The 126986-nt window shown below is 38.8% G+C and overlaps 10 protein-coding genes, 1 long non-coding RNA gene and 1 other non-coding gene across 17 annotated transcripts; 6 read left to right on the forward strand and 6 right to left on the reverse strand.

The window, feature by feature from the left end:
• Window positions 1-10578: 10578 nt before the first annotated feature.
• On the reverse strand, window positions 10579-10650 carry Trnae-uuc (transfer RNA glutamic acid (anticodon UUC)). The gene has a single exon. It is a non-coding gene; the product is annotated as a tRNA-Glu (tRNA).
• A 6899-nt stretch (window positions 10651-17549) lies between these two features.
• On the reverse strand, window positions 17550-24594 carry LOC126370486 (myosin light chain alkali). 2 transcript variants are annotated; one of them, XM_050015365.1, is made up of 7 exons: window positions 24461-24592; window positions 24130-24157; window positions 21867-22024; window positions 21028-21178; window positions 18669-18755; window positions 18273-18334; window positions 17550-17919 (listed from the first exon to the last, which is right to left on the reverse strand). In XM_050015365.1, exons 1-6 carry the CDS (start codon window positions 24461-24463, stop codon window positions 18309-18311), a joined length of 453 nt encoding a protein of 150 aa, XP_049871322.1. In that variant the 5' UTR covers window positions 24464-24592; the 3' UTR covers window positions 17550-17919; window positions 18273-18308. The 2 variants fall into 2 exon arrangements, with proteins under 2 accessions (XP_049871322.1, XP_049871321.1); XM_050015364.1 differs by lacking the exon at window positions 18273-18334 and having other exon boundaries at window positions 24461-24594.
• Window positions 24595-28092: 3498 nt separating this feature from the next.
• LOC126370091 (uncharacterized) lies at window positions 28093-35611 on the reverse strand. 2 transcript variants are annotated; one of them, XM_050014813.1, is made up of 7 exons: window positions 35593-35611; window positions 30551-30615; window positions 30091-30471; window positions 29931-30015; window positions 29473-29603; window positions 29075-29233; window positions 28093-28328 (listed from the first exon to the last, which is right to left on the reverse strand). In XM_050014813.1, the coding sequence occupies exons 2-7, from the start codon at window positions 30605-30607 to the stop codon at window positions 28110-28112; spliced, it is 1032 nt and encodes a 343-aa protein (XP_049870770.1). In that variant the 5' UTR covers window positions 30608-30615; window positions 35593-35611; the 3' UTR covers window positions 28093-28109. The 2 variants fall into 2 exon arrangements, with proteins under 2 accessions (XP_049870770.1, XP_049870768.1); XM_050014811.1 differs by lacking the exon at window positions 35593-35611 and adding an exon at window positions 30790-30940.
• On the forward strand, window positions 33908-79718 carry LOC126370028 (protein unc-80 homolog). Its single transcript, XM_050014655.1, has 65 exons — window positions 33908-34045; window positions 34762-34788; window positions 38089-38109; window positions 38252-38397; window positions 38658-38823; window positions 39381-39597; window positions 39824-40017; window positions 40092-40249; window positions 40324-40426; window positions 40541-40644; window positions 40723-41104; window positions 41252-41391; window positions 42953-43097; window positions 43348-43545; window positions 43796-43969; window positions 44303-44439; window positions 44863-45095; window positions 45320-45513; window positions 45763-45917; window positions 46562-46697; window positions 46855-46947; window positions 47474-47660; window positions 47905-48091; window positions 48413-48510; window positions 48836-49023; window positions 49343-49460; window positions 49546-49610; window positions 49675-49810; window positions 49883-50057; window positions 51046-51202; window positions 51388-51559; window positions 51673-51765; window positions 52099-52244; window positions 52884-53003; window positions 53312-53424; window positions 53693-53855; window positions 54073-54302; window positions 59931-60156; window positions 60315-60501; window positions 60928-61097; window positions 61194-61442; window positions 61811-61940; window positions 62219-62359; window positions 62502-62695; window positions 63093-63238; window positions 63484-63678; window positions 63898-64093; window positions 64404-64622; window positions 65157-65302; window positions 65626-65815; window positions 66632-66793; window positions 67259-67462; window positions 67949-68065; window positions 68483-68617; window positions 70682-70805; window positions 71173-71385; window positions 71847-72031; window positions 72565-72730; window positions 72978-73154; window positions 73653-73766; window positions 74303-74413; window positions 75165-75346; window positions 76143-76336; window positions 77852-77976; window positions 79099-79718. The coding sequence occupies exons 1-65, from the start codon at window positions 33908-33910 to the stop codon at window positions 79215-79217; spliced, it is 10326 nt and encodes a 3441-aa protein (XP_049870612.1). The 3' UTR covers window positions 79218-79718.
• Window positions 55572-59658, reverse strand: LOC126370160 (uncharacterized). The gene is made up of 3 exons (XM_050014923.1): window positions 59395-59658; window positions 57625-57758; window positions 55572-55707 (listed from the first exon to the last, which is right to left on the reverse strand). The coding sequence occupies exons 1-3, from the start codon at window positions 59513-59515 to the stop codon at window positions 55657-55659; spliced, it is 306 nt and encodes a 101-aa protein (XP_049870880.1). The 5' UTR covers window positions 59516-59658; the 3' UTR covers window positions 55572-55656.
• A 17-nt stretch (window positions 79719-79735) lies between the features above and the next one.
• LOC126370061 (nucleoporin NDC1) lies at window positions 79736-81668 on the reverse strand. The gene has a single exon (XM_050014708.1). The coding sequence runs from the start codon at window positions 81479-81481 to the stop codon at window positions 79781-79783; it is 1701 nt and encodes a 566-aa protein (XP_049870665.1). The 5' UTR covers window positions 81482-81668; the 3' UTR covers window positions 79736-79780.
• Window positions 81669-81880: 212 nt separating this feature from the next.
• LOC126370043 (nuclear transcription factor Y subunit alpha) lies at window positions 81881-93723 on the forward strand. Of its 3 annotated transcripts, none has more exons than XM_050014683.1 (10): window positions 81881-82285; window positions 82723-82815; window positions 83966-84078; window positions 85585-85678; window positions 86916-87133; window positions 88820-88927; window positions 89439-89562; window positions 89690-89748; window positions 89976-90224; window positions 90648-93723. In XM_050014683.1, the coding sequence occupies exons 1-10, from the start codon at window positions 82185-82187 to the stop codon at window positions 91907-91909; spliced, it is 2421 nt and encodes an 806-aa protein (XP_049870640.1). In that variant the 5' UTR covers window positions 81881-82184; the 3' UTR covers window positions 91910-93723. The 3 variants fall into 3 exon arrangements, with proteins under 3 accessions (XP_049870640.1, XP_049870642.1, XP_049870641.1); XM_050014685.1 differs by having other exon boundaries at window positions 82743-82815; XM_050014684.1 differs by lacking the exon at window positions 82723-82815.
• LOC126370390 (uncharacterized) lies at window positions 92834-95915 on the forward strand. The gene is made up of 2 exons (XM_050015228.1): window positions 92834-92894; window positions 94588-95915. Exons 1-2 carry the CDS (start codon window positions 92834-92836, stop codon window positions 95913-95915), a joined length of 1389 nt encoding a protein of 462 aa, XP_049871185.1.
• Window positions 95916-99424: 3509 nt separating this feature from the next.
• On the forward strand, window positions 99425-100457 carry LOC126370391 (uncharacterized). Its single transcript, XM_050015229.1, has 2 exons — window positions 99425-99456; window positions 99509-100457. The coding sequence occupies exons 1-2, from the start codon at window positions 99425-99427 to the stop codon at window positions 100455-100457; spliced, it is 981 nt and encodes a 326-aa protein (XP_049871186.1).
• Window positions 100458-104232: 3775 nt separating this feature from the next.
• Window positions 104233-105298, forward strand: LOC126370118 (protein YIPF5). Its single transcript, XM_050014859.1, has 2 exons — window positions 104233-104445; window positions 104521-105298. Exons 1-2 carry the CDS (start codon window positions 104340-104342, stop codon window positions 105201-105203), a joined length of 789 nt encoding a protein of 262 aa, XP_049870816.1. The 5' UTR covers window positions 104233-104339; the 3' UTR covers window positions 105204-105298.
• Window positions 105299-105343: 45 nt separating this feature from the next.
• On the reverse strand, window positions 105344-112214 carry LOC126370131 (transmembrane emp24 domain-containing protein 3). Its single transcript, XM_050014880.1, has 4 exons — window positions 111979-112214; window positions 111371-111488; window positions 105803-105930; window positions 105344-105618 (listed from the first exon to the last, which is right to left on the reverse strand). Exons 1-4 carry the CDS (start codon window positions 112132-112134, stop codon window positions 105388-105390), a joined length of 633 nt encoding a protein of 210 aa, XP_049870837.1. The 5' UTR covers window positions 112135-112214; the 3' UTR covers window positions 105344-105387.
• Window positions 112215-112596: 382 nt separating this feature from the next.
• On the forward strand, window positions 112597-113866 carry LOC126370183 (uncharacterized). 2 transcript variants are annotated; one of them, XR_007566834.1, is made up of 4 exons: window positions 112597-113144; window positions 113322-113411; window positions 113502-113546; window positions 113727-113866. It is a non-coding gene; the product is annotated as an uncharacterized LOC126370183 (long non-coding RNA). The 2 variants fall into 2 exon arrangements; XR_007566835.1 differs by lacking the exon at window positions 113502-113546.
• Window positions 113867-126986: the final 13120 nt, after the last annotated feature.

The raw sequence follows: 126986 nt of genomic DNA on the forward strand, positions 1-126986 counted from the left end.
TATCTTCTGAATACCTACTTGTGGCTCTGTCCACACCATTATAGGTTTAGGAATCTTTTTTATTTTTGTAATAAATAGTTTCGGATTTGACCTGATTCTTCAACCTGATAGAATAAGGAATGAGGAAAGTTTAAAGAGCAGACTACTTGTCTAACAACTTTGACATCTTAAAGTCGTAAGACAGAATGTCCTTTTAAAATCCAAACCCCATTGTTTAACTATTGTGTCTAGAAATCTCGAACTCAGGTTAAGATGACAATAGGAATTGTCCACGACCTAGAAGTCCAACTAGCAAAGGTGAGCCTAATCGAACATACTACTCAAGCTAATGCAACTTTCTCTCAATGGTGAGTACAATTTGAAAGTACGAGTATGTTACATACAAGGGCTATAGATTGGAGTTAAGAATGTACCGCCTACGCAGGTCATGGCTACATCCGTCACGATTAATGACCCTGTGAAACTAACAATACATTTAACATACTTAAACATAATAATATAAGCTCGCGACTATATCGCTCGCTAGATGAACTAACTACCCATGCTTCACCGAGCTTTCTATTGGACCAATGTGATAGGTGAGCCGTATCGCCGTTTATAATGGTCGAGCCAACTGTGTTAGTGAAAAATTTATAACTCATTGGTACAAGTCCGGTACCGGGGTTCGAGCCGGTGGCGGCGCGCGGCGCTCCTTGATGCGAAATGAAAGCTCTCATTCAGTTCGGTGAGAATGCTATATAAACTGCTTGTCTGACATTCCAACCCGTGATGGAAAAACCAACCCAGTACAGGTTGAATCACATACTATCGAAACGCATTTCTCGGGGATGTAGATTTGCTCACGATGTTTCGTTCACCACTGAGCACGTAATAATCATGAAACGAGTCAAGAATTCTAAAACAATTTCAAAATTCATTGGTCCCTTGGTCCCTTAGCCCCGTGACCCCTGGATTCGAGTTAGTGTACTAAGGTCACAGTGAAAAAAGGTCACGAAATTGTGATCCCATATGTTGAATGAAATAACGTTCATTTTACGTGTGACCTTTTTCACTATGACCTTCGTACATTAACCCCTGGATTCGACCCTGCTAGTCCTGCGACATCATGAGAGTTAAGCGTTATTTTTGCAACTGGATTACCACGGCTCACTATTCAAACATAGTGTAGTGCATGTGTTATATTAAATGTTTTTTTAACGTGCTGAATACATAATACTTAATATTGATTAATTATACACTACATTGCATCCCCGTATAAACTCTGTCGCTCGGTTGAACGGTAAAACAAAAAGATAATAGACAATAACAATCGTTACAGTTTTTATCAAATGTAGGCAACAACCTCGAGTGGGAATTCGTACGAGTCAGCCATGGGAAAGTGCGTGTGAAGTCAAGTTCATTAGAATTTTAATGGATACCAATGAACTTGGAGTAACCCTTAGGAATCTTCAATAAAGAAGTAACCATGTGACCAAGCAACGTAGCGGGTTCACGATCAGGAAGTAGGTCCCGAGTTCGAATCCCGGTGGGGACATATATCACTTTGTGACTTCCAGCCTGATATTAGGATGATCAGTTTCGAAAGGCAAGTTAAGCCGTTGGTCCCGGTTACTACTTCCTAATTTTAGTAAGTAATAACGATTATTTACATATAACGTAAGCCACGTCAGGGGCCTTTGGCGGCTCAATAATACTGTCCTGACCTGACACCAGGGTGACCTGATACCGGAATGACTGTGAGATTGGTAATCCACCTCGCATCCCACACGATAGAAGAAGATGTAGCGAGTTGAATACTGCAAGTACTAAGGACTAGTTTGTACTTTGTAAGTAGTATGTACACAAACAATCTAACTAAGTTTTCGACGCGATTAATATCGATATTGCAAGTAATGCTAATCTAATAAAGTGCTATTCTGAAAACGCAACTCATTCGAAGATACTTTCATTTGGTTTTCTTTTCACGAAGCTTGGAAAATCAGCCTATCGGTCGTGGTAAACATTCCACCATATTCAATAGGACATAAATTCCTTCGTCAACTTCTTTAAACATCTCCGGAATTAAAAACCGGACCAGTCAAATCTTCAGGTTAGGTTAAAAACGGGACAATGCATATAAGCTTTGCTATTTTACACGAAGTCAGTAAAAATCACATATCCTTACTAGCATTATCCCGTTTTTCACAGAGTCCACTTACCTAACCTGAAGATTTGACTGGTCCGGTTATTTACAGACGCGACTGCCTGTCTGACCTTTCAATCCGTGAAGGTAAAACCAGCCCAATACAGGTTAGGTCACGAAGTCAGTAGAAATACAAACAATATTATTTTTTGTACCATCTCGCCTTTAAATATGAAGAAATTGCTATAGAGCAATAAGGATGTCGATTCTACACTAAAATATTTCTTGTGTATGTTTTAAATGTGCCTTGTATGTGAGCTGTGTGCTGTTGATCATGTGATTTGAATATATATAGTAAGTTTATTATACCTATCTACAGTTACAGCAAACCGCTAAAATTATGAAGTCGACGACAATTAATAAACTATCAAACAAAACCCTTGTCTTTACCGAGTCGTATAATTAAAAACATGATAATAAAACCAGTGAGTGAAGCTAATTACAATGCAGTAATTACCAGGGTGGCATGAGATGTAAGAGCTGGCTGGCTCGGCGCGCGTGGTACCAGACACGGGACATTGTTCTAGGAAGTGTCACCAGTTCACCACCCTGGGCTTAAGGTTAGACGGCACTTAGGTAGGTAATGGTGCCGGTTCCTGTACAAACCATCTTAATAAATGTTATTTTAAGTTATACCTGTCATTTTCTTATACACCAAAAACGACAGAGATGGGTATTTGACAGGCACAATTTATAGCACACACGTCAATTTTAGACAGAAATTTAAACAAACCTCAAAAATTTATGTTGACGGTACACACCAAACGGGTTGCTTACTAATTCGCCCGAGTTATTCTTTTCAGCAAATAATAAATTGGTATAAATTAAAATAAAAGTAGAAGGTTTCAGCAGGAATCAGGGCCATTATTTGTATGAATACACTACGAGTCATACAATTTCATATAAGGAATATCCGCAGATCCGCAGGAGCGTTCCGCAGAAAATAGGAGCGGATTTAAAAACGCGGGAAATAGGCGTGATCTTATGTAGGATGTGTGTATATAAACGCGCCCAGATTTGAAAGAAAGAGTGCATAGAGACTCCAACGGGACGCTCTCAGTACCGCTTCTGTGTGAAGTGAGTTTTTATGCAGTCTCGTCTTCACGCGGCTTTAATAAGTTGTATGGGCTAAGCCGCGTTACCAAGTGTGATGTTACCTTTAGACCTCCCAGCCCCCTACCGCCCTGCAGCCGCGACTGATACCCTTTGTTACCATCGCGCTAATTAACCATAATTCTAGACTTTATGAGCCTTTATATAAAGGTTCACTGATGACAAAAACTCTAAGCTTTATGATTAGCTATGAAATGTTTATGCTACGGTTTATTAGGGTTTAATGTCCACTTTCTATGTCTTAGTAAAATATAACATTGCTTTAATTAGTCTAGATGAATTTACGATTTTAATGCTTGATGCAAACTATTTGGTGTGATATTACAGAAAGTCTAGACTTTGAATCGATCGATAGTTATGTTTGCGAGTAAATCTTTCGTTACATTTAATGGTTTTCTCGATATCGAACCTTATCTAATTTTTATTGTACGTTACAATATGACTAAATGTGCTGAACGCTAAAAGTAATAGTATACCACATATTTTACAAAAAAAAAACATTTATTTTCATTTCGATAATTAGAACTAAGATAGGTCGTTACGCTATATGATCTTAAGGCTCAAAGTCTTTAACTACTTACTGCGTCTGGACTTCTGGGCCGCAGTAGGAATGCGGTAGATACCTATGTTATTCTATCTATTATTTTAAAAAAGCCCATTAAGTATAAAGCCCATTTTGAAGTAAAACAACATAGCGAAGAATGCTCTATACCTTCTTCTAGCCCAAAAGAGGTGTGTTCCAATACTTTTGCAACACACTACGCGAGTTTAAACATACAAGTATTTACAAATCCCACATACTTACATAATATTTCATCCTCACTTTCCTAATAAGGCACATAACACTTATAGGTAACATTTGTTTAATCTGGCTTTAATTTGCAAATATTGTACCTATGTAACAAAAGTTATATGTTAATAGATTGGTAAACAGATATAACGCAATCATCCTATGATGGTTGGATCCCATACCTTTACCAGTACAACTCGGTACAGGTACTACCGAATCAATTATTACGGAGTACTCCCTTATTAGAATGATGGTGATTGCTGAATTATTCTCTAAGAATGGTATTGGCTCCGATTCCTGCAGACACATCCTAACTTTATTTTAAGTTATACCTGCCATTTTCTTATCCGCCGAAAAGTAAAGGAACGCATGACTGACCAAACTGTTAATTTATTTTAAAAGGAATGAATAGCCCGGGCGAATAAAATAGGCATCTCGCTCATATGAAACCCGTTCGACGTGTGCTGACAACATAATTCTGACGGGTTATTGGCCAATATAAAATTTTGAAAGGGATTTTTAAATTTCTGGGTAAAATTGACGTGTGTTCCATAAATTTTATGGCTGTCGATTACTCGTCCCTTTCTTTTTCAGCGGATAAGAAAATTACAGGTATTACTTAAAATAAAATAAATTAGATGTTGTGTACAGGAATCAGCACCATTGTATAGAATGTAAACAATATTTACGAATAAGTATGTTTTATTTTTTCAGAAAGCTTAGCGAGGCGTGGGTGTAGCTCTAGCGACCCTAATTGCGATATAGTTGTTAGATTTGCCTATATTTTGGAAATGGAGTTTCGCGTGAAACAGCACAAAACGAGTGCCGAAGAGGTATTGAAACATCAAGTGCAGGGGCGGTGGCTATTTCGTATCGCCGAGTGAATCTCTGGGCCAAAGTAGAACGCGGTCACACGAGTGGCTCGGGATAAAAGTAACCCACCACAGATTATATTTGTCACCAATATAAACGTGTATCTATCGATTTACTAAAGACTTCTAAAATGGTCACTCATAAAAATCATAACAATAGCAATTACATAAATATGATACAGAATAGTGGAAAATGTAATGTAATGTAATGTCGCTAAGCGCGCTTCTTTCTAATTTGTGTCGGGTGGTTTTTTTGACGTCACTAATTGTAGGTTTGCCTCAAAGATGGTACAAACTACTTGGCCGGACAAACGGGGAGCGCTGATGGGTCTCACTAGTACAGGCAAAGTTGGCAACAAGCTAATTTTCCAAATTTTTGAACATGCAGGTTGTGATGTTTTTGGTCACCTAGAGTGTTACTATCTATACGGCCACCTTGAACATCACTAATTTATTGGATGTTTTGGATGTTGCTAACTATATAGTATACCTTGTTTTAAGTTAACGCGGTTATTATCATAATTAAAGCACTGCAGCTGTACAAATGTACCATATCCTTTGCCGAAGGTTGTCTGGAAGAGATCGCTCTTAGCGATAAGGCCGCCTTTGCCCACCTTAGAATAAGTTTATCCTGTAAATGTTTTGTGAATTTGTGTGCAATAAAGTGTTTTTATTATTATTATTAAAGCACATAATAACGGGTTCTTACCGCGTTTAATGGGGATATGAGACTCCCGATTATATTTCGACCAGTCATCCCGTGATCATGGCACTTGCAACAGTGTCGAAATATCGGGAGTCTCATATCGCCATTTAAACGCGGTAAGAACCCGTTAATATGTGCTTTAATTATATGTATACCTTGACTGACACTAACTATTTGCTTCTGACTGTATATGCGGGTCTATATCTAAGGTACTCTTTCTACACAAACACACAACTGACTGTGACACTCCTGTCACATTATGCAAACCACACAGCACCAGAGTGTGATCTGTTTGTGAGTGAGTGGACGTATGTGTGTCGCGAGTGTCCGAGGTTCTGCGAGATGAGGCATGATATGTCAAAATTAAATATATTTATATATTGTTTGCACTTAAGTTTCATATGTCTAATTATATTATTGTTTATATTGAAAGTTTCACGGCGCATTGGCGCTTTTGGGGGGTTAAAATGGCCACATCGAAGCATTTCATCTAAGAGAGCAATATCGCTAAGTATTTGACATTTGTTTGCATTGCGCACTTACTTTTATATGCGCAAATGTCAAATTGCAACACTGCTTTAACCCCCCTGCACTGTAAAGTCGTGAAATGTAAACAATAAACAAATAAAGTTGATGAGTTGAATTAACAAAAATCACAAGTACGAAATGGAGCCTTGAACTATATTGATGTCTTGACTTGAATGTTTGTGTGTTATTTATTTACTAGGTATTCTTAGAAATGACACCTACATATGCTCTATTTGTGGTCCGCTTGGCCGACGGTCAACGATCTTGGACAAATGTAATCATCTGAGTGTTAACAAAACATCAAAATGATTACAGGAATACTTAATAGAAAGAAATTCGATAATTTATGAACCCTCGTAAAGTTCTTTTGTGTTCTTTTTTATTTTCCTTGTATGTGAACAGCAAAATCTATAGCAGAAGATAGTGAAAAGGTAAAAAAGATACGTTATCATGTTTTTTATGAGTTGACTGGGCATGACAATTATGAATTGGAGTTCGTTGATCTCTGCCTACCTCAGCGGGAAATAGGCGTGATCTTATGTCATCATCTCCTTGCATTATCCCGTTTTTCACAGGGTCCACTTACCTAACCTGAAGATTTGACAGGTCCGGTTTTTTACAGAAGCGACTGCCCTCTGTCTGGAAAACCAGCCCAATACAGGTTAGGTCACACCTCCCTATGCATTTCTCTGGAATGTGGGTTCCCTCACTATGTTTTTCTTCACCGCTGAGCACGTGGTAATCATTTATGATCCAAACATGAATTCGAAAACAAACTCGACAATCATTGGTTTAGGTGCGGGATTCGAACCTACGACCTCAAATGTGAGTGGCAAGCGTTTTACCAACTGGGTTACCACGGCTTAAGACGTGATCTAATGTATTGTATGATAATTATGCGTTATTACATTGTTACATCTCATTTTATTCTTTTCAGAAAATCGAACTGTGATGAAGATTTTCCAAATTAGAAATGAATCCCGATGTAGATTTGGCCCCGATACCGACCCCGCCGGCCCCGATACCGACCCCGCCGGCGTGGGCGACGATTTCCCTCATTCAGCGCTTATCGCTATCGACCCACTAGGGTCGATTAATTCTTTCAAATATTTTTCCTCTCAGACGACGCCCTGAGCCGAGGTTCGCGCCCAACTGGGCACCCTCAGGCCTGTTGTCTTAAACGTTGTACCGGGTGAGAGCCTTCAGCGCTCCCCATTTGTCCGGCCAAGTAGTTAATGCCATCTGCGGCAAATCTACAATAAGTCACGTCAAAAAAAAAAAAGATGTAGATTTGAAATTGTCTCGACAACAACTGAGTTTCATTCTAGAATCGTAATTAATCATATCTAAACATTCAAAACGTATATTTATAGGTATCTTTACGACGTGTTTTAAATACCTTGCATATCTATCAACAACAATATACATATATTCAACATATCCTCAATAATATCCGATAGCAGATAGATCTTTGCGCAAACAAGAATCAAGCTTATTTTATTAGTTATAAATCCTACTATTACACTTTAGCAGAGCAAGATTATAGCTCTTGATAAGGATAATGCAGTGATAAGAAATCACGGAGTCTTCGTGTCGAGTGAATGCACTTTACTGAATCTATTCTGTATGGGCAGATTGTTCTCATACTGTTTGAATATGAAAAATAAATACTGCAATATTATACTAATATAATTTATATGCATACCAAAAACCCACCAACAAACAACCAACCAACCAAGCAAACAACCAATAAGGTTTTAAGCAACCTTTTAAAGAAAATAAACATATATTTTTTACGAGCTTGCAACTCATGTACCTGCCTAAGTAACTTATTGGTATTCAAATATGTAAATATGTGTTACAAATTTCATCACCATATACTTTTTATATTATGGCTGTGTCTAAAAGAGCATAGACAGAAAGCATACCTAGAAGGTATATATTTTGGAAACGTCAGATATTGCCTTACGGTTGTCTCGAAGAAATCGTTTTAAGTGATAATGCCGCCGTCTGCCATGTACCTAGTTAAGATGCTTTTGTAAATATTTACTTTTATTTTAGCACACCCGTACACTTCATACAAACAACCTCGTTTTACACTTTATTCTATTATTTAGATGCAATAAAGTATATTGCAAATGTATTAAATTCGACCCGTTCAAGTTACCCCTAAGGCCAAAGATACAATTATGTAATATGACGATGACTCAACTCTTAGAGACTTTTAATATTAGAAGATATAAATTACCTTATATGAAGGAATACATTAGGTATCACAGAAATTGGAGCAGATTGACGATAGTTATAAATCTTCGGACAACGGCCTGTCTTACCGCAATGGACTCAGATTAATAAACACGTCATGGACGTAATAAACTAATAGAATGTATGGCAAACATCAGCTTAATGAAAATAAATGGAACGTTAAGTATGTAGCTACCTTATATATTTAGAAATAAAAGTGAAAATCAAAGTACTAAAATCGTTGTTTCTGGCTTTTGAGCGGCTAATATATTCGTAATCCAAAACATTGTGTAACTTTTTAGGTAAGAAATGAAACCGGTCAATGAACGTGACGATTCAAATGATTAAATAATAAAGTCGATAATATCGTTACAAAAGTTAAAAATATAATATTTATAACTAGGTAGGTAGGTAGGTACAATATTTTATACAAAATAAAAGAAAAACATTGGTGATTAAATTTTTAATTGTAATTTAGATTCATTTAATTTATATTAGAGTAGGTATACTTAGTATAATAGTGGGCTGCTCGCAAGATTCTATGACAAATATAATATTGAGTAAGAGTCTTGTAAAAATGAATGGATTAAAACCATATTAAGGTTTCCAATAAGAATCTTGGCAAACCAGGCGGATGTCGCTCTTGATAACATCGTTCTAGCTAAACACCCGTGTAAGATACCACTAATAGAAAGGAAATAGGTACGATAAAATCGTCTGCGCATCGTTTATAAGCAGTTTAATAACGCTTCATTGTAATAATTTAATTCCATTACCACAAGTCGTAAATCAACCATCTAAATCGGAACGTTAGACGACCCACTTAATTAACCATAACTTTTAGGCAAGTACTAAATAACTAAAAGAGATTGAACTTTGTTAAGTGTTATGTTACTTAGTAATCTAGCGTGGCCCACATGGAAGTCTTTAAATAGGCTCCGGACACAGGTTGGCCGCTGCAAGGATAATCTCTGCAGGTGGGGATACCTGGTTGATGGTTGCGATGATTGCGAGTGTGGAGTATCACCACAAACTATGGCTCACCTTTTGTGCTGTCCTAAGTGCCCTAACACCTGCACTATTGAAGACCTGTACGAAGCCACTGACAATGCCGTAAGCGTGGCCAATTATTTGGTCAGCAAAAATTTAGCTTCGATCGCCATCGACTCGCAAAGAAGAGACTTCGTAAAAAGTAGTGGATGAGTATGCTCCATAAATACCTCCTGCAGTTGATTGAAGGGAGATATATTAGTTTATTATTTATTATATACTTGCCTCGAATGTCATTCAGTACCTGACCGGACAAATGGCGTACCGCATACAGCGCAAGCACAAGTAGTAACACGTAATATTTATTCAATAATACTTACCTCAAAACAATACATATTGCTTTTCAATTTCACATACTTCCCAATTGGGATATAGTCGGATGTATTATGATGAAACCCACATTCCGAGAAATGCATTTTAGGAGGTATGTGACCTAACCTATATTGGGCTGGTTTTCCCTTCGCGGGTTGGAAGATCAGACAGGTAGTCGCTTCTGTAATAAACCGGACCTGTCAAATCTTCAGGTTAGGTAAGCGGACCCTATGAAAATGGGATAATGCTAGGGAGATGGTGATTATGTGTGAAGAAAGATTATTTGTAAAAAGTGTTTAAAAACAGTGTCACAGTACTGTTTATGTTTATAGCCTTCGCACAATTTCTAGGAATGTTGAGCATCTGTCTCCATGAGTAAATTGGTGTCGAATGTGCCACGCCCACTCCTACTTTGAACTGTCTAATGACCTAACCACTGTTTGATTGTCGAACGGATGAGACCATTGTTCTTCTTTTACGACCAGTTTAGAAATGTGCCTCATCAGGAAATGAGGAGTTAGTAAGGTGCAAGGCGTAAAGGTTAAAAACGAAAAATGATATAATTTGTTCCGTAATTGTATCCTAAGAAATTTTGTGTTGATCTGACACATTTTGTAATAAATAATTATAGGTGTTTGAAAGATAAAGATAAGATAGTAACGCCGAACTTTTATAATATGATTTGTAAATTAATAATTTCAAAAGACAAAGAATCCACATTTTAAACTAGCTCCACTGCAAAGGGACGAAAAAAAAACAAAACACAAACTGTCAAAAAGAATTCCCGTACCGGGAATCGAACCCGAGCCTCCTGGGTGAAAGCCAGGTATCCTAGCCACTAGACCATACGGGAGATACAAGATCGGCTCAATTTAGTGGAAACATTCTGCGAGCACTATTTATATTACTATTTGCCTATTTGTTATGTTTGTTCTTGAACAAAAGACGACAGAACAATGAGTAAATTGATAACAATACAATTAAATATATTATAATATTAACTTTATTGCTTGTGATCTGTTATGATGATGTAACAGTATAATATATAATAAGTTTTATCTGAGAATAATAATTGTATGAGTAAATTGATAATAAGTATATAAGTATTAAATGTGAATACTTATTGCATTCCTTTTCCGAGAAAATAAAACTATGTTATGTACTTAATTTAAAATTTAAACATAGTCGAGTCAATATTTTTGTTTTTTTTTTAAGAAGTTAGGCCTATATTACTGCTTTATTATGTCGACTGACGCCTAATATGGCTAATAAATTGGATATCTATACATGATAAAAAGCAGAAGCAGGTAGTTTTTTTTTCGTAAAAATGTGAGTCATCTTGCGTATTACATCAGTGATCAATATTTGTGTATATTTGAGGTTCTATTATGTAGTACGGAGGATATATTTGTTATCAACACGCGAAATGTTACCAAATACTTGGCGTTTACTTGGGAAATGTTCGACGATTATCCGTGGGCGTTAGTGAAGCGTAACATACGTGCCATACATATATTTTTTTACTACTTATACTCTGCGCAATGAAAAAAGTCTCACGGCCACGGCGCTAGTGCGGCAATATCTACATAGAATTATTATGACATGCCAATTTATTCCAATAAAATCCGCAGGACTCATTTCTTGGCGCATACTCTTGGTGTGACCTACGTATGTCCATAGAAAACGTTTTGTTAAGAGTGCCTACGGTCCCAGAAAAGACAATAAAACAAAATAAAACATAAACAAGAAAAGTCGACAAATGAGTTATGAACAACACAATTCAGCATAAGTAATAGATACTTATGATGAAAAATATAAATTGCTTCAATGTGGCCTAAAGTAATATTGATGTTTCACATTAATTGACATTGTGCACAATATTTTTATATGCGTAAATGCCACAAACATTATTGGTATTTTAAATGATTCGCTTCAAAGTGGCCTTATTAAAGCCCAGGTCGCTAATACCAAGTCAAGAGTGGTTGGGGGTTGAGTTCTGATATTACCCGAGCGAGCATTTTAAAAGTACCCAAGGGCGGATACAGGTTGGGTCATAGATGGCCGCAGCAATTATAATATCTAATTCTCTACGGGAGGTTAGAGACATAAGGCTGAATCCTCTCTTCAGAGTACCTAATAGTAAAATGCAAGGAAATAGAAAACATTCAATCCATCTGTTCATCACACATAGCAGCGTTATATCCATTTAGTTTAACTTTTATAACTGTTCAGTTATGAACTTATTTTACCAAAACAAAGTTTTTTTTAACTTTTATGAACAAAAGACATCAACGACTTCCTTTACCTATAGAAGGCCCTTTTCTATGTACCTATACAATACTTATATACCAAAATACACAACGTAACTTAACATAAGTTCACGACTATATCCCAATCAGAGGTAGTCAGAAGTATATCCATCGCAAAATAAACGATGTAGCCACATCTCATCGGGCTTTCTGGTAGAAAAGAAAAGTGGTAGTTTGAAAGCCGCATCGGCCACTATACTTAATGGTCGAGCCAACCGTGTTAGTGAATACTCTCTCTCTCTCTCTCTCTCTATTTAAGAGCTGCGCTCTTGTCGGTGGAGTAATCGCCGTTCCCCTCTTCTTCCCGCCAAAACCTTCACCTCCCGATACGACACGACCTCCACCTTCTCTTTTATTTGTTTCATAAATGTTATCCTAGGTCTACCCCTTCCTCTCTTCCCTTCAATTTTTCCTTCTATAATGTTTGTTATAAATTAATCGTGTCGTATCAGGTGGCCAATCATATTTCCTCTCCGGTGTGTGAATACTACACTTAAGATAAATTAATAACTCATTGGTGCAAATCTGGTAGCGGGGATTCGAACCGACGCTCCCCGTTTGAGAAGCAAGCCGATGTACCACAGGACCACAATGTCTACGAGACTAAAATAATATAAATTCCATTACCTGTATTGTGTTTGTCCATCTTGTCGACTGCAGACGGAGAGTCCTTCACCTCAGCCATGATGATCACTTCACGCAGGAACCAACACTGCACTCACAACTGTAAACAGAAAGGTGGATGTTATTTATTACCTTTTTTTGACGTGACTTATTCTAGATTTGAGAGATTTGCCGCAGATGACATTAACCACTTGGCCGGACAAATGGGGAGCGCTGAAGGCTCTCACCCGGTATACATAAGCATAAACGACTATATCCCGATCGGGGTAGTCAGAGGTACATTAATCGCAAGATAAATCAAGTAAGTACCTAAGCTTCACCGAGCTTTCTGTTAGACTAATTTGATAGGTGGTGACTTTAGTAATCAGAATTTCTTCATAAGTTATCTTGATCGTAGTACACGACCCAATTTTGTACCTGTGACATCATATTCAGTTTATATTGTACGACATTTCCAAAAGTTGCAAAGAGTAACCTTATTAACCTTATCAGCTCTCGTGACCCGGGTTTCATGGTCAACCCTTTTTCTAAGTTTTCTTATGTGACATTCTCAACTCAAAAACATGTTTAAATGTTTATCAGGGATGTTACAGAGCTTCGAATCCGAAAATATCGGATATCCGAAATAAAAAGAAATCGGATAAGGGAGGTGTATAAAAAAGGCACGTACATACATAAGTCACGCCCGTAACACCTAAAGGGTGGGCAGAGCCACAAGTGATCAAAAGACAACTTGCGGTCAGTGTTAATACGAAATCCTAAACGAGATGTCATTTATTTATTCTTAGCGGAATTAACAGCAAAATAATTCATTACTTATAACAAGTTTTTGTTTCTGCTTGGCCGACTCGATGACACGACAATCTTATAAAAATCAAATCATTCACCTACTTATTTTTACTTTAACCAAAACCGTCCGAATCATCGAACTTGTATGACTAAAATCCGCAATTATTTTATATCCGTATCAGAAACCGAAACTTCATACTGTCCGTAACATACCTGATGTTTATAACCAAAAATGAATAAATAAATAATTAAATGTTGTGAACATGTAAACAGCTCGCTAGTAAAAGGTGAACAAACATGCGGGCTGTACTTATTATCCGCATCATTATCAAGTAAATTGTGGCTGACAAGCACATCCATTCTCGAGGCAACCCCTTTGTAAGGAAAAGGGTTGCGGATCCTATGTAATTAAAGAAACCACTTAACATTACAAGGCAAGGGATGCTAAATACATAACATAAAACATAAACAGCCTATATACAGGTGTCCCCTCAATGTAAGATGATTCCGTGCTTCGGAGGGCACGTTAAGCCGTTGGTCCCGGCTATTAGCTGTAAAAATCACCTCCACCAACCCGCAGTGGAGCAGCGTGGTGGAGTATGGTTCATACCCCCTCCGGTTGATTGAGGGGATGCTAAATATTTTGTTGAAAATGAGATTGCATCCATTTGTTCACAAATTTTTCATAGAAGAATACAAGAAAGAAATAACCTTGAAAATACGAAATGCATTTAAGTTAATACTAATTTTGTTTTACAAAGATATTGGCGCTTTTATAAATCATACCTGTCTCTTGTTATAGTTACTTAAATATTATATCTAAGGTAAAAACATAGAATAAGTTTAAGTTTTATATTGTTTTTTTTTTATCCTGTAAGTACGTCAGGGAACTTATATTCTATATGGAAACAAATTGTATACTTACCTAATACTGTTTTAAAAAAGTAATATCGTTAATTATCACAGCAAAAACATAGATATTACATATTATGTCATTTATGTGCGTGATATCGATCATGTACTAAGGGCCTTTTAAAAGATATTTTCCTATTTTATCAGGAAGTATTACAAAAAAATAAGCCTCAGGCGACGCCAACGTTATAAAATCTCTGCGCTCATGAACTTTCCACCGACACTTTATGGCTGGGTAGGAGCATTCCAGAAGCCATCAAACAATGGAGGTAGGGAGGGTATACGTACTCCCGGCCCTCTTCTCCCTCACTGGGTACCCATTGCAATGTACCAGTACATGAACCTCATTAGGGACTTACGTTTGATATCAATGTTTATACTTTTTTATGTAGAAGTCGTTGTATGCAGTGTGTTTCACACACATCAATGTATTTTCCACATGCTTAATTTAGAATATTCCCAGTTTTGAACATTGAAAACATGTTCATTTCTTTGTTCCGTGCAATTGTCAATGTCTCAATTTGGCAAACGGCTCAAGTTTTTAGACTCATAAATTATTCCTAAGTACTTGTGTAATTTTAGTGAAAAATGGCTATTGTAATATTGTAAGAATGTTTTCTTACTTATTCGGCCTTGAGGTGCCGGCACGTTATCACTGATCACACACGATAGTAAACACAGCGCAATGTGGACTCGAACGTCGCGCGCGGACGTAGCGGAGATAAACACTGTCTGTAGCGCGAAAAACTCGGCCCGGCAAGCGTAGTGTTACCATACTCCGAGCACAAAAATACCCACATTATTTCACTGGTTCTCTGTCAATATTTGAATCTTAGTGTTAGGTTAGCCAACAAACGCTTTGGATTTATGAAAAAAGTTAGCAGACTGACGGTTTTTACAGATGGTACGTTGCGTTACTTTATGTTTACCCATTATTAGCAAACAATGAAATCGAAATCGTGAAAACTAACTTTTGTAAGTACTTTTATCTATTTCTATTTGTACTCGTATTATAAGACTGACTATAAAGGTATGTACATTGTGAGTAGTAATAGTATAATATATTTGATAATAATACCTTTATTGTCATTGAGATTTTATATATGTAATATAATTGTTCTCAAATTATAACTCACTATTTTTGACTATAATAATATCATGATAATAGAATATACATATTATGATGACAGAAATCAAATACCTACCCATTCACTCGCCGACGCTTAAACTCTTACTCAATACTTACGTTTTTTGCCATAAACAGGGAGTATTATTGAAACTGGTAACACCGCCTCGCAGCTTCTCATTTGACGAGACCCGATCGCGTCCGAACGAGAGCCGAAAACAGCCGAGCGCGCGTATTGATGCCGGAAAACTGTTTCCGCGCCATTTTCCCTTGGCTTGTATGAGGGAGGATTTGGCAGACACCCCCGATTGCGCGGTCCTAACGGCCATTGCCCGGTTAAGTGGACTTACCCATTTATTTATGATTCAGTCCGTAGATATATTTCTCTGTTTTCCTATGTTTTTACCCGACTGCCCCAGAAAAAGTGTAAAGCTTTTTGTTATTTATATCAGCGTCGTTTCTCAAATTTAAATTAGCGCCCTTTTCAGTTGTATGCCCGTCTAAATGTTTTTAGTGTCTTTGTTTGTAGATATTTTTGTTACTTAAATTTTCTAATTTTGGCTACCTCCAACATTATTTGTAGGTTCAGTAAATGATTTTATGTCATGCCGTATACTGTTTATAAATATTTAATACTTAAGTACTTTGTCTTACTAATGTAACTTCGAATATACCTACATTTAATCTTCCTTACAACTAATAAAAAGCTAGCTTGAACTTTACTAACTACGAATTGAACTTACTAATTCGTGTATTAATCTTTCGAACGCCGGAACGCGGATCTCGACCAGACACAATGTAAAATCTATTGTGTCTGGAATCTCGGCATATGAGAGGTTAAAGATTGTTCTATACAATGAACAATCAATATAGTTATGTACCTACCTATTTTTTAAAAATATACAAATACAACTATAATTCCCATAGGGGTAGGCAGATACACAAGGTATCGGAACTACAAATGTAAGTATGCAAGTTTCACATCTCATTAAGTAAATCGAAACACTTCGCAAGTTTATGTTTCCAGAAAAATATAGAATTACGAAATAAATGTCAGTTTACAGTAGTTAATGTATCAAATTCAAATTTTAAGTTGAATTATTCTCGTGTTTCGATTCATTTGATGAGAAGAAAGTATGATGAACTGTAAGTACTTACACTGATATGTTAACTCCTCCCATGTCCACTTTTACAACATGTTCAGGTTGATAAGCAGCTGAACAAATATTTTTTTTATTTACTTCTAGTTAAGCAAAAAAGTGACTTTTTTATAAAATTGCCTTTTTACATCTAGATACTTTAAATCACAATCCACTATTAGGCACCAAACATACACATTACATTTTGTACCTACTACAGTCGCAGCATTCAATCCTTTGACTACTATCTCATCTGCTTCTGTCTGGTCTTCGACGATAATTTAAATTCATACTTAATACCTATCAATTTTAAATAACTCAAATATACTTACTTTATACAAATAACATAAGCTCACGTTTAAGTACCCACACCTCGCCGAGCTTTCTGTTAGACCTACGTACAGGTGGTGAGCCGCATCGCACTTACTTCAAAATATATATTTTTGGGGTTGTTGCATATCTTGCGCATTCCTCGAACCTCGATTTCTTCAAAAGTCTAGTCGAAAGTACAAAACAGGACTATGCAAAAAAGTTACGAATGAACTGATATGTGTAATTACTATAAAAGGCAGTGTGCTAAACATTTCTCGTATCACCTTGATCATTTTTTATGTTGACTGAAATCGTGGATGGTCACCAATACAAATTGATTTCATAGTTTATCCGTGATCTAAATAATGACATATAGGTAAGGGAAGGTACTTTCTTTACGCAGGATATATACATAGTTGAAAAATTCAGGGATACAAAGTTTTATCTTAGAATATGAATGAAATTAATATGTTTATTCAGTATCTTCCTGCAAGTGCATCATTCTAAAATCTAAATTATAGATATTGATGATAACACAAAATTGAAAATTTTAACAGTTTATTATAAAATAATTCACGGTATTTTTGTATTTTTGTCATTATAAACGTACTTAATATATAATAATAATTTAAAAGACACGTACAACGTGTGTTTTACAGTTTTTAATCTTACTTTAGTATGTACAGTCATTGTGATGGTTGCGTTGTACAATTATTGGCGTTGTAGTAGTAAAGTATAAAAAGGGGTAGTCCGTATCTAAGATGGTGTATACGGGATGTGGACGGGTCGTGTCGGCAGCCGCACCCGGGCGTCCGGCCCGCGCGCAGCCACGCGAGCCCTCTAGCCCTCCGCGGGCGCCTCTGCCTCCTCTGTTTTAGCGCCCCACCCGTCGCACATTTTCCGAAGGAACGCTGCAACATAAAAAAAAAACATTAGCTCATGTAACCCTAACAGTGGTACTGTTACTTTCTATTAACTGCGTTACGAGAAGATAGAGGCGCTGCAGAGATTACCTTCCAAAACAATTTGGCAATAGTAGAAAAGAAAAGTAGATTTTAGCAGTGAAACATTAAAAGTTAAATTCGTTAATGAACTTGTTGTTACACATTTTTTGTAAGTTTTGATGAAAGCGAAGTAAAGAGATTAAGTTTAGCGTCGACGTCGGTTTGGCGACATCTAGAAGATATAGAAAAAGCTTGAGACCACAGGAAGCGAACACGAAGATCAACTATAGCGAGCGATAGCCTGCTGCTGGTACACTTACGATCTTATATCTAAAGATATGACGAGATGAGTTCTTCTACGACATCACCTTCTTCAGGAATGCTGTAAATGGATAATTTGTCAACAGGGGCACACACACACAAGGCAATAGGTTCTGCAAACTACGACCTTCTAGTTTGGATAAAAGGTTTAAAAGGACTCTAGGGGTTCAAATGAGTAATGTTCAATCGTGAAAAAGTGCTACAAGAAAACTGTGCTCGTGAAAATATTGGTCTTTTCACTTTTTTATTCGTTGATATAATTTAAAAATATGTACACCATGTATAATTCAGGTATATTTTAAGTAAAGGCAAATTAACTCAACTACTGAAACTAAAGGAAACTATAGGTGACAAGGATTTGAAAAAGTGCTGATATAAAATGGCGGTATACTCACGCGCATAGGGGATCATGCCGTCATCATCTTCAGGGTCCATGCAGTCTTTGACGACCTCATCGACTTCTTTGTCGTCGAGTTTCTCACCTGGAATCAACCAGAGGATTTGGAGGTTACTATTAATCCACTTAAGTATAGGTAATAGACTGTGCCAAATCATTGCAAAGTCCAGAGATAGAGCACCTCTCTCTGTCCGGCCAAGTATTTAATGCCATCTGCGGAAAATCTACAATAAGTCACGTCAAAAAAAAATAGAGCACCTCTAGACTCTGCGATGGATCGTAATTGACACAATTTTATTTACTTATTTGTTTTTATAACTATTATTTAAGTATCTAAGTCGTACCAGGGTTCGAATCCTGGTGGGGACAAACCCAAAAATCACTTCGTGATCCCTAGCTTGGTTAGGACATTACAGGCTGATCACCAAAATGTCCAAAAGTAAGATGATCCGTCCTTCGGAAGGTACGTTAAGCCGTTGGTTATTACTTAGTATTCATTACATGAGTCATGTCAGGGGCCTTAGGTAATAACGCTGACACCAGGGTTGATGGGGTTGGTAATCCACTTCACAACCCACACGATAGATGAAGTATCTAAGTACTAGTTTTTCAAACACCATTGGTAATTTTTAGCTGGTGCTTGATGTAGCTATTTCCTTACCCTTCTGGATTTAACACTAAATTCTTCAAAAAGCATTGTCGATAATTAATTAATGATTCTAATGATAGACGTTAATTTGGAACTACGTTATTCATCATTAATATATAAGCAACGTGATAAGCAAGCACGCGTAATTTATTTGTAGCACAGATCATAGGACTATGGAATAGTACCTAATAGTACATAGTATCTGTACGTAAGTATTTAAATGTATTTTTGGCGTGTCTTATTAGAGGTTTGCACCGTATGGCATTAACTAAATACTTGGCCGCATAGGTAGGCAACTGCATACGTGCGTGTGAGTGCATGCTACGTTACGTAAAATATTGACAAATCTTCATTAACTCTTGGTACCCAGATCATGGCTCCAAGCCAAATGATTGACGGCCAACTGGAATATCGTTGAATGCAAGCTGCCAACTGTCGTATTGACGCATTGGCGTCTTGTGCTCGGAAACAAATTATTTTGTTGCTTCTAGATATTCTCTGTAGCTATTTTAAACATAATCAAAATTGTTTGTTGCTCTTGTTTTTTACGTGAGTAAGCTAGGAATTAGATGACAGATAAATTGTAAACTGCTAACCTAGAAATAGAGGTATATGATGACTAAAAATCAATCTCATTATTATTTTTGACTGATTTACAATCGATCGATCATATTTATTTGCCAGAATACGAATTTTAATTTAGAATTAAACATACAAAGAGTATGACGCTTGACCACGTATGTATTTCTTTACAAATTCCACCTTAGAGAATCGTTTTGACGTTTCATAAAAAGTATCTCATTTGACTAGGTTGTCCACTTGCCTCTTCGTTTGGCTTTTAATGTATGGTCGGTAAATTTGACGAGAATACTGACCGCTTAGGAATCTCAATCGGTGTATATTTTAGGCTGAGTATAGGGATAACTCGGCTACTTGTTGAGTTATAGGCACATTTACTTGTAATTTTCTGCAGAAATCAGAATCATTTATTCAACGTAATTATCATGGATAAACTTGTTGAAGGTCAATGTAACATTTTTGAATTCACGTCATTTCGCAAGGTGTTATGGCTGAGGAGAAGAAATGACAAGAAACTGCAACAGCAACACATCTTTTAAAAACCAATGATATACATTACTTACAAGTTATTTAATAACTAGAGGAACACATTCAATACCAGACATTTTTATCATTTAGGTAGTCATTAATCTTATAATAAGCTTTTTTACATAAAGTAAGCTTCACATGAGCTTTAAATTTATTTTCTGACAAATTTAAAATATTATCTGGTATTTTATTGTTAAAACGTATACATAACCCCAAAAAAGATGAATTTAATTTACTTAATCTAGAATTTTGAATAGCAATTTTATGTTTATTTCTTGTATTGTAAGTATGCCTTTCACAGTTTCTCGGAAGGAGAGATACATTTTTACGTCTGCTTAATTATATATTTGCCCTCTACATCACATTCTTCAGCCAAGTAGTAATTAATTTAAAAAAGTCAGAGGCTACAATAAATGACATTATTTTTTACACTTATTTTCTTCTGTACATTTTTCTTCATCAACTGATTCGCACTTGTTTTTTACGTCGCTTATTGTAGTTTCTAATAACACTCACTAGTCAGCTAATAAAATGGTAAGCGCTGATGGCTCTCACCTGGTATCCGTACTCACTGAACGTGTAATGAAATAATATAACTCACCTAACGCCATAAGCGTGTGTGTGAGCTCAGCGCCAAGCATCAGACCATTCTCGTTCTTGTCGTACAGCTTCAGACACTCCAGGAAGTCCTCGTAGACACCCTGGTCTTTGTCTTTCTTCACTTGGCTGTAGATGGGAAGGAACTCTTCGAGCTGTAAGGAACAAATTTACAATTTAATGCCTGTGAAAATACAAAATAATTTACACAAAAATAATTATTAATTATTATTATTTAATTTACAGTTTTTTTTAATTTTTTATTTGTTACACTGAAAGAATATTTAATCATCATGACAGTATAAAGCCACCAGTAGGTACTTGGATTCTGATGAGTTTCTACTCTACGAGATACGCCAAATCTTTTAATCATGACAAATGTATATACAAAGGATACCTATGTATTATAATATAAGAACTTAACTAATATAAATGAAGAACACTACCCAAGCCGCTAGGGCTAGCAATTTGATGTTTACATAAGGATTCATTTTATAACTTAAAACACTAACTAAGCAAAGCTTTGTGGGTATTTATCCTCTAAAAAACAATTTATCGTTTCAAGTCTGGTTGGACAAAGTCATCCGTCCATTTTTTTTTACGGTTCTCTATCTTGGGGGGTTAAAAACGCCACATCAAAACAATCGTCGGAAAAGGCAATATTGCTTTTTGACATTTTGTTTACATTGCTTGGCTTCGATGTTGCCTTTTAACCCTCCTGTTCTTTCGGCCAGCCAAGCAGGAACGTGCCGATCTCATCACGCCATCTCCGCTCTGATCTGCCATGCCTGCGTCTATCCCTATTGGATTATCTCTAATGAGGCATAATCGTAATAGACTTACGGTAAGCGTCTTCTCGCCCTTCTTCTTGGTGCCGCCGAGTTTCTCGATGGTGGCCAATGTGGGGTTGGAGTTGAGCGCCCTCAGGACATCGCCGAGGTTGTAAGCGTCAATTTTGCCGCTACCGTCGAAGTCGTAGATGGAGTAGGCGAAGGATGCCCCTGGATTAACGACAGAATGGTGAACATCTTAGATGATAGATAGCTTGAAGAGTCTAAGGGTGGTATTAATAAACCAATCTCAGCTTTGAGACTGCCCTCAAGATCATGTCAATGTGACAGTTCTCATATAAAAACAGGGACTTGAGCATGATCTTGAGGGCAGTCTCAGCTGAGATTAGTTTATTAATACCACCCTTAGGGCCTGTTACCACTCGATGATAAACTGTGTGTAGTAAAACACGCCTAGCTTTGTTCAACACTGTTTTTTTTTGCATATAAGTAAGCAGAACCTATACATCAAGTCATTTAATTCTACCTACCACCATAATCTTCTTCTATCTTGTGGATTGTGAGGTGTCAGGGTTACTATTGAGCCGCCAAAGGCCCCTGACATGACCACCATAATAATATTATACTAGTAGACAGTTAAGAAAAGTCTATCATAATATAACACATAAGTGCTGGATAAGTGTATATTTTAAGGCAGATAAGCTCTGAGAGTCTAGCCAAGTTTAAAGGAAAATTAAGTTATTACAACTTGGCTAGACCCGTGGATCTGTTGGTGATCGACTATCGGTTTAATAAATTGTGAAACAGACCTTTGAATGGTTGATTTGTAGATATTGTGAACAGTAATCATATATCAGCTGCTCAATAATCAAAGGTACTTACTTATACAATTTACGACTAAGTACATTATCTAAAAAAACTCAACTAAATTATTGTAATTACTTACTGAAACTTTCGACTTTTAATTGATTGAGTTGCTCACAATAACCGTATTAATTTTCGATAAAATAATAGATATGTGTCATGCTCTCATGCATAATTTAATTTACTAGCAGTTGATTTAATCGATGAAGTAATTAGTATTCAAACTCAATTGAAGCGCATCATTTGGTATTTAAAACTTAAGTAAGTATATAATTCTGTGGTTTAATAAATTACAGTTCAATTCATGTTCAGTTTCTAACCGCTATGCGCTTATAGTATCTCATTCATTTCAGTCATCCGCGGCGAAATATAATCTAGCAATTTTCTCGAAAGTCCGCTTTATAAATCCAGGTATATCGGCGTAGAGTCGCGAGGCCGAAGCGCGTGGGCAGCATTCTTTGCCGAGAATAATTCTTTCCGTCCGTTTCGACGTATCCACTGCGCAATGACTCACATCTAATTATATCCCGATTGTAACTCTGCCCTAATTTCCACCGCCCACCGCCTGGATTTATGTTTTCCCAATACATTCTGCGTTGAGCCTTGACAATTTTAAAGTAAAGTTAGGTAGGTATATTACATCAGCTTCATCGTGATTAAGTTTTTCCAAAATATGTTTATTATCTTCAATTCCCATATATTAAAAAAAATACTAAATACTTTAAATAAAGAAAGAATTCTGTTACTTATATTAATCGTCAGGCTTAATTTAAGTAAAGAATCTGGAAAGCATGATTAAAATTCGCATCCTTCGCTCAAAGATTTCTGCATTCAAAGACAGATACTCAAATAAGTTTCATTCAAAGTTCCGGTAATTATTGGCATAAGAATTCATAGTTCACGGTTCATTATGGTCAGCTGATCTAATATGTCAGTGACCTTGATAATGACAGCTGATTTGCAGTTGCAAGTACAGGCTCCGGATTCCACATAATAACCGTACGTAATGTAGGTATGTTGATTGTATTTTGTTATCGCGCCAAATATCGGGAACACGTTTGCAGTGAAATCTGAGCGGAGTTTCTCTGTTTGGGCGGGCGGCGGCGCCGGATCACGTGACGCGCGAGGTTAAATTTGGAACACAGCGCGCGCGCCGCTCAGCCGTACCACTAGCTCCACTGCCCGTTTCTCTTAGCAACGCGCACCTTTTATGAGAAACGATGCTAAACTTAGATGTTACGAAGCTCACTCTCATTACATTTACATAATAACTGTTCACATACCAACACAGACTTATCATGTTATTGAAAACTGAACGAATATTAAGGGTTATATCGATATGCTAGCAGAATCACACCTCGAGTCCACGGCCCATGTTACCGCCGCAACAGTTAATATGGCCATCGCACAACCGGTTAGTAAACACTTGAGAACATTCAAGAAATACTCACTTTCGATGTCGTTCTTGCTGAGGTCGCTCTGAAAATGACCAAAAACATTTCGTTATTTCATGTGATAACTGTAGGTCTGTGTAGTGTGGGGTTAGATGAAGTGCGGGTCGCTGCACAGGAGTGTGGAAGTGGCACGACCATGTTTTATCACTGATATGCACAACACTGTGTTTAGCTGACCGATGTGCTGCAAACGATGTCGCTCGCGAACTTCCGGTCTGCGGAAAACGTATCACGAGGAACAACCGCAATTTTATTTCACTTTTCGAGTTAACAGTCCATTTTCACTGTATTCCTCTTCACATTATCACTGCCGTCATAGGTGACTCACCATTTTGTGTGGTGGTTGTTGGTTCCCTCCCGGTCTTCACTGGCAGACGTTCAGACAAGAAGTGGGGCTCGGCAACTTTTCACGAGACTGTTTTAACTGACTTAGATGGCGCACCCATCTGGATATTTGAGATTTAGCCCAGGAATCCGCGACCGTTCTATTTTGGACGACGTCGTCCCGCTCCGCGCCCCACTGGTCTCCCGTTGAAGTAACAGGTATGAGCGAGATGAAAAGCATTTCCACATGTCATATTTCGGGGGCATCGAGCTAACACTATTCCAATGCATCTTATGACAACAGAAAGATGTATCTCAAAATTACTATTTTTCTGGTAAACCTGCATTCAAACAAAGCTAAAAGCGCAGACGGAATATAGTTCAATATGTTTATATCACATGGATTTATATTAATTAAATAATTCAATTAATTACTTATTACAGAATTACCTCCGTGGTCTAGTGGTTAGAGAGTTGAACTGTTCTGTACTTGATTGGCTTGAATCAAGCAATTGTCCGATAATGTAAGATGATTCCATGCTTCAGAGAGCATGTTTAAATGTTGGGCCCGGTTATATGTCGTAAAATTCAGTTCCACTAACCGGCATTAAAGCAGTGTTGTGGAATGTGCTCCGTCCCCGCTCCGGTTGATTGCGGGGATGCCTATGCTCAGCAGTGGGACGTATATCCTCGTAAGGCACTGAGTTTTGGATTTTAAAAGGCATCTATATTTAGGCCTTACGACCATAAGGTTGTTTATGTTACGTACTTATTACATTCAACAGTATGAGTAAAATATAAATGAATGCAATACAACTGTTATTAAGCATCCTTGAAAATAACATAAAGTGAGATATGCCAATTGTTTCTGAAGTCGAAGCTGGTAAATCTACATTTACGCGAAACTATTTCGATCGGATCTATGTCGTGCAACCAAGGTGTCTGCCTGTTCGTAGGCGGAGCTGATACATAATATTACGTAGGTATAACAAGCGAAATCATAGCAAAAACCTAGTTTTGTATGCTTGACTGACTGAGGAATTTAATTTGTATGTTTTCTATAATAACGCATTGTACTGATGTGTTGGACATGAATGATTGAGCGTAAAAAAAGGAATCGCGGTTGTGTTAATAGCCTTATTAGGTTGGCACTGATGATTACTGTTGATGCTAAGTACGCATATTTTAGCACCTTACTGTTCCTTAGTACATCTTTTATCACTTTTTTAAAGTCAAACTTTTGCACGTATAATCTGTGGAGCAATTAACTACTTATATCAAAAAGCCCTTCAGAGCTCCGCGTTTCTAGTACGACAATTCTCTCAGAAGACTGTTGGGACTAACATGGCGCTGCAGCGTTTTGGGAATGTTCGCCGTGTGTAGCACTGACGGCTTTCACATCGTAAAAGCAGCACCAACACGGTATTCAAATTCAAAATTCAAAAATATCTTTATTCAGCAGGTAACATAGTTAGTAGGCGTTATTTTTTACATAACGAACGTTTCAACCGCCTAAAACTACTGCAGCTTCTCACAACCTGTATACCTAGCCGAAGAAAAAACTTCGGCACAGGGCCCTAGACCTTTTTTTTAAAAAAAGAATAACAAAACATTATTATACAATTTAGTAATTTGGCTGCCTAACTAGACTTATTAAAAAAACTTACGTTTACGTCTACGTTTCGTTATCTACGAATTAATTTGTAAACTGACAAACGCCTAACAAGAACAATGTGGAACATCAGGTCATCATTATTATTATAATAGCAACTAATTTTATACCACAGATGACAAAATCTATCTGTAAGTAATTCCTTAATTCATTCTGGCATTCCACCAACGGCATAAATAGATAAGAAAATATTCTTTAGAGTCAAATTCTTCACCGTTCGTAGTACCATCGCCAAAGGTAGATTCATAATTTTGGTTTGGGACTTGACTAATAAAATGAAGCTGTGTGATAGCCCAGTTTGTAGAACGCTTGCCTCTCACTTTGAGGTCGTAGGTTCAATCCAGCACTGGCCTAAACCAATGATTGTCGAAATTTTTTTCGAATTTACCTCTGTTTGGATCATAAATGATTACTTATCACGTGCTCACCGGTGAAGGAAAACATCGTGAAGAAACGCACTACATTCCCGAGAAATGCATTTTCGGAGGTATGTGATCTAACCTGTTGGCTGGTTTTCCTTTCGCGGACTGGAAGGTGAGGCAGGCAGTCGCTTCTGTAAGAAACCGGACCTGTGAAATCTTCAGGTTAGGTAAGCGGACACTGAAAAACTTGATAATACTAGGGAGATAATGACTTGACTAACAAAATAGGTTAAGTAATCATTTGAGATTGACCAGAGGTGCACCCAAATGCTTTTAGCCACCCCTGTGGATCCGATAGTGACAATCACAAGGGTAATCTGTCAATATATTTATGACTAGAGTTCCCTTTTTGCCCGTGGTCCAGAGATGCGAAATGACTGAAGATGACTAAGCATTTCATAAGCAGTAAATTATCCGTTGAGTGATCAATGGCGCTGTTTACTACAAATATCTTCAACTGAAATAACGGTTACTGAAATAGCGATTCTAAAATAAACTAAAATCTGTATTTCTACGGTCGTGCAGGTGCAGGCGTTCAAGCATATTATTCCAAATCTCTGCCTCGAATCTAACAAACAGTTGATGTGTACGGTCACGAGTACTAATATGTAATACAATTGATACCATGTCACATTAACTTTTTTGACAAATTAAACCGTAAGTCTCATTAAATGTCAAATATGATAGTGCAACAGGGTTCTAAAGTGGGTACATGATATTGCTCATGACTGTACATACATATTTAGAGGATGACAAACTCATATTTTTGTTCGGACGCTTGGAATTCATAATAGATTTTCGTTACCGTCCAACGCTACCATTTGATAAGGAAACAGCGCTTCCCATCTGTAATCTTTCCACTGCTGGGCAAATGCCCAAAACTTATAGCATAGCAATAAAATTATTTGAATTTGAATTTGCCTCCCCTTATGTCTCCTCCACCTCCCCTTTTACAAGCACGATACTTTTTTCACCTCGCTATTTACATCTGGATAACATTTTGTTTTGACCCATAATGATTGTTTTAAAGCAATTTATTTTTGGCAGCTGTAATGGTCGGATTTTGGGTAGAACCCGCACAAGGTGATGATAACACAATAGCACAAAGACAGATCTGGAGGTGACCTAATTCAGTTTCAATATATAAAAAATTGAGTAAATCTTTATTTAAGTAAACATATTATGCAAAATATTTCTTAGCTATAAGTTAATTACAAGTATATTAAAACATAACTCCACTCCCACAGACAGAGGAGTTGGTTTTGTGGGTTTTTGTACTAATATTTTTGTTTCTTATGAAAATTAAACATTTTACTTACTATCACTGATTATCATTCCTCATCACAGACGCCTCATATATCATTTATCATCGTTTCGTCGCATTTATCAACTATTGTAACGATGATAAATGAGGAAGGAGACATTCTTTTTCAAATGCAATGGGGAACAAACAGAAATGTTACCTAAATTAAAAGCATTAACTTCACAAATAAATAGATTTATTTAACGAAAGTTATCACATTTCATAGAGTTTCAGGGCCACCGAGGAGAGAAGCGTGTCAATATTCGCCGCAGTTCTCGGGCTTTCCTTCGAAGGTGTACTCTTTCCATCGTGAGGAGTTGACGAGAGCCTCGTTGACAGTGTTGAACTTCCAGACGACGGAGTGTGGGACGCCGGAGGCGTACATCTGCCGGGAGTCCAGTAGACTGGCGGCGCGGCGGCGGGCGTCGGGGGACAACGGGCACATTCCTCGAATGGATCCCTGAGCTCTTCCTTCCTGGAAACATGACATAAGTACATCAAATTCAAACCTCAAATACAGAGTTGTAAAAACCAGCTCTATATCGTGCCGAGGCGGGGCAACTTTGTCCATGTCTATTGTTCACAAATTATTTAGGGTAGTATTAATTAACCAATCTCAGCTGATACTGCCCTCAAGATCATGTTCAAGTCCCTGTTTTTATATAAGAACTGTCACATTGACATGATCTTGAGGGCAGTCTCAAACCTGAGATTACTTTATTAATACTACCCTTAAACTCGGTAACTTATATATGATATTATCCTTCTACCACGACCTTCCGTATTATTGTATTTAGCAAATAACATTTATAAGAGCGTGAAATAATCGTAATAAATTACGCCATACTTGTGGCGCTTAATGTTTTAACCTAATTAATTTTATGTTAAATCGCCGCTAAGTATCACATACTTCACACACCTATAATTTAGAGAGAATTTCCACCGTCTTGTTGTTACTATTATGGCCAGAAAAAATATCGATGATGTCACCAGATCTCCGCTAGTCATACAATTTATAAACATAACATATAAGCTCATCGCTATATCCAAATTGGTAGTCAAAGGTAAGTACATCCATCGCAACATGAACTAATTACCCACCCCTCACCGAGCTTTCTGTTAGACCAACGTGATGAGTATAGAGCCGTATCGCCGTCTATAATGGCCGAGCCAACTGTGTTAGTAAAAACAATAAAAAACAAAACCGCGAGATTGCCTTGCCTTCCGCTTCCCCGGAGTCTTGCGCCTCCACCACCCTCGCAGACAGGCCAGCAGCCGCGCGCCCTGGGAACGACACCGGCTCACCAGACTGCCGCGACTCTTGCGCGACCCACTCACTCCTGACACACCTGATACTGCTGCCAGCTGCTTTCTTGCGTTCTAGTAGATGAGAAGAGAGTTCACGGTGTAAAAAGAAATCACATAAAACCCCACAAAAATACACATTTTTATCGTTTATTTTCAAACTAGTAAAGTCATCATTGTATCAGGACATTGAAATGATCATTGAAAAAAATAAAGTTACTTATAAAGAATTCAAAAATAGGCCCGGTTAAAATCTTTCTTAACTTAGGTATCAATTTATGGGTGATTAGATAAATAACTAAAATAATAGTCACCTCCGATGCACGACGAGAAGAAAGATTTTCATCAGAAGTCGATGCGGTGAGCAACTCCACGTCTTGCATCAACAACCCTTTCGGATCTTGAAGTATTGGATCTCCATCATCAGAACATTGATCATAATCGCCTAGTAAACGTTGCAAATTAAGTAAGTAGCGTTTAGTATAGACATAGTATGACAAATAGACAACTCAACTCTACAAAAGTGACCGCAGTGCATCTTGTCACAAGTGACGGCGTGTAACGACACTGTACAACACCTAATTTGAACAGCTGTAACATTTTAATTTGAGAGAACGAACTTATTCTATCTACATAACACAATGTATATATGTATCTATAACATGGTTCGGACGCTAGTTTAGAAAAACTCCTTAGCCTGAGTATATTTGTTTATAAGATGTTATGTCAATAAAATCTTCTACAAATAGATGGTTAATGTTGGTATACTTACGATTTAGAGATAAATAAGCATTTTCAAAGCGAGCAACGTTACTCTTCTCTAGTTTCTCCTCTTCATTTAATTGCAGACTTATTAGCTGAAATAAAACAAGATCATTCTGAATCTCTTCATGTTACCATTTAAGTATAATCTTTCTAAAGTTTATTAACACCTTAGCAAAGTTGCATGGCATGTCTCCACACTCTAATCCTTTAGAATCATTGACGGGAGGCATTTCACTATTATCAATATAAAACGCTACATCTTGACTGTCATCATCATACGCATCTTCTAAGAACGAATAGCATGACTCCTCTGCGCTTTTACAGTTTTCTTTCGCTTGTACTTCGTCATCATCATGACCAGATGCTATATCAAAAGCAATGTGAAATAATTCGTCCATGATGGACATCATTGATGTGTCATTATTTACAATTTCAGTAACTTCTACAGCGGCTGTTACTTCTTCACAAGAAACTTCATTTTCAACTTCACTCATATCGAATAAATTATTAATAAACATTGAAGTAGATGTGCTTAGTTCATTCTGACTCTGAAATCATAAATTGTACGAAAAATAAATGTACTTACATAACATATTAAAAAAAGATATATTTAATATTTAAACTTACCGTATCGATTTCTTCGTCACCTTGGCCTATAATACTATTTTCAAGTTTTAGTTTCATTGCATCATCTGCGATTAAATATTAATGATAGAAAGTCAAAATATTTTAATAAACCTTACAAGTTCATAAAATAGCTAAGTTCAAAAACTGTAAACTTCAGATTGCGTCCGCGTTGCGTAGGTATCAAATATCTCAAAAGGTTTATGCTGCCTGAGCTTTAGTTTTATAAAAAAAGAACAAACCCTTATGTGGTGTTGATGTGGCAAGAGTCTCGTGTTCCTTATTTTCAATCACAATTTCCTTATCACTCTGTGCTACGTCAAAAAGCTCTGAAGAGGGCGCTGCAACTTTACCAACTCTCATGTAGTTTTTGAAAATTGACAATACCGAGTTCCGAGGCCAGTCTACAAAGTCAAATAAATCATGAAATTCTTATTGAACGAATAATAATGCTTGCTTGAGTCAAAATCCGGAGACAAGCGCACTGTGAAAGCGGACGTTTTTCCCGTTTCCCGGCTTTGACTGTGGTGTGAGCTTAAAGAAAACTATGTTATAAACGCCAAAAACAATACGGTATTCTTGTAAAAATAACGATAGCAAATTACAAATACTGTGTGTGAACATTTATTTTTAATATACTTCTCTTGTCTGTAAAGATACTTCTGAAGCAATATTCTGAAACTTAAGCTTTATCGGCCTAATTGGCTAGAGGCAACTTAATACCTAGGTACTTAAAGGACCCCTTGAACCCTTTATTTCTAGATTATTAAGATTCAGAAGAGACCAAGAAGAGAAACCTTTATTTACCGATAGCCTGAGCAGCGTTTGCTATAATGACAGCTTCGTCTAAGATTTGACTAACGAGGTGGACTCCTAACAAGGCGGCAACTCGTCCTGCATCATAAGTGTCACTCTCGTCGAGAGACGGCATTGTAGTAGGTATTATTTATAACAATAGATTATTAGTAAGTATACTTTATTCAGATTTACTTAAAAGTAAAGGTCGAAAAATAAAAACAACAGCTCGAGATCGAACACACTGTTTGTCTTGTTTGACATTATGGAGAATTTTCTGATTGACTTTTCAAATTTTACTTTTTAAATATTGCTTGGTGTTTATACTAACCAGTTAAACTGAATGAAAACTTATTAGTTAAATACTACTTAGCTAAATGTTTTATTTGGGGTTTTAAGAAGGTTTTATGTAAGTAATGAAATCCCATCTTTTTGGTATTTTTATGCCAGAAAGCTAGACATAGACGGCCAGAATGTGTTTCTTTTACGGAACTATCCGCAATGGAGAGAGCGTATGTTCCGGTTGGTCGAGGGGAGGCCTGCGCCCAGCAGTGGGAAGTATAAGTCTGTTTATGTTTATCTAAGTATGTTACTTGACTACTCAACTTAATTACTACGAAAAAACACGTTTATAAAATCCATACTATCAATATTTCCAGCCTAAGTTTTCCCGGAGGCAGTGGTACGGGAGTCTACTTCATCTTTAAGCCAACATTGCTCCAGTAAGTTTAGCTATATACAAGGTAGATGGAACTTTCCTAGCTAAGCCTTATTTGTGACATTAAACAAAGGTCGCACGGGGAACAATACAATCTATAAAGCAACTGTTTATGTCAGTGGTGGCGCACCCCGCACTCTATTTACAAAGTAAATTGCCCACGATGTGTCAACGCCGATATCTACAGGCAATCTCGCTAATTCAACATGGGGCTAAATTACAAGTTAATTGTACCGTGTCAAATTACCACTGTTTAGGTTTAACAAGTGCTAATTGTTCGGTTTTTATTCCCATAGCGAAGGTTATAGTCGTTACCTATATCTACGTAAGTGCGGTTTACCAAAGAAACCATAGAGGTAGATTCCCTCTATTCCGGCTAAGTAGTTAATGCCATCTGCGGCAAATCTACAATAAGTCACGTCAAAAAAAAACCCTCTAAGTAAGTATAAGAACATAACAGGAACTTAAAACGAAATCGTTTTAAATATTAGTTGCTATTAACATTTCCTGATTTTAAAGAACTTGAGCATTATCAATCTAAAAGTATTAAAGAGGAATCTATGTCTTCAGCTATGGAAACCTTTGTAGGAATGACCTGATTTCCATTTGCAAAACAAGCCACCATACTGCCGTTGCCATAGCAATGGGAGGCTGCCTCTCTGCGACTCGGGCTGCGCGCACAGATCAATGCGAACCCTCCAGGGCTATCAGTTTGACAACTTAGGTGCAAAATCAAAATTTAATGTTATTTTAACGAAACCTTACATTAGTAAGGTTTTATTATCATTAGCTAATGCATTAAAGAGCTATAACTTTCCATTTACTATAGACTGAAATGTAATAATTGAAAAATACGGTACTTATAAGAAGCATAAAACCTGCCTCTATATTTATCGAAACCAGAATATTCACTAAGTAATTACTTAAAATATTATTCCAAAATCATATTTTTTTTCTAATATATAAAAACTTAAATCATTTATAATATAAGTAAGTATTGCCTACTCGCCACCCCTACTGTCTCCTCTCTACGAGTGCGCAAGGCTCACTCTCGACGGAGCCTCCCTCCAGTGACTCGTCTCTATACGACCACCGCACTTTCATTTCCAGATACCGGTTTACCACCCCTGAAATGTAAACAGTGTTCTAGAATCTTTTAAATTCAGTACCATGAAGTCAAGTGCCCTCTTCAGCTTCTTGCGTCTATAATTCTTATGAGTAAGTACTTAGATTTTAATTATTTTGCGATATATGTCACCGCCTTATTACGTGACAGTTCTCTAAAAGTTTTCTAGTTACTTACTTATAAATATTGTATTAGATTTGGGTTGGTTTTTATTTAAGTATGGGTTCTTATTTCTACACGTAGTCTAGTAGTTTTTCGGATGGAAATGTAGTTTGTAGGTCGGCTTAGCTCTCTTTCTTTAATAAATTGAAATTGGCAAAGAATACAATATTATTTGTTTCTTAATATATTTTCTACGATATAATAAGATATGAAACAGTGATGAACGTATCTATGGTTCCATATTTTTTTTTATTTTTCTTACTCCACCTTAGTCGCTTTTATTATTTGGAAGTGTTCCAGTATGTTCTTCCCTGCCCGTTAAAGAAACCGAGAAGTAGAACTAAATGAAGAAGTAGTACTAACAACAGTAACAACCAGTATTATTATATTAAAACCTTGAATTTTCTTGGTTTTTGGGTTTATCTTGACCCTGATTACGGTTACATCGAGTCAACTGTTCACTATAATACTATCATTAGCTAGCAAAATTTTCTACCATTTTCCTCACGAACTTAATAAACATTTCCACTTTCTAGTTCCTCCTTAAAAACTTTCCAGGATGAAGGTGAAGAATCTCTGTGAAGATGACCCAAATACGGACGAGGTGGTTCCTATTCCCGTGCAAATTTTCCTATGGAGGCAGACCACCCCCTTCGTACGACCACGACTCGGAAAAGTCCACGATGCAGCGTGCATGGTATGTGGAATACAAATAAAACCTGGCAAAAAAGAGTATTTGTTTCTTCTTATTTTACATTTATTTATTAATCATCAGAAAAGCACAATAGTGCCGATAATTTCTTTATCTTATTTATTTTTATACTCTTTTTTGCCGTTCTTTTAAGTGTCAGCATTACTAAATGGTTAAGTGTGGGTTATGTCGTTTGCTTTTTGTACATATTGTTTTCTCCCTCCATCAAGTGTTTTTGGACAGTTCTCAAAAACCCCAGATCAAACATTACTCATCAACTCTACAGTTATCCCGTTTTTCACAAGGTCCGCTTACCTAACCTGAAGATTTTGGCATATTTTGATCTTCCAATCCGCAAAGGGACCTGCCAATCACATATCTCCGAAACGCATTTCTCGGGAATATGGGTTTCATCACAACGTTTTCCTTCACCATTATTCAGACATTATTGTTCTGAATAAATCACATAAGACACATGCGTAGGTATCAATATTACCGTCATTTTGGGAAAGCATTTAAGCGGTGCCTATACGTGAAAAGGGGTTGTACTATTTCAATGTAACTTAGTGTGGACTTTGTGTCTTTGTAAAGCTTAACCATTAGAAGTTCTACGAAGCTGAATTATACGACGACTGCTGAAGATACTTAGTATGCCTGTTACTATGTATAATGACTGTTTGTACATAATCCATTTATTTGTGTTTTCATTATGCTACGTGCAGTTCTGCCAACGAGCTCCAGGGCATCACGTAAGTATCGTGCTTTATATGTAAATCATGGTCATTTATCTATCTTATATACTATTTATAATAAATCTAGAAATAACGCGGCTATAATTGGCTTTTTGACAGTTGTAACAATAAAATATCATACCTGTATATCGGATATGGTAGTTTATCATTTAACGATAATTATCCAATAGCATTTTTTCATTAAGATCATTTTTAAATATTTCATTTTTACAAAATAAGAATGCGTTTTCGCACGAAGTTTAAAATATTTGTTAAGAAGTAAATAAGCAATTGTATTTCTTTTTAATACTTATCCGAAAACTGTCAAGTAACCAATTAGGTATTTATCCACTTTGTTTACATGACTTAAGTATATTTACCGCATATGGTTTCCTCCTGTGACCTAGATTTCCAGACACAATAGATATACTATGGGGTTCGGAATTTAAGTCACTGTGGTACATCGGCTTGCTTGTCAAACGGGGAGCGCCAGTTTAATCCCCGGTACCTGACTTGCACCAATCATTTATTCATTTAAGTGCTTAAGTGCAGTTTCCACTAACACTGGCCACCTATCTCGTTGGTCTAACAGAAAGCTCGGTGAGGTGGGGGTTTAGTTCATCTTGAGATGCAGAAAGCTCTGGCCCTTTGAGATATGGCCTTAATACCATATAAGTAGGCAACGATAAAAGATTAAGAATTGTCTTATACGTATCAAATACGATAGATAATTGGGACTCTTTCTTCTTCGTCTGTTTGAAGTCTAGATAACTCTATTCAGTAAATATAAGCAAATCAAACGTAAAGATCAGGTTAACTTACGATTCTAACTATAGGTGCGACGGTCCAAACATACTCGTATAGACCGACAATAGGTACGTTGCCAACCCGCCGAGGACAAATGAAACGTTTCGTACGGAAATAGATTTTATAGGTTTATTTCTTTTGAAAACATGATAAAATCTCTTGGACATTCAAAGACCCTGTTAACGGTAAATATTTGTAATAAGGTATACCATGGAGTACCATAATGGTAGTAGTAGGTATACTGGGTGTTAGTGACATCGTAACGAATACTGAGGGGGATGATTCAGACCATGATTCTAAGTTAAAATCAAGTGGAATTTTCCGTCGCAAAATTCATGATTTTTTTAATTATTTTTTTAATTATTTTCAATTCTATACTTTTGCGATCAAAAATTCCACTTGATATTAACTCAGAATAATGAGCTAAATCAGTCCCCTCAGTATTCGTTACGATGTCAATTACACCCCGTACCAGTACATACAGGTAGCCATACAAGTAGGTATGGGTGTTAGTGACACCGTAACGAATACTGAGGGGGATGATTCAGACCATGATTCTGAGTTGATATTAAGTGGAATTTCCTGTCGGAAAATTCATGAAAATTTTTGTGTTTTCTTAAATTATTTTCCATTCCAAACTTTTGCGACGGAAAATTCCACTTGATATCAACTCAGAATCATGGCCTAAATCATCCTTCAAAGTTTTCGTTACGATGTCACTAACACCCTGTATAGTAGGTGGGTAGGTAGGTATAGGGTAGGTAGGTAGTAGGCACGAGTCCTTCTAGGTTAATAAGGGACTTTCCAGGCTACGTTCTACGAAAACAAAGGGGGAAGCCTCCCCTTAACATTGGTAGCGATGTAAAGATTTGCCTTCGTTCATTAGGCAGCCAATCAGCTCGCGACACCAAACACTTCAGGTCCCCGATACCGACCCCGCCGGCGTGGTCGACGATTTCCCTCATTCAGCGCTTATCGCTATCGACCCGCTAAGGTCGATTAATTCTTTCAAATATTTTTCCTCTCAGACGACGCCCTGAGCCGAGGTTCGCGCCCAACTGGGCACCCTCAGGCCTGTCGTCTTAAACGTTGTACCGGGTGAGAGCCTTCAGCGCTCCCCATTTGTCCGGCCAAGTAGTTAATGCCATCTGCGGCAAATCTACAATAAGTCACGTCAAAAAAAAAAGCCTTCGTTCAACCTTATGCATCTTTTATCTTTATTTCTTGGGCATAAATGATGACCCTTTTTATTACACCTAGGCACAATTACATTTTCCACCCATTATTATTCTGATCAAAATAAAGAGAAGCAATTTAGGTATGTAGCAACATAATTCTGTACATAATGTGATCCAAATATCAAGCAACAATTATTTTTATAATGCTTCTGTTTGCCATTACATTGTATATTAATAATTAATGTACCTACCCGAGTAATGAGAAAATGGGTAATTATTACGTTAAATCCCGACAGCGCCATCTATATTATTTTTGAGGACCATAACCTGGAAAATCCCTCATTCGAAACTAAAATACCTGCATGAATACGTAAACGTAAACCTACGCTTTACCTAAATAAATGTTTAGGTAGACTCATGCATGAGTCATGATAAAAACATTAGCCGGCGAAATGCTGTACGAAAAGTTACGAAATAATGATTAAAAAAATGCAAACACCTACGTAAGGTCACGACTACTAATATGTATATGATATTGACAGGGTTATAAAGTGGGTATATGATATTGCTCATGACTGTACGACTGAATACTTGAGTTATATTTTTAAGCTACCTAAGTAGGTAACAGTAGTTTCATGATTGTTATGTTATTTTATTGTTATGAAATTAAATCACCTTATACCTATGTCCCTCTGATGAGCATAGGCCTCCCCTTCAACCGGAGAGGATATGGAGCATACTGCACCACACTGGTACACGCTTCTCCACTGTGAATTGGTGGATGTGTTTGAGATAGCCGGCAACTTATTTATCAGAGTTTTCAAGTAAACTGGTCTTAAATTACTTAGGTATCTACTCTACAAAAACGCTGTATGACAAAAAACAACCTAAAATAAACTTAAAAAGTTGTATTTATATATTCGCGCGCTTTGACGTTCCTTTACTCGACTCTAATATACGAGGTCAGTAACCAATCAATTGATTATATCTTAGCGAAATATTTTTATCAGTGACATAAATTAAATAACTTAGTTTAAAACTGACTTCCTACTAACTAAAATTAAATTAATTTGATAATAATACAAAATTTAACTTCATTTGATTCTGGAAAGTCTTTCATTTCCGTTTTCATCTTAAAAAGTTGCCATTTCACAAATTATTGATCAAGCAAGTTACTGTCACTGTCAAAAGTGTCAAAATTTTGAAAACGGATTTGTTTACAAACTTAATAATTTACTATTCCGACTACTTCGAAGTTTCTGTTTCAGTTTCAATTGTGTAATAAATAAGAATGTGTTAAAGTAGTCACCCCTTTTTCATGCTCGCCGCGTAGGAGCTGAAAGAAGCCTGCAAGGTGAGTTTTTAATACATAACCTACTGTGTTTAATTTTCATGTTAAAAAAGATTAGTTAATACAAAATAAGTTAGTCTCAAACTTTTACTAAAGCACATTTTTCATTTTTGTCAGTTCCTAAAATAGTCGGCCTCTTTTCTAGTCGTTCGAAAAAGTCCTAGTGCAGAACCTTCGCTTCGGCCTCTCGATCAGTCTATCGGAAGCTATTGAAGCTATTCCACGATGGCGACTTATACAAGCAGCTTTCCCACATGTTATGCATGCCTTAGCTGCCCTGCTGCACAACAGGTAAATACTTTCATAATAATAATGATATACTAATGATTTCTATAAGCCACCTTGGGCAGAAAGCTCTATGATTGTATAGATCACCTAAATAGTGATCCAACATGTTATAAAAATACAATCTCTCAGTGCTGTCTGTGTCGGTTTTACAACATGCCTAGGCAGATAAAAATCCATTTTTAAATTTTTCTCTAACCAGCATGGAAACAATACTCAAAATGTTTTTATCAAAATAAAATGCTTGTTTATTATTATATTTTCAGGGTGAAAGACAACATGCAATCTCTGGGCAATGTAGAGACAAAACTCCTCTACACACTTCACTGGATTATCCTGGATGCCTCAGATGAATGTGCCGACAATGATTATGAGAATGGAATATTGTATTCCAATCCATTCCACTACCTGTTCTCAATATCAGCTATGACTGTAAGTATTTTCTTTTTATTTAAATGAAGCATATAGTTGATGGTAGGGCTGGCAGAGGAAGCCCTAGAAGGACTTACATTGACCAATTGGAGATGTCCTTAGAAAAGAACCTGTGTGCATGTATGAAGCGATTGGTGAATGTGGAGGAAGCAAGACAAGTGTGTCAGGATCGAAGCAAATGGAATTCTATAGTCTCTGCTTACATCGGTGGGAAATAGGCGTGAGTTTATGTATGTATGTATGTTAAATGAAGCATTACAAATACTTATATCATATACTTCATATTATACAACTTCAAATACAATAGTCATGAATTTTCTGAAACAGACTTATGAGGATCATAGTGACAATAATGGATATTACAATCTAGCCTACAAGTTTTTTTTTTAATACAAAACAGTACCACATTACCCATAATTAATGCAAAAGCTATGATGCCAGTACCATCATCATAAATTAAATATAGTGTGTGAAAGTTTTCTGCTAGGCAAATAACAGCTACTTTTTCTAGACATTTCTCCTGGAACTAAACTGAGGATTTTTCGAATCTTCCACAGTTGTTTGTCTTCCTCTTCGCGCCAATATCGCACCACTTAAAAGAGTCGGACTTCACAAACAACTACCGCTTGGAGAATGGGCTGAAGATGTGGCAAGCGTTGTGGGAGTTCCGACACCCTGAAGCCCCATGTTTCACCACCCATGTGAAACCCAAGCCCAGGCCTCTAGGTGGGAAATATAGTAAAAGACCACAACATAGCGATGTATTTCTGGGAAGTAAGTGAAGTTCCTTGCCAAGAAACTTTTCTTCCTACCGTAATAAAGTATGGTATTATATACGTACATACTATCCTCATGCTCTCTCTTGCGAGTTGATAATATTATGTATATAATAATATTACTTATTTTATATTAAGGCATGCTACATACTTCATTATCTTTCATCTATGTCATATCTTGTAGTATTACCAAGTACTTATAAATGTTTTTCATTAAATTGAAGGGAAATTTTCTAAAGAGGAAGGCACTGTAAATGGTGGTAGTCCACCAAGTCAAAATGTGTCGGCTTCGCAATCGGAAGTGGCTTCGAAACAAGCCAGTACTGAGGATGAACCATGGCCAGTATCTTCTCCTAAAGACACCATATTTCCAGAAACTATTCCTGAAGAAAGTTCCAGTACAGAAGAGGAACATGTGGTATGTAACATTTTCACGATATTTAAGTACAAACTAGAACCTTTTTTTTTAATGTTAACATAATTGTATTTCAGTTTATCTACCGTCTGCCGTCTGAACAAAATATGGGAGGATCAGTAAAAGAAGCTTATACGGTATATGCTGCTGATCCTAGTCTGTTCCAACTGAGGAAACCTGAGGCTGGCAAAAGCCTCCCTGGTATTAAACCTCTACCACAGGTTACTAAAATGAGGTAAAACGTCAGGTTTATTAACTCTGAGGAGTAATGGAACTTGCCCAGTTATTACAGAATGTTTAATTTTTCAGCTCTTCTGACAAAGAATCACTTTCGGATAGCGGTGGAGTGGGCCCGCAAGCTAAAGGCACGCCTACTTCTGCAGACAAGGCTCCATCTGCGAAACAAGCTAACGTAAATACTTCTTTAAAATTATCACCCTATTATTATGCCTCATTTCATTTTTATGGACATTTGTCGCAGTAATAGAAATAGACACGATGTTTTTTACTGACCGACCAATTTCAGGTATCAGCGGCGACGTTTTTAGACGTCGCGACATTACGATGTTTATTTACATCAACGTGGCAAGAGGAAGGTGTATATTGGGCTCTCCATTACTTGTATAACAGGTAATAAAATCACCATGCTTCACGTTTTACGACTCGATATTTCAATGATTTGTAATTGAATTAAAATGTTTCTTACAGGTTGAGAGACATATGCGACGACATCTCAAAACAAACTCAGCCGCGAAAACGTAGCAACTCTTTGCCGATACCAAAAATCGAAGTTTCCATCTATCAAAGTCCGGAAATGAAAGAGAGAGATTCTTTGAAGAACTTCATGGAAGTGCCTGAGCCTAAAGATATATCCCCAATAACAGAAATCCCTTTTCCACCATCTCCTAAAATGGAAGAGGAACCAGTAATGCTTAGGCGAGCGAGCGAGAAAGTAAAACGCAAGATGAAGATGTCAGATTTAAAAGCGTTTGTGGAAACTAAGCTACTTTCCAAATCGGAGAAAGCTTTGGAAAAAATAGGGCAAGATGACCATAAGTTTAGTTTTCATACAGCGGTGAGGATGATTTCTGTAAGTATACAATACCTACTACAGCATACAATACTACAGTATACTCTTCTTGCAAAATAACGGGATGGGACGTTTTGTATAATGAACAAGGAACTCCTAACATATAAAATAATTGCGCGGATTAATGTTGATGACATATCGTTTCAGGAATACCACAGAAGTCTTGACAATACAGATGATAGGCCTAATTCTGCGCTAGGAAGCAACTTTCCGGCATTGGCTCCACGACTTACGGGAGATTATCTCACCTGCAACTTAATTAAAGGGAAAAGTATGCCAAGTCTAAGGTAAGATTCACTTCTATTAAATTTGCTTTTCATTTTTCTCATATTTACTTTTCAAATAATTTTAAATTTTATATTATTTTCAATTAGATCTGTATGGACAACTACAGTAAAATTTAACAGCTATTAGATTAGGCTATTTATAAAATGTAAGATATGGTGTAAAATCTATCAACTAGTAATTTAAAGACTGGAGACATAGTTAATATTTATTTAGCGAGTATTTTTAGTTTTTGACTACACTTTCAAAATTGATACTTATTTTTCCAATTGGCACAGCATGGTTTACTTTCCTTCACTATCTCCATAATATTTCCTGTTAAAAATTGTATTTTTCTCTTTCTCCCGTTTTAATAATGCTTAAACCCAAACACTATTGTATGGGACGTACGGTCGATAGCTGTTTGATCGATGAGCTAGCGTATAATGGGTAAGTTTGGTATAAAGGTATCATCAGATGGTAGACGAATAGTAACTTAGATGCAAGCGTAGCTCGGCAGATGCGCCAACATATAACCTACTTATATTATAACAGTACACCGTATAATATAGTACATTTAATCTACTTTCCAACAGGATTCCTCCAAACTTCAGTATTGGAAAACTTTAACAAACCGTTTTAAAATTATATTCGAAGCCACACTTACACTTTTAGTCATGAGTTTGCAAGAATCCTGATAGACTTTCGTAATTTGGCACTAATTACTAAACATAAATCTATCGCATATACTTATCTATCTATACACTTCAGTCACGCTTAGAGCATAATTATATTGACACGTATATAGTATATGAGCTGTTCAACTTGCTACTGCATTCTAACACTCACTTTGATAATCTGAAAGTAAAGATAAACTGATAAACTAAAATATTTTATCAAAGTGATTGTTGCTCAGTCTACGCTAACTTGACATGACACTCGTAACTAAGTACGTCTGAAACTAATTTGTAGTTAGAGCAAAGTATCTCCGCTAAGCATCTAAAACCGATTATGTGCATATAAAGAAAATTTTGGTTTGCTTCACGCAAAATTGTACCATACACGATGTAATACATAAACAACTTGTATACTTAACTAACTATTGATCTAAAGCAGATTATTTACAGAAGTAAGGCTAACATTTTGTTCTTCAAAAAGTGAGCACTAACTAAACTCGTATTATGATTTGAATAAGCAGATGGTATCGATTACATAATTCCGCACACATGCAACAAAATGTCCCTTGCTTCATTAATTATTTCTTCGATAAACAATATCATTATAAAAACTATAGCATGACAGCATTATATCACAAGTGTCAGGTATTAGTTCAATACATATTATAGCATGCGTACAACTATACACAGACTTAATTATGTAAATACTAACACAATTTCTTAAGCAAGGAAATGGGGAAGGCAACGTAAATTCGAATACAATGTAAAACACATTCATAAAAAAATCCGTTGTAACAAAAATTGTGATATTCTGTAGTAGTTTGTCGTTGCCGTCCCCTGGTATTCCAACAACCGAATTGACATTTACACTGTGTTTGGCATAGCATTCAAATGGTCACGTTTTCAGATATATCGGAGAGATGAAGACGGAACGTGCTCACGGGCCCTCTTATGCTATGCCATCAATTGTGCAAAAAAAGAAGAATCCCATTATAACCGTCACTGAGCACACCCCTACGCCGTCGCCGGATTATCTATCTAAAACTGGACCAGTAAGCAAAATACGAAATTTGTCCCTCCTATCCTCTACTGTCTAACAGAGTTATAAGTAAATATAAATTACCGTAGATCATCATCCAAACATCCTAGAAAAATGAGGTTCGAAGAGCGAACGTCATTTAAATGTTACCCGACATTTTCCTAAATGCTGATCACACCGAGGGTTATCATGGCCTCAGTCAAGAATCGCTTAAGTTGTTTTTTGCTACAAACTATTACAATATAAAACATTTCCACTTCAAGGGCTCAATGGAATCCCAAATAGACTCGGTGAGCATGCAAGGTTCTCAGCATATACCCACACCAGAACGCAAGCCTAGTCTCACCCGGTCGCAAACAGACTCCAACATCACATATGTGGTAGAAGAAATACAGGAAGCTCCTGGGTCATTGCACTATATCACTAAGGAGGGTGATATCAATTTCCAGGTGGTTCTTAAGGTAAGATAGCTTGTATTTTGCCTCCATTTTTCAACCAAATAACGCAGTTAGATGATACAAATATTCAAATATTCTAGATGTAGAATATTTGTATCATCGAGATGTAGATAGTCAGATGATAGAAATTGCAAGCACTTTTGGTATTGATAGATATCATATAGACAGTCATTCAAGGACTGGCCAGCACCTCGGAACAGCATTGATGCCAGGTGGAGAAGACGATGATATATACGTTTTTTTTTTATTCCAGGCCGTATATTCGGCATCAACAATGGACAGTTTCTACATTACACTTCGCGTGATGGAAGTAATGTTGAATCTAGTCGATACATTGATGGAGATAGGCGTTCATAAGAACTGGCAGAGCGACAAAACTGACGAACTTCATCCGGGAGCCGTCGACCCTGTAGATTTTGGATATAAGGTGGGCAAATACTTAATAATATTAACTACTACGGCACTTTTGTGCTGCTTCGGTGGTGCACGCTGGCGGTGGACCACGGAAATGTCGATACGTTCCGCCTTTCTGCCAGAAGCAAAGCATTTCAATGCAGAACAGTTCTTTGGGATATAGTCTAATTTCAAAATCTATATTGTATTGTAGTCTCAATCCTAGCACGGCCGTTCTTTTTACAAATTAATTGGCGTATTTTCATCAAGGCACATCTACCTTGAATGCCGTCCAATTCATGTCATCTGTAAAGTATCAAATTCATCTCTTACTCTTCGTTGTCCAATGTACTTAGTTATTTTTCAGGAAAGAGACTCTGGTATACCATGCACACATAGTCAGGACTCCACTAACGTAGACGGCGGTGACAGTGCAAGGGAAAAAGCTAAAGAGGAAGAGAATATAGATTGTCCTTATTATATGATTATGCACATTATACTGAGGTGAGTACATTACCTAAAACAGTCCATGTGCACAAAGCTCCCTTATTTAAATTACGGGGTTTGCAAAAACAGATCGACCTCTCTTTCAAATGTCATAATATATCCTACAAATTACTACATATAGTGATTTTTTGTTTTTATTTTTGTTACTAAAGCCGAACTGATGAACACGAAGAAGGACGAAGGCGAAGTGTTCGTCAGTTCGGTTTTCGGCCACACGTTAGACACGATTCGTGTATGCATCAGACTCATGTGTGCACGAACGAACACTTAGAAACAACTCCAACCTTCAATATACTGTGGGAGCGCGTAGACTGGGTTTGAAATGGTGCTCGTATTGTTTGTACTTACTCACACGAGTAGAATCCGTACGAAAACGCATCCAATGTGAGACCGGCCTAAATTGTATGTCCTCTTTCCTAGGCTACTTCGTACTCTAGGCTGTTCGCACGGTTGCACGTCGGCCCTCCGCGGCCCGCAAGCGGAATGCCTGCGAGTACAAGCGAGGAACTCCCTCCGCGCCCTCCGCTCTGCTTCGATACCCAAGTTTACAGTGCGCCTGCGCGAAATGACTAAGTTTGCCCCCATCAGAGAGGTGTTGGACAACTTGCACGCTACCATCGGATTCTGTGCTGAGCCTACGGTTTCGCCTATGAGTAAGTAATTGATTGTTGTAATTACATAGGAAAAGTTATTTTGAGAGAGAGATAGATATGAAGATGATAATTCAAAGTACTGATGGACTGTTGATTATAACAATTTCGCAATTAGCTCCGTGCATTAGCTCATAAACAGATTTCAGTTGTTTTAAGTGAGATATTTTTATCATATATAAATCTATGAACACAATAATGCCGGCACAATCTGGTTCTTTTCACAGATCAACAGAAACGTAACTGCGCCAAATATCCCGACATGAGTCACTTGCAACAGGGATATGCGTCGAACTTCGGGCAAGGAACAGGGCCGAACATAAACAAAGCCATAGAAACATTCATCATTGAGTCCGTGTTCAGAGTACTTGTCACCAGATTCGCCCTCATGCATAAGGAATTGAAGATGCTCGATAATTCGGTAAATGTGGCAGATATGTATTTGTTGTTTGTATGTAGTACTTCACAATAAACTTCAGTTTTTTTTACAATGAACTTGAGAATAAGAGTGTAAAGTTGTTTGGATAGATCAAGGCAAAATTGATCTTACTGTTCTTTGGGATTAACAGACAGAATATGTACTTAGTTCACCTTAGGTTGGATGTACCTCTGACTAGCCCAATTGGGAATACAGTAGTGAGCTTATGTTATAATTGGTTTTTTTCCCCAGGCATTATATATGGAAGTCCGTCTTCTACTAAGCTACGTACGAGAAGCCCACGGTAGTGAGTTCAGAGTGGTAGCTCTAAGCGCCCTGATGGACACCGCTGAAAAGCCCGACAGTCCAAATAGGGACTCTAACATGCAAACTACTAGAGTTATCAGGTTTGTATTTTAAACTTTTTAATCCCTTTGGCATAGAGTAAATAAACAATAATACAATGTGTAGAACTGACATTCCATCCCGAACCTATCTGTGCTACCTCACCGCACCCCTCCTATATCCGTGATTAGATTACATTTTTAGATCGATCTGACCACGTCCACTCTTTTGTGTCCTTGGCCAGAACCCAGTAGTCTAGCTAAAGAAATTTCTACTCTTGTGTTTGTTGTGAGAGCAATGACCAATCATCAACCCTGCTGGTGTCAGGATTATTGACTAAGGGGCTATAGACACTTAATATTTGTTACCGCTTGCATAACCAAAACTTACGTCACACACAGTTTCACATATACGCGCTTCACAGGTGAAGCATATAAATCGAAATATATTGCTGTTCAAGCATTTTTTTAGTCCTTATATTTTTAGTATGCAATACTAAGTGTCAACATTGATGCCTGTATGTGTCAGTCGTCTAAGAGAAACAATTATTGGTGACTTAACTCCCCGGCAGACGGGTGGAAGATTTAGTCACGTTTTCACGTTTGTATCTTCCTCCAACCCTATGATGCCACATTCAGTTCTTATCCACAGACAAAATAACAACCGAATCATTGAATGTTTCTACCACTTTTACTGTGTTCTACAGACATATCCCTCGATACGTTGAAGAAGACCGTGGGTCAGACACAGGTGCGGACTCTGGTTGCGTGGTCGATGAAAAATCTAACAATAACAAGAAGTTTACCTTAAAAAAAAGAAGCACTTCGTCGACCGGAGCCCATGTAAGTTTATTTATAGTCCCAATATAAGTAAAGCTAGACCAAAAGTATAAAAACCCTCGCTGAACACACACTTGCACATTAAAAATCCAACCACGATAGGACTTTTATATTTCTGGTCAGGCTTTAATCTTGTTTTACCCTTGTGGACAATCTGCAGTTCAGTGGATCACCAAAAGGTAGAACAAAAGGCGATGGTCGGTTTGGATACTTGACACACTTAGTCGCTGCGGGCCAGCAAGATCTGTTAAAAGTAAGTGAAATTATATAATAGTAACAAATTCTTAGTAAACACCCAATACAATAACAGATTATGTTACTATACACCAAAGATAATGTGTGCACATAACGTATACTTTTATCGCGGCGTACGGATAGCCTTTTCATTAGCAAATTGTGGAGCTACACTCAAATGTAAACACTAAAGTCACTAACAAAATACCGAAAATATATTCCAATTAGGTAGTTCACTTGCTGTAGTTTATTATTTGCACACTCCATTAAACCATCCCAACTTATTTTGAACATTATACGCTTGTACCCTCAGAGGCTTGTACCAAATGCTCGCTCAAGCTTCTTACGAACTTAATGTCAGCAAATCCAAAAATAAATACTTTTGTACTCATTTTATAAAACAATTTAAAAAAATTCATTAGATTTTATCGCCAATCGCAGTTTTACATTTGCTGCCATTACCGTTTGTGCGGACCTAGAGTACCTACTAGCATTTGCACGCTAAGACACGAAACCGATTCTGAACAATCCTTAAAATATTTCAGAGTTTACTAGACACAGACGGGGGTGAGGAATCGGCCAGTCAGTCCCCTCTGTCAGTGAGGACGCGACGCTATCAGCTGACTCCTAGACAATCCGAGCGCACTATACCGTCAGCTGACATCACGCCGCACCACAAGTCCCAAGGCCACTCCAAGTCTATACAGTCCAAGTTCCATATTAGTGGGATCGGTAAGTATCTTGATATTGCAAGCAAGTGTGCAAGATGTGGATGAATAATATTTTTACAGACCTAAAAGTACGATGCAGTCTTTAAGCCAGGAACTGTGTAATCTCGACAAGTAGATGTCTAATATACTACAGCATGATAAAAATACAACCAACCTATTCCACTTAATGTTCCACTCCCTACAAATAAACATCTCTACCTCTACTTAAAATAAAATTCAAGTTGTTCTTAATCTTATCCCCACAGTGAATTGGTTTCGTCAACGTCCACAATCAAGTCAATCGCCATCATTGCTTCGTAATGGCGGCGGGTCGGGCGAGTCCCTGCCAATATCTGGTAGTATGGTGTCTCTCGCGCGACCGCCGAACGCGCCGCCGCTTCATACTAGCAGACCCGTGCATGTCAAACGAAGGGTTGGATACACTCTTAACAGGTACGGATAATCATAAATCTGCAAATGTTTGCATAACCTGATAAGATGAGATTAAGTGGTAGGCTGACGCATAAAATAAACTTAAGTATATCTGTGCATCAGACCTCCAGGCAGAACCCACTTCGATAGGTCATCTGCTGTTTGCAGAGCCGGAATAACCCTCGGAAACAATAGTTAAACAAAGATTTGACATCAAAAGGACTTTAGGCTTTAAAATAAAATTGTATACTGTACTGGCAGATTTATTGCCCATAATATACATCTTGTTAGCTAATAATTTAGTTGAGAAGATTGCAATTTTACACCAAGTTTTTGTCGCAGAGCGAGAAAGAGAGTAGAAGATAGACTGAACAGATTCGGCTTAAGGAAGATGGGGAAGAAAAGAGATGGGAGTATCGAAGACGACAGACCCGGCGGTTGTAAGTTTAAACATCACAAGTCACACGGCCTTTTACAGTAGAGAACCTGCTTTACTACTTATTGCTCCAATGCGGGTTGTTGGAAGGGATTGCGATAATGTGCCCTTATTTTCAAATTAATAAATTAAAAGTTAGTCAATTAGGGTTATGTTACCCCTTTTAGGGATCTATACCAACATGATAAAAAGAAAGTCTAAGGGTTGGTTTCCACAAAAGCGAAGACGAGATAAGTGGAGATGTGTAGGATTAGGTAAATCACCGCAAGGGACAGAGCGTTTTAGTGGAAATCCATTCTGTCTGTAACAGTTGATTTAAATATTTGTAGATATGTCTCGCCGAGGCTCCGCAGAAGGCTATTCAGGCGGGGAATCAGAAGTGGTGGTACTCAAGCGACGTAGATTGGTAGCCGCCGCGCCGCTGTACGCGGGCCTCGCTCGTTTCAGCCTCATATTGGACGCGACACAGCCCGGAGCTACGCCTGACGCGCTTTTCATGGCCGCACTCTTGGATTTGGTAAATTATTACCACTTATTTATAACCTGCGCGAATTACCTAGATACCTCACGTCAAAGGGGTTGCATACCATTGAGGTTTATTTTTAATTCTCACGAGATATACCGCTTCATAAAACTGTGGAAAATAATATACAGTGAAGTCTATGGTTAGGGAGATATCTCTGTAGGTAACTATTTTTCTTCCAAGATAAGATTTTTGTTTTTTTTTTTAAATGCATCATACTGGAAGGTCTTCCTCTAGCCATAGAATAAATTTCTATAATAAGGAATTTCTTGGGGCGGATCTGAACTATTGAATTTTGACACATTTTTTACAGCCTCATACAGTAGTAGTGGCAAGAGCAGCAATACTCCTAGAATGTGCACACTTGGTACATAACTGCAATAAAGGTCAATGGCCTTACTGGCTCAAATCGACTGTAGCTAAAAGTACAGGTTTGTAAAGTTTCTTAATAACTACCTAAATCAATAAAAATCCTCAACACTGAATATTATGGTACGAATTTAATTTGTCTTCCAGCCTCTTCAAGTCCACAACTAAAAAGGCAACGCTTAGCCGCAAAGCTGTTCTATCAATGGGCTGAGGTATGTAAAGTTCTTGATATAGTCTCGTACATAAACTCTTTGCCTAACACTTATTATTTTCCAGGCTATAGGAAACAGACTGGAAGAGATGTTGATAGAAGATAAAAAACACATCGAGGCAGTGTCAAATCTCGTGGCCGATCCCGAAGGTCAGAAAGAATTGCTTCAGCAAGACGAAGAGGAAGACTTTCTTGATGAGGGTAAGGTATCACATACTGTTTAAACAAAACACTTTTATAAAGAAACCTTCTTATGTAAAATTTAATTTCCAGCCAGTATACGAGTACCTGGTCAAACCATCGGATCAGAATGCCCTAGGGCTCTTAGAATGGTGGCCTGCGTTCTTCTGTTTGAAATTACCGCTTTTCTTCGAGAAACCTGCCAGAACCTACCAAAAACCTGCCGTTCCTCTCTCAAAGAAAGAGGACCATGGGACCGAGTATACAGGTACGAATATCCTTTGAATCAATACATGCTTTGGTAAGTAGTTCGATGTTGACCATTGGTGTAAAATTGATTTTTTATTTTTTGTTATTATTATGCGAAGATGGATGGAAAAACGAAGACGTTTGTTGTGTAAGAATAAGTGAGTTCCTTATGTTTTTTCCCGTTTGAAATGACGTGTAAAAGCGTGCATATTTTGATTATAACTTTATTTTAACAGGGCTCTTAGCAGTCAACACACATTAATGCCAGTCGAGTATGTGTTCTGACGAAATAATGCATGTTATCTTGCGTACTGCACTGAGCGGGCATGCGTATATACTCGTAGAGTGTACATACGGTTCAATAACTACAATATACACTTGTAAAACGAAAGCTGCAAAATTCACTTCAGAACCGATAAATCTTAGTAATAAAGAGACTAGTAGCAGATATTGCTCACTTTTCCAAAAATATGGCACGAAGACCGCGTTAAACACAGACACTCGTTGACGACCTTGTCAATACCAAGTACGCAGTAATTAAAGCATTAGAATGTAAGAGAACTATTGTAAGGTCATCAAAAGTGCCTCTATGTTTGCACCGGTCTGTAATACTACACTATACTAACGATGGCAATGAAATAATAATGTGTGCAAAAGCACAACTAAAATGCATGGTTTACTGTAAAGAGTCCACTTAACTTTGCTATTTTAAAATGTATTGAAATAACTACACGAATAAAGTATTTTGTCGACTACACCTTGTACAGAGTATTTTCAAAATTATTTCCAATAGTAATGATTAAGTATTGCAATAGTTTAGATTCAATTAGTATACAAGAGTAAATCAGTCGCTTTGCTACATTGGCATGCACAAAAGAATTGGAATTTTCAAACTAAATTTTGTGACTCGTAGAAACGAGATATAGAGGCTACTTCCATAGCTAATACTGCGACCGCCTATTTTGTTGTGCTTTGAGGGTTTAATATGTGTATAATCTGCGTGACAGGGAAGCGAACCGCCGATGGAGTATGGCTCTATCGAGCATGGGACATTCACAAGCATCCGCACAAAGTTTGCAATCTATAGCAGGAGCCGAAACTGAACGTAAAATTTCATTTGTACTCCATGAACCAGAAAATGTGTCTGGAGGAAGTAATGTTACGGTAAGATTTTATAAAGGCAGTTTGAATTTGTTATTGTTTATATGAATACAGTAACAATCATCATAAACCAAAGGGTATCAAAAGAAAAGGGACAGAAACATTACCCTCACTATTCCAATGTGGATTAGTAGAGAATTTGTAATCTGCAATTTCATCTTCTACTGAATATTGTAAATTCTTTTTAGTTAGCGGATGCGATACCTCCATCGGCCGATGACAAGAAAGGTCGACTTTCGTCAAGAGGAGGCAAAGGTGCCATGCTTAGACGGAACACGCAACAAGCCCACAGCGCTTTTGGATCTTTCAAACGACGCTCTATTAAACTACGACAGAAAGACGTTAAAGACGTAGATGAGTGTAGGTTACTTTTTTATAAATCTACGTAGAAGTTTATTCGGGAAACCTTTACTTACTACACCAAATAATATTAAGTAAAGGAACTATTTTAATTAAAATTGATATTTTTTCAGTTGTAACTCGAAGATCAGATTCCATACAAAGCAGAAGGAAAGTATCATCGCTCTCGGATAGAAGCGATACTTCTGAAGTCTACCCTGGGACAGGTAAGTTGTCCATATAATAGAACGATTTTTATCTCGTCGACATATTTGACCAGCACTTACAAATAATTGAAAACCTGACTCAATTATCAAGGTTCTGTGATCATTTGTGTAACGGATGTTATTACCCAAAAAGACTTATTTTAGCCGCAAAATGGTAAGAAATATATATTTTTGTCTCGCTCACACACACAGTGGAGCAGTTTAAACCAGCGTGGAAAAGTTTGGAGGGGAGGCCTATGCCCAGCAGTGAGACGTTTACTGCTTATGTTATGCCTATCTTTAATTTAGTTTTGACCATTCAAATTATTTAAGTAGAGCATCTTTACCATGCAGGTGGCACAGTAATTATGCCGAATGAAGACAGTGGCGGCGAGGAGAGTCCTGGAGTGCTCTCTGACGACCACGACCACCCACCGGATAGTCCCGACAGTAATTCCACTGACCCACCCGATAATAATAAAGGTTATCCCTGGCTCAAGGTGCGTTGTATTTCGTGAGTCTCTACGGAAAACAATTAAGGGTGAATTTTTTAAGGTGCCTCTTTACGTCATTTCGGTGGCACAGGTTTTCATAGAGATAGCTATGAATAAAGGCCAGTCGATCAACAAAAAGGAATCCTAATTCAAAATCAGTTACTGTCGCTTATTGCATCAAAATACTTGCGCCACCAAAATTACGTATGTTTTGATCTGGAATTCCATTCTATACAAAAATTCACACTTAAATTATTAAACATTTTGAGTACATTATTTACTGTAGTAGGATCTTTGAAACTCACAATTCAGCAAGAGTACTCCTTATTGTATTTAGAATGTATTTAAAATGCTTTTAGAAATATTATCAGCGCCAACTTTTGCTTATTAGGTAGGCTCAACGCTAAAGCCTCGTCTCCACTAGGCGACATGTCTTGTCCCCATAAACATCGGGCATTATCGGACGACGTCGGCAGATATGGGTGACACTTGTTTGATACATGTCGCCTAGTGAAGACGAAGCTTTAGATTTAATTTGATACTATTGTCGATAGTTAAACATAAATATTTCCCAGTTTATCCGTAACATGCCTATGAGATCCTTTTACTTACCAATATTAATTTAATAAAATATGTGGATTTTAGGTAATGGTAAATTTCCTGAATTCCTTCAACTACGGCTGCACCCACCAAAACTTTTGCCATCCATACTGTTTCCGTCGCAATATGCGAGCTAGTGCGCGACTTATGAAATCAGTGTTGAAGGTCAGTATGAATTAACTCACTTCTACAATTCCTATAACCCAAACCACATTATTGGGATATCCAAAACCACAGGTAATTTCTTCTCGATATTGGTGTCCTAAGGAAGATATTTCATTAGTAACAGATACAACAGAATTATATCAGCAATTCCAGCAGACTTGAATAAGACATTTGAATGAGTGTATATTATTTTTAAAAATAACTACCGTTGAGTGGTAAATGGTACTTACTCGTACAATTGATACAATAATTCCCGAACTATTATTTTATAAAATAATCTTAACTGTACCATCTCTCTTTCGTAACAGATATACGGTGAGAAGTTCGGTCCAGAAATAAACGCAACAAATTCTGAAGAGGGTGTTGGAAATGGGCGTAGAGGACGACGTTCCCGGAAACCTTCTGAGCATTCCACCGACAAGTAAAATGAAACTTATCGTGTAGATGTAATCAAATATTCAGATGAAACCTAGTCATTGTATTGATGGTTTGAATGATGGTTTTAGTCATAAAAACAAAAGTTAGTTGGTGGGTTTTTTAAACTTGATTGACCAAGTCTTTGAGGTTCTTGTTATAGGTGTTAACATCTGCAGCATCAATAAGCAACCCTCCTTCTTATGAGGATTAAACTAAAACTCCATACAAGTAGTCGAAGCCATTATTAGATACATAAACTATGTATGTTACAGGATCGACCGGTCAGTGATAGAAAGTGCGGGACTAGCGTACCGGGCCGCAGGAGTAGAACATTCCATGCCGCATGCGGCGGAAGCCCCTCCGGTTACTAAACCTGGGTCCATACCGTACCCCCCAGCCGACCCACCCGCTATACTCAAGTATCTGAAGTCACAGGTAGGAGAAGAAAAACTTGCTTAAATTCTAGTAACAAATTCAACTCAACAAACAATATCAAATCTTATTGGAAAAAAATGCAATCGTTCCGAGATCCTGCATTGGTTACTATCAACTTTTAAAGCCCTTAATAGTTACTCAACTAATGTAAATACTCCATATAATCTTCCTCTAACCTCATACTCCCATTTGAAGTAACTTTGAAATCAATTATCAGGTTCGCGACGCCTACCACACGCCTCTAGCAACGTTAGTAAAAGGTGCAACGACGATGGGTGAGGAGATGTTCGTGGAATGCGCTCCAGTAGCGTGGCAACTCGTACTAGAAGCAGACAGGGAACTCAGTGCGTGTGCCGCGGCTCTCTTCATACTGTGTGCTGTGAAGGCACCTACCACTGCTTCCGAGATCATGCATAATGACTTGAAACACGAGGATCCGGGCATCAAGTAAGTGGATTTGGGATAAGGTGTCCAAAAAATTTGATCAGCAAGGACGACGCGAATTATATTTAGGACTTCCACCATTAGCCGTACGACATTAAAATTTATTCACGTAGTTAGCATTCACTGCGTGTCAAAACCTATACAAGTCGCACCGACGCGGGCGTTGAGCATGTGACTAAAACTGGTTGTGCATAAATGACCATGGGGTGAAGAAATCATGAAGAGTATTAAAAATTTAAGTTTATTTAAATGACAGCGTTTTACCTACCAATAAAACGCTTATTAAACATACTTACCATATTCGAAGCCTATATTATTAGAGAGTGGCAACACTGTTTTCCCCTGATTGGTCATATATATATCAGTCCCTGTTACGCATCCCTTTGTCTCTCTCTCTCTCCCCTCCACCTGGCAGTGTACTCGAGAGTGTTGAGAGTTCAGGAGCTTCATTGCGTCTCAAACATAAATAATTAAGAATTTATTTATTTATGCACCAGGCAGAAATAAAAGCTAGGCTTCGAATATGGTAAGTATGTTTAATAAGCGTTTTATTGGTAGGTAAAACGCTGTCATTAAACAACTGTACCGCTATTCGAAGCCTATATTATTTGAGACGTGTCTAGTATCGCCTGGTGGAGGGTCGCCAATGTGATAGATGTGAACTATGAAAATAGGAATGACCCATTATAATGTACTGTGTATGAATAAACAAGTAAGTAGTACTTATGTTAAGCTGGTTTGTGTAAGATAATTATGTAGGTAGGCAGGAATAAGAAAAAATATAAAACAAGGTGGGTAAATGTTCATTTTATTTCACTAAATAAAAACACAGTCTAAACACAACTTTTTCCTCATTTGACTATAAGCAAAGATCATTATTATTAACATATAGAAAAAATAATCACAACGCATATTCGATTAGGTAAACACCTTATGTATCTATCTCTCAAAAACAGAATACAAAAGCAATAAGTCAACTAGAGCTAAATTTCCAGAAAATCATCATAAACATCATATAACAGTGTAGGTATCCAATGAAAGTTATTGCGACTCGTAATTACGAACAGAAAAATAACAAGGCATTTGTGTGAATGAATAAGTAAGTAATATAATAACTAAATTGAAAAAAAAAAAGGTGATCAAATAGGTTGAAATAATCTAGAAACAGCTGATGGAGCAGCTGAAGGTTCTGACCTGATTTCCCGTCTATAGAATCGTGAAAAAGTATTTCCTGTTCTCCAGTTGCCGCGGGCCAAAATGTCATCTAGTGGAAAATTAAGTAGCCAGTCTTTGGACGCGACCGCCGACCGTGTACTGCCTGCAGATGCTTCGATCCCGGCGTTCTTCATGAGACTCTTCACCCAATTTGCGATAACTGTACGCGAAGCGGCTCTGGGCTCTCCACGAACTGTCAAAAATAAATTATTTATTTTACATGTGTCTCTTCTCGATTGCGACAACCTTAATAAAGTTTTAACCCAATAGACCGGACTAAGTGCGTTATTGTCAGGATGACTTAGTAAGCGCCAGCCTGACTGCCTATACTCAAAACAATCAGTTTTAGATCCATAAAGGGGCCAAAATATTATGTAATCATTAACAATAGAACAATAATTTGGATCTATCGACAATAATGTCAGATCATGTACCCTTCGACCAGAACAAAGAAGAAGAATGCATGCAGTTCTCTGTGAACATACATAAAGCGTATTTTCTAGACTAAAGTTATTTGCCAGCCAAGAAGATAACCTATCTACATCCCAAATAGGAGGTTTGGGTTGTTTAGGTTTTTGAATAGAAATTGCTTTGAGTATTCGTGAAACCATTGGGTGTGAACTTAAATTGGTTGAACTATTCGGATCACAAAGAGTAGCTACAACGGACTTATGAAGCAAAATACTGTTGTACGATAGATTTTCTTTTTGGCATAGGTCGGATAAAAACCTAGCTAAGCCCGATCCCGTGGGACGTCGAAATGGTACCTCATTATTCTTAGCCCAATTACACCACCTTTTCCAAGCTGGCAAATAAGTCTTTTTTGTGGAATTTCGCCAACTAGACAAAAGAAGTTTAACTTGATCAGGATTCCAGCCTTTCAAAGCCTGATCCCACCCCCACATTTCCATATTTCTAAGGTCAGCTCTTGTACCCTGGGGGGAGGACGGTGGGTCCTTGTGTCTATCAAAACTTTCTGCAGGTTGCGGACTGTGAATTGGGGGGCCACTGTCCGTTTCCTCAAGTCGGGGCGCCAAAATGCTTTTTCCCAACGGGGCACCACTAACAGAAAGAACCCTGTCGAGTTGTTCAGATGAGCTAGAACTTTGGGGATAAGAAAGGGGGGTGGGAACACCCACGCCAGACTGTAATGCCATTGTCTCGAGAACGCATCGACAAACAAGGCCTTGTGATCCGTCGCGTCTAGGGACACGTATTCGGGCACAACATGGGCACGATGGGATGCAAATAGATCTATAGTCGGCACTCCCAACTTCATGAAGACCTTCTCGGTCAAGTCTGGAAGCAAGTGCCACTCGGGGTGATGAGGATGCGAATCGCGAGATAGGTGGTCTGCTTCTATATTGTACCTGCCCGGGAGGTGGTGCAGTGAAAGATGAATATTGTGTTTTGTCAAAATGTGGTAGATTTGGTAAGTCAACCTCATTAATGGTTTCGAGCGGGTTCCTCCCTGATTGCGGAGGTAGGAGAGCGCAGTCCTGTTGTCCGACTGAATTGATACAGAGGTTTTCGCGAGAAGATGACAGTGTTCCTGGAGCACTTTTAGAATGGCCAGCATCTCTCTCTGATTCGAGTGGAGCTTTAGCTCTTGTGGACTCCACTGGCCGCTTAATCTTTTGTTGTCCAATTGAGCTCCCCACCCCGAACCTGAAGCATCTGTCGATAGGTAGTGCTCGACTGCCGGGGGATGCAAGATCGAATTCTTTGAATAGTGTTTTAGCCACCACGTTATGTTCAACATTGCATTCTCGGATATTGGGAAGCATGTGAGCGGGTCTTTGTTCAATAGGGTATGGCAGTGCTCGAGCAACTCCCTGAAATGAAGTCGCCCATGTGGGACTACCAGACTCGCAAAGTTGAGACTTCCTATTAGACTTTGTAATTCCCTTAAATTGCACTTTTTTCGGGCCAATACCCGAATGAGCTTTTGCTTTACAGAACTTTGCTTTTGATATGGTAAGGTCTTTGTGTTTGTGAACGTGTCCCATATTATCCCCAAGTACTGTATACGATTTTGGGGTTCTAGGATTGACTTCTTGTGATTTATTTGCCAGCCTAAGGATTCTAGTAAATGAATTGCCGTTCTTACCTGTGATTGAAGGACTATTCGATCCTGATTGGCCAGCAGGAAATCGTCCAGATAAATCAAGGCTCGAATGCCCCGACTCCTCAGCGTTTGCGTGACCCAGTTGGTGAAGGTTGCAAAGATCTTTGGTGCCGAAGCTAGACCAAAAGGCAAGCATGTCATCTGCAAGAGCTCGTTGTTGTATATTAGCCGCAGGAATGGCCTGTGACTGGGCGCAATCGGCAGGTGGAAATACGCGTTCGAGAGGTCTATTTTTACTAACCAATCGTTGGGTTGTAAAAAAGTGGGTATTCTGTGGTGGTTGATTAACCTGAACTTGCTGAGATAGACATACTCGTTTAGATTTTTCAAATTGAAAATAGGACGGTAGGTACCGTCGTCCTTTGTTATAAGGAACATGTTGGAAATGAAACTGGGCGACAGTTGTGCACTTTCCAGTATTCGCATATCCTTCATTTCTTGAATATGTGCCTCCATCTCCTCTGAGTAGCGTGTTTGCATGCTTGTTTCCATGTTTGGCATGTAAAGAGGGGGTTTCTTGTAAAAGGGTATGCGGTACCCTTCTGAAATAATTTTTAAAATTGTGGAAGGAGCATTTAAGTTTTTCCAAGCGCAATAAAAGTTTTGAAGCCGCCCAGCTTGAAAGGTTAAGTCAGTTTTTTCGGCCAGTTTGGGCCCTACGGCAAGGGCCCTGCTTGGTATCTCTAATGGTAGTGTTATGCGTCCCTGGGGTTCTTGCCCGAAAATTAGGCCCTGGCGCGGGAAACCTGATAAAATTGGGTAAAAACGATTGGCCGGGAAAAGGGTACATGCCTTGCGAAGGCATAAAATTATAAAACGGCGCTCCATGTCCTGGGGCCATATTGCGAATCCCCGTAGGAGCCGAGTAGTTTTGTATACCTTGCGCAGGTAACTTGCCCGATTTGGGTACTTTCTGACCAGCTTGCGCAGCTGAATATGATTTAGAACCACTGTTCTGCGATTTAACAGGCCAAAACACCTTATTTACACCTCCATATTTTTCTATAACTAAAGACAATGTTTCAGATTTAAAAAGATTTTCGCAAGTTGGCGGTATTTTACGAATGCTCGTTCTTACGAACTTATCTTTAACCGACCGCAATATTGCGTCTCGGCGTTGCTGAACCAAATCAGCCCTATGGCCACACGCCATTTGTAAAACATCATTAGAAATTTTTTGGAAATCCCCTTGTGAGAAAATCTCCGTAATCTTTGACTCCACAGAGTTTATATCTACCAGGTCAGAGGTTCTGAGCCATGTAAGTAGCACTTTAAAACCATCCTCTGCTGCTTTATGCTGTTTTAACAAACCTTGTGTGATGGCAGCAAATCCCTTTTCTGTAAGTGACAGGTTAGAGAATCTATCGTACGGTTTGAGCTCATCATTGCAATCGAGATCTGTAAACCCGGGGGTAGAACAATATTTTTTCTGCACATCAGAGTAACGTACGTCTGACCAAGAATCAGAGTCGAAATGTTGAATAGAGTTCAATAAATCCAAACTTGCAGAATCAGATTTAAGAACCGCGGGTTCTTTTAAAACCGTGTTTACCGAAATAGTAAAATCACGTGGGGATTGTGAAGGTCCATCTTCATATAATTCTCCACTTACATTAAGAGACACGTCACTTTCATTACCGTCATTATTTTGATTTTGACCAACAAATTGCGACAAAAAGTTTTGAATACCACTTACTTGTTGCGCCAGTGAATTAATAACAGTATTAGAGTCATCTAGGCGACGACGCTTACCGTATCTTTTTGTTTTAGAGGAAACCCTTTTCCTACCAGCATCTGCAACTGCCTCTGGCGCCGCCCTGGACGGGCTTGTTTCCGACTTCGAACTGGAGGAGGATGAGCTATCACTATCCATCTAGCAAGAAAAAACACCAAATCAAAAATCTTTAGGGACAAAATAGCTGTTATTACTTTTTTTTTTTTTTTTTTTTTTTCGAACGGAAAACCGTTAGGAATAATTGTTAAATTATTAGAATATGAAGTTAACAGCACTCACCTCGGAGTTCTTTTACGACCTTTCAGTGCGAAAAACAAATCGCCAATGAAGCTCCTGAACTCTCAACACTCTCGAGTACACTGCCAGGTGGAGGGGAGAGAGAGAGAGACAAAGGGATGCGTAACAGGGACTGATATATATATGACCAATCAGGGGAAAACAGTGTTGCCACTCTCTAATAATATAGGCTTCGAATAGCGGTACAGTTGTTTAATTGATTATTTTTTAAAATTTTAGCATTTATTTCGGATCATAATTTTATGCCCATTTTCAGAATCAACGCAATTCTAAGATTTCAAGTGATGTGGAAGCTACGTTACCAAGTGTGGCCCCGCATGGAAGAAGGGGCGTCAATGACCTTCAAAGTTCCCCCTCCAGGCATAGAGTTCACTTTGCCGTCACCGAAGATTGGCATTGAGTCACTTGCTGTCGTGGACCCGCCGTGGAGCCCGCAGGTTAAGGATAAAGATATGGAGATGACATTGAATCAGGAAAGACATGTATGTGAAATTACTCTTTCAAATGCCAACAGGACAGTTAGTGTCCTTAATCTGTCGTGACAATCAATTGACAGATATTAAATTTGTTTATAAAAAAGATTTATATCTCTTTTCATATTTCACTTTAAATTTAGAATATGTATTTCGTTCTATTTCAGCGATCACTAGTAACAGCTACAAAAACTCGCAAGAAACAGCAGACTGAGGCTATAAAGCGGGCGTTGCAACAGCGCATTGATAAGAAGAAAGCGGAGAGAGAGAGTTTCCTGATCACCACCATACCGATCACTCGACAAGCGGCGCGAGAGCCAGCCTTAGACCATGCTGCTGATGATCATATTGAACGTGAGTTTAATCCATAATTTAAAAACCATAGTGACTCTGCCTGAAAATTGACACATAAATAGAAAACTCAAGATCAGATATAGGGTAGTGTCCACAGACGAAGTGAGAGCACTTTCCAGAGTTGCACTTGTATGTAGTTATCGCGACAACCAAAGTTCATGCCAAAGTCGTCACGGGCGAATAACTTTAGTGTTTAAAGTTTCAAATATCCATTAGCGTCTAGAAGTCTATGATTCCCGTCAAAAGGGTGTCCAAGCTGATGGATTTATTTATAGGTGTTTGACGACTCGTGACACTATGGAGTTCATCATATTTACCGTTTAACATATTACCGTTTAAAGGCAAAGTTATCTAGAGTATCAACTCAATATTTTCTTGATAACGGTTCTCGCTTATAACTGACTATAAAAAGTTATTTCAACATAGCACCTGCTGACGAAGAGATAGTGGAAGGCGTTCGAGGTTCCCATCACACACAAGTGGCTTCAGCGTTGTTTCCCTCAGCACTGTGTTCCGCTGTGGCTGAAATAGTGGCGTTATTGGATGACGCTGCTGTCGGGCCTAGCAGAATTTCTGTGTATGAAGTTGCTTATTCGGTGAGTTTTTTAAGATTCCTTTTGAATAGTTTCATAAATCTATCGAATTAGTTGATTTTCGCTAGAAATATATTTGAACACTTTACATTCGTTCAGGTCATATGGGGCTGCCTAGTGGAAGACTCCGCGTTATTCCTCCGTCACGTCCTGGAGCGTTTGACTCGCGACCATCAAGACGAAATGTTCAAACTCTTGCGCCACCTCATTCGCTTCATACCGCGTTTGCCGCAACAGGCTGCGTTCGCGTTGTACAACTATATTATAGGATATGTCATGTTCTACGTGAGAACACCGCATGAAGACGGACAGAGACTCATCGGGGCGGCTTTGTCTATATTGTGGATGGTAAGTTTCAAGAAATACGTGAAACTAAAGATCTTTATAAATTTCGTAACTGTATAACTGTTGGGGGTGTCCAGATGGGCCCAATCCTCGGCTTAAGGCGTCGTCTGAGGGAATGGGCCGATAGCGATAAGCGCTGAATGAGGGAAAACTTTGACCACGCCGGCGCTCTCATCGGATTATAAGGATCGTATAGTAATATCGTTCAGTACCACCCTTAAGTGGGATTTACTGACACGCCGCAACTACCAGGGGATTTCGGTGGTGCGTACCTGGGTCGAAGAAACGTTCAAATAAAATTGACAAAATTTCCTATAAAAGTACCTAAGCACACAGAATACAATTAGATTAAAACTGTTCTTATATTTTAGGTGGTACACAGTGTTCACGGTATCATGTTCAAAGACTTGAAGCAGATATTACGTAAAGAACAATGCGATGCCCACATACTCCTCACAGCTAATGTGCCGGCTGCTAAGAAGATTATCGTACACGGGCCATGTAAGTATCAGACTCGTGAAGTTTTGTATAAGAATTTTAAGATTTCATCAAATGGAAAATGTATAAAACATAAACAAACTCCGCCATGCAGTTCGTCGGATGCTCTAAGACGGATAGCCTAGATTTGATCTGGCCTAACACGCCAGTCTCTTCTGTTCCCTTCAAAGCATAGAGCTCGATAAGGATACCCAACCCAACTGATTAGAAATTTTACATTAATATTTTGTATCTATTTTTAATATTTATAGAACAATACTAATATGCTATATAAATTACAGCCGATAATGAGGGCAGCATTCCGTCTCAGTTCCCTGTTCAAGAAGACACGCAATTTTCTTTGATATTGAAAGAGTCCCTCGACTTCTTTGGCATCCCAGAAGAGTTACATGGAGAACACTTTTTAGTGGACTTCAAAACACGTGAGTATTTACATCAAATCAGCAAAATAATTGACTAGGAAAAAAATATTAAACTTGTTTGTGGTTGGGAATGGCAATGTTATTCACGATCGATTTAGAATCGCTCTTTATATTCTGGCATTTAATCTCTTGCTTCTGCCAGGTCAAATCCATAATCCACAAAACTACGTTCGTGATCACTACTTCTTCAAGCGGTCCCAGTATCCGCAACTGGGCTTAGTACATATGGAGCCTGAAGAAGCGTTTGAAAAGTTACAACAACAAGAACTACTACTTAAATTTATTGAAATCGGAAAAGTACTTCTCACTTGGGCTATCCTGAAGAACGTTGACATGGTACGTATACAGAATATCTTCAGGAATTATCTGCATTCTCTAATGTTTTGACAACCCAGCCTCAATTATATTGGAAAGAGAGAGAGAAAGAGTGTCATTTGTCTCGTTATCTCCCTCCATGTGTTCGATCAATTTCGGACTTCTCCGCTTCATTGGGAATTCTCCTTAGAAACATTGAGATAGCAAGTCCTACGTTATGGATTTGGAAGTAACTAGAAGTACTACATTTCTAGAGTGAAAAAGTATTGGACACATAGAGAAAGAATTATGAAAGAAAGTAAATTGTAGATTCAGAAGGAAAGATCTTCCTATATCTGGAAGGAACAATAAATCTTTTAAGCTCTTAGTGGCCTTTCTTTCCTTTGCTCTTGCCTTCAAATATATCCGAAATGTTCAGGTGGTACAACGCGTAGTGTTCCTCCACGACGAGCTAATGAAGCTGCCATCATTTCCTCGCAAAGCGCTGGAGTCTGACCTCGCTCTGTATAGTCGAGGACCGCTTGGCTCCACTTTACTCGGACTCGACGTTTTACATAAATTTATGTAAGTTTGCATATATATATTGTCTAACTTTCGAGATATTTGTGCCAATTTGGACAAACACAAACTTAATTTTATTTTAGTTTCACATTTCTAAAAATAGTCGCTCTATTTTTTCACCTATACGAGTCGCAATACATGCATAGCGATCGTTTTATAACTGTCCAATGAATATAATAAGAACTACATTTTTGAATATTTTCTTGAAAACGTCGTAGCATTTGCATCACACAAATGTTTCATCCCAGGTGGGTACGCCTAATAGCGCGTATGTTCGAGGCAATGGCGGGTAACTTCACTTCTTCTCGAGACATACATCTATTCCTGAACGTTCTCAACGGCGCGCTGATGTTGCACAGCGAGGATTCATTGATACTCAGATACGTAATAGCTACTTACGTCAACGCTGCCTTCAATTTTAAGAATATTTTCTCTACTAATGGGTAAGCACTATTTGTTTACAATAAGTATTTATTTTAATAATCCCAAAATCTTGTCGCTAATGATCATTTACCATGGAACATAGACGCACGATTGTTGTGCATAATTTTAAGAAAAATAATTTATTTCTTCTGAATAATTAGTGTACTAATAAACAACATTAACGCATAATCTTCATTTCAAGTCTCTGTGCTAACTTGCCAACATGTTTTCCCTTGCAGCTATCTATTAATAATGCCAACTCTGTTGCAAATATACTCAAACTACCAGACGAATAAGTTGGTGACTACTACAATAGAGTATGCCGTAAAACAGTTCTATCTACTGAACAGAAAGCCCTTCATTCTGCAAATGTTCGGCTCTGTGTCCGCCATCTTAGATACCGACGAAGAAGCTGCTTTTGGAGATGCTAGTAAAGTGAGTTAAACATTGTTTGCTGATTGTTTCTCATATGACAAATGTTTCTCACAAAAAAAAAGATAAACTGCTAGAAACTTTTTTTAATAAAATATTAAACAACTAAATTCAGCAATAGTCTAAAATATACTTTACTCCAACATGCTAGAATGCAAATATTACTTAAAATTGCGACTTATCCTATCACTGGTTATCATTATTATTTTTCTACATAACGGTTAAAAGTTTAAAATGTCCAATCAATGTTTCAGAAAATAATTAATGCAATGATTTGAACGTCAAATCTACTAAAACCATTCCACACTTTCAGGTACAATCGAGTTGCTTATTCAATCTACTCCTAAGTTTGGAGACTCCATCACCAGATCCTCTTCATATAGCAGAACTGATCAAGGAAGAGAAACCGTTGAAACCAATAGACTTCTGCTATCGAGATGAGGACGAAATGGTCAATGTACTTGATTGCATCAGTCTTTGTGTCATGGTCGTGTCCTATTCTGCTGAGAGCATGAGAGGCTATCAAATGCTTGTGAGTAGATTTTTCACTATATTTCAAGCTATAGAAACAGCTTTCGCGGTCTAGTGGTTGGAGCGTGGGTATCTGAAGCTCCAAGTTCTATTTCAAATAGGTCGAAATGACTTTGTGCGACTGTCCTTTGTTTCGCCAAGACATTGCAGGCTTGAATCACCTGATTGTCCGAAAAAGTATTGATTCCATGCTCCTGTTGATCGAGGGGAGGCCTGTGCCCAGCAGTGGGACGTGTAATGGCTATTTATGTAAATCAGGACTCATCATTATCACTAAAACTAAAAGGACTAAAAAGTAAAATAGATATTCTCCAGCTTTTGCAATGACTTGAGCTATTACAGAATAGATAACTTCCACAGAAAGACTCTTGATATTGGCGTTCTGTAGGTATGATGCATATATAATACATATATATCGAGTACGCTTGAGATAAGGCGCAAAGACCTCCACGGAATACCCAAGATTGCCCTAGTAGTTGTCCCTGCAACTAATAACAGTTAACTATAGAGCTGAAATGAATTTTGATATTTACAGATTATCTTAGAAGCTATCCTACCTTGCTACGTGAAACAGATACAACTACCAACATATAACAGAGAAGGCAAGACAGAGAAAGAAATAATTCAACAACTAGCTATTGCTATAAAAACTCTCGTCAATAATTGTGAAGGACTTTCTAAGTAAGTATTCTGTATAATTAGACTTAAATTTGCTTAAAATTATTGGGTGATTTTTAAAAAAAATCCTAAGTTTACCTATGATTTTATTTTTACAACAACGCAATAGAATTAAATGCAAGATGATGGCACCGCAATTTTATGTTTTTTGGAAATTCATTTATTTCTTTAATATATTTGAATCTTTATTCTATTTGTATGCGCAAATGTCAAATTGTAATATTGCTTTTTTAGATGAATTACTTCGATATGGCCTTGTTAACCCCCCAGTGCTAAACGAGAACACTTTTGGATTCAGCAAAACTTCACATTTTATAACATTACAGATCATACAATGGCCCGTACAGAACATCTCCGGAGCACAAAGGCTCCTCCCAAAGAGGTTGTACTAGAACAACCGCTTCAAATTTCGTGGGTCTCGACCTGATAGAAGAGGAGTCGCACTCACGCTTTGCTCATAGCACGGATCACTCGCGACTACCCCCCGTATCTGACTTCACCGGCGCTGATTCCGAGGTAGTAAGTTTTTGAAAGAGATACGATCATACTTTCCAACAACATAACACATAACATAAGCTCACAGCTATATCCCAAATGGGGTAGTAGATGAAGTAAATACCCACACCTCACCGAGCTTTCTGTTAGACCAACATGACAGATGGTGAGCGGTATCGCCGTCTATAATAGTCGAGCGAACTGTGTTAGTAAAAGGTTTTTAACATAAATTAATAACTCGAACTCGAACCAATCCAATAACACTTTGCAATATTGCTATTTGACATTTGTTTGCATTGCGCACTTACTTTTATATGCGCAAATGTCAAATAGCAATATTGCTTTCTTAGATGAATTGCTTCGATGTGGCCATTTAAACCGCCCAGAATAACATATCTACTTAAAAAATCAAAAATACTTTACACTTTCTTATTTATCTTTCACCTAACATTCCTTTCCCCGTCTCTATAGCTCAGTTTCTTCCTTGGGGTACTAATGTAAAAATTTTGAAAGAACTTTGGGTTGTTTAAGATTTCTGCCTAATATTCACGTGTGTTCCATAAATATTTAGCCTGTCGACTACCCGTCTATTAACTTTACGGTGGTTAAGAAAATTACAGGTATAACATAAAATTAGATTCTGCTTGAATCAGCTCCATTGCCTAATCAAATATATCCAAATAAAAATTACCTAAATATGTAGAAGAATATAAAACTAAAAATCATTTAAAAAAATAAAATAAACATTTCAATCTATTCCATAACCTCATTCCTATTCCTCTTCATTTTCAAAATCATAGTTTGCATTTCAAAACTGTACATATTTCTAAATTTCAGCTGATCCGGGCGGAGTACCGACGTCCTAGAGACGTCTTACTGTCGTTGGTGGGAGAGTTCATTGACCGAGCTACCATAAGGCTTCTAGACTTGAACGGATCTAAAGGAAGTGGTGGGAGCGAAGGAAAACCTGTGGAGCTGCTCGATTCCAAGTCACATGCTGTCAGTTGCTTGAAATTATATTATTATAGTGTTGGATTCGGGTTTTTAGAGGCCATATTTACTTTTTAGTTCTTTCTTGATATTCGGTGCATTAAACAAGCACTGTTACATATTTTCAATACCGTATGCTTTATGCACTCGTGCTTTGAAATATTAGTACTCAATATTCTGGATTGATGGCGCCGGCGTCGGCTTGATGACGATACATAGGTCGAAAGAATTTCGTATGAACAGCAGGAGGAGGTTGTGTAATAGTTAACGCGCTCGTCCTGACTTCTATCTAATTTTCACTTTGTGATGTATGCGATATTATTATAATCCAGATAAAACTACATAGTCTAAAATAATAAAAGGATTACACATACATATCGTAGCTATGACAAGTAAAGCGCCTTCTAGCGCTCCGACTTGGTACTAGCGCAAAGCTGTCAATAACTAAAAATACGATTTTATTACCTATTCCAGCGGTTAGCGGACATAGCCCATGCTCTTCTAAAAGTATCTCCTTACGATCCTGAGTCTATGGCATGCCGCGGCTTACAACGCTATATGCTGCTGGTATTACCAGTTGCTGATTGGGCGGATGACGCGCTACGACCTTCCCTCATTATGATTTTAAGGCGACTTGACAAGGTCTTCATGAAGATTGCCAAGAAGCCTAGTATAAGGGTAAGATTACAAGAATATGTAACGAGTAAGAGGATAAGCTCTAAACGCAGACTCAAGAAACGAGGCTAATTCAATGTTATATTTTTTTAATTTTAAAATACACTTCTCAAAAAATATCGTAACATATCGTAAGGATTATCAGATAAATATTAAATACGAGTACCTATTAAGAATAAAAAATATGTGACATATTTTTTTAATTCTTAATGTTTGGAGGATTCCACATTCAAATTTAATTATAGTCGTGTTTTGTTGAGCAATAATTGGAAGTGATTTTATTTTTTACATTTTTTTAAGCGTAGAACTTCTCCCCTCAAATTTTTATCGGAAACCTACGCGATGTGTGATTATTCCACGGACTGTTTGTAACAAAATCCTTGGCATGTACAGATGAATACAGTTTCTTTAAAACTTTGAACTTCTCATTCGTTATTTTTTACTCAAAATGGAATACATTGTTGTCATTGCTCATTTTGTTGTTTTCAGAGAAATACCCACTGGGACGCGGCGGCAGCGCTGTTAAAAGGCGTATATGAAACTATGATTCGGTGCCCGTACATTATGCATTGGCAGCAACTCAAAACCCTACTCAGCACTGTACAAGTAATGTTTTCCTTTACACGCCTTTTTATTTCTAAGTACAATTATTTTTTATTCAATTGTAAACTATTTTATAGTGCAAATATCCTGTTAAATGTCTTCTAAATTTGTATAAATATACCAAAAATGTAAAAATAGATGTAAGTAAGTTCGTAAAACTAGGGCACTGATTTCGTCGTTCGAGTAATTGTGTCTTACTTACTTTGAATTAACAGAGAAAGCATTTTTGACTATACACACATTTATAAATAGCTTAATTATTTGACAGTAGAACAGAATGATGCATACTAATATTAAGAGACATATCAAAGTCTAAAGATATCAGGAGAAATCTATATAAATATTTAAGAGTCACCAGAATAATGGGCATAGTTATGGACTCCTCTTAACTGATTACCAGAACATAACATCAAATTTCAGATGCTAATAGTAATGGATAGCGGCAGTGGAGAGAACCTGTCATCGGCCACGGCAGCTCTTATGAGCCAGCCACCACCTTCCGGTTTCTGCAGCATGGTCGTCAGACTGATCGCCTTACAAGTTGTTAATACTGGGGTAGGTCACATTACTCTTTAGTGTACTCTAAACCGGCGAGCATGTATGAAGTCTTTGATCTTCTTCTATCGTGTGGGTTGTGAGGTGAATTACCAACCTCATCAACCCTGGTGTCAGGGTTACTATTGAGCCGCCCTCGCCTCTGACATGACTCATATAACGACTACGTACTTACATCAGTAAGTAGTAACCGGGACCAACGGCTTAACGTGCCTTCCGGAGCACGGATCGTCTTACTTTCGGACAATCAGGTGATCAAAGTAATTTTTGTGATATGTCCCCACCGGGAATCGAACTCAGGATCTCCGGATCGTGAGTCCAACGCTCAACCACTGGGCCACGGAGGCCGTTTCCAGTGTCTTTGATAAAAGTGGAAAAAGCAAAAGTGGTGTATTAGGATCGTAGTAAGTGGAATTCCATGGTCTCTGCCCACGGCTTTTTGGCGGGAAACGGGAACGGGACAGTTGCTTTCTTCATTGAATAATCTAATTAATTAATACGAAGTGGTGTTTTGTGGTTAATGATCGCATTAAGTTAGTCGGAAGACATTCGCGAGTGTTATTATATCGGAGTATTCAATAAACAAAGTGTATCTGCCTATTTTCGCTTCGTGCCAGGAAGCCGCTTCATAACTCGAAAGTTTATGCGGACTTTTGAGTTAATTCGTTTGGGGTTAGGAGTAGGAGTCTACTCCGAGGGTGGGGGCTTAGGTTTCATCATCATCACCTTTCATCATTTCATTATTCATCAAGAAAAAAAATACGTAAGACATGGCTGTATGAGCATAGTTCCCTTTGCCTTACCCTTCGGGGAAAACCAAAACAAAAAAAAAGATCTCTGCCCACCCCAGCGGGGAATATGTATGTCACATTAGTTTTCCTGGATTCTGGTGTCAGATGTTGGGAGATCAGTGACCTCATCAACCCTGGTTTCAGGATTAGAACCGCCAAACGCCCCAGGTATGGCTCACTACGCTACATCATCATCATCAGCCGTACGACGCCCACTGCTGGGCATAGGCCTCCCCCAAACTACGCTACATAGTTTAGTAAATAGTAGCAAGGTTCGACTGCTTAACGTGCCTTCCGAAGCATTTGTTCTCACTAGTTCGATTCATTAGTTCGATCGTCGAACTAGTGAGAATTATTTTTCTCATTAGTTCGATCGTCGAACTAGTGAGAATTAAATAATTCGACTGCAAGTAAATTAATAGTAAACAATACAAACAGATTAAATAATACAAATCATTGTCACATGTCACCCGGAAGTCGTCCACTGGTACATTTCCTTAATGCATCTATGCCTATAGCACCTAGGTATGTACATAATAAGTTTAGTATTCTTCTTCTTTGCGAGTCGATGGCGATCGAAACTAAACTAGTTTAGTATTATAAACATTTAACTGAACGCCCCTGTGATCATAGTTCTCTTGTCTTATTTTGAGGGTACATGATGTTTGTTATATTTTGAGGGTAGATGTTTCGCAAAATGGAGGTATTACGCTGTCAATGCTCTGCAGTAGCAATGTTTATTTCGTGGTGCCTGTTTAGTTTATTTATTATTTATTTATTATGCCTACTATAAGTATAATATGAAAGCTTTTATTATATGTACCTATTGTACAATGATCGAACTAATGAATCGAACTAGTGAGAACAAACATTCTCACTAGTTCGACGATCGAACTAATGAATCGAACTAGTGAGAACAAAGGTTCCGAAGTATGAAATGATAATTATTTTCTAACAATTAGATGACTTTGGTCCCATTCTGTATTAAATCGTTCATGTTATCTATTGTAAGAGCTGCGTAGACTTATGACATTGCAACACCTCACATTAAAAAAACAGCCGGTCTATTTTGGGCAGTACGTACTTATTCCATTACTACTTACAACTTTTTTCTTATATATTTTTTGTGTCTTTCATCATCGCAGGCCTGCTGGGCACAGGCCTCCCGTCAATCAACCAGACGGGGTATGGAGCATACTCCACCTTGTCTCTTTAATAAAAATAAATTATCAATTTCGTAATTCTTTTGTTCATATGAATTTATTAATTTCAGGACAGTTACTCATTAGAACAGTTGTGTGGAGGCAGCACAACGTTCCCTACAGAGGAAAAAACGGAAAACATGCTAATGAATTTGTTGATGCCATTGTGTATACGCGTGGGTAGTGGCAGACGAGGTAAGTTTAGGCATTAAATTGTAGTCCATACATACACGCGTATAATCCGCGGTCTTTGGACATGTTCAGGTGCAATCTTCTCGAATATGTCGCAAAAACCGTGAGAGGACATAAACCATATCATTTCTGCAGTAAAAAGACGCAAACGCCATGAAAAAGAGAGCTTTATTAGCTGGCCTTTAGGCAGATAGTATAAGAGTGAAAAAATTTTAATTTTTTAAAAACGACTAGATAAACGTTTATCAAAAGAAAAACAGCCAGTATCCTTATTAATAATTAATTTTTACAACACTTTCTGCACAATAGATCAATCAGCCGAAGCGACTGGCTGGTCACCCATCACCTGATATTTCGCCTGTTTTTCCAGACGTCCCACCACTGCGTCAATCAGACGTGAGCTACATAGTATCGGTGGTTCTAAACGCGCTGTGCCCGCCGGCGCTCCCTGGTCAGATCTCCGCAGTGAACGCCAAACTCAACGCATCAGATGCACGCACCAACTCTCTCACCTTTACCGGGAGTAGGGACATACGGAATACTACCAGGCTCTCCAATCAACTGTATAGGATCGCTTTTCTTGGTAAATATTTAAACAATTTCTTATATAAATTACATACTTACTATTTGGGTAGAAAGTAGAGGAGGTCTAAAAATGTCACATTGTTTCAATGTGCCAGTTTGTGCCAAATAGGTAACTATTACATGGGACTTAAAAATAGATATATACTGTATACCTCTATCTATCTCTTTGGAGATACAGGCGTGATGACCCCCACTTCAGCACAATAAACGATTACGTTCTTTTACTACATCATCATTGCACAGCGTGAGATGTAAACACGCTTAACTAAGATATAACGCTGATAAATTGTCAGACGTGAAAATGAGTGATAGGAATAGTCGATCGAAACTGGCGTGAGTTTCTTAATAACCTAGTGGAAGAGTAGAGCCAACAGCAATCAGAAGATCACACGCAGCCAGTTTTGACGTATCAAAACTTCGTAAAGTTCTACCTAATATGAAATTACACCTTCGTTACAGCATTAAAAGTGATGTGCGCATGCTTCGTAAGCGAGCTGTGCAACGAATGGGGCCGGATAGCGCGCGCCATGCGGGAGCTAGGCAAGCGGAATGAGGCCGCGCGCCACCTGTGGGACTTCCTCGAGTATATAGTCACCTACCGCACGCCTCTATATGTGCTACTCCTGCCGTTCATTGTGCATAAGGTTTGTGGGTTATATCGCAGCGTATAGGACGAGAGCGCACCGTAGCACAACGCACCAGGATTAGCTGAGGCAACCCTATATTTTTAGAAGGCCTATTCAACCCGTGATAACTATAAACTGGTCCCATCGTGGTAGTCGATGACGTAGGATATGTCACGGTCCGCTGCAGTACTAATACATAAACATACGTAAACTTACGACCGTAATGCCCACCTAACACAGACTTCCACAAATGGACACAAGATCTATGACTGCAGTAATCGGGCGCCGATATTTCAGTACCATCCCTAAGCGAAATGACAGGGCGAAAGCTCTCAGCGCTTCCCATTTGTCTGGTCAAGAAGTTAAGTATAAGTCACGTCAAAAAAAAATAAGTTGATGTATTTGGAAGCCGCAACTACCATGGTTAGATGCTAAAGTCATCGGGCAATACCATTATTAAAAGAACCACGGGGCACCTCATGGCTTTTCGCAAGAATCGATAACGTGCGATTGGTTAATTAATACGGGTTCTACATTGTTACAATTTCCAGCTATCCCAACCCCCAATTGGCGACAATGAGAGGCACATGCAGTTCGTGGTTCGTGAGAGAGTCCGGGGACTGAAGCTTCCCGCGGCTCGCGCCAGGGGATTCTTGCTTGCAGAACTAAACAAGGACCTGCGCATCATGAGGGAGTCGCACGACTGTTACAAAGCTGGTAAGGAAGTTTTTGTAGTCATATACGGTACGCAAGCTTAATTATGAGTTGTCTAATATAACGTTACGTTCAAAGCGACCATCATTTTGAAGTAGGTTAAATGAGACAGCTATTACTAAGAAACAGCCATTGCTCTCTTTCTCTAGTTTCTCAAGTGTTGAGACTTTTAGTATTTTGTCCCTCAGAATATTGGTATGGTGGTTGGTATGTCCAACGGTTTTCACTTTTGACATTTTCCGTCCTCCAGCAGAGCAAGTGTCCGAGGCCCTAGCGGCGGGGGGCACTAAGCGTGCGTCGGAGGTGTTCGGTCGCGCACCAGAGAAGCAGCAGCAGCACCGGCCCTCGCTCATATCCATGCTGGTGTCGCGTGCCGGCCTGCCCAGGACGCCCGACCACCCCTCCGCGCCCCTCACTGCGCAGAGAGGTACTGGCATCAACTTTACCACTTTAGTACAAACAAAGAAAAAAACTGAACGGTAACTCTCCGCACCGCACCAGTTAGTATCGGGCACCGAGCTAGATTTACCTCATCCCCTCTGGGTCTTAATGGCCGTAAGCGGGAAAGTGTCAAAGGTAGGGCGCATAGACTATCTGTCTTGCTCGCACCTACGCGGCATCGCAGCACACTGTAAGAATGTAATTTTTGTATTGAGTGTCAGAAGTATGGTACAAGTACAAGGGAGATCGGAGCCCGTTACGAATTTATGTCAGGAGTTACCGTTCTATACGTAGTACTGAGGGGGTTAAAAAGGCCACATCGGAGCAATTCATCTAAAAAACAATATTGCAATTTGACATTTGCGCATATAAAAGTAAGTGCGCAATGCACACAAATGTCAAATGTAGCCTTTTTAACCCCCCCTGTTCCTTATTCTATGGTAATTGTAAACACAGTCACTTCAATTATACGGTATTATTCCAGAGTCAGTATCGAGCAGTTCGACGACGAGTCAGCACATGCCGACCGTGGAGACAGGCAACCACAGCCGTCCCAGCGACAGCACCAATACCAACGGGACCCCTTCGCAGACGGATGGTAGTCTATTGCTTTATAGAAACACGCGATCGACAGCTGTTGATTTTAAAATCAATCATTTTCAAATTATAATGACCCGCACGAATCAAATAGTAATCTCGCTGGTACGCAACCCATTTGACTTGTGCTGCCAACTTAATTCTTTCGGATTATACGGCAAATGTATTCTTTTTAAGTATTACTTCTGCCTAAAAAAACATATATATCAGAAAGTTTTAGTCTGTTGATTACCCGTGCGCTACTTTGACGCCGATTGAGAAAATGGCAGGTATAACTTACTCGTTCGTTTAAATAAATAAATAAAATAATGTTTATTTCTCTCACTAGCTTAGAACTTGAATACAATATCCAATGTATACGGGTACAGATTGATAAAGCAGGCGAGAGACAGTTATTCAGATCATTTTATCTACTTACTCTTTAATTTACTCTCTCTCTCTCTCTTTCTCTCTCTCTCTCTCTCTTTCTCTCTCTCTCTCTCTCTCTCTCATCTCTTTCTTAGAAATAATACTAATTTAATTATGTACTATATACAGGATCCATGAACAACTTAATCAAAGAACAGAAGCCTACAGCCACCACTCCATCGTATACGACCAATCAGAAACTAAGATTTGTATCATCAGTGGAATTCAAGTTCACTTCAGGTAAGTGGAGTATCTGAAGTTAAAATTTTGCAACTGTTTATTGTTCTCCTGTTATTTGTCCGTGTCTTTAGAGCACACAGCGTTCGGCTCTTGATCTGAAAGTCCTAGGTGCAATTCCCGATGAGGACATGTAAAAAATTACTTCGGGATTCCATGGTTGAGTTAGGTTACGTTAGGTCGGTGTCACTTGGTAAGGACATTCGCCAATCGGATTTGATTATCCGATTCTGTGCTTCGGAACACATTAGGCTGTTAGCGCCGGTCCCGGCTACTATTTGTTTAAGTATGTAGTCGTTACCTCGGCCATGTACTATTGGGAGGCATTTGGCCTTCTATAGTAACCCTGATAAGTTGATGCTGTTGTTTTTTTCTTCATGCTGTCCTCGCAAGCATGAAGAAAAAAATATTTCTTGTGTAGTGGCTGAATGAAGCGTGTAATTGTTCACAATAATATTTAAAGTTTTGGGCTGTTAGCTTTCCTCAATAAATAAAAAGATTTATGATGCGGGTGTAAATAGAGTTGAAATAGAGGGCCTAGGCGTACATACCGCGATCAGATCCAGAATGTCTTAAAGAAACGCCAGGTCAAGAGTACTACTAAACCGGCGAGCATGCATGAAGTCTTTGATTAGAGTGGAAAAGCGAAAGTGTTGTTAGGATTGTTGTAGATGGAATTCATTGGTCTGTGCCAACGGGAAATAGGCTTGATCTTATATATGTTTGTACCAATAAAAAAATAAATATACAACAGGAGATACCTCAACATCCCCACTGTCCCCGCTGTCGCCGAGCGCAGCGTCCGCAGCAGAAGACATGCTGGATCCAGGCGACGCGGACGTGTGTGACGACGAGCGCCCGCGGCTGCAGCGAGCGCACGGCCCTTCCAAGAGGACCTTCAAGTTCCGTCGCAGCCGACATTCTAGTAGACCAGAGGTACGTGACAAACTCTCAGACCCCTCTTTGCATTTGCTACTTTGGGCAACGGCAGAAGTAGAAGATATGCTAGATCCAAGCGACATGGACGTGTGTGATGACAAGCGTCCGTGGCCCTTCCAAGGGGACCTTCAAGTTACGCCGCAGCCGACATTCTAGTAGACCAGAAGTACGTGACAAAACTCCCTGAGTAACGCATTGATATATAAGTACCTCAGATTGAAAATGATCACCTGAAAAATGGAAACGAAAAGTAGATGATAACACGACGAGCGTATTTGATTTTAATCAAGACTCATCATCAAGATCAAGAGATCAAGATTCATCTTTATACCGCTGCGCTTGAATAGCTAAGTATTTTTTGTATGACATTTTATCAGTGGCGACCCTAGGGCGGTGCGAGGTGGCTAAAATCAACCAAGACTGGTTCACCCTAGCCGCAAACTAACTTCATCGTTAGATTCCTCATACCGGGTGGCCGTAAACATTATTTTTTTATTTTAAGGGGCTGAGGGGTGCCACTTTGAAGTTTCGCACCAACTAAATATTTTGCTAGGGCCGCCACTGCACTTTATCTACGGTACTTATATACCAACGAGGCAGAAGCAGAAGGCATGCTGGATCCGGGCGACGCGGACTTGTGTGCCTACGACCCCGCGACCCTTCCAAGGCAGCTAAATACTCAGTTACATAATTTAAAGAACCTTTCACGCTTCTTGACCTAGCAATGACATTACTATCGGCCTCATGAAAACGAGACTCCAGAAGTACTAACGAAGTCATTAATTCCCTACAGCAATCGCACATGCGGCTAGAATCCGACGAGTGTTCCTCCCCGGGCCCTGACACGACGCCGCTGCGGCGGCCCTGGGCCCAGACCCCCCTGCTGCAGCCCACAGGCACTGGCGGATTCACCGACACATCCTACGACAGCGAGATATCCCAGACCTCATCCACCTCCGGATACAGGCTAGCATTACCCGCCGGACAGTAAATACACAATGATATGTGTGTTGCATGATACCTACTCGTGTGTCTCCAAATCATTATCGGTGTTCTATGTGATCAAAGCACACAACTTCGGCCGCAACACACATATTTTTAGTTGCAGTTTTATAATAATACACATTGATCTATAAACTACCTAGATACAGCGCGTCATACAAAAACACGTCAAGAACTTGGCGCTACCTTAGCTATCTATATGTTCATACGTAGTAGGTATGTAGATTCCATAAAACCTGTACGGCAAACATGGAGAAACTGTTGGAACATTTTTTTTTTATAGTATTTTGAAATGATTCTTATTCTGTCCGAAATTAAGTAGGTACGTTGCTATTATAGAACTTCTATTAGCACGTGGTGCTTCGTAACGCGGTTGAGATATTCAAGTCCAGTGGCCCATCGTCGTCACCGTGCCGAGCTCTGCCGATTTTATGCGTAAAAGAAAGAGCTAGAAAAAATAGTTTAAAATTGAAATAGTGGGTTTTACCGCCAATAATACAACGTCTTGACAGTTGGCAGGCTAATCTAACGACGTAGTGCGTGTTACGAAAAGTGAATACCACATCGCTATATATGCATTAACTTTTTGTCTACAATAAGAAGAGTAGTTAATAGATCAATGTAAATACCTCACAACTTACAGCATTCTCATCAGAAAATTAATGCCTAGTTTTAAACATTACCTACTTCCTAGAAATTAGGCTTTAATTTTACATCAGCGTTTTATTTTCTCTTGACCAACTTTCATCGGGCGTGTAGCAAAGTATGACGTTATTGTATGCATGATTGTAATAAGCTAACATTTTATCAACTATGAATCGCATTTTTAGCCCGCGTCTCGACGGAACATTCACGAAGATATTAAACTTACTGAACAACTAAAAGACCAATTTTTACCTGACAAAAGTAATGCCAAATGCGTACCTAACATAGTTTAGCGTGTTTCAGCAAGAAATAGTACATAATAGTACGTACTAATTTTCAGTATATTTTCTTCCATTTCACCTAGGCTAATCGTAAAATAACTATCAATCAACCTTAGTGTTTAGCACCCGCTGTCATCGCAAATTCAAAATTCAAATTCAAATTAGAATATAAACCTATTTATCGTAATTCAATCAGTAATAAAATTGCCTTATGATACCCCCTCCGGTTGATTGAGGGGAGGCCTGTGCCTAGCAGTGGGACATATATAGGCTGTTTATTTTATGTATTTTGTCCCAAGTCAAAAGTAGGATTAAAATTATTTATTTGTTTCAACCTCGAAATATAATGTGTCATATTATTATTATACTTACAACTATACTGGATGTTAGTGGCATCATAACAAATACTGAGGGATGCTTGAGACCTTGATTCTGAGTTAATATCAGGTGGAATTTTCCGTCACAAAAGTATGGAACTGAAAATAATTTAAAAAAACACTACTTGATATCAATTCCGAATCTACTCTAACACCCTGTATATCTTTTATTAAAAAAATAATGTGTTTAATAACAGAGAAAGCTACAGTCTCCAAGTATCGATGACTGAGTCTCCGGGTGGTTCAGGGCGAGCGGCGCTAGCATCGCCGGAACTACCCTCACAAAGGACCGAATCTGCCACCCCGCATGCGAGCCCCGACGGTAATCCACCCTTCGTATGTATAAAATTTACACGCAACGGTACGCTGTCGTGACTACCCTCTTCTCTCTGTCCTATCAACTTGTGAGTATGTACTTTCATCACGATAATTAAAACTGTAAAATGATTCAGTACTTATAGTTACGTTATCGAATTATCAGGCCATAGAGGCGGCCAATCAGCTCGCGACAACAAACACTTCAGGACCCCGACACCGACCACGCCGGCGCCGGCCACCAGGGTCCATTAATTATTTTAAATAATATCCTCTCAGACGACGTCCTGAGCCGAGGTTTGCACCCAACTGGGCACCCTCATTTTGTACCTCAGCGCTTCTCATTTGTCCGGCCAAGTAGTTAATGCCATCTGCAGCAAATCTACGTCAAGAAAATCGAATTATCTTTAAGCTTATCGATGGGGAATCCGAATGTGCTATCTAAATATACAGCCATAACAAGAGAACTTTTTGAACGATTGTAGATATTGATAATGATTAACTTCACAACCCACACAAGAGAAGACGTACAATTTCAGACAAACTAATACTGTAACTGCTTAATCTTCTCTCTTTTGCTAACCGTTTCCACCAAAGCAGATATGTGCAGGAATCCACTAATCACCGCGGAGGAGAGAGCGACAGAGCGTCTTCTCTCTCGCTAAGATTAATTGATTCTGCACGTCTCCTCTCCGCTATGGTGAAAACCCAGCCGTAACCAAGCTTCTTTCCATGATTATTACATATTATGTTTATGTTCCTCAATCAATGATGCCTCATCGATAAGCGTATGAACATCGTAACTTCTGATTTGCAGTTTAATTATCGTGATTCCTTGTGAGTTTCGCCTTCATTGTAGTTAATCGCTCTTTAATTTAGAGGTTCACTGTGCTATGGATAACCAAATACAACTGGCTTACCTTACTTACCTAGGCTAACAAATTGCTTATAAAAGTGTCATTCTTATACTGTAATTAGGTAAGTAATTTGCATGAAATTTCATTCGTGACTTAGTCCCCAGTCTAGTCTATTCTCCTATTTCCTTCCAATCCTCCGTCATGAAGCTGTTGGTAACTTTTTTTAATTTCGTAATAAAATGCAGAGTTATTTAAGTTTATTGTTGCAACAGCTTCATTGAGCTGCGAGTCCGGTACATCATCGGCGGAGCGGACCGCGTTATTGGGTGCGGCGAGTCAACGATCTCTACTTCTCAGCAGCGAATTGCGAGATGAAGACACCTTACTCTAAATTATTACGAACTGGCATTAAATTTTACCTAACAACCACAAATACTGTTTATTGCACAGACAAATGGACTAAACAAGCACAAGCAGTGGGTCAACAGCAATTTCTTCCAGGCAAGCATTAAGGTGTGGAAACTTTCAATTTATTGGATTTATAATAATATAATTATTTAGATCAGCCACAAATATACGAGTATTCACAATTAGTCATTGACAATTAGATAGTAGGTACTGCTTGAACACCACCCTATTTATTATTTCTACACTTTTTCCCTATCTACAACATTCCATCCAGCTAATTCTTTACTAGCTTTTAGTGTCCAAATTACACAGACTTCAATAGGAAAACTGATAAAATAATTACATAGTGTTAGTCTCAGCAAATTGTTAATTGTTTGTAAATCAATTAATGTTTTAGGCAGAAAATGTGATGAAATCTGTTTTATTATATTGTTTTTTACTGTTTTAGATAGTAATAGTTGAATTATGTGGGTAAATATTATATTCGAACAATAAAAGATGTTTTCATAAAAAAATAGTTTATTTTAAAATATCAGTCATTTACACTTATGCTTCTTTACATAACAAAAATGGTTGAATAGCTACTTGGACATCAGGATCTAATGGTATTTCGTGAATATATTTAGAGAAAGTAATAACAATTTTATAGATACTCCTCTTCACTGAAGATATGAGTGCAGACTTCATCCTGATTGCAAGCTCATCATGTAGAATATGTTTTCTAGGCACAAGCCCAGGCTTGGAGATCTTGTCGAGACTTTGTTTGAGATTGATCAAAGCTGAGATCACAATTGGCAGGTCTGTTTGTACAATTCCATATTTATCCTCTTTTAGTGAAGAAGCTGCTATAAAAGCCAGACCTTCACAAGTCCACATCACCGGCTGTGCTTGTGTCAATAAAAACTTCAATTTAGTATCAGTCAATTCACCAAAGAAATAGTTGATTCCTGGCTTCTGACACAATTTATGCAGCAATCCATAACATTCCTCTTTCATGACAGTAGTAAATGTGTTATCGACTTTGTTCCTGTTATGATCCTTGAGCTCTAACAACTCTGGTGAGTGAGCCATATTTCTCAAATTGTTGTACATTAAACCAGAAGGAGGAGTTATGTTAAGTGACTTTTTCTGTGGTGAATTATCTAGACCAAGAGGTTTCCCATCACCATTAATAATTTCCAACTCTTTGCTAAAGTTATTGATGGTTGATAAGGAAACTTCCAACAAATGATTCCAATTTCTCGGGTGTCCTCCAGGCTGAGACAATTTAAAAACTTGTATCCTCCTTGCAGAATCAGTTATAGCCATAATTCTGAAATCTTGAGCTCCCAAATATCCATTAAACTGTAATTTCTGAGCCAAAGCATTATGGAGAGTTAGACTTCTGTCCGATTCAATAGGGAATCTCATTGGTTCTGTCAGCACAATATTGAAAATTGTTTTCATTGTATAGACTGATACAAGGAACAAACTTGTGTAGAACCAAAGACCAATCCAAATTCCAGAGCTGATTAGATTCAGCATATTATCCAATGGGGCATCTTCCAAATACAAGCTGTACACATCAGACACAACATTTCTCGGTTTGTTGCCCCATAAATAATAAAATATACAGTAATATGCAACTGGCATGATTGACTTCTTGAATCCTAAAGCAATAATATTGCTAATTGCCAGTTTAATTTGCTGAAACTTATCTTGGTAAATGTGAGGAAACATTAAAATATTTGTACTAAAGATATGAACATTCAAAAAATAATACAACCCCATCCACATTCCACCGAATTGTAAAAATAAACTTTGCTCCATAAGACATTGACCGTCATAGTTTTTACATGTCTTCTTTAGTACATTAAAATTGCTTTGCGCCAGTGATGAATATAATCCCATAGTAAAATATCCACAGAGAGCATACAACACACTAAATATCATATTCTGTATTGAAAACAAATTCAGGAACATTGAGAATCTTGTGAAATACTTTGGTGGTGGCACCATATAGTAACATCCATAAATGTAGGCCTGGAAAAATGATACCAATCCAAGGAGCACGATATTGAGGCTCATCTTCCAACTGAAAATATCTTGAAATGTGGACGCAATCCATGATAATGGGTGCAATATATCAACTTGTATAAGGAAGACAAGTGATACCGCCAGAAAAGTCTGCAGCGCGAGATTCCATAACACAGCCACTATTAATCTTTGAGAAAATATTTCACTTTTCCTTTCCATACCGGCTGCCATGTTAGGTTATGTGCCGTAGTGCCATACGCTGGTCGTCAAAATTTAACTGTTGAATCTCAATTTTAATAAGATTTTTGGCATTAGAAAATGCACATTTTAAAATGAACAATATTTCTTCTATTTCGAATTGTATTTGCACTTTCGATTTTCAACGGTCAACAACAACGCGCCAAGCTAACTGTCAAAGTAAAAAAAAACATTTTGTAGCTTTTTTGGCCTGGTTTTGTGACCACTACGATTCGTTGATCTGTTGGAAATGGATGAATGACTTGTCTGTCAGTCGGTGGACTGTGAATGGGGTACATACCTCATAAAAAAGTAAAAATTATGCTTTTTTTAACATGGTAACATCCATCAAGCTGTCAAAATTGATTATTTTTTATCTGTAATGATATTGGTCAATGTTTATCGGGCTTGAGGACGTGTATTTCGCATTTGAATTTTATTTTTTACGATATAATTCAGTCCTAGTAACTTGATTTATCATAGAGTGTCTTTTGGTACTGAGAATGTAGAGGTGCACGTAGATTCCCTCTTGGCTAAGTGCTCAGGGTAGCGTACTCCAGTGCCCTACATTCCAATACTTTTTACTCAAATGGAAGAAAGTTGTGCGTTTGAAACGTTTCTTTGGGAGGGTATGCCATAGGCTCTGGTTTGTGATGGAAAATATTGAGTGGTGTCGCCGGGATTAGTAACAATAGCTATGTATACGCTGGTGGAGATAGCCGTGAGCCTGGGGGTGCTCACCACTCTCGTCACGGTGCTCTCGGCTTGCGTCTGCGGCTGCAAAAATTCCAATCAAAAGTAAGAATTTCTATATATCACTTTTCTCTTACTCATTTATTTTTCCATTATACTGTAGCATAAAAAAGGGAAACCCTTTTTTTATACTAGGCTATAAAGTTATATTATAGACTAGCAATTTCTAAAAGAAATTTTGAAATTCGTACAAGTATTCGTTTTAATCAGTTTTTATTAAAGTTATGGTTGAATTTGCTTTATCAATCTATGATTGTAGTGTTACACATGTTGTTTTCAATATTTAACATTTAAATTAGGTTGTTTTGTTAAAAAATGTTCACAAATGCTTTTTCTTTCACTAAAATTAATACTTAATTTGTAAAGACTTCCTATTTTTAAATTATTAAATGGATTATTTAATTTAATGGATGTTTTACACAAATACCATTACAAAAGTGCTTTGGACAATATGCTGAATAGTATACAATATTATTTAACAGAAGTGAATTGGTCGGAACAGCTGGTGTGGTCAAAATACGTTTTGACGAGGAGGCACCGTCACCTACACCCACCACCCCGGCGTCTGTCAAGCGGTTTGTCCTAGATCAGCATGTGTTAGATGGTGCTAACCCAACGCTAACGTGGAGGAAAATACCTTACCCTTACTCAACTTTAATAATTACTGCCTTGAATTATGTATTAAAACCTGTACAGTGTCCCATACATAAATTGCTAGTTCCTCAAATTGTTCAAAACCAAAAGGAAAACACAATATTTTCAATGACAAACATTTTTTTATTCTCTTAAAAACCAGAAACTTAAAGTCAAAACAGTTGCAAGTCAAATATAACTCACACATTCAAACTCAAATATTCAGATCCAAATCTGAAATCATGATAAAAACAATTCCATTGTAATCTTTCTAATTAAATGTTTCAATTCAGATAAATATATATTTTTACATGTTTCTATTCATCTATTATAAAGTTATGGCATTGGGATATTCAACTCAACAGTAATAAATTGACTATTTAATCTTAAGTCATTAATTGTAGCCATTAGCTTAACATATCTACTTATAAAATTATTAATACATACTAACATTAGTATTAGTCATCAATGGAAGCTTACAAATGTAGAAATATGTATTAAAACCACTAACAGACTAAATTGGATCATCTGTTTACCTTAATTGGTCTTAGCATGGGTGGTACCTGATATTTTTTTGGGCTTTAGATTTGCCCCTGGGTTAATAAAATACAATGTGATTTTTATATTTCCTACATAAATATTCTTATAACGTTTGCATGAATCTATAGAGATTTTTTTAAAAGTAACATTTGTATTCTTCATTACAGACGTTTTATGTAGTCCTGTTTCCATTCATATTTAAATGATGCTGCAATAGTATTGTGGCAACATATATTGTCTCATTAGATATGCATGATTTATAAATCTATTTGTCGACAAGTTAACAAAGACTTTGAAATTGTATACCTACTTACTTTAGTTTGATTTTAGTTGTATACTGTAATTTGCTACCTTTAAACAAGAATGTTTTTGCTAACCTACCTAGCTAACCTAGCTGTGATAAAACAGTAGATCTATTTAAAACTTAGTTTGTTATCTATTTCTTCCTCAATTTTTCTTTAATAATTTTATCAAAAACACTTTCCTCAATAACAACAACAGCTTTTTATTGATTCTTTTTACAAATTGTTAATAATTTGTGCTGTTCAACAGGGCTTCAACTCAGAACAGTCAGAGGAGTCTTCCGGAGATCCCTCATCCAATGGGCAGGCACGACAGCGGCGACACTGCTTCAGAAATATATGCTACTGTTAATTTGGATGAAGGTACATTCAGTTATAATAAGTACATTTATATACTTTCAAGCTTATGTATATAATATGCTTCTTCTTTATCTTTATCTTCTACATAGGACACAAAGACTAGGACTTTATGTAGCTACATAGCTTGGAAAGTCCCTTATTGAAATGCACTTCCATCATTTCAGTTCTCTACAACTTATAACTTGAATTCCTTTAAAGTAGGACTGAGTAGACACCTTCTGGATTAGCTTGTTGCATCGTCGACACGTTCTTAACGTCTTTAAGAGGAGGACAAAAGCAAAAGTTTATGCTACTTTTTTCAAAAAAATCTACTAGATTTTGGTTGTTAACTAGCGCGCATGTTAATTATCCATACAAAATTGGTATCAATTTTACACCTTGTAAGAAACCATGAGTCCAATAGGAAAAACAGAAATCATATACAAAGCGTGACTAATATTTAACTCGATTGTAGCATTATTGCGTGTTATTAATTGCATCGGTCCAGTACACATAAAAGTGACTCACAATTGCTTTAGCAATCATAGAATTATCCTTATTGGTCCTAGTGACAGCTCTAAGATAATAAAGCTAGTAAAGTCATGAGGGTATTGGTATATTCTTCTTTTATCGTGTGGGTTGTGAGGTGGATTACCAACCTCATCAACCCTGGTGTCAGGGTTACTAATGAGCCGCCAAAGACCAGTGACATGACTCATGTAACGACTACGTACTTAGATCAGTTAGTAGTAACCGGGACCAACGGCTTAACGTGCCTTCCGAAGCACGGTACGGGTACTTTCGGACAATCCGGTGATCAGCCTGTAATATCCTAACCAAACTAGGAATCACAAAGTGATTTTTGTGATATGTCCCCACCGGGATTCGAACCTCGGACCTCAGGATCGTGAGCCCAACGCTCAACCACTGGAGCATAGAGGCCGTTATATTTATTTAAACATACATAAACTCATGTTCAAGATCCCTAATAATAGACACACGAGTAACTATAAGACAACTTGCAGCCACTTTTGTCTTCTAGTCGTTCGTAGCTCTAATACGAAGTCCTAGTATAAATATTATGTACAGTCATGAGCAGTATAATCTACCCACTTAGGACTCTGTCGCACTAACGTATTTGACATTTAGTGAGACTTACAGTGCAATTTGTCAAATAAATTCATTTGACATGGTACCATAATGCATGCATATTGATGCTTGTGAGCGTACTGCATTGTTATTATAGATAGGTCAGCGCATCGCCCATACAATAAATAGTCCATCCTGGTAGAAAAGATAATCTTTGCCGGCTTTTACAACATGCCTGGAAAGATAAGATTTTAACAGCTACTGAATTAATGTTTATCACGCTATTTTATCTTCACCACTACTATCTATGTTTGAATCTGGGGATTATCTGTCAGTAATGAGTGACTTAAAGGAACCGCTAGTACTCGAAGTATAGATAGTAGGGTACTTAAAAAACTATCGAGTTGTAATCCTTATATTATTGTGATAATTGTGTTGCAGGTAACAAGGTTGCGGCGGCCGCGTCGACCAGTCGAGACCACCCATATGAACATGCATACGCTAAATTACAGAATCAAATTGATTCACACAACATGTAAGTATCTATTACAAGCTTACTCAGAGTGTTAATTATAAAACTGCTGGCTGATTGGTCCGATTGAAGATGATTTATTTGCGTAGATATTCACATCGGGAGTATAAAGTAACTGTTTTATTTAGAGATTCTTTGACACCACTGATATCACTGTGTTTTATTAGTAAATAGGAATGAAGCCTATGAAAAAAATACCTACTTCAATATTTGTTCTTGTAGTGAGTATACCACTGACTAGCCCAAATCGAAATACGGGGTGTCGACATCGTAACGAATACTGAGAGGGATGATTCAGCTCGCGATTCTGAGTTTGAGGGATTCTGAGGGAATTGTCCATCGCAAAAGTATTAATTTAAAAATAATAAAAACCTCATGAATTTTGCGCCGGAAAATTCCACTTGATATTAACTCAGAATCTTGGTCTGAATCATCCCCCTCAGTATTCGTTACGATGTCACTAACGTATAGTCATAAGCTTATATTGCGTTGTTAAGTATTTGTAATTGAATTGGATTGAAATTTTGTAAGTTCATTTCGTAAAAAGGCAGTAGCCTTATAATTCTGGACTTAATTGATACAAGAGGTGCATTATTCTACAATGCGATATGATGTTCTTGGAAAAGGATTTGAGACATTCTTATGAATGACTATCTATTGAACTTTATCAGTTTGAATGAATAAGCCATACCTAGAAATTCTTAATGGTTGTGTCACACCTTTTCTTTTAAAAAGATAATATCATGTGTTGTCGCCCAGTTGATAGAGCGTTTGCCTCTGACTTTGAGATCGCAGGTTCGAATCCAGCACAGGCCTAAACCAATGGTTGTCGCATTTGTTTTCGAATAATGTTTGGATCATAGATGATTATCACGTCTAAAGCCTGTGTTCTTAAATATTGTACCGGGGCGCGTAATTAGAAATGCTAGTTCAATACGTCCCCGCTGGCCGGGATGAACTGGAGTAGGATTTCTAAACGAAAAACGCCCGGAAACACTACTCCAATACGTCCCAAACGGTGACGAACTCGAGTAAGATTTCTAGGTTAATATGCTACCGGGTCAGAACCCTCAGCGCTCCCCATTTGTCTGGCCGAGTAGTTAATACCATCTGAGGTTCCTACAAGTCAATAAAACATATTACCCCACTACCGACACGAGCGAAGATTCTTCTTCTTCACCACTGCAGTCTTCTTCGTCAACAACATTTAACTAACTCATTACACTTGTTAACAATACAGCACGGTAGAAATAACGCCAGACGCGACGTCCGACACGGAGCTGCGTATTGACGAGCGGGAGGCGAGTCAGTCAGGGCCGGAGTCGGTGGTGATCTCGGCTTCCGTGGCCATCAGCGGGCAGCTGCCTTCGAGCCAGGAGTTGCCCTACATCACGCCGCCGTCGCCGCGCCCACAAGACGCCGGGCCCCACTTCAGCGGGGACTCTACTGATTCTGCCAGTAAGTTGGATTTTTTAGTTTAGTTCTACTGCAACACTCAACATTTTATTTCGCCTGGAAGAAATAACACGAAATTACAATGGATTTTTTATGAAAAAACACACTGTAACGTCATAGAAAACGTGATAAAATGTCGGACTTATTACATTTTTCTTGATTTAAATTCATAAATAAGTTAAGTAGAAAAAGAAAACGTTTTTCGTCAGTTTTCAATCTGTTTTTACTAAGTAATCAGAATTTCATAATTTATCTTGGACCTAGTACACGGTCCAATTGTGTACATAAGCAGTGCCAGTGTCCTTAAAAGTGTTAAGATGTTTCATAGCACTATTGCTACTCTTATAAACACAGAGTCTAAAGACTATCGGCTCTTATGTGATGATGTGTCTTTTGATTTTTAAAGAACGTCTAGGGCCCTGTGCAGGGGGTTTTCTTGCAACTTCTTTTCCTCGGCTATACAGGTTGTGAGAAACTGCAATAGTTTTCGGCGGATGAGACTTTCGTTATGTAACAAATTACGATTCAAAGTGTAACTATGTTACTTACTGAATGAAGATATTTTTGAATTTGTCAAACGGTAAATTAAATGTTACTAAGTAAATGCAGGTAATTCCAAATGCAATATGTGTCCGATATAAAATCCGATAAGCTAATCTGATGCGATCTTATCGATCGCTTATCGAACACTAACTTTAATTAAATTGGTATATTTCGTGCGTAGTTACACCGAAGCCGTGTGTCATGGTCCTTATGTGTAGGTCAGTGCGTCAATCAATCGACGTTGCAGCTAAGTATTTTTTATTGTAATACTATATAAATTGTCACTGTCAAACGGGGAGCGCCGGTTCGAACCAGTATCAATCTTGCACCAATGAGTAATTATCTTGATTAATTTTTCTCGTCACTTGTCCATTCAACGAAACTGCTTATAGTCTAGAGGACTGTAGTTTAAACCAAGAAAAAAAAAATATCTCAAGTGCAGTTTTCACTACCACAGTTGGCTCAACCATTATAGATGGCGATACGGCTCACTCCTACACTATATTAGTACGGTCACGAGCATTAATATACTTTGGTACCATGTCACATTAACTTTTTTGACTAATTGAACTGTAAGTCTCATTAAGGGTGGTATTAATAAACGAATCTCAGCTGAGACTGCCGTCAAGATCATGCTCAAGTCCCTGTTTTTATATGCGAACTGTCACATTGACATGATCTTGAGAGCAGTCTCAAGGCTGAGATTAGTTTATTAATACCACCCTAAATGTCAAATATGTTATTGCGACAGAGTCCTAAAGTGGGTACATTATATTGCTCATGACTGTACAATGTACATGTTTATGCAGTATTACACATAACATAAGCTCACGACTGTATCCCAACGTAATGATAAAAATCACATAAATAGCCTATATACGTCCCACTGCTGGGCACAGGCCTCCTCTCAATCAAACGGAGAGGGTATGGTAATGATAAAAATCCCCTCTAGTAGTATATAATTTGTATTGTATTGATTGGAAAGTCTGTAGTCTGTCAGGAAGGACAACATTGATTTTAAAGATGTATAACACCTTGTGAAATAGCGTGGATTCAATAATGTTAAATTGACCTTCAACAAGTTCTTCCATGGTAATTACGTTGAATAAATTATTCTGATTTATTTATTTATGTGTGCGTGTGCAGAGGGCTACACAAGCATCTCAGTGCGCGAGCCGCTGAGCAACATCCGTGCGCAGAGCACCAAGTCCACGGCGCTGCAGCCACACTACGCCACTGTGTCCGACGACTCCGGTAATATACACTTACAATGACCCTGATTCCTGCAGACACCTTTTTTTTTTTTTCAGACGACTATAAGCAGATGAGACACTTAATTTCGTTATAAGTTATACTTATCAGTGTTTTATCCACCGAAAAGGAAAGACTCGAATTATTGACATTAAGATTAAAATGAAAACCCAGGCGAATTAAATAGGCATCTCGCTGGTATACAGCCCGCTTGATGTATGCTGTCAATTCCATTCTATAATTCTGTCTGATTATCGATCAATGCAAAATGTTGAAAGGGTTGTTTAACTATTTTTTTCCCCAAAATTGACGTGTGTTCCATACATTTTACGCCTGTCGTTTATCTTTCCGTATCTTTCCCTTTCGGCGGTTAATTAATTCATTATTTTCAGTTCCTAACTTTTGCGACAGAAAATTCCACTTGATCTAACTCGGAGTCATGTTCTGAATCATCCCCAAAGTTTTCGGTACGATGTCACTACAATTCTGTATAATTTATGTAAATGTGTTGCAGACGAGATGTACGCGGCGATAGAAGAGGCGAGCGTGGGCGAGGGCTCGGACACGTACGCGCAGATCAACCCCGAGCCGCGCCGCCGCCAGCCCGCGCCCGACCTCATCGCAGACCACCACGCCAGGTAATATATACGCCAGATACATAAGCGACTTCACTATTAACACTTTCACGAACAACAGACTGGTCAAAATCTCGATAATTTTTCCGACTTGGAAAAAATATTTCTAATATATTTTTTGTCATTTCAGAAGGAGCGCTCCACCAGAAATCGGCGCCTCCACGGCCAATGCTACACATTCCAGACAAGGTACCTATCAATGTACTATAATATATTTTATGAAAAATCCAAAATAATACCTACCGTTTAGCATAAGAGCATTCCGGTAATTATATTATAACAGGAAGCTTGCATTAAACTAATAAAATAAAATCAGTTCTGCATGTTTCGTGTCAACTGCTAATTCGCAGATATATGTGAAGATTATAATATATTATGACCTTATATAGAAAAAAATTAATTCATTCCCGTTACAGCGTCTTCCTCATCATGTTCGAACTCGACGGGCGCGCTCGGCTCTCCGAAGCCGGAGAAGCGATCCGCCAACTCCCCACTGCCTCCCCCACCGAGCGCAACACACGCCGCGCACACTGCACACACTTCACATTCTGCACACACTTCACATTCTGCGCACACTTCACACTCGTCACATTCCACACACCCGTCTCACCCCGCGCAGCGAGTTACTGCTGAACAACGTCAACATCAACGTATATCTAGCACAGGTGTGTATTGGTTATTCTTGTGTTTTTTTTTTGGTTGCAAACAATTGCTAAACTGAAGTGACAGTGGGCGAGGAACATCGCTCGTACCATTGACCTTCTGAAAGTCGCGGGAAAACGCTGGAGACGGGCAGCAGAGGATCGGTCATTGTGGTGAGCCTGTGTACAGCAGTGGACGATTTCCGGCTGATGGTGATGGTGTTTTTATGAACATCCCTTGTTGGATTTTTTTTGCTTTGAATCAGTTCTAGTAGTTCATGCGAGACTGAGTGAAGTTGTAAAACGTATGTGAATAAGTCACATTTTTGTCCTCTTTTAGTTTTTTTTTTTAATTCATCCTAAGCAAATGACTGCATGTACTATTTAGCTTCAAATTTACAAAGTAATAGTAATTAATCCTGTTTAAATTACTATTTTCTATTACAGGCGATCTCTTCAACAACGAGAAACTACGTCGGAGCCTCAACGAGAAGCACCAGCGCAACAACAGCTGTGTCAGCTCGTCAGACTTCTACGGGTGCAACTACCCGGTGGAGAAGCACCGCTTTAGCTCGGGCGACATCATACGCCCGCTGGTCGCTAAAGAGCTCAACTTCGACATCGACCAACGAGACAACCCTGCTGACAACCTCTACAACTCCATAGACGGCCCCAACTACAGCGACTACTCCTCAGCCGACGCCAACACCACGGCCAACTCCGAACAACGCGTCACCGAAAGCCCGTCCCGAAATGTCGAGGAAATGTACGCTAAAGTCATGAAAAGAGTAAAGGCTAAAGAAGAAGCGAGAAAGTCTAAAGACTTTACCGGTGACGGCGAACCGCACACGTCCAAATTCCGCGGAGACGACCCCGGATACGAAACCATAGATCGAAAGAAATCCACCAATCACGGGTACGAAACCATCGCTCATAAGGAAAGGAAGATTTCTAACCAAGATCCCGGGTACGAGACAGTCAAAGAGATCAACAAGGCGTCCAATTCAAACTTCAGCAACAATAACCTGTTAAAATTGAATCACTTAACAGACAGCGGCCCTAACAGTATAATAAGCAGTGACGCAGGTTACGAACATATTTCTAAAACGGACAATAACGCTTCGGACTCGGACCCCAACTACGAAGTGTTGAGGAACCAGCCGCCGACGCCGCCGTACGCGACCATAGCTCCGAATTATAAAGTACAACCGACTTATTCAACTGTGAACAAACGGCCCAGTAAGTATAGCAACTGGCCGGTGAACAATAACGAAGAACCGAGTGTGGAGCCCAACTACGAGTCCATGCCGCACGACCCGCTCTACAACACTGGTAGTGAATCAGATCCTAATTATGAATCGGTTCGACCGAAGGATCCAAACTATGAAAGCGTCAACCCTCAAGACCCAAATTACGAATCTTTGAGATGTAAAGACCCGAAGTACGAGTCCGTGCGATCTAAAGACTCCAAATATGACTCGGTGCGATCCAAAACGGATCCCAATTATGAGAGTGTCAAGTATTTTGACGTTTCCAAGAAGGAGCCGCCCTATGAACGGGTGAACAATGATAAAGCGACTGGTTCTGACTTGGAGAGATCAGACTCGTCAGCGGGGTATGAGAAAATCAACGTCCCCCACAACAGGGACCCCAAAAGCAGTATTAACAATGGTGCTGACGGCACGGTCAGCGATTACTTTCAAGTCTAACAGAGATGAAATAAATGACTCGAAGACCACTCAGATTGAGGTATTAATATGAATATCCACCGTTGTATTCATATAATTTTGAGATTGTACGTTTTTTTATTATATTTTATACAAACAAAACTCTACAATGTATTATACCTCAAAGTTAGATGAATTCGTATCTTCCTTAGGTATCTGTGATATAATATTGAGTATGGATGTCTTATTTATTTTTACTCCTATAGGAAGATGGCTTTTCGATGTCGGGAAATTTTAGAAATTGTTTATTTTGACATAAACCGGCTGACGTTTGTAATACTTATCAATGGATTGTGTGTTCATAAGTATATCAGACCAGTATACTTTTATGATTGTATGTTGAATGTACAAAATGTAGATTGTACATATTATAAGTACTAATTTATATTAACTTTTAATATCTATAATTTTATAATAAAGTACGAGTGATTAGGATTTGTGGAGTCATGGATTCTCCTAGAAAAGGACAACGAATATGTAATCCAATAAAAGTATTATTAGAGAATGATTATCGGAATGGTTAGCTTTGTTAGCCAATGCAATAAATCATATATCTTGGCTGCATTTCATCTAAGACTGTCTTTTATTGCACAGCTTTATTGGAAAATAACACTCTTGTGTTGGTATGCACAGTCCAAGAGTGCAATTTTTCGATGAAGTTTATTTTTGAAGAAATATTTTACGTTGTGACTTTTTATTAATTAGTATAAGCTTATTGTTTTTAATTACTGTTTCGTTGATTTTTGTTATAACAGTTATTAAGATTATTAACAATAATTAATTAAAAAATAGGTGTCATATATTTTCAGTTGGTAAGGTGGTTATGTAAAGTAGTACCTGAGTATATTGTGTTAATGTACATTTTAGCTTGAAAGCGTAAGTGAGTCCTTGTTTATCGGGCTGAGAATGGTGAAGTCTGGTTCTAAATTAATTGAAACCATGGTGTTCATCGAGGTGCTATACTATCGTTACCTCATTGAGAAATTCGATGCCTTCTTTAACAGAAACTCGATATAAAAAGACCTATTCAAACAAACTCAATTTTATATTGTAAATATTGAGAGAGAAACCGTTCTATCGAGTCATGTGTCAACATGTTTCATAGAACCAGGGTTCCAAAACAGCTCTGAATGTGGGCTTAATATCAGCGGTACGATGTACCCAACCAATGCAATGTTAACTTGTATGATATTATAAATATCACTCTAACATTTATTCCATTTTATACTTTATCTTCGGACATTTGTCAGTACAACCACAAATATACATTTCTACCTGCACTTGTATTTTCGAGAATTGTATCTTCTATATTCGATTTAAAGCACTATACTGTTTTTGTAAGATTCTAATTAACTTTTGTGGTTGCGTTGTACAGTCAAGATACTCTTTAAAATAATTGATCACGCTACTTAAATAACTTTAAGTGATATCAAAGAACACCATAATTATATAAATATTATTTATCGCATGGACTGTAAATATGATTATTATTGGTAACATTATCTGTCTGTACTTCACCGTGGATGGTGTTAGACAACTAAAAAATAATGTACTCAGCTTCTTAGAAAAAAAAAAATCATAATGTAATCAATACTAGTAATGACTGATATTTTTGGCAAAGCCATAACATTTTTAAATAAAATAGTATTTCCTATTAAAATTATAGTTGTCAACCACCGTCCTTTATGATGAATTGTAATATCAGTATTTGTGTATTCTCCACAAACAAACACCATTCCATATTTTATAGATCAAACAACATAAATACATATTTAAACGAATAAAATATGCCATAAATAAAACATTACTTTCTTTTGAAGCTGTTCATCAATTATTCCCAGTAGTGCCGTCTAGAGCTATTGGGACTTTTCTTTCGACTTGTCACCGGGGGCTCTCTTCCCATCTACACTTCCTTCACTCTTATCTATAATATTATAATAGTTATCTCAACCATGATGCAACAAAAAAATTGTCTAACCTTAACCAATTTTTTATCTCACCTATCCAATTTTTTTTCGAACCTAACCAATTTTTTATCTAACGTAGTCAATTTTTTATCTACCGTAACCAATTTTTATCTAACCTAACCAAATTTTTATCTAAACTAACCAAATGTTTATCTAACCTAACCAAATTTTTATCTAACCTAACCAATTTTTTATCTATCCTAACCAATTTTTTATCTAACCGTACCAATTTTTTATCTAACCGTACCAATTTTTTATCTAACCTTACCAATTTTTTATCTAACCTTACCAATTTTTTATCTAACCTTACCAATTTTTTATCTAACCTTACCAATTTTTTATCTAACCTTACCAATTTTTTATCTAACCTTACCAATTTTTTATCTAACCTTACCAATTTTTTATCTAACTTTACCAATTTTTTATCTAACCTAAGCAATTTTTATCTAACCTAACCAATTTTTATCTAACGTAACCAATTTTTGTCTAACGTAACCATTTTTTATCTAACGTAACCAATTTTTATCTAACCTTACCAATTTTTATCTAACCTAACCAATTTTTATCTAACCTAACCAATTTCTATCTAACCTAACCAATTTTTATCTAACCTAACCAATTTTTATCTAACCTAACCAATTTTTATCTAACGTAACCAATTTTTGTCCCATGTTGCAAACATTTGCCGAAAAGCAACAAACCTCTACAAGCTATTGGCCAGATCAGCAAAGATATCCTGGGGACTGAGCCCGGAGGTGATCAGGACCATATATGTGGCAGTAATCGAGCCAACTATTCTTTATGCAGCAAGTGTCTGGGCCGCAGCAGCATCAAAAATAACAGTGCAAAAACAACTCAACGCCATACAGAGGGGCTTTGCACAGAAGATCTGCAAGGGTTATCGCACGATTTCCTTGAACGCAGCCCTTATAATAGCTGGAGTTCTCCCCTTGGACCTTCGGGTGCAAGAGGCGGCAAAATTTTATGAGGCAAAGCGAGGGAGACCTCTTGAGCACCTGGATGGCGGGGACCTGGCAGATAGGGAAATTGAAGAAAAGGAGTGCTTCCTGAAGGCCCTGCATCCGGCTAGCGAGGAAGACATAGTGTTCCAATGCCTCGAAAATACCGACCCTCAGACATTGGAAGAGTACCATATAGTAGGAAACATGATATTCACCGATGGTAGTAAAATTGAGGGTAAGGTAGGGGCAGCTCTTTCTCGCTGGTTGGATGGCAGAGAGGTAGAGCATAAGAAATTCAAACTAGAACCCTACTGCTCTGTATTTCAGGCGGAGCTCTATGCGCTGTGGAGGGCAGTGGAAATGGCAACAACTCACGAGGTTACCAATATCTTAAGCGATTCCCGCTCCTCCCTAGAGCTCCTGAAAAACCAAAGAGAATTTCATCCATTAGCTGTCAAAATACGGAAAACATTAAGAAACCTACGCACTCAGAACAAAACAGTTAAACTCTTTTGGATAAGGGCCCATGCGGGGGTAGCGGGGAATGAACGGGCGGACGAACTGGCCAAAGAAGCTGCGCTCAAAATGAAAGTAAAGTCCCACTACGACCGATGCCCTATCTCATTCGTGAAGAATAAGATAAGGCAATCATCAATCGCGCAGTGGGACCGCAGATACCAGGAGGGCTCAACAGCAGAGACCACGAAAGTCTTTCTCCCGGACGCGAAAATAGCTTACCGCTTCGTGAGGAAAGCCAGGCTCACGCCAACTATGGTGCAGGTATTAACGGGACACGGAGGCTTTGCGGACTACCTTTGCAGATTCAAGTTGAGAACAGAAGCAGGGTGCTTCTGCGACCCAGACATAAAACAGGACATTTGGCATATCATCCTGGATTGTCCAAAATTCGGTAAAAGAAGATTCGAGCTGGAGATGCAGATCAACCTGCAACTCAAAAAGGAGAATCTGAGCACAATACTTTTCGACAACAGCTATAGAGTTCCGTTTACAAACTTTTGCACAATAGTAGTAAAACATATTGCAGCACTAAACAAATAACTGGAATGTATGCCGATAAGCGTGACTAGTACGCCAATTGGCATAGTAGTACACAAATAGGATAGAATTAAATAAAATGTTAAGTAAAATAGTATAGACAATAAGCAATATTAAATAAAGCATAAGAAAACTCTACAATAGAATATATCGTGTGATATAATTATATTGTAGAAAGTTAAAACTAGCAATAGAAACAAATTTGTATGGGTATGCACAACGGAAAAAAATATATATATATATATATAATAACAAACAAAACAAGAAAAGCTGAAAAGAAAAAAATATATATATATATATTATAAAAAAAGAAAAAAAAAATGTCTTGTGAGTGTTGGCTATTTAGGTGTTCGAGCCTTCGGCTTGACCCACTGTGAGATAACCCTTTTGAAACATCAGCGCCATCTAGTAGTTTATCGTGGAAACATACGGGTGTATCCGCTTCCGGCGGCGAGTCAGCGCAGTGGCAGGGAACGTCAGTTTAATTCCTCAGTACGCTTTTGAATCTCGGCGTCGTCGGTAGTGAGTACTACTTCACAGGACGACATCGAAATATCACAGGTAAATAGAAATTATAATGAAATATACACATCTACTTACCGTCTCGTGGGTGTCCCTAGTTTATTAGGGAAATAACCTACAAAGAAAAAAAAAAAAAACAAAAGATTGTTTGTGCATACATAATTACATACATGTCGCCCTCGGCACATGCTACCCATTTATGATCCCAACGTTGTTGTCGGCTCGCAACGAACGACAACCTGATTACGAATTTTAGTCGTATCAGAACGTATGCACTCCATAATGCAACAATCATTGTTGGGACGCATCAGATGGTGCGACCGGTCGCACAATATGACGCGACCGGGTCGCGTTAAGGGATGCGACTGGACGCATCAGAGGGTGCGACTGGTCGCATAATATGGCGCGACCAGGTCGCGTCAAATGATGCGACTGGAGGCACTAGATGGCACGACGGCTCGCATTAAATAAGGCCACTTAGTCGCATCATACATCACACGATGATTCGACAAACCTAAAGTAAACTCTTACAAATGGTGTTTCATTTGTTTTCTCAGGCCATGGATCTAACAACAATGGGTGCTCTCTGTGAGCTAATCCCTCAAGATCGAAAGGATTTTTTTCAACGAACCGTCGATATCCTTGATGATACATACCCGGACGGCTGGCGTTCATGGGGGGTGAAAAATGTATCCTATTCCGACCTCTTCGGAAAATCAATCTCACCGGCTGTTGAAGCAAAATTACGCTTCGCCGTCCCTACCGCAAGGCTAGCTCTGGCATACTCACCGGATGACTGTTCCCTCTCCGAGAAAAAATACCGCATAATCAAAAGGATGATGCTTCAGTGGCCACTAGGACGAGCGCTTCTGTACGCTCCGCACAAAATTATGGAGGAAATTCATCAAGAGTCGTATGATGTCTTCATGCATACAGTAAAAACACTGAAACCCCAGCTTACCTCTGTAAGAGGGAACTCCCCAAGAAAACGGAGCTCGTTGTCACCTCAACCTGGCTGCTCGTCGGCTGCCAAAACACCTCGCCGCGAATCAGATCCCAGTGATCCCCAACTACAGCAGTCATTTTTTGAAAAAATGGTAGACCTTCTCGCAAATCAGACTCAGGCAATCGAAGGCATTGCCGCTCAGATTTCTACCCTATCGTCAAGAAGCGAGCAAAGTATCGCGGATGAATCCGAATCAGATGCCGAAAGCACACTTTCTGATACAAATTTTTCGGCACCGTCGCTTAACGTTATCCCAAAAAGTGCCGTTGACGCCGAAGACACACAGGAAGCACTGCTGACAACACAAATTGCAGAAGCTGAAAAAAAGCTAGCAGCATTAAAAGCAGCTAGCAGTGTCGAAAATTTATTCAATTATGACTTCACACCATCAACAGTTGAAGCAGAACCAAAATTAGCAAAGGCTGACCATCGGCTAGTCGAACAGGGGCGTAGATGCCAACGACTTAATGACGAGGGTTGGAAAAATGTACGCTACGCCGAAGTACAAAAAACGTTCCACGCTACCCCAGTATTTGGAGCACTCAAGGTTAACAACCTCCTGGCTACATCAACGCCTTCGTGGAACTCAACTGCACAATTAGAAAAAACAGATCTCACTTTAGGTGCAATAACACACGGATTGCTCCTACAGAGGAAAGCGTTCCAAGAGATCTGTAAAACATTAGACGCAAAGGCTCAACAGGATATACAGAAGCACCTCCTGGCTCCCGACAGCACTTTTCGGAAAATCTCCGATGGTCTCCTTCAGTACACATGTGGCCGGAGGGCCGAAATAATTCAGCTGCGACGGGAGATTTACAAATCACCGAACAAGATTCTTAACGAGATATTACATGACATCCCGCCTTCAGATACACACCTCTTCGATGACGAAAAACTATCAGAAGTGGTGAAAAATCAGGGGGGGGCACACAAGTTCTTCCCCAGGAAGACAACTCCCGGCTTCAAAACCGGAAAGAAACCTTTCACTTCAAAGGGTCAAAGTAAATCTCAAAACGGGAAAGCTTACAATAGGAAGCAGCCACCGATGAAGAATTTTCGTCCAAAACAAGAAACCTCAGGAAACAACAACAAACCTAGAACAGGTCAAAATCAAAACTCAACGAAAAAACCCTAAATCTAAGGTATTTCGCGCAGGGAGGCTCGGAGAAAGGATTAGTCTGTGGGAATCGTTAGGCGCTTCAGAAACGATCCTCAGTGTCGTTAGAGGCTACCGTATACCCTTTATTTGTAAACCGCCACATACGACGTTATCGTCTAAAAATGGGAAAAAATTTCAAAACAGGGCGTCGAACGCTATGACCCAACAAATTTCCAAACTGATCGACATGGGTGCGATTTCCTTAAACATTTTTAAGAGTGGTTACTTATCACCTATATTCTTAAGAGAAAAACCTAACGGTTCTCACAGACTGATCTTTAATCTGAAACGCCTAAATTCCTTTGTCCATCCCCCAAAGTTTCGACTAATAAGCCTTAGGAAGCTCTCCCAAGTAATACAAAAAGGAGACTCCCTGGTAAAAATAGACATTTCAAACGCCTATTACCACATCCCCATACTCAAATCACACAGGCGATACCTATCCTTGGCATTCAATGGTAAAATCTACAACATGAACTGCCTACCCTTTGGCTTGTCAAGCGCTCCATCTATCTTCAGTAAAATTAGTAACTGGGTAGCTTCACTACTCCGTAAAAGGGGAATCAGAGTTATCGTATATCTCGATGACTTTTTACTTATGAATAACGACGCTACATTGTTAGCGAACCAGGCGAACTGGACCGTTCAATTTCTAAAAGATCTGGGTTGGCACATCAACGCAGATAAAACTGATCTACAGCCTAAGACTCGAATAGAATACTTAGGTATAGACTGGGATACCTTATTAAATCAAAAGATTTTGCCACTGTCTAAAATTATTAATATAGAATCATCCATTTTAAACACGCTGCGCAAAGACAAATGGAGCTGGATGGAGGCAAAACAGCTGTTGGGTAAACTAAACTTTGCGACCAATGTAATCCCACTGGGTCTCCTTCATTGCAGACTTATCCAGATCGCAGCAAAATCTCTACCAGACACAGAAAAATACAGGAGTTTTCAATTACCACACCAGGTAAAACAGGAACTGCGCTGGTGGCTTCAAAATTTGACAAAAACGTCGACAATACAAACTGCCCCACCATCAGCCTTCGTAGCCACCGATGCCTCGGACATCGGCTGGGGCGCAATAGTGGACAACAAACATCTGTCAGGTTGCTGGAACAGCTCTCAGGTACATTGGCACTGCAATCGAAAAGAGCTTTGGACACTATTAGAAGTACTGCAAAGAGAGCCGGAACAACTCCGAGGGAAAACCATTTTGTTTCAAACAGACAACCGGACTGCAGCCTCGTATATACGAAAACAAGGTGGTACAAAATCCATGACTCTCCTGAACATCGCAACCAAAATTTTGAACTTAGCCCTACTGCACGAGATCACAATAGTACCAAAGTATCTACCGGGCAGGTACAACGGTCTTGCCGACAGTTTATCCAGACTGAAAACTCAACAGGAGTGGCACCTCGATTCAATGACCCAGCAAGCAATTTTCCAAAGGATGGGGCTTCCGACAATCGACCTGTTTGCGACAAACGCGTCCGCAGTAGTCCCCAGATACGTAAGCGAGGACCAGAAAGACACCATGAGCGAGTTCACGGACGCACTCAGCAGACCGTGGAATTACGACCTGGGTTGGGTTTTTCCCCCCCCGGCTCTAATTCCTCGAGTACTGCAACACCTGAATGCTTCCCTCGGCCACTATATACTAATAGCACCGAAATGGGAGAAAGCATTCTGGAGAGCAGAGGTGAAAAAGCGTGCAGTACGAGCACCTTACCAGATCCGGAATCTCAAAGCTCATCTGATAGATCTTCGAACCAACCTACCACCTCGCAACGTACAGAACATGTGTTTGGAGGCCTGGCGAATACGGGCTGGTCCGACGAAATAATAGGCTGGAACGACAGTGAACGTGAATTCTTACAAACAGCTTGGAGGAAGTCTACGATGAAGACCTATCGCCCAGCATGGAAGAACTGGCTCTTGTGGTGTGCAGACAAAAATGTATCCTCATCAACGCCTAGTCCTAGCGATTTGGCCCGATATTTAATCTTCTTGCACGAGTTTAAAAAATTAGCACCCAAAACTATACTTGTTCACAAGTCCACGGTGGCTACCTTTACAAAACCCAGTCTGACAGCACCATTGAGCGATCATCCGCTAGTGAAGAAGACAATCAAAGCTATTCTGTTACGAAGACCACCGGAAAGAGCGCCTTCAACATGGAACGTAGAAGATCTTTTGCGCTGGATTTCACAAACACGCATAGACGACGCAAATCTGTTCCAGGTATCTCAACGTGTAGCTACCTTACTACTTCTAGCATCGGGGCGACGCATACACGACTTAACACTATTGCATATAGATGCAGACCACTGTCACATCGCAGAAAGTCAAATTATTTTCTGGCCACGTTTTGGCTCAAAAACCGATAACTGTAACTATCGGCAGTCGGGCTGGAGCCTCTCGAAGCATGATGAACTCAATTTCAACCTTTGCCACTGGATACCTATACTCATGAGAGTATCCAATCATCGTCGAAGAGCGGACGCGACTTTAACAAACTTGTTTATTACAACAAGAGGCAGAGTAAAAGCTGCATCGAGATCAGTCATAGCTGGCTGGCTAAGATCAATCTTGAGAGACGCCAAAATCAGGGGTTCCCCAGGTAGCTTCAGATCGGCTGTGGCTACAGATAACTGGACCAACAGAAATTTGGATATGGATGAGGTTCTACGCAAAGGAAATTGGCGTAGTGCGCAGACATTCTTGAATCATTATTTCAAAAATATTGAACCAAGGGAGAACACTGTTTCCACGCCTTTTGCAAGCATGTCACGGTCTTTTACCCCTATATAGGATCGACTGATAAACTTTTCATGTGATTACTAATTAGTACAAATTATCATAAGACTGACTGAGTTTATTTTGAAATAATTTATTGTTTTTACTAAGTACTTTTTGTTACCTAATTTGTTGATTAAACTTATATATGTACTTTACTATTCATGATGCATTTCAATTACTCCTGTCAACTGAATCTAAATCTAATAATCATTTAAGTCACAGTACGCAGAGTCAGCACCGGCAGATATTAAACATCTCACAGTGGGTCAAGCCGAAGGCTCGAACACCTAAATAGAAGCGTTTTTCCCCCGAAGGGTAAAAAACGTATATTTAGGTTTCAGCCGTAAGGCTTGACCCACATATTAATTTACTTGCCGGCTGTTAAGCCTTCTCGCCTCAATTCAAACTTGTACTGAGGAATTAAACTGACGTTCCCTGCCACTGCGCTGACTCGCCGCCGGAAGCGGATACACCCGTATGTTTCCACGATAAACTACTAGATGGCGCTGATGTTTCAAAAGGGTTATCTCACAGTGGGTCAAGCCTTACGGCTGAAACCTAAATATACGTTTTTTACCCTTCGGGGGAAAAACGCTTCTATAGTGTAAGTTTCCTTGTAGACTAGATGTATTTAATGTGTAACGTTACATAATAAATATTTATATATATTTATATATTATCCTATTACATCTACACTACACTACACTATTAATAAAAAACAATATACACCCCGAAGCTGACGAAGTGTTACACCAATAGTGTAACATGGATATGCTTCTCCAGATTAAAAAAATGAGTGTCTCATAAGTTTTCGGATGTACAAAGTCTCTGGCCCATGCCGGAGGACACACTGACGAAAATACATAAAAAAAAAAAAAAAAAAAAAAAACAATTTTTGTAACCATTTTTTATCTAACGTAACCAATTTTTATCTAACCTTACCAATTTTTATCTAACCTAACCAATTTTTATCTAACCTAACCAATTTCTATTTAACCTAACCAATTTTTATCTAACCTAACCAATTTTTATCTAACCTAACCAATTTTTATCTAACCTAACCAATTTTTATCTAACCTAACCATTTTTTTATCTAACCTAACCATTTTTTTATCTCACCTTATCCTTTTTTATCTAACATAACCCTTTTTTCTATCTAACCTCACCCTTTTTTCTATCTAACCTAACCCTTTTTCTATCTAACCTAACCCTTTTTCTATCTAACCTAACCCTTTTTCCATCTAACCTAACCCTTTTTCCATCTAACCTAACCCTTTTTCTATCTAACCTAACCCTTTTTCTATCTAAACTAACCATATTTACTATCTAATATAACCTTTTTTCTAACCTCACTTAACCCCATTGTGCCATTCTTGATTATTTATTTACTAATAAAATAACGATAAATATACTATTATTTTTAGCATCAGTCTCAGTCGGTCATTCTCCACAGTGACCGGTTATTCTCCACAGTGACTGGTCATTCTCCACAGTGACTGGTCATTCGCCACAGTGACTGGTCATTCTTCACAGTGACTGGTCATTCTCCACAATGACTGGTCATTCTCCACAATGAGTGGTCATTCTCCACAGTGACTGGCCATTCTCCACAGTGACTGGTCATTCTCCACAATGACCAGTCATTCTCCACAATGACCGGTTATTCTCCACAGTGACGGGTCATTCTCCACATTGACCGGTTATTCTCCATATTGACCGGTCATTCTCCACAATGACCGGTTATTCTCCACAGTGACCGGTCATTTTCTATAATGAATGGTGAATCTCGTATTTACCGATCATTATCCACATTACCCGTCATTATTCACAATAACCGGTCATTACCCACAATAACTGGTCATTCTCCATAATGAGCGGCCATTCTCCACAGTGACCGGTTATTCTCCACAGTGACTGGTCATTCTCCACAGTGACCGGTTATTCTCCACAGTGACCGATCATTTTCTATAATTAGTGGTGAATCTCGTATTGACCGATCATTATCCACATTATCCGTCATTATTCACAATAACCAGTCATTATCCACAATAACTGGTCATTCCCCATAATGAGCGGTCATTCTACATAACTGGTCAACGTCCGTAGTGACTAGTCACTATCCATAATAACCGGTCATTCTCCATAATGACTGATCAATATTCGTAGTGACCGGTCATTCTCCACAATATCTGACCAATATGCGTAGTATTTAGATACAGCGGGTCATGTGAAAACAGGCCCAAAAGCTTGGCGCTAACTTAGCTATACATTCCATAAACGGTAGATTCAATAAACCTTTGCAATAAACCCATCCAAAGTTAGGTAGGTACGTCGTCGTCATATAACGTGATTTCGCGCGTGGTGCTTTGTAAAATTGTAACGCGGTCGGGTTTAGAGGTGGGCGCTGACCCTTAATCTGTCGGTGGCGGCGGGCCGATGTTTTAAGATCGGCGTGAACTCATATTTTTCCACAAGCTTTATAAGTTGTCCAGGGTGTGACCACGTGCTCGGCGCGCCTGTACTGGGAGGAAATGAACCACAGGGTTAATTTCGACCATTGTCATACCCAAAATGTAGCAGCTAAAAAATATTAACGTACGTATATACTCATAGTATTTTTAAATCTTCCAATTTTGAGTACAAGTCTACAAATCGATCGAAATTTTGTGGGCAACTCTACCGATTTCGCCTTTTGACGATCGGCACCAAATCGTCACCCACTGATTTTTAATTATACGTGTATCCGAAAAAGATGACGTGTTGCTGTCACTGTCACACTGACATTTAGATTTGTTTGACAGACGATTTATGTATTTTATGTCCAAATTCCAAATCATCACAGACGGCGATTTATCGAAATATCTTAGTTTTACTAATAAATATACAAGTAAACAAACTTGCTAGGGGCGGTTAAGAAGCTTCAGTTATGGCAAACTTCAATAATCCAAACGATTATTCGTGGCAAGGGCAAAACACCCAGAACTATTCTTTCAATGGTTCCAACACTTTCGGTGATGGAGCACAGACATTGGGTAAGTAGAAATGAAGTCGTTTACAGCACGTTAGAGTGATGTTACAATATTCTTAATGAAAACTTGCTTTTTCAGATTTCCAGTCGTTTCCTGCCGAACAAAACTACAATTTTGAACAACCACAGGGGTCAATTCCCCCAAATAACAATCAGTACTACAACCCTAACCTGTTTACACCTGCACCGATCCCTGGGGAGCCAGACAGGGAGCCCAACGACTTTGACGAACCACCTCTACTGGATGAACTAGAAATATATCCTGACAGAATCCTAGAAAAAACCTTAGCTGTGCTAAATCCATTCCACGGCCAGTCAAAAGCTGATGATGCTAATTTCTTATTGAGAGACACTGACATTGCAGGCCCTATTGCATTCTGTTTGGCCCTCGCAGTATGTCTGTTCCTTTCAGGGAATAAAGCACACTTTGGTTATGTTTATGGATTATCTGTCCTCTCAGTAATTTTGATGTATTTCTTATTGTCTCTTATGAGTCGCAGTGAAGGGGTGTTTACTCTGTTGAGTGTTGCCAGTGTGTTGGGATACTGTATGTTGCCACTGGTTGTGTTGGCAGGGTTGGGAATATTCATTTCTTTGGAAGGCACAGTTGGTTTGTCCTTAGCTGGGGTGGCAGTCATATGGTCTGCTCTCTCTGCAAGTAGACTTTTTGTGACTATGTCAGGAGATTCAGAGCAGAGACCACTTATTGCCTATCCTTGTGCCTTAGTTAATGGAGTGTTTGCTTTACTAGTACTCTTTTAATTTGTTGTCCTTAATAACTAACACATTAGAACTTTAATCATATGTGTACTTTTCCCCGACTTTGTTTAATTGTATACTGTGTAAATAAAATAATTTATATTTACAACAAGTTGTTATCATTTCTAAACAATAAAACAAAATAATGCCCAAAATATATTAAATAAAATGTTTAATTAACTAAATTTTACATTCTGTTGTATAAAGTAGGTCTGTCACTGAAAAAGTTCTTTAGAATCATAACTTGTGCGAATGCTACACAAACGATGGCCAGGGTTTCGCCCATAGACCAGTAGAACACTCTTTCGTTAAGGTCTTCTGCTCTCTTGCGGCCTTGAGCCTCTCGTAGCCTGTGGTGTGTTTGATGGTCAATTATTCTGTTCAATGCTGAGTGAATTTCCTCTGCTGAAGTCTCCAACTATAAAAAAATATATTTATAAAATACAAGCACAAGAGTGACTAATATCATTAGCAGTTGTTCTATTAAATATAAATCAAATTAACATCAACACTAAGTTAATGCTGTTTAAATTAATTATATTACTAAATAATACATGACATCAGAGTAGATGGTGTTAGATTTATAGAAACAAGTTATCAACCTGTGTTAACACTGTAGCATGATCACCAACTCCTGGCAGAGGCTGTTCAGGTCCAACACTCAGCTCCATATACACCAGCTTATGAGAGAATGTGCTGAACTCGTTGCTGAAACACACCTTGTAGACACCTATAACAAATAACCTTGATGTTAGGAAAAACAAATTTTATGGACACTGTCATAGAATAACTCATAAAATGGAATAAAATTAATAATTGAATTGATGTAATTGAATACTGCCTATATACGTCCCATGACGACAGACTGTGGGACATAAGGCAGTTTATGTTATGTTAATCCAATCAAAAACATAAATGTGAAATGACAGCCAAGTTCAATACAATGATAAATGCTTTGGTTGTTGACTTCAACGACAAAAGAAGTGAGATCTAAATGGGTGCCAAGTTCAATGGTCAGTCCTGAATTTATTTATAAGTAACAGTATAACATAAAATATCTTCTTATAACATAAGATAATGTATTGTAGCCTAAGGTCTGTCTTGGCTAGTTTTGATATATGAATTATAGCCTTCGCAAGTTCTAAAACTACAAGTATTTGTCGGTTCTTATTTTATAATTCCGAAAATTCGGATTGTTGGTAGAAACTAACGATCGAACATAATAATTCTTTGGTAGGTTTATAAAAACTAGCCAAGACAGAGCTTAGGCTACAATACATTATCTTATGTTATAAGAAGATATTTTATGTTATACTGTTACTTATAAATAAATTCAGGACTGACCATTGAACTTGGCACCCATTTAGATCTCACTTCTTTTGTCGTTGAAGTCAACAACCAAAGCATTTATCATTGTATTGAACTTGGCTGTCATTTCACATTTATGTTTTTGATTGGATATCATTACTTTTTTTAGGTATTATTTTATCATTATTTATGAGTAGATAATGATTTTACACTATTGATTTGATGTGCGCTAAATATAAAAATAATAATTAATCCCAGTTAATAATATGTAAACCGAGTATAAGTACCTACTCTTAATTGTAAATAAGTAAGTAGGTATACCTACATACTTACCTACTAAAACGGATATGCCTAAGCTAGGCAACAGTCGGCCGACGATATTCAGTTTTTAAGCTACCGTTGAAGAGAGCTGTCGCATAATGAAAGTTACTCGTAGTAAAATATTGTCCAGAAATAAATTGCTCTCATACAACGGAGGAGAAAAATCAAGAAGAGAGTCCGAGAGTATTGGGTGCATCCCATCTACAGTGATAGATTATTAAATGGAAAATTTTACACGATGCATTCAAAATTACTAGACAGTGCCATAATAAAAAGAATTCACGACCTTCCGGCTCCAAAACTCGGAGCGAAGTGAACCATCGGCCGACTAAACAATCGGTCGGTGTGCGCGCTTGCAAGAAGCTCCATACTGATATTAGCAGTCGGCCGATAGTTTGCTGATAGTTCAGTTTGAACGCAGTTGAGTATCCCATCAAACTTATTTATCGGCCGATACCAAATCGTTGTAGTACGCAGACTTGCATACATCTTCATACTGATTATAAGCCCAACCAAACTATCGGCCGATAGAAAGTCTGTGGTTTGCGGGGGCTCTTAAATTTACTAAGAAGAGCGGTACCTACCTATACTGGGTGTTAGTGACATCGTAACGAATACTGAGAGGGATGATTCAGACCATGATTCTGAGTTAATATCTCGTGGAATTTTCCGTCGCAAAATTCATGAAATTTTGAGTTTTGTTTTTAATTATTTTCAATTCCATATTGTGTTTTAAGCTGCATAGAACCCAAATTTCAATAAAAAAAACAATAATGAGAAATTTTCGAAAATCTTCAATGTAATGGAGACTACAATTTTGCGGTAAGTACCCATAATCAGCTGCTCGAACGGGTTAACGGCCACACGCACCGCGCGCCGCGCGCCCCGCTCCGTACGACCCACTCCGCACGCCCCGCTCCGCACGCCGGCGGCAGCGCGGCGGCGGCGGCGGCGGCGCGGCCTACAAAGTAGGCACTACTAACTGCTCCTATTTCTTTCTCTGTCTATCGTAAATTATAAATTTATTTTATTCTTATTCTTAAATGGACGGATAATCAATCGACAGGCATAAAATTTATGGAATACACGTCAATTTTAAGCAGAAATCTAAAACAACCGACAGAATTAAGTTGACAGCACACGTCAAACGGTTTGCATACCAGCGAGATACCTTTTTGATTCGGTCGGGTTATTCATTCATTTACTCATAGGAATCGGGGCCATTATCTACCTAAAACAGTTGAAACAGTAAATAATTATGAGATTAAACGAACTTACCTGTAAGTGAAGTTCTATCTCAATTATACGAAGCTCCTTGTTCGAGAGGTTTTTAACAGTGTAGTCTACGTCTTATGCTCCAGCATCGTCACAATTTTCAAAGCTCATATCCAAAGCTAAAAAAAAAAAGTTAGTTTCCCGCTTCCGAGCGCACCTGTCAACTAATGTCATTATGTTTAAAGCATGTTTCATGGACAACTCCATCACCTGTGGAAGCTTTAGGGCGGGATATTAAAATTGAAGGGAGGGAGTCCTCTCGAACAAGGAGCTTCGTATAATTGAGATAGAACTTCACTTACAGGTAAGTTCGTTTAATCTCATAATTATACTCGCTCCTTGTTCGAGAGGTTTTTAACAGTGTAGATGTTCAAAGTTTAGTTGGGAATGAAACATTTAAATTGAAACGAGTACCAATAATATGATTATTCATTAATGAATAAAGTACATACATTGTTATCACAAAAGCTAATTAAGCTGCCCATGACTTTAATCCCAATAAAGGCAGTCAGAGGCACAGCCGTCTCCTGATAAACTCAGCGCTGCGTTCCACCAAATATAAGTGCAAGTAAGAATTTCGATACATTTATTCAAATGACCTTTTTCATTAAAATATTCAGAACCACTGAACTAAACTTTCCTCTTTATTATAAGATATTGTTAAATGACATTAGTTGACAGGTGCGCTCGGAAGCGGGAAACTAACTTTTTTTTTTTTAGCTTTGGATATGAGCTTTGAAAATTGTGACGATGCTGGAGCATAAGACGTAGACTACACTGTTAAAAACCTCTCGAACAAGGAGCGAGTATAATTGTATTCTTTGTTGTCATTAGAATAACTAACAACCAACTAACACAACCACCACAGATTAGGTAATTAGTTACCTACTACGTCAATCGTAAAAACAACCAACCACCGACTTAGTATGTAAGTACCTACGCAAAACCTCGCTACACAAAAATCGAGCGAGATCGCGTCTAGAATTGGGCGGACACTCCGCCAGAGTGTTGCCTATCGATATTCTATCGATAGGTACCTAGTTAAAAAAAAACAATAGTAGGTACCTATCGATAGATCTTTTAGATCAATACCTACCATTATTGTTACAAAACAAGACTATCGACTATCGCTAGTATCGATCTAAATGTACTATCACTACTTTCGATAGTTTAGACAATTTTCAAGTTCAACAATTGATAATCTACCTATCGATAGTTCGGCAACTCCGCCGCGTAGGCAATGTCGGCATGTTCAAAGAAAAAATTTGTCCGAGAGGAGTGATCTTATTTTTCTTGTTACATGTTGGTACCGAGGTACTAAGTACTAAGTTATTCGTGGTTTTAAATCTCATTGTTAAATCATCAGTAAAGAACTAATTAAACCTATCCTGTTCTGTGTACAATATTCATGTAAAGTACCTAGTAGACGGGAGCAACGGCTTAACGTGCCTTCCGAAGCACGGATCATTTCACTTTCGGACAATCAGGTGATCAGCCTGTAACGTCCTAACCAACGGCCTTATAAACAGATTTTTGTGATATGTCCCCACCGGAATACGAACCCGGACCCTGTGCATCATGAGCCCATCGCTCAACCACTGGACCACATAGGCCAAGAAGGTTCTAAGACATAATTAAAGGATCCTGGGACGCAAGACCTCCGAGTTAGGGCTTGTTTGATCTGTCTTGATGAATACTCGGACGTGAATAGCCGCACGGATCAAGGGCAACGCGCGCCAATAAAGTATGCATTACGAACAGATACTATTTCTTTTGAGATGATAGGTATCAATTGGAATTTCCTGTCGCAAAATTCATAAAAAAATAGGTTTTTTTAAATTTTTTTCAGTCCCATATTGTGTTTTAAGCTGCATAGAACCCACATTTAAAATAAACAAATAAAAATTACTAATTATTAAATTTTATCAATGTCATCAATAAATAATAACTACAACTTCAGTTATGCACAGCCGCACAGGTGAATAGCCGGCGCACGGGTCAAGGGCAACGCGCGCCGGCTAGAAAATCTAGAAAAAGGTACAAAATGGGTCATATCTCCTAAACCGTAAATAATTGCTGAACATACATGGGGGTGTTTCTGGTAGCTAATAAGCCCTTCTATCTAATTTTTTATTTTGAACCTGAACTTGTGGGCCACCCTGTATAAGCCAAATTTGATACGTTTATGTGAAATAGTTTTTGATTTATGGGGGGGTCAAAAGTGGCTCCAAATGGTTCGTGTAATATTACACACGGTGCGGCTCGCCAGTTCTGTTCCTTGAACTTGGCTTGACACGCGACCGCGTGTCTAGATTAATTGTTTGTTGATAATTGTATGGGTGTCAGACGTCACACACACACAGATTGGCATGTACAATAACATCAATATGTAGTGTCTGTGTAAAATGAGGTGTTTTGTATGAAGTATACACCTAGAAACTATATTGATTGAACCAATTGCCGATTTTTACCGATTGTAGTATCCCTGTTTCATTCCCATCATTATACAGTCATAGTTACAAGATACTTAGTTCATCATGCAAATATCTCTGACTACCCCAATTGGGCTTAGTTGTGAGCTTATGTTATACAGTCCATGGGTCACCATGTTCATTATCTATTTAAGTGAACATGAAGATGAGTGAAGCACATAATAATGATGGGTGATCCCCCATCCCGTGATCATGGCACTTGCAACAGTGTCGAAATATCGGGAGTCTCATATCCCCATTTAAACGCGGTAAGAACCCGTTATTATGTGCTTTAATTATGATAATAACCGTGTAAACTTAAAACAATGTATGAAGATGAGTGGATATGATGAGGACAACTGTAGTATTAAATGAAAATGATACACATTCAACTCAAAACAAATCAGAGAAATAACAGGAAACTCTAGTGCTATGAGCACATTCTTCTTATCGCCAATATGTAACAAATGAATCATCATTCTTTCACTGTTAACTAATTAGACATGGTTCCATTAAATTATAAACATTATAATGCTATACAGGATTGCTAGGTATAGCTCGCCTATACTTTAAAACACATTAGGTTCTATGAAAAACATGCACTTGTGCTTTAAAGATGTAATATGCAGTAAAATTTAATAATTCTTCAACAGCCACTATTAAAATTTTAGTAGTTTATCTATCTATCTATTCATCCTGCATCTTTCTAATGCTGAGAATTGGCCTCCTCTCTTCCACGCCACTCTTTCCAGTCATATGCATGTAACATTATATATTTTATTTAAGCTTCAGTACCTGTGTGTTGAGCTACAAACTGGTGTGAGTCATATTGCATCTTCTGCTGCTGGTATATGATCTGCTTGTTCGGACCCTCAATCTTCACATCCACATCATACTGACCACCAGTAATGACCTGTAAACATAATGTAATTCAATTAATCTGTAGCTCTATAGGCTTAAACATTATTAGAATTAAATAAAAAATACCATGACTAAGTATTATTATATAGGCTAACTTTAATATTGTGTGTAAATTGTGAGTAATATTAAATAACTTTTCATATCTATCATACTTTCGTTATTGAAGGAAACAACAAATAAGAAAACAGTTTTGTATCTTTCATTGCAGTTTAAAATTATGTAGTAAATTATGTATTTTCAATATTGTGTGTTTTCAAAATGGATGTTTAATTTCGTACAGGTCTTCAGTAAAATGTTATGGAAAAGACTAAATGGAATGTTATGGAAATGTTATGGTGTGTTGTATGGAAAATTTTGATTGATTGAGAGGTTATGTTACACTAAGTCTAAGTGTCAAAAAACATTGTATAATGAATATTAAATCCATCCGTTACGTGGTTGCCTAGTAAATAAAACTATATTAAAAACTCTGATAGACTTACCTGGTATTCAAGAGAAGCAGAAGTGTTTTTCTCTATATCTTGGTAAAAACATTCTACAGCGCTATCGGGTAGCTCGAATGTGAGCTCCACACCTTTGGAAAGTATTCCATTTATTAGTGATAATAGCACAGTAACGAAAAGAGGTCTAATATACATTTTTTCCCTAAAAATCGATGAATTCGTGAACCTACAAAATACCTACTCCTTCAGAAATTCACTTTGACAGTTTGACAGACACGTAATTGGCTGCGTTCTAAAGTCGAGTCGACAACAAACAATTGTTTATTGGTTGCGTTCAAGATATTCGTAAAAAAAATGCTTGATGCAAATAATGTGATTCAGAAATTGTTGACAGAAGCCATTTAGGAAAAAAAATGTGATTCAGAGTGTAGCGCACAAACGAATGCACGTAATCCCTAATGGGGTAGCTAGTTAAAATTCCAAAGTTGTATATGATGGATCACAGACGTGATCGATTACCTATAGATCATAAAAGAGGGAGAAATAAGAGGGATATGCCCTCAGAACTAACATTCACATCGATGCGCCGCGGTGTGTGAAGCGGCCGCATTGAAACATTTCTGGTAGGACCGCTAATAGTTAACTATCACTGTGTCGCGACGACTCTTTTACACTTGTGTATATCTATCTATAATTATGTATATAATCAAAGAATTATGAATCTATTGTAGGGATGTGAATGCACACATACTAGACTGACGTCGCGAATACCAGTCAGTATGTGTAGATAGGATGTAACTCTTACTCACTCATAGGTTCCTATGTCAGTGATCAGATCCTCAATATGGCTTTCCTTACACCTTTCCTTTCACCTCATGGATACGAATTACTTCTCCATCTGTAAGTTAAGAAACATAAATGAACTACTGATTGGTGATACAACTACCACCTACTTGGTGACACATCACCCTGCAGAATGTAAGCTTATCTCTCTTAATGACTCTGGCTGAACACCAGCGTATGTGATCTTATTCATTACTCTCAGGTTTTACTTTATGTCAGTTAATTGCCCTTTTATACATGACCCTTTCAATGGTGTGCTTATCAGCACTTAAGTAACTAAGTAAGACTTATTCATTAGTGTGCATGCCAGCACTTGGATGGCCAAGAAGGCCCTATTCATCAGTGTGCCCGCCAGCACTTGGGTGGCCAAGGCCCTATTCATCAGTGTGCCCGCCAGCACTTAGGTGGCCAAGAAGGCCCTATTCAACAGTGTGCCCGCCAGCACTTGGGTGGCCAGGAAGGCCCTATTCATCAGTGTGCCCGCCAACACTTAGGTGGTCAAGGAAGACCTATTCAACGATGTGCCCGCCAGCACTTAGGTGGCCAAGAAAGCCTCTTATAACAGTGTGCACGCCAGCACTTAGGTGGCCAAGAAAGCCTCTTATAACAGTGTGCACGCCAGCACTTAGGTGGCCAAGAAAGCCTCTTATAACAGTATTCACGCCAGCACTTAGGTGGCCAATAAAGCCTCTTATAACAGTGTGCACGCCAGCACTTAGGTGGCCAAGAAAGCCTCTTATAACAGTGTGCACGCCAGCACTTAGGTGGCCAATAAAGCCTCTTATAACAGTGTGCACGCCAGCACTTAGGTGGCCAATAAAGCCTCTTATAACAGTGTGCACGCCAGCACTTAGGTGGCCAATAAAGCCTCTTATAACAGTGTGCACGCCAGCACTTAGGTGGCCAATAAAGCCTCTCATAACAGTGTGCACGCCAGCACTTAGGTGGTCAAGGAAGACCTCTTCAACGGTGTGCACGCCAGCACTTACGTGGCCAAGAAAGCCTCTTATAACAGTGTGCACGCGAGCACTTAGGTGGTCAAGGAAGACCTCTTCAACGGTGTGCACGCCAGCACTTACGTGGCCAAGAAGGCCTCTACATTGGTGCACCATACTCTTAGATGCAACCCAGCCAGGAAATACTTCTTCGATTGCGGGCTACTCATTTGGACAACGGTAGCCAAGGAAGGCTTCTACAATTGCAAGCTATGCATACAGACAACGTCTTCAATTGTGGGCATTACTTATTGATGCCCCCTAAAGAGTACTCATCTATCTTTACAAGTCGCATTGCCGGCCGGCCATTTTAAACACAAGTTATCAAACAGAATTAGGCATCATCGTTAGTAAAATTATAGTCAAATTAATAAAAGGGAGTTATATCACCACTACGTAGCTTTAGTAACAGCATCAGCGGGACTTTCTGCACTTTTTCACTCATATAAAAGTTAAACTCACTTTAACTACTTTCTTAGAAAACTAGCTTGTCAAGACAAGATTTAAGACATAGACAAGATTCACTTCATCATAAACAGCCTATATACATCCCACTGCTGGGCACAGGCCTCCCCTCAATCAACCGAAGGGTGTATGGTGTCGTGACGATGAGTCACGATTCTAAATATGGAATGTCACAAGTAGCAACACCGAAACGGAAGCCCGCTAATTTTTCTATCAGTAAGTGAATCTTGTCTATGTCTTAAATCTTGTCTTGACAAGCTAGTTTTCTAAGAAAGTAGTTAAAGTGAGTTTAACTTTTATATGAGTGAAAAAGTGCAGAAAGTCCCGCTGATGCTGTTACCAAAGCTACGTAGTGGTGATATAACTCCCTTTTATTAATTTGACTATAATTTTACTAACGATGATGCCAAATTCTGTTTGATAATTTGTGTTTAAAATGGCCGGCCGGCAATGCGACTTGTAAAGATAGATGAGTACACTTTAGGGGTATCAATAAGTAATGCCCACAATTAAAGACGTTGTCTGTATGCATAGCTTGCAATAAGAGGCTTTCTTGGCCACGTTAGTGCTGGCGTGCACACTGTTATGAGAGGCTTTCTTGGCCATGTAAGTGCTGGCGTGCACACTATTATGAGAGGCTTTCTTGGCCATGTAAGTGCTGGCGTGCACACTGTTATGAGAGGCTTTCTTGGCCATGTAAGTGCTGGCGTGCACACTGTTATGAGAGGCTTTCTTGGCCATGTAAGTGCTGGCGTGCACACTGTTATGAGAGGCTTTCTTGGCCACGTAAGTGCTGGCGTGCACACTGTTATGAGAGGCTTTCTTGGCCATGTAAGTGCTGGCGTGCACACTGTTATGAGAGGCTTTCTTGGCCATGTAAGTGCTGGCGTGCACACTGTTATGAGAGGCTTTCTTGGCCATGTAAGTGCTGGCGTGCACAATGTTATGAGAGGCTTTCTTGGCCACGTAAGTGCTGGCGTGCACAATGTTATGAGAGGCTTTCTTGGCCACGTAAGTGCTGGCGTGCACAACGTTGAAGAGGTCTTCCTTGACCACCTAAGTGCTGGCGGGCACACCGTTGAATAGGTCTTCCTTGACCACCTAAGTGCTGGCGGGCACACCGTTGAATAGGTCTTCCTTGACCACCTAAGTGCTGGCGTGCACACTGTTGTAGAGGCTTTATTGGCCACGTAAGTGCTGGCGTGCACACCGTTGAAGAGGTCTTCCTTGACCACCTAAGTGCTGGCGTGCACACTGTTGAAGAGATCTTCCTTGATCACCTAAGTGCTGGCGGGCACACTGATGAATAGGGCCTTTCTTGGCCACCCAAGTGCTGGCATGCACACTAATGAATAAGTCTTACTTAGTTACCTAAGTGCTGATAAGCACACTCTGCGTCGAGCGGCCGTCCCGAACGGTCGTTTGTTCAGAGGTCCCGAGCTGCGCCCCGCAGCTCCCCGCGCTGCGCCCCGCAGCCCCCCGCCGCGCGCCCCGCGCCCCGTGCCGCCATTGTCTGCCGGCTACCTGCTGGCGTGACCCTGCCGCCATTCATTGAGTCAACAATAGTTCTTCTCAGAACTTGCTGGCTTATCTAAGTTTCAAGGATAAAATAACGACTGTTATTTTACAGTTGCATCGATTTTAATTTTAAAACCACAGTTTCGTGGTCCTCAGTGGATACCTTGCGGTGTTAACTAAGCTGAGTGGGACGTGGCCCTGGGGCGTCCGCTTGCCTCACTTTGAGGCAGGCACATTACCCGGACGGGGCTAGAACCACCGGCCTTGGGGTCTACCCTAGTCGACCCTAGCTGTCACCCGGGGTAGAGTGACCAATCTCTACCCCTTATATTTTTCTCTTCGTGTTTCGGGGTGTAAAAACCCTCCGCACTTAGAGCATAGGAACCCTCTTGCACAATAAGATCGGCAAAGGGATACCAGCTTAGGGCACACCATAAGCACACATCTTCTTTGTTAACCCCAAGCAAAGAGGCAAAACTCACTCTTACACACCCTCGAGCAATCCCACTCGAGTTGCGAAAGTTAGCCAGCGATCGCCTCAGAGTTTCTTGCGCCGCTTATTCTCTGAGGAACGCTTTTGCGAAGCGGTAGTAATTATTATATAGCAGATTGGCCGTCCCTTAAAAATGGCCGACAGCTCCGAGCTGTGGGCCGAAATCGGTAAAATCATTTTGACGCATATCCTAGCGGATAAAAGCAGCGCGCTTTACGCTGAGATATGTCGATTAGTACCGCAAGTTGCGGCGTTAACCTTGCCTTCCGCGCCCCGCATTGATAGTGCTCGTGCCGACCGCGCGTCGTCACCCTGTCTCCCCGCGACCCCCGGCCCCGCCGCGTCCCTCGCTTCGCTTCCCGGCACTGACCGGCCTACTGCGTCTGCCCACCCCACCGCGTCTCTTGCATTGTCCCAATCGCGCGCTTCTTCCCCTTCCCCTGCTACCCTCCTCACCGGTGACGATGAGGAATCGTGCGATGTTCTTATGGACGTTGCCGAGTCCGATTCGTCGTCGGAGTGTGTGGAGTCGTCCTCTTCGGAGGACATATTCACGCTCGTGGAGGGCCGTAAGGGAAAACGAGCCCGCCGTCACCGCGAATCTGAGCCTGCTAAGGTCCAGAAGACGTCCTCGGGAACGTCGATTCCCTCTGCCATCCCCGAGGCCCGTAAGGCCCCTTCCAGCCCTTCTAAGGCTCCCAATGGTAAGAGTGCCATCAGCGGCACTCAAGTACAAAAAGGTCCCACCCCTCCGCCCTTGTATATGAGGGACAAAAATAGGTGGAACGAAGTCTCCCTTCGGGCGAAAGAGGAGAACATCGTAATCACCAGCGCCCGCACGACCCAAGATGGGATCAAAATTCAAGTCCCGTCATCTTCTGAGCATAGAAAGCTCACTACAATTCTGAAAGGTAGAGGAATACAATTCCATACCTACGCCCTCCCGGAGGAACGTATCCTCCGTATCATCATAAAGGGAATCCCTAAGGAGTGGGAAACCACTCTTGTTAAGGAGGACCTTGTTAACAACGGTTTTCCGGTGCTTGAGGTGCACCGTATGCATCGCGGTCGTGGCCAGGTCCCGTATGACATGGTCACAGTCATATTAGAAAGGACGGATGAGGGCAAGAAGATCTTCAACCTGAAGACTTGTTGCGGTCTATCTGGCCTTAAAGTCGAAACTCCCCATAAGGGAGGCCCCCCAACGCAGTGTCATAGATGCCAACTTTACGGGCATTCTAGTAGGCATTGCCATGCCAAGCCTAGGTGCGTAAAGTGCCTAGGGGATCACGCTACCTCGGATTGCCTTAGAGGCAAAAACGAGGTAGAACCCCCTAGTTGTGTGCTGTGTGGTCAGCAAGGTCATCCTGCGAACTATCGCGGATGCACCAAGGCTCCACGCACCCACCACAAGGTAGCCCAACGAAGGGCAGCCCGAGCTGCAGCTTCCCAACCCGGTCCCACTAAAGCCCATATGGCCCCTTCCTCGCACTCTACTCGCGATTTCCCGGCTCTGCCACTCACGCAGACCAAACTCGCGCCGCAGCGTCCATCCGCATGGACTCGTCCCCCGTCAATCGTCCGACCCACAAATCCGCCCCGCGCCCAACCTAGTAGCAATTTAGGTATTCCTGCAGCCTCTCTCGCGCCTCGTCCGGTTCCTGCGATGGCCCCTCAGGCCTCTGCATTTCCTGTCAACCAGTTTAGGGAATTTAGTATTCTCTTTAAGTCGGCCCTTAGTCAACTTGACAGTTTATTAGACTCCCTGTCCCAATTTAAAGCCTAATAATGGATTGTACGCATAAAAGTAGAGTCAAACCGCGTTCCCTTACAATAGGTTTTTTCAATGCTGATGGCATCTTAGGTCAACGTGCAGAGATTCACGAGTTTGTAAAACATCATCAGGTAGATATTTTATTAGTGCAGGAATCTTTCCTCAAACCCTCTAACCGCGACCCCAAGATGGCAAATTATAATCTAGTGCGAAACGACAGGACCTGCGCGCCCAAAGGGGGCACTCTCATTTATTATAAAAAGTCACTTCACTGTATCCCCATAGACCCACCTGCCCTCACTGACATTGAGGCTTCGATCTGTCGAGTAGGCATGACAGGACATCAGCCGATCACATTAGTGTCGGCTTATCTATCTCCTAATAACTCTAAGAGGTTACTTAGAAGTGACCTCGAAGCCCTCTTTAATCTCAGTAATTCAGTCATAATTGCAGGCGATCTTAACGCTAAACATCTTTCTTGGAGTTGCTTAACAACAAACACAAGAGGCAGGGTATTAGAAACTCTAGCCGAGCCCCTCTATTATGATATAATAACACCATTGCAGCCCACTAGATATCCCCCTGACTTGAACCACAGACCAGAAATACTCGACTTGGCGCTTCTAAAGAACATAAACTTACGTTTATGTTCTATAGAAGTACTACACGAGTTACAATCCGACCACCGACCTGTTATATTAAAACTAGGCTCCCGTTTAGACGCCCCTGATAATCCAGCACCCCCTAAGACAGTGCTGGACTGGGAAAAGGTGGCCGAAGGCCTCCAGTCTTCCAGTTCAGTGTACTTAGATAGTATCCCAGTAGAAATAACCTCCTTAGAGGAGGCCTCGACAGCTATTAACTCCCTCACGGATCACGTGAGGTCGGTTTTGAACGAAAGTTCAAAACAGGTTCCGGAGATGGAAGACCATCGCTGGAAACTGCCTACCGACATCCGTGATCTGCTAACGGAGAAAAACGCAGCCACCCGCGCATATGATTCCAATCGCACCGAGGAATGTCGCCGTCATTTGCGTCTCTTGCAGCATACTGTAAGAAAACGTATTAATGACATGCGACAGAATCGGTGGGACAATCTTTTGAGCGGCATTGAGCCCCACCACCAGGCCATCTGGCAGCTGTCTAGGTCTCTTCAAAAGGATACGGTTGTTCCTACTCCTCCTCTCAATAGGCCTAACCAACCCCCCGCTTTCGACGATGACGAAAAAGCCGAATGCCTTGCCGACAGTCTCGAAGCCCAATGCTCGCCCAGCACTCTCCCTATCGATCGTAGGCACCTCTCGACGGTGAACTCTGAAGTTCAGCGTAGGGCTTCTGTACCTCCCACCGATCCTCCTCTTCCACAGGTAACTGAGGAAGAGGTCCTAGGTATTATCAAAAGATTTCATACCCGAAAAGCCCCTGGCTCAGACGGTATCACGAATCGTGTCCTTAAAAACTTCGGTGCTCCCCTCATCTGCTTACTAACGGCAATATTCAACGTCGCCTTGAGCAACTGCGTCTTTCCACAGCAGTGGAAAGAAGCAATTGTAATTGGTATACCAAAGCCTGGGAAACCTAAAAACGAACCTTCGAGTTACCGCCCCATAAGTCTCCTCAATTCCATGGGGAAGGTTTATGAGCGGCTCATATTTGCTAGATTACGGGACTACGCCGAATCCAATAGTCTTATTCCACCAGAGCAGTTTGGTTTTAGAACCAAACACTCCTGCGTTCAACAAGTGCACCGTATTGTTGAACATATCTCTAGTAGATTAAACTTAAAAAAACCTGTCGCTACGGGAGCGCTCTTCTTCGATGTGGCGAAAGCGTTCGACAAAGTCTGGCACAACGGCTTGATCTACAAGCTTTATTCACTGGGAGTGCCAGACCGTCTCGTGCACATCATACGAGACTTCCTCTCAAATCGAACCTTTCGCTACCGCGTGGAGGGGACGCTCTCGTCACCGCACCCGATACATGCCGGAGTCCCACAAGGCTCCGTCCTCTCCCCTTTACTATTTTCATTATATACTAGTGACATTCCCAAATCCCCTAATACCGAATTAGCTTTATTTGCGGATGATACAGCCATCTATTCTTCGTGCCGTGGTCGAGTTATGATGACCGGAATCCTCCAACGCGCGGCCAATGCCTTGGGCAAGTGGTTTCGCAAATGGAGAATCGAGGTAAACCCGGAGAAAAGTGCAGCGGTGTACTTTTCAAAGGGCTATTATAACACGCCACGGTCACGCCGTCAACTTAAAGTCATTACGATGTTTGGCAAGCCGATCCCTTGGGAGGAGCAAGTCAAATATCTCGGCGTAGTCTTAGATAGACGTCTTACTTTCAAGGCCCATATCAAACGAGTGCGCGATCGCGCCGCGTTTGTAATGGGCCGTCTTCATTGTCTCCTTAACAAGCGAAGTAAATTGTCCCTTAGGAATAAGGTGAAAATCTACACGACTTGCATCCGTCCGATCATGACCTATGCAGGGGTAGTTTTCGCTCACGCGAGCCCCTCTCAAATTCACCGTCTACAGGTAATACAAAATCGTTTCATGCGGAAAGCCACGGGAGCTCCGTGGTTCCTTCGCAATGAAAATCTGCACATTGACCTAGGTCTGCCAACCATTGCCCAATGGCTCAAATTAGCTTCCAAACGTTTTTTCGATTCTGCTCCGCACCACCCAAATCCCCTGGTAGTTGCGGCTTCCGAATACATCCCGCTTAGGGACGGTACTGAAAAGTATCGGCGTCCGAAGGACGTAATATACGATCCCGACGACCCGATTACCCTAGCCATAGAGGCAGCCAATCAGCTCGCGACACCAAACACTTCAGGACCCCGATACCGACCCCGCCGGCGTGGTCGACGATTTCCCTCATTCAGCGCTTATCGCTATCGACCCACTAGGGTCGATTAATTCTTTCAAATATTTTTCCTCTCAGACGACGCCCTGAGCCGAGGTTCGCGCCCAACTGGGCACCCTCAGGCCTGTTGTCTTAAACGTTGTACCGGGTGAGAGCCTTCAGCGCTCCCCATTTGTCCGGCCAAGTAGTTAATGCCATCTGCGGCAAATCTACAATAAGTCACGTCAAAAAAAAAAAAAAAAAAAAAAAAAGCTGATAAGCACACCAATGAAAGGGTCATGTATAAAAGGCCAATTAACTGTCATAAAGTAAAACCTGAGAGTAATGAATAAGATCACATACGCTGGTGTTCAGCCAGTGTTATTAAGAGAGATAAGCTTACATTCTGCAGGGTGATGTGTCACCAAGTAGGTGGTAGTTGTATCACCAATCAGTAGTTCATTTATGTTTCTTAAACTTACAGATGGAGAAGTAATCCGTATCCATGAGGTGAAAGGAAAGGTGTAAGGAAAGCCATATTGAGGATCTGATCACTGACATAGGAACCTATGAGTGAGTAAGAGTTACATCCTATCTACACATACTGACTGGTATTCGCGACGTCAGTCTAGTATGTGTGCATTCACATCCCTACAATAGATTCATAATTCTTTGATTATATACATAATTATAGATAGATATACACAAGTGTAAAAGAGTCGTCGCGACATGGAGATGCTGGGATATTAATGTCAGTCAGATCTAAGAGTGGTAAATGTGGCTTTCCTTCTCCTTTATTTATTCTGTTATGATGATGTTTACAATTCATATGTGATAGCATTATAATTGGCATTTGCTTGGTTATAAATAAGAATATCCATGTGTAAATGAGGCTGTAAGCTACCTAAATAAAATGAGTAGAAAATAATATACATGACAAGAGTTGTAAAGGCATATAAGACAAGTTTTATGATGAAAATGAATAAATGTTCAAAATTGGTCATCTGACAGTAATACTGTAAAAGGGCACTAGATGGCGCCACTGGTCTATATTCGTGGTTATTACGAACGAAAATAAAAAGAAATCTGAGGTGAAACCATAATTCTAGACACGATGACATTCTAGAATGATTACGAAGATTCATATTTTGGTTAAATATGTGCTGTCTGACAGAAAAGGTACGTAAAAGAGTTCTGTTGTAGAAAAATTATACGAAAATTTGATGAATGAAACGACGCCATTGTGGTAGAAAGCGGCGAAACAAGTTATGATCAAATGATGTTTTATTTACGAGATATTGTGTTTGTTTGTGTTGAAATTCATTATAGAAAATGATTTTATGATTTATAATGTTGTTTACATTTATTTGTGTTCCCAAATGACGTGAATTTATGATTATTGGTGTGTAAACAAACTACACCGGAAATACTATTTCTGTTTCGCGAGAACGAGAGAGAAAGAACCTCAGTGTTGCTGTTTAATAAAATGATCCCGATTGTGGGTAAAATATTTACGAGTGGGTAAATAATATTAAGTTGAAGTTCATAAATTTGTATGAAATTCTTGGTTGTTGTAAATTGAATTACGTATAAATAAGAAGAAAAAATTGTGTGTATTATTTAATGGTATACGCTATTAATGGAGAATTAAGAAATCAACATAATATTTTTTAAGGTATATTCACGAGAGAGGAATATTTTAACGTGATGTTGGCAACATTACTTTGCTCGTTTTCTTCAGAAAAGTTTGACAGAGATTGAAAAGTTCTTATTTTAAATAAAATACCTTGTGATAAGAGTTAAATAGTGAATAGTTTCATAGTTTGTGATTGGATTTACTTGGTGAGTAAAAGAATTTGTTGAGATATCGTTATATTTCGAGATTTTCGTAAGATAAACTGTGAAGATTGTAATCATGGCTGATGCAGTAAGTTTGTGTATCTAAATATCGTATAATCAGTTTTCATGAGTGATATTGAAGTTGTTTTACATTGTAAACGCAAGTAATGAGCTTGTTTTATGATGGAATATGGTCGGTATATACATACGTACTTACGATAATTATTTTTGTCGAGTTTTCTCTGTTGTGGACCGACGCCATTATATTTTGAATTTTCTAGCTAAAAAGAATTATAAGTTTATGAATGTACTTGTCGTAAAGAGTAATAATAGAATACTTACCTGATTACGATTAGAGAAAATCTAAATGTTTGACGTTTGAATACTTACTGTGTGTAAATATTTTCAGCTAAGAATCTTGTTGGCATATACCGGTCTACTTACGAATGATGGAGTCATTGCTAATTTCTAGACTCCAAGATATAATAAATCATATCGCTATTGTGACGAAACAGTGCGAAACATTCTTACAAAAGGAAATAAGTGATATTGACAAACAGCAAGCAGAAATTGCTACCAAGAAATTGGAAAATCTTCATTCTCGTTTTTCAACTGAATTAAACAATTATTTTCGTTTGAGTATCGAACCATCTGCTGATGACATCTCAATGTTTAGTGCTATTCAATTAAATTCCGAGGAAATTCTCATAGAGTTGACCATAAAGTTAAAAGATTTGCGTGTAGACCGAAGTGAACGGTCAAATAAAGCTACTTATAGTGAATTACCAAAATTGAACTTACCTGAGTTTAGTGGTGATGTGTTGCAATGGCAACAGTTCTGGGACCATTTCACATCAAATATTGATAGTAGACACTTACCAGACGTGGACAAATTATTGTACTTGAAGGCTTCATTATCTGGAGATGCAAAGAGAGCTGTTGAAGGATTGCTACTGAATTGAATTTAGCTGTAATAGAAGAACATCTTTCCGTCTTCACCTTCGGAACTGATCAACCATTGGAATATGATAGTCCATTAGTGAAATTAAATATACTTACCAGAACTAACGAAGAAGTCGTACTGTACGCCAATGTTGTACCAACCATTGCACAGCATGTTAGTTATCCCGAAGAAGAACTTTATCATTGGAAGAATGAATGCATCTTGGCAGACGATGGTTCACTTGGTGACCAAGTGGACATCCTCATCGGCAATGACTATTATTTCACGGTTATAGACACAACAAAGAAACGGATAAGTAAGAACTTATTTTTAGTGGATTCTAAATTTGGATGGGTGTTGACAGGGAAAACAGAAAAGAAAACTATAGATAATTTATCAGTTATTACTTACTTTCAGTCGAACAAAGAAACAAAATTGAATAAACCGGACTTACCTTTAGACAACATGCACCTGAAGAACTTATGGGACCTTGAATGTATTGGAATTACTGACTGTCCCAACACTACTAAAGAGGAAGAAGCTATGAAGAACTTTAATGATAACACAAAATACAAGGACAAGAGATATTTTGTATGCTGGCCATGGAATAATAATGTTTCTACTCTACCTACTAATCTTGGACTAGTGACAGGAAGATTAATCAATTTATTAAGACGAATGGATAAAGACACATTGAAGTTATATGATGAGACAATTAGAAACCAACTTAAAGATGGAATCATTGAAGCTGTTCCCTCTGATGAAATAGATCACAGTATACATACCATATCCTGCCACATCATGGAGTAAAGACACCTGGAAAAGCTGTTCGTATTGTATATGATGCGTCAGCAAAACTGAAACAAGGAGTTAGTCTCAATGAATGTCTTCGAGCTGGACCAGTATTACTAGAAGATTTAACAGGATTATTGATAAGATTCAGATCTCATAAAACAGCGATAACAGCAGACGTTGAAAAGGCATTTTTACAAATTGGACTTCAAGATGACAGTAAAGATGTTACTAGATTTCTATGGCTCAAAGATATAACGAAAGCAGCTACTGATGACAATATTATACACCTTCGCTTTTGTCGAGTACCGTTTGGGGTCATATCTAGTCCATTCTTGTTAAACGCTACTATCAAATACCATTTAATGCAGTCGGCTAATAAGGCTGTACAGCAAGTTTCTGGCGACATATATGTAGACAATTTGGTTACTGGGACGAAGACGACATTACAAGCGATTACATTATACAACAATTTAAAAAGGGAATTTGAGAAGATATCTATGAATCTAAGAGAGTGGAGTTCCAACTCGAAAGAATTTAAAGAGAAGATACCAGATGTACTTGGCAAAGAAGTTGTCAAGGTTCTCGGCTTAGACTGGAATACAAACAAAGATACAATCCAATTGAGACCAAACAATGTTGACTTACAAACTACTAAACGAGGAGTCTTAAGGACAATTGCTTCTACTTACGATCCATGTGGATTTGTTGCACCATCATTGTTGTCACCAAAATTGTTCATGCAAGATCTATGGAAAAGCAAAATTAAATGGGATTCAAAGTTACCAAAAGAATTATTTGAAGAGTGGAGAAACATATATAATAATTTAGAAACTGAACAGGAAGAAATACCAAGATATTATACAAAGGACTTTGAAAGTAAAGAAAATCAGTTACATTGTTTCACAGATGCATCAACGAAGGCTTATGCAGCTGTAGTATATATAGTAAATGAAAATGGCAAAGGATTTGTAATAGGTAAATCACGGTTAACACCTATCAAGGACCAAGATAATTTGAAAATACCTCGTCTAGAATTATTAGGCGTGCTGATTGGCAGTAGACTATTGAAGTATGTTGAGAAATCTTTGCAAATTAAAATAAGAAAACAATTCTTATGGACAGACAGTCAGATTGTCATCGATTGGTATAATTCAAACAAGTTGTTAACACCTTTTGTCTCTAGAAGAATTGGAGAGATAAAACAAAACAAGAATCTTACTGTACGATATGTTCCAACAGAGTTGAATCCTGCAGATGTTGCAACACGCCCTAATAAAACTAAACAAGAGAAGACATACTGGCTTAAGGGTCCAGATTTCCTTCTACAGAATGCAAATACATGGCCTACAAACTTATTAAAAGAAGTTTCACTTCTGACATCAGAAGAGCCTTTGAAGATGGGTGAACATTTGGAGAATGTTCATGAAGCTACAAAGTCATCAATTAATAATAAAGAAGAAAGTAAAACTAGTAAACACGATAGTAAGTCAAAAGAAATAGAAGAAATGAAAAGAATACAAGAAACTTATTTTCCTGATGAGGTTAATATGAAAGAAACTGCTTTAAGTCGAAATCTACGATTATTTAAAGATGATGATGGTTTGTTAAGAAGCAAAGGAAGATTTGAAAATACGGAATGGTCGTTTGACATGAAATACCCAATTTTATTGCCCAAGAACTGTGACTTCACAAATAGTTTAATAAAGAGAATACATGAAGACAACTACCATGTTGGAGCCAATCATACATTGAGTTTAATTCGGAAGTTGTACTGGATACCACAGGGTAAAGCCCAAGTGCAAAAGATTATAAGACAGTGTTCGAGCTGTATCAAGCATAGAGGCGGTCCATTCAAACTTCCGCCTACTCCTGCACTTCCTGCTGAAAGAGTGAACTATAGTTCACCTTTTACATTTACTGGACTTGATTATTTAGGACCAATATTAGTAAAGACTGAAAATGGAGTTTCCAAGAGGTGGATTTGTTTATTCACTTGTTTAGCTGTAAGAGCTATACATCTAGAAATGGTACAAGATTTATCTGCTAAAGAAGGGCTACTTGCTCTAAGACGAATGATTTCTACAAGAGGGACTCCTGGTTTAATAATTTCAGACAATGCTTCACAATTCAAACTTATATCAGAGCTTCTAACCAATCCATACTGTAAAGAGAATAAAATTACATGGAAATTTATACCACAGTTATCACCATGGTTTGGTGGTTTTTATGAGAGACTAGTGAGTCTAGTAAAGCATTGTATGAAGAGAACATTGCATAAACATTTGTTAAATGACAGTGAAATCAATACAGTTATTAAAGAAATTGAAGCTATTTTAAATACAAGACCACTTACCTGTGTCGATTCGGAAATGGTGCATACACTGAAACCAGCTGATTTTTTGATGATGGGTAAATGTATCGGGACAGAGACAACAAATAATAAAGACATTCTTATTGAAGGTACAACAACGAAACAAGATTTGATTCAAGGCTGGAAAAGAGCTTTAGTAATTCTAGATGAGTTTAAAG

This window comes from Pectinophora gossypiella, chromosome 10, assembly GCF_024362695.1.
Source record: "Pectinophora gossypiella chromosome 10, ilPecGoss1.1, whole genome shotgun sequence".
In the NCBI taxonomy this organism is placed as follows: domain Eukaryota; kingdom Metazoa; phylum Arthropoda; class Insecta; order Lepidoptera; family Gelechiidae; genus Pectinophora; species Pectinophora gossypiella.

Excerpts from the sequence above, each read along its gene's own strand:
- LOC126370043 (XM_050014683.1), top strand. The coding sequence starts at position 82,185 with ATGTATACGCTGGTGGAGATAGCCGTGAGCCTGGGGGTGCTCACCACT. Across the intron at positions 89,749-89,975 it reads TGCTACACATTCCAGACAAG|CGTCTTCCTCATCATGTTCG; the intron begins GTACCTATCAAT and ends TTCCCGTTACAG. Across the intron at positions 90,225-90,647 it reads TCAACGTATATCTAGCACAG|GCGATCTCTTCAACAACGAG; the intron begins GTGTGTATTGGT and ends TTTCTATTACAG.
- LOC126370131 (XM_050014880.1), bottom strand. The coding sequence starts at position 112,134 with ATGTATATTAGACCTCTTTTCGTTACTGTGCTATTATCACTAATAAAT. Across the intron at positions 111,489-111,978 it reads CTGCTTCTCTTGAATACCAG|GTCATTACTGGTGGTCAGTA; the intron begins GTAAGTCTATCA and ends TTATGTTTACAG. Across the intron at positions 105,619-105,802 it reads ATGCTACAGTGTTAACACAG|TTGGAGACTTCAGCAGAGGA; the intron begins GTTGATAACTTG and ends ATTTTTTTATAG.
- LOC126370061 (XM_050014708.1), bottom strand. The coding sequence starts at position 81,481 with ATGGCAGCCGGTATGGAAAGGAAAAGTGAAATATTTTCTCAAAGATTA.
- LOC126370118 (XM_050014859.1), top strand. The coding sequence starts at position 104,340 with ATGGCAAACTTCAATAATCCAAACGATTATTCGTGGCAAGGGCAAAAC. Across the intron at positions 104,446-104,520 it reads TGATGGAGCACAGACATTGG|ATTTCCAGTCGTTTCCTGCC; the intron begins GTAAGTAGAAAT and ends TTGCTTTTTCAG.
- LOC126370390 (XM_050015228.1), top strand. The coding sequence starts at position 92,834 with ATGGTGAAGTCTGGTTCTAAATTAATTGAAACCATGGTGTTCATCGAG. Across the intron at positions 92,895-94,587 it reads CATCGAGGTGCTATACTATC|CAACAAACCTCTACAAGCTA; the intron begins GTTACCTCATTG and ends TTTGCCGAAAAG.
- LOC126370160 (XM_050014923.1), bottom strand. The coding sequence starts at position 59,515 with ATGGATAGTGATAGCTCATCCTCCTCCAGTTCGAAGTCGGAAACAAGC. Across the intron at positions 57,759-59,394 it reads CTCTAAAACAAAAAGATACG|CTTCGGCACCAAAGATCTTT; the intron begins GTAAGCGTCGTC and ends CTTTTGGTCTAG. Across the intron at positions 55,708-57,624 it reads GAATAGTCCTTCAATCACAG|TTCGTGGAGAGCCCAGAGCC; the intron begins GTAAGAACGGCA and ends TATTTTTGACAG.
- LOC126370486 (XM_050015364.1), bottom strand. Across the intron at positions 21,179-21,866 it reads AGGGCGAGAAGACGCTTACC|CTCGAAGAGTTCCTTCCCAT; the intron begins GTAAGTCTATTA and ends TGTTCCTTACAG. Across the intron at positions 17,920-18,668 it reads CGGCATGATCCCCTATGCGC|CGTTCCTTCGGAAAATGTGC; the intron begins GTGAGTATACCG and ends TTTATGTTGCAG.
- LOC126370028 (XM_050014655.1), top strand. The coding sequence starts at position 33,908 with ATGAAGGTGAAGAATCTCTGTGAAGATGACCCAAATACGGACGAGGTG. Across the intron at positions 45,096-45,319 it reads GCCTACGGTTTCGCCTATGA|ATCAACAGAAACGTAACTGC; the intron begins GTAAGTAATTGA and ends TTCTTTTCACAG. Across the intron at positions 61,941-62,218 it reads GATTATCGTACACGGGCCAT|CCGATAATGAGGGCAGCATT; the intron begins GTAAGTATCAGA and ends TATAAATTACAG.
- LOC126370091 (XM_050014811.1), bottom strand. The coding sequence starts at position 30,910 with ATGAGAGTTGGTAAAGTTGCAGCGCCCTCTTCAGAGCTTTTTGACGTA. Across the intron at positions 30,016-30,090 it reads TGCCATGCAACTTTGCTAAG|CTAATAAGTCTGCAATTAAA; the intron begins GTGTTAATAAAC and ends GTTTTATTTCAG. Across the intron at positions 28,329-29,074 it reads AGACTCCGGGGAAGCGGAAG|GAAGGAAGAGCTCAGGGATC; the intron begins GCAAGGCAATCT and ends TCATGTTTCCAG.
- LOC126370391 (XM_050015229.1), top strand. The coding sequence starts at position 99,425 with ATGGAGCTGGATGGAGGCAAAACAGCTGTTGG. Across the intron at positions 99,457-99,508 it reads GGAGGCAAAACAGCTGTTGG|ACTTATCCAGATCGCAGCAA; the intron begins GTAAACTAAACT and ends CCTTCATTGCAG.